At 37.3% G+C, this 144,179-nt stretch overlaps 2 protein-coding genes across 2 annotated transcripts in view; one reads left to right on the top strand and one right to left on the bottom strand.

Moving 5' to 3' along the window:
* The window catches only part of elapor2a (endosome-lysosome associated apoptosis and autophagy regulator family member 2a), a 36,029-nt gene extending 17,898 nt beyond the window's left edge, over positions 1–18,131 (top strand). The window contains exons 12-22 of the mRNA XM_073851014.1: positions 39–141; positions 1,761–1,898; positions 1,995–2,258; positions 3,375–3,548; positions 3,628–3,811; positions 6,503–6,599; positions 6,761–6,862; positions 8,996–9,122; positions 13,088–13,266; positions 13,367–13,538; positions 16,957–18,131. Coding sequence (XP_073707115.1) covers positions 39–141; positions 1,761–1,898; positions 1,995–2,258; positions 3,375–3,548; positions 3,628–3,811; positions 6,503–6,599; positions 6,761–6,862; positions 8,996–9,122; positions 13,088–13,266; positions 13,367–13,538; positions 16,957–17,025 — 1,609 coding nt within the window. The 3' untranslated portion in view covers positions 17,026–18,131. The remainder of the gene's footprint in view (positions 1–38; positions 142–1,760; positions 1,899–1,994; positions 2,259–3,374; positions 3,549–3,627; positions 3,812–6,502; positions 6,600–6,760; positions 6,863–8,995; positions 9,123–13,087; positions 13,267–13,366; positions 13,539–16,956) is intronic.
* Positions 18,132–30,094: 11,963 nt separating this feature from the next.
* Positions 30,095–99,288, bottom strand: grm3 (glutamate receptor, metabotropic 3). The gene is made up of 6 exons (XM_073851015.1): positions 99,212–99,288; positions 75,341–75,951; positions 65,260–66,133; positions 40,945–42,020; positions 37,027–37,204; positions 30,095–31,455 (listed from the first exon to the last, which is right to left on the bottom strand). Exons 2-6 carry the CDS (start codon positions 75,797–75,799, stop codon positions 31,379–31,381), a joined length of 2,664 nt encoding a protein of 887 aa, XP_073707116.1. The 5' UTR covers positions 75,800–75,951; positions 99,212–99,288; the 3' UTR covers positions 30,095–31,378.
* Positions 99,289–144,179: the final 44,891 nt, after the last annotated feature.

Below are 144,179 nucleotides of genomic sequence, written 5' to 3'. Positions count from 1 at the left end.
TCTGTTTAGAAACGAGTCTGTATTGTTTGTCACATCAGGTTGCCTGTGTCAGCTCGAGGAGCATCCGGCAGTGAGTACGGCCGGATCACTTTTGAGTTTGAAACCAGTTGCTCAGCTGACTGCGAGTTTTACTTCATGACGGTGAGCCTGTTTGCAATATCATAACGATGAATTTGATTGCTAGTTTTATATGCTTTTAAAAGTATACTTTTTTATGTTATTAAGTTCGATACTTTTAAAATGTAATTGGTATGTAATGGTAACAAAATGGTGCCCCCCCCCCTCACATTAATCCTTTTTTCCCACAGAAATGTTTTTTTGTTTTGTTTTTTTTATTACAATCAATATATAAATGTATGGTAGTTTTGTTAATAAGAGTTTTGTGGTTAAGATTGTAATAAAAAAAATAGAAAAATTTATTGCACCAAAATAAAAATTCTGGGCCATAATCAAATTCTGGATGCACTTAGCCAAAAACAGTCAAAAGTTTGTGAACGGTCAGATTTATTTTTTAATTTTTTTAAAGAAGTTACTTCTGCTCACCAAGCCTGCGTTTTTTTTTTTTTTTTTTATTAAAGTACAGCAAAAGCAGTAATATTGTGAAATATATTTAGTATTTAAAATAACTGTTTTCTAATTTAATATATTTTAAAATGTAATTTATTACTATTTATTATTATGCTCACCAAGCCTGCATTTATTTGATTCAAAGTACAGCAAAAACAGTAAAAGTTGGAAATATTTTTACTATTTAATAAATAAAATGTCTTTATCATCACCTTTTATTTAGCAAGGATACTTTAAATTAATAAATTAAGTATTAATTTATATAAAATATCCTCCCCCCATAAAAAAAAAAAATTACAAATATAATAAAATTAAACTGGCTCTAAGCTTTTGAGTGGTATAGTGTATAATGTTACCAAAGCTTTTCATTTCAGATAAATTATGATATTTCTATTCATCAAAGAATCCTGAAAAAAAATGCACTTAACTGTTTTAAATATTGAAATATTGATAATAATAAAATGTTTCTTGAACAGCAAATCAGAATATTAGAATGACTTCAGTGCAGTGGTTTCAGTGCATCACAGGAATAAATTACATTTTAAAATATATTTAAATAGAAAACAGTTACTTTGAATACTAAATGTGTATCACAATATTACTGCTTTTGCTATACTTTGAGTCAAAAAATGCAGTTTTTTGGTGGTGTATATAAAATAATTTTGTGAGTCTTAATTAAACTCAATACTTTTAATGATACTGAATTTATTTTATGACTGAGTTTATAATATTTACTTCAGTTCTATGCAAAATAATAAAATGTTTTGTTTAATTATGAAAAAAAAAAGTAAACTCTTTCAGCCAAAAAAATATGGCAGCCGAAATGTCGGTGCATCCCTAACTGGTGCCTCTTCAAAGACATTGTCCATGCAAAAACTTAAATGAAGGTTGAGAAAAAATTAGTTAAGTCATCATATGAATACTTTTATGTTGTTTCAAACCTGTATGACTTATCTTCTGTTGAACAAAAAAGAACATTTAAAAGCATGTTGGTTTAAAAAAATGGTCCAATTGACTTCCATAGGATGGACAATTGGAGCTAAAACTGTTTAACTACCAACATTCTTCAAAATATCTTTTGTGTTCCACAGAGGAAAGATCGTCACAGAGGTTTTTTAGTTGTATCCCTTTAAGTTTACTAAAAGTGCTCAGATTTCTATTTTAAATTGTTATTGATTTTGTTGTTGCTCCAGGATGTGAACAGAAGAAGCACAAATGTCATTGAATCGTGGGACGGGAGTAAAACCAAACAGAGTTACACACACATCGTGACTGAAAACTCTTCTGTCGGGTTCACCTGGGCTTTTCAACGCACCAATCAGGCTAGTGATGTCAGTACAAATGCATGCATGCGCGCACACACACACTGATAAAAACTTGTTAATAGAATGATAGTAGTCGTAATGGTCATTCCCACTGTCAATCAGGTGCGCCAGTATGTAAATGACATGGTGAAGATTTACTCTGTGACTGTCACTAATGCCATGGATGGGGTGGCGTCAGCGTGTCGAGCGTGTGCCCTGCAGTCTCAACAGGCCGGCTCCTCCTGTGTGCCATGTTCAGCCGGACAGTACATTGATAAAGAGACCAACCAGTGCCAAGAGTGCCCTCCTAACACTGTCCTATCTGGGCATCACATCTATGGTAAAGAAGCGTGCCAGCCATGTGGGCCAGGCAGCAAAAGCAACAAGGTATTTCAACTACAGTTGAGGTCAAAAGTTTACATTCCTTTTCAGAATCTGCAAAATGTAAATTATTTTAACAAAATAAGAGGGATCATATAAAATACATGATATTTTTTTTATTTGTACTGACCTGAATAAGATGTTTCACATAAAAGGCGTTTACGTATAGTCCACAAGACAAAATAAAAGTTGAATTTATAAAAAAAAGTTTACACACACTTGATTCTTAATACTGTGTTGTTACATGAATTGAATTGAAATGATTCACAGTTGTGTTTTTTTGGTTTAGTAATAGTTGTTCATGAGTCCCTTGTTTGTCCTAAACAGTTAAACTGCCTGCTGTTCTTCAGAAAAAATCTTTAGGTCCCACAAATTCTTTGGATTTCCAGATTTTTTTTTGTGTATTTGAACCCTTTCCAACAATGACTGTATGATTTTGAGCTCCATCTTTTCACACTGAGGACAACTGAGGGACTCGTATGCAACTATTACAGAAGGTTCAAGCACTCACTGATGCTCCAGAAGGAAATGAAATGCATTAAAAGCCAGGGGGTGAAAACTTTTGAACAGAATGGAGATGTGTACGTATTTGCTTAAATACCTTTTTTTTTTTCATTTAGTGCTGCCCTTCAGAGGCTACAGAAGATACTTTCATGTTTTGCAGAAGACAAAATTACGTTTACCCTTTTTTTCCAAATAAAAAGTTTTCACCCCCTGGCTCTTCATGCATGGTTTTTCCTTCAGGAGCATCAGTGAGCATTTGAACCTTCTGTAATAGTTGCATATGAGTCCCTCAGTTGTCTTCAGTGTGAAAAGATGGACCGGAAGAGGACAAATATTCCAAAACTTTTTGAAAATACAATATGAGAATTAATTGCACAACTACGAGAAATGTATACCTTGGATATTATACAATATGTGTACATACAAAATTTGTGGAAAAAGACACACTTTTTCTCCCTAAGGTGTTTCCACCTCTAACTTCGAACCAATTTTGTACAATTCTTAATTCCTAACTCCAATGACTTAGTGGTTAATAAAACCGGCATTATTGAAAGTGCTTCAGGAATAATAATAACAAACAAGTGTGTGACAGTTCTCTCTCAAATGTTTATATTATAGGAGCACAGTGTGTGTTTCAGCGACTGCTCGTTCACATACACTGACCAGAATCGGACTCTTCAGTATGACTTCACTGCTCTGAACTCTGCTGGGTCCATTATGAACGGGCCCAGCTTTACTGCGAAAGGCACAAAGTACTACCACCTGTTCAATATCAGCCTGTGTGGAGCTGAGGTACAACACCAGCATCTGAAATAAACAGAAATTACATCACAGAATGTTATTTATTTATTAATTCCTCATCTTTTGTCAGGGTCACAAGGCTGCAGTCTGCAGAGATAATGTCACAAACCTGCCCAATGAAGACACTGATGGCGGTCAGCTGGGCAGCTCAGTGGAGGCTTTTCTCTGTCAATCAACGATTATCCCATCTGATGGGCGAGGCTTGAGAACAGCTCTGTCCTCTCAGTCTATTAGCCTGGCTGACACTTTTCAGGGTGAGACTGCTTCATAATTTCAAAACTAAACATTTATTCTGACTTCTTGATAGTGTAGTTTATGTGATGTGCATGTCCATATTTCATTCCTTTGAATTACGTACTAATAAGGCTGCCAAAATAAATGTTGTAAGTTATGAGATCAATTAAATGTTGAACAGACTTTTTTATTTTCAGTAAATAATGGAGAAAAGCGTCCTTAATGGTTTATTTAATTAACAATAAATGTATTCCCGATGGGACTTTTAGCTGAAGTAAAGTCATTTGCAGTTTAATCATCAAAGCTCAATAAGTATGAAATATCACCTATGAGCAAAAACATTGTCAGCGCTGCTATTGTTAATGAGAACACCACTTGGGGACTGTGGCAACTATAAAACATCCACATGCAGTGTTATTTTTTTGGCTTTGCTATCTGAATGCATTATATATGAGTACAGTGGTGGCCAAAAGTTTTGAGAATGACACAAATATTAGTTTTCACAAAGTTTGCTGCTCAACTGCTTTTAGATCTTTGTTTCAGTTGTTTCTGTGATGTACTGAAATATTATTACAAGCATTTCATACGTTTCAAAGGCTTTTATCGACAATTACATGACATTTATGCAAAGAGTCAGTATTTGCAGTGTTGGCCCTTCTTTTTCAGGACCTCTGCAATTCGACTGGGCATGCTCTCAATCAACGTCTGGGCCAAATCCTGACTGATAGCAACCCATTCTTTCATAATCACTTCTTGGAGTTTGTCAGAATTAGTGGGTTTTTGTTTGTCCACCAGCCTCTTGAGGATTGACCACAAGTTCTCAATGGGATTAAGATCTGGGGAGTTTCCAGGCCATGGACCCAAAATTTCAATGTTTTGGTCCCCGAGCCACTTAGTTATCACTTTTTCCTTATGGCACGGTGCTCCATCGTGCTGGAAAATGCATTGTTCTTCACCAAACTGTTGTTGGATTGTTGGAAGAAGTTGCTGTTGGAGGGTGTTTTGGTACCATTCTTTATTCATGGCTGTGTTTTTGAGCTAAATTGTGAGTGAGCCCACTCCCTTGGATGAGAAGCAACCCCACACATGAATGGTCTCAGGATGCTTTACTGTTGGCATGACACAGGACTGATGGTAGCGCTCACCTTTTCTTCTCCGGACAAGCCTTTTTCCAGATGCCCCAAACGATCGGAAAGAGGCTTCATCGGAGAATCTGACTTTGCCCCAGTCCTCAGCAGTCCATTCGCCATACTTTTTGCAGAAGATCAATCTGTCCCTGATGTTTTTTTTGGAGAGAAGTGGCTTCTTTGCTGCCCTTCTTGACACCAGGCCATCTTCCAAAAGCCTTGGCCTCACTGTGCGTGCAGATGCGCTCACACCTGCCTGCTGCCATTCCTGAGCAAGCTCTGCACTGGTGGCACTCCGATCCCGCAGCTGAATCCTCTTTAGGAGACGATCCTGGCGCTTGCTGGACTTTCTTGGACGCCCTGAAGCCTTCTTATCAATGCAGTGGAAAGTTTTTTTCGGGATTAAGTTAATTTTCATGGCAAAGAAGGACTGTGCAATTCATCTGATCACTCTTCATAACATTCTGGAGTATATGCAAATTGCTATTATAAAAACTTAAGCAACAACTTTTCCAATTTCCAATATTTATGTAATTCTCAAAACTTTTGACCACGACTGTAGATTTTGAAAGGACAACTATGCAAAATATTTTTTATGTGGGTCAAAGACGTTAAGATGTAAATGTATCAATGTAATTTTTGATTAGTAATATGCATTAAGAACCTAATTTGGACAACTTTAAAGGTGATTTTCTCAGGATTTTGATTTTTTTGCACCCTCAGATTCCAGATTTTCAAATAGATGCATCTCGGCCAAATATTGTCCTATCCTAACAAACCACACACCAATAGAAAGCTTATTTACTTAGCTTTCATATTATATATACATCTCAGTTTTGTAAAATTTAACCTTATGACTGGTTTTGTGGTCCAGGGTCACATATATTGTTTTATTATTATTATTATTATTATTATTATTTATTTATTTTTATTGCAGGTTTTTTTTATTATTATTATTATTATTATTATTATTATTGTTATTATTATTATTATTATTATTATTATTAAAATAAAACATTATTTAATGGCTTTAAAAAATATTAAACTTAAAATAGTATTCTTTATGCATTTCATTTACATTTTATATGTTTATGGCTGTATATTATTTTATAATATATTATTTTATTATTATTATTAAAATAAAATGTTATATAATGGCTTTAAAAATTTAATAATTTTAAAATTAAAACAAATGCATCAATATACATTTCTCACCTAACACCTCACAATATTCACATAAAAATCTTGGATATTTGTACAATTCAACGATGAATCCATGTTTTCATGAAAACATCCTGACATTAAGCATATTTACTGTTCATTAATATTAGACAAGCTCCAGCCAATAAAAATGTGTTGTAGATGTCTGTTGCTTTATAATAATTCTACACAGTGCCTGTCATCTGTGTTCTCAGGTAGAAAACTCTGCATATATAAAACAGGCTTCTTGTTTAGTGATAAATTCGATTAATTACTTGAATCTACGGGTGGTCCTGCTTAGTGAGCACTTCCTGCTGTGCTGCCTGTCACCCCCATGTGTCCTCTAAGGCAGGTTGTGTGTGTCTATGTGTGTTTGTGCCACAGGAGCCACAGTGGAGAAATCACTTAACGGAATAACCGCCAGACCAGAACTATTTCCATCTGCATCCCAGAGAATCCCACATGTCCACTTCTTCTATCGGTACTGGCATTTACGTCATCAAACCTAAAGTGCCTCTTAAAGTCCCTCTCATATGTGGTTATCTGGGGTTTTCGTTTTAGGGGTTTTCTAATAAAGTGTGATGTTTGTTCTTTTCCTGCTATCATCCATTATGTGTTTAATGGTGTCTTTTATTTGTAAAGATCTTCGCAGGTCACAACCTCATGTCCGAGAGGCAGGAATGCAGTGGTTTCACTGCGCTGTAACCCGGAGAAAACAGCGAGGGGAGACATATCTGTGCCTAGGTACACACACATGCACACATAAACAAGCACACTGCTGTTAATGCAGTCTAAATTTGGCACAGGGCATCTCCCATCATGCCATATCAAATCACCTCACTGCAGGCCCACTGAGTTGATTTATTTGTCTTGCTTTATCTTTATTAAATTAATTTTGGTTGTTACCAAAGGTGTATATCACTTGTTTTTGTTGTATTTATATGATGGATTAATCATATTATAGAAATGTAAGTAGTATGGTTTATAATATTATTTTATGTTATTATGAAATGCAGTCAAACCAAAATTTATTCAGATACCTTTAAAATTACTCACATTATCACAGTTTATTCACAATAGTTAAAAAATGGTAATAATGATATATAATATAAATATAAACTGTGTCAGAAAAAATTTATCTTGTCAGATAGAAAGCTGTGTAATGATTACAGACAACCAAAATGTAGACAACTGTTAGTATGACAATATGTACACAACTATCAATACTATGTTAATCAATTACCAAGCAATGCTTAATTTTGTTTAGTCTGTGGTGTAAAAAGGTCACATTAGCAATTAAAGAAAAAACACTTAAGCAAAACATGGTCAGGACAAAGTGTCTGAGTAATTTTTGCTACCAAATTTTACTGGTAGTCCACTGGATGAATAATTTTTGGGTATAATAGTTCAGTTTACTTTATTTTGCTATCCTCACTTACTTAAATGAACTATAGTGTCCTGCACCCACTAGTAAAAAAATATCCAAAATTATATCTGGTGTCTGAATTATTTTTGGTTTGACTGTACATAATGTATTATGTATTAACGCTATAATAAATATACTATATAAAAACTATAATAAAAACACTAATTATAATAAAAATTATATAATAATGACGTTTATTTATTTTTAAGAAATCTGGCTGCATTTGTTTGATCAAAAATACAGAAACTGTAATATTGTAAAATATTAAAAATTGTTGTATTTTAATATACTTTAAAACACAATTTATTGATTCTTCAGAAATCATTTTAATATGCATGCTGATTTATTACTTTTTTTTTTTTTTTTTTTTTTGGACCAGTGATGAATGAAATAAAAGTTTACAAACAACAGCATTTATTAAAAATTAAGATGTCTTTGCTATCACTTTTTATTAATTTAACACATCCTTTGGTGAATAAAAGTATTAATTTCTTTCAAAAAAAAAAAAGAAAGAATAAAAAGTACTGACCACAACCTTTACAAAAAAAAAAAACTTTAAAAATCTTACTGATTTCAAACTTTTGAACGGCTGTATATAAATATATATTTAGTTATATTTATTGTATTATAGTGTTAAGATGTATTGCATTATGTATCTTATAATATTCTTAAATGAGAATACAATATTAAAACTATTAATATATTATGTTCTAGGCATAAATATGCACACATTGTATTTGGAATGTTAATATTGTTGTAATTATTTTGTAATTACTTGTATGATATATGTAACCCTGGACCAAAAAAACAGTCATAAGGGTAAATATATTTGAAATTGCATTATGTGAAATAAATAAGCTTTCCATTGATGTATGGTTTGTTAGGATTTGACAATATTTGGCCGAAATACAACTATTTGAAAATCTGGAATCTGAGGGTGTTCTCCAAATAAAGTTCTTAGCAGTGCATATTACTAATCAAACATTAAGTTTTATATATTTACTGTAGGAAATTTACAAAATACCTTTGTGAAACATGATCTTTTAAATATAATAATTTTTGATTTATACAATGTATTGTTGGCTATTGCTACAAATATACCTGTGATACTTAAGACTGGTTTTGTGGTCCAGGGTTACATATAACCATTATTTTACATTTTATCTATTGTAATATTAGAAAATTATTTTGTAAACTTTATAAACTTTTTTTCTCTACAGTTTTAAAAACTCCCTAAGATGCTTTCAGTCAGGGTTGCCAGGTCTCAAAGAAAACCAGCACAATTGCTAATCCAAACTATCTAAATCATGTTTTACCCTTCCTTAAGGGATCCCTTCTGTCAAAATTGCATTCCAGAGAGATTGCTAAACCCACAAATTAAAAATGACCTGTGACAGCAGTGTAAAAGTAGCCCAATTTCAGTATGTTTGACTTCCTCTGTCTTGTGTCAGTGAGTGTCCTGCAGGGACCTGTGACGGCTGCACGTTCCACTTTCTGTGGGAGAGCTCTAGTGCTTGTCCACGCTGCACTGCTGTTGACTACCACGCCATTGAAGGAGCCTGTAAGGCAGGAGTGCAGGTACTCTTTCTTTAGTTCTATTGATGAGTCACTTTATATGTACTGTATCTTGACTGATAGTGTAGTTGTAATGTTTGTGTACCAAGTACAGTTAAATTTGCTACTAAAAGGTAATGCACAGCTCAAATCAGATAGTAAGAGTAATAGTCTGATCCTCACTGTTATAAGTAAAAACTACTAAAGAGAAGCATCTGTCATGACCTGTGCATCATCTACTGAATTTATCATCAGAGGTTTATCTAGGGTAAGTTTGTTTTCTTCAGAACCCCATGTGGTGACACATATGTGGAATATTCCTCACATTAAGCCATCAAAAACAAAAATGATGAAGAAAATCACTGTGGGTGTTCACGTGTTTGTGACAGGTTCAGTTTTAAAGATGATGATGACTAGCTTGAATATGATGCTTGAGTGACACAAATGACTTGCTTTTTTTTGTCACAAATAGAAAAGGGAACAAATAAGTACATTTATAGTTCGCTTATTATTAGTTTCAGAATAAAGATGTCCCGATAATTGACTCACCCCCATGTCATCCAAAATGTTGATGACTTTCTTTCTTTAGTTGAAAAGAAATTAAGGTTTTTGAAGAAAACATTCCAGGATTTTTCTCCATATAGTGGACTTCAATGTGGAGTGAATATATAGTGGGTTGAAGGTCCAAATTTCAGTTTCAGTGCAGCTTCCAAGGGCTCTACATGAATAAATTTAATATTTTTTAGCACTTGCTCAATATCACACATTACGTAGTCACATTGGAAAGGTCACATGTGACGTGACAAAGTACCGACCCAGCAAACATGTTCAAGTCATGTCGGATAGATTGCATTTATAAGTTGAACGCACATGAACACCACCACAAAGTCGTTATTACGAGTGGGAAATTTTCTTTACGCCCGAGTTTCCGAGTTGGGGCCAAGTCAGCAGGGTTCCCGCGGGGTCTTTAAAAGTCTTAAAAAGTCTAAAATTTAAAAATCAAAATTTTAGGCCTTAAAAAGTCTTAAATTCGCTGTTCTAGGTCTTAAATAATTTTACACAGGTCTTATTTTTCCGATGTCCATGTAACGCTACCTCTAATGCTCATTTAAATTCTCTTTTTGTTGTTTCCATGGTGTTGTAGTTCTTTATTTCACTATTCCAAATATAATTTGCTGTATTTAAACTACAAATGAGACCAACATGCAGTAGCCAATCAGCTTTCTGTTATTGGCGCGAGTCTCTCTCGGATTGTACTGCAGAAGTAAACATGGATTTAACTTTTTAGCTATGGGGAAGTGCAAGTTTAGCGATACTTAGCTTGAAAAAACTGAATATAGGGCTTGGCTACAACAACTGTGGATTTTTTTTTCTCCCTCTGTGGAAGTTACTGCGTCTTCAGACAGAATCACAGTAGCAGAATACAGGTCAAACTACCTTTTTCTGTATATAATGTTATCAGTAATAATAATAAATATAGGGTCGATCTAGCTGACCTCCAGCCTTCGATATACTTTTAAAATGTTTTTTTTTTTACTTGCCCGTTTTGCTCGAATCAGTTGAAATAACTCGCTCATGAAGTGACTTAGCGTCACTTGCTGGTAGTTTAGTGTGTTTAAAAGTATGCCTCCACACCCAACATTTCTAATGTATATATTTATAAATCAATAAATGTATTTAAAACATTAATCTCACTTTTCATTTTGCAGTGTAAATTATGTAATCTCACTGCTAACAGCCATTTAGAATTTATTGATAAATTCATAAAATAAATTTCAAAGGTGTAATGCATACATTTCAAAAGTAAAAAAAAAGGCCTTATAAAGGTAAATCAAATAGGCAGATTTAAGATGTAAAAGCTAAAAGAGCACTGATGAAAATATTGCTTCAGAATTTTTTTTTACATCAGATATTTCTAGTGGTACTTTTATGGGGATATTTTGTGCAGAATAGTATCTGCTGATATGAAAAGTTCACTGTATATCGTAGTAATACATTTAATTTATGACAGCCATGAAATTGTGTTTACTTTTTACATTAAACACATTAAATATTACATGTATGCATGTAATGTAATATAATATCTATTTCCATTACAGGTTTAGGTCTTAAATTTCATATAAGGTGGTATTAAAAAGGTCTTAAGTCTTAAATTTCACTTGTTCATATCTGCAGAAACCCTGGTCAGTAAGAAAACGTGTCGATGCAATGATGCAGCCAAAGACTATATGTGACCCTGGACCACAAAACCAGTCTTAAGTCGCTGGGGTATATTTGTAGCAATAGCCAAAAATACATTGCATGGGTCAAAATTTTTGATTTTTCTTTTATGCCAAAAATCATTAAGAAATTAAGTAAAGTTCATGTTCCATGAAGATTTTTTGTAAAATTCCTACTGTAAACATATCAAAATGTAATTTTAGATTTGTAATATGCATTGTTAAGAACCTAATTTGGACAACTTTAAAGGTGATTTTCTCAGTCTTTTAGATTTTTTTGCATCCTCAGATTTCTGATTTCAAATAGATGTATCTCAGCCAAATATTGTCATATCCTAACAAACCATACATCAATAGAAAGCTTATTTATTGAGCTTTCATATGATGTATAAATCTCAGTTTTGTCAAATTTAACCTTATGACTGGTTTTGTGGTCCAGGGTCACATATAGACATGGATCATCTGTATTGACAGTAAATTTGTTGAAATGAATAAAATAATTATTATTTTGTAATGTACAATAAAACTATATAAGTTACACATGCAAAAAATTATATTATTGAATAATTATTCATAAATTAAATAAAAACAGAAAAAAGGCAAAAACACATTGATGCACATACTTTATTCATCATTTTGTAGTTGTAGAGTTAAAATATTTTTGGTATATTATGTAGAAAAGGTAAATCACCATCTTGTTCTGACCAAAGTGACTTGAACGCACCTGAAGTTGCAACTTGTAAGTACGAACATCCCCGGAGGACTTGAATGCAGCATGAGTATTAAATGTATATAGCCTTTATTCCTAGTTTCCATATTTCTTTCCGTGTTCCTAGTTTCCTTGTTTCCTAATTTTGCCCTGCCTGTGTTTTGACCCTGGACTATTTCTTTGTTTTTGTGAGCGTTTGCTGCCTTCCCTGACCATTGCCTGTTTGTGGATTACTCTTTTGACTCAGCCTTTGATTCAACAGTTTGCTAGTGAATGACCCTGCCTGTTTTGACCACATTTGTTAATAAAACCTTGCATCTGGATCCCCCCACTCCATTGTCATGACCTCATGTTACATTACGTAATGCGTGAAGACGTGCAAAGGTAGTGCAAGATAAGCATTTGTGGTTAACCCCCTTGAGGTTGGCCGTCACGTCGGCGTGACCAGCTTACTTTTTTTAAGATCAGTGCAAAAGACACTAAAAATACTCTTTCGGTTTCAGTCATACAAATTAGAGCTATTCATCATTGGAAACTCTTAAGTGTGTACTTTTATTTGTGCACACTCACAAGAGCAACAGAACGTTGTGCTTTTTTTAGAATAAAGAAAACAAACAGGGTGATTTCTCTGTTTTCTCTGTCTCCGCAAACTGCTTTTAGAAATGCGTCACTTAAATCATTCAAACTCTGTGAATACTCGGCACACAAACAGAAAAGTGGTATCTACAGAAAGCTTGATATGTAAATCCTGATTAAGTAAATCCTTTTAAAATTTGGTTAAGAAAATGGTCATTTCACTAGACAATACTCTTAGTTCTTGGGTGGCATCATGTAGAGCCTTTTGAAGCTGCATTGAAACTGCAATTTGGACCTTCAACCTGTTGGCTCCCATTGACATCCACTATACGGAGAAAAATCCTGGAATGTTTTCCTCAAAAACCTAAATGTATTTTCGACTGAAGAAAGAAAGACATTAACATCTTGGATGACATGGGGGTGAGTAAATTATCAGGAGTGAAATAATCTTTTAACAATTTAATGATGCATATTTTTATTCCTAGGACACAGTGTATGTATGGACTGAACCTCGGCTGTGTACCGGAGGACTGACTCTTCCACTGAAGAGAACCTCTCCATGTGAGGCGATTGATTTCTGGCTGAAGGTGGGCGCTGGGCTTGGAGTGTTCTGTGCCATTCTGCTCATCACCCTGACCTGCTACTTTTGGAAGAAGAACAAAAAGTATGATTCTTGTGACTATTTTAGTTTTTGGAGATATACAATCATCTTTCTTTGTTTATGCTGATAAGCCTCATGCTGCTTTGTCTTTGTGCTCTGATAGGCTGGAGTATAAGTATTGCAAACTTGTGATGTCGGCCAATAAAGAGTGCGAGTTACCGGCGGCAGACAGCTGTGCCATAATGGAAGGAGAAGGGGAGGAGAATGAGGATGAAGAAATGGTTTATGCCAACAAATCTTCTCTTCTGGCTAAGCTAAAGGCAGTCGCTACCAAGGTTAGCTAATCCACAGAAGGTTTAAATGTTCTCCTTAAAATAAACATTGCAAAGATCCCATAGTAAAAAAGAAGTTGGCAAATATGCTTACAATCTTCCAACTTTCTCCTGTCACTCACCAATATTTTTGAGTATTAAACCCCAGAAAAACAGTACTCGTGTTTTTTTTTTTTTTTTTTTTTTTTAAATAAGCTGATTGAGGGAATTATACATTAATCTTACTGCTATACTATTTAAAAAGGTTGAGTTTGTGCATACTAGAATGATTAATGAAGGACAATGTGACATTCAAGACTGGACTAATGATGGTGAAAATTCAGTATTGCATCACAAAAATAAAAAATTGCATTTTAAAATCTATTAAAATAATTTTAAAATAAATTGCATTTTAAAATACATTCAAATAGAAAGCAGTTATTTTAAAACTTTTAAAAATATTTCCCAATATTAACATTTTTACTCAATTTTTTAGGCAGATAATCCTAATTATGAAATTTTTGACCAGTAGTGCATTATAAAGTGCCCTCTACTGGACGTTCACAAAAGTGTTTTCAAAAATATTTCAAGTTCTTAATGATTTTCCCTTCCACACCCTGCAGTTCCTTCATAGCGTTTCTGTTGAAATGACCTCAGTTCAACCCTCCCTGCACACTTTTTCCCTCGCTTGGCTTTTTTATTTGTCTTTCCTTCTTTCACCCCGCATTAGCAGCCACTGCAGTCTGAAAAGTTAGCTGCGAGTCTGCGTGAGGGTGGGTGTGTGTATGCGTAAGCCTTGATGTTTAACTCAGGGCAGTTGAAGGAGCTGCTGAGGGACTTCTAGAAACATCTGTAAGATTAAAGACTGTTGAGCTGCATTGGCATATGCGGCGTGTCAACACTGTGTTCACGGCCAATTAGAAGAGCGTCTGAGAAGGAGAGAGTTGTATTCAAGCGTCACTCTTCAGAACTTCCATTGTCACTTAAAGTCTCAAGCGTTCAGTCCTGAAAAATGTCGTACGGCCTCCCGTGGGAACGTGCTCAGATTTCCTGCAGTATATGCAGTCCGTTTTGGTCCTGTAATTACCAGTGAAGTTAATTAAGAGAATAATCTGTCCAAATCGAGAGGAATTAATCAATCATGTTCCTGCTGACTGGTTTGCCTTGGATAAACCCTGCTAAATGGGGGGAAAAATGTATTAGCCTGGTTTTAGGGACTTTTCTGCAGGCATACCAGGTATAAACACCAGCTTGGACTGGCTTTTAACCCTCAGAGCAGAGACACAGACCAGAATAGCTGCAACATTTTTCTAAAATGATCAAATAATTCCTAACTTTTGCTAAATATGGGTAAAACTACACATAAAAGTAGCTGACACTTTATCACAACAGCCATTGTGGTGGACAAAAATTGCATATTAACAGACACAAAATAGAATTCTGAAACATATGTATGCATGTATGTGTATTTCCTTATTGTGGCAATTGCAAGGTTATAATTTTGCAATTCAGACTTTTTCTCACAATTCTGATTTTTTTTCTATCTCACAAGTGCAAGTTTGTATTTTGCAATTTGGACTTTTTATTTTCTCGTAAAATAAAATATTCTGGATTTTTTTTCACAATTGCAAGTTATATCTTGCAATTCTGACAGTTTTTCTCGCAGTTCTGAAATATTTCTCAGAATTTTGAGAGATAAACTTGCATTTGCGAATTTTAAGTCCAAAAAAGACTATTATTTTCTCAGAATTGCGAGTTTATATCTCACAATTCTCACTTAATAACTCACAATTTTGTGTTAGAAAGTCAGACTTTATACTTTCGACTTTATTCGTTTAAATCTCGCAATTCTTGGTTATTTTTCTCACAATTCTGACTTTTTCACAATTGTAAGTTTTATATTTTGGAATTCTGACCATTTTCTAGCAATTCTGAGTTTATATCTTGCAATGTTTTTCTCGCAATTGCAAAATTCTATATCTTACAATTTACTTTTTTTCTCTCACTGACTTTTTTTCTCTCATATTTGTTATAATAACTAGCAAAGTCCAAAAAAAGACTGATATTTGCTCAGAATTGCGAGTTTATATCTCACACTTCTCACTTAATAACTCTATTAATTTTATGTTATAGGTTTTTTTTTCTTGTAATTTCGAGTTTATATCACACAATTCTGAGAAAAAAAAATCTGAATTGTAAGATATATAAAGTCGCAATTACCTTTTTTAGTTTTTTTATTTAGTGGCAAAATCGTATAGTCATAGTACACAGTAAATTGTGTTTTTTTTTTTTTGTTTAATTTCATATAACAAAATTCAAAAAAATGTATATCTTAAGTTATAAGTTTATATCTTACAAATCTGACTTTTTTCTTGCAATTCTGAGTTTATATATTGCAATTCTGACTTTTTTTTTCTTGCAATTCTGAGTTTATATCTTGCAATTCAGACGTTTTGTCTCGCAATTGCGACTTTATGTATTGCGATTAACTTTTTTCCTCGCAATTCTTGTTGTTTTTCTCGCAATGGACTTTTTTTCTCAAAATATAACTCGCAAAGTCCAAAAAAAGACTGATATCCTCTCAGAATTGCATTTTATAGTATGAGTTTATATCTCATACTTCTCACTTAATAACTCAAAGTTCACACTTAAATCTTGCAATTCTGAGTTTTTTTTTCTTATAATTTCGAGTTTGTCACAATTCGGAGAAAAAAAGGCGGAATTGCGAGATATAAAGTCGCAATTACCTTTTTTTTGTTTTTTATTCAATGGCAGAATGGACGATCATAGTACACGGTAAATTGTCTTTTTTTTTTTCTTCTAATTGCTACTTGTGAGGAAATTATCATGTTGCTAAGCTGATGGAAAAAAGATTGAGCTAATAAGCTTCTAAGAAATAAATAATACAAAAATATTGGATAAAAGTGCTATTTTAATATTGAAAAGGAACCTTTCAGTATTGATGCATTTTAGTCAACATTTCTCTCATCTCAAAGGATTTTTCACTGTGCTTGCCAAAAAGAGTTTTTAAAATGCAGGATATTATTGTTGGCTACCTTTTCGAACAGCCTTTGCGTAGGGAGCGCGCCATTAATGCATTAAAATACTGTCAATGCAGGCAACTAGGTTTCGTAACCAAACTTATGTGTGAATAACAGCGTTCCAGAAATCTGTGCCATACAGAGGCAGTTGCAGGTCATTTGTCTTTCTGTTTAACAAACCTAGCTTACCGCAACTCGCTGTTTGATTTGCACGCTGGTTGTCCTGGTAACGCGCGGTGTCCGCGGACAGTCCTTGGCCTTCACGGGGCAGGCTTTTCAAAGGGAGCCGACCTTGACGAAGAGGCCGATTCCGCACTCTGTTTGTGTACATTTGTCGCGCCCGCGTTCAGTGATTTGTTCCCGTTTCGGCTGCGTTTTCAAAACCTTGTTCCTGTTTCTAGGGCAACAAGAAGAGCGGAGAAGCCGTCCAACTGAAATTCTCCAGTACAGAGAAGTCTGTGTGGGGATAGAAGACGAGCGAAGAGGGATACGGAAAAGAAAGGGATGAATGGAAGTCCCTTTCTCTTCGATATCGCACACAGTGGCCTTAAGAAAACAAGGGCACAAGTGCCCGAGGAAGGAATATAGGTTAAACAAGCCTGCGACGCCTCAGGAACACGAACGGATGTGCTTATATGAATATTTCTGTTGAGATTTGTCACTATGCAGTTGTGTATGTGTGTTGTAAATGCGTGAAAATTCCCTCCCTCCCCAGTGCACGGGTTTCTCCAGAAGCTTTTTGGAGCGACAGCCGCGACTTTACACGAGTCGTAGCTTGTCAGAGCGAATGTAGCCAAGGGTCAGGGTGAACACACAAATACACTCAGACATTAAGCTTTACTGACAGACGCTTCCAATCCCAGCTAAACAGCACTGGAAAGCCATGTAAAGTGTGTTGTGTTTAAGTGCAGCCAAAATAGGCTGTTTTTTTTTTTTGTTTTTTTTTTTTTAGTTAAGTAACCTATTTGACTGTGACGGTGACATTCCAAATGAAATATGACATGAATAAAGAGATTACGGCAAAGCAGGAGTCATTTCTGTACAGCTATTTTTATGGTTTTTCGACATACCTCTGTGTCATTCTGGCTTACAGTACCAAGACAAACACTGGAGATTTCAGGAGCAAAGTATTCCTTCAGAACAGCGACTGCAGGCTGAGGTGATGAAACATTTGCAGTCTAATTAAGGAACTTAATGAACTGCCGCTGGGGTTTTATTCATGAAATTTTAAGACCCGTCGATGTGAAATCTGGGGAAATGATCTGTTGAGACCCGTGTCGATTTTTGGATTGAGGTGTAAACCTATGGTTTACTGTGCCGCTGGGATTTAGTTGTTTTGTTTGGTCCACTACTACTCTGAAGTGTTAGATTTACTGTAGGCAATATTATTCACATGAGTAATTTTGTGATTTTTCTCATTTTGTGTGTGTGTGTGTGTGTTTACAGTGAAATGATCCTGTTACTGTGTCCAACTGATGTCAGTTCTTGATCTGATTTGTTTTTGATATTGTGTATAATAAATGATTGTTTGCACTTGTAGATGTGTTGAATTTAAGAATTAAATAAACCAACTAATATGGAGAATTTCTGTAAAAAAAAAAAAGACGTTTTAAGACTTTTTTTCATAATCCTCAAGGGAGATTTTATTTATGAATATTGGAAATAAACTTAAATGTTTTTTGTTTTTTTTTTTCATTTTAAAATTGTTTCATTTTTTGTTTAGCTTATTTTTTTAAGGATGGCAACAGTAAAAAAAAAAAAAAAACATAAAAGTGGCCCAGAAGTTTTCTTTCTTCCATTTAGATCTTGTAATACTGTTAATTTTAATGCCTTTGTATTTGTAGTAATTATTTTGAAAAGTGAACAAAAAATACAGCAAGGCAGCTGAATAAGCAGGTAAGAAAACAAGAAGCCATAAAGTGGTCCATAAATATGTTTTCATTGTCTTCTAAAGTCTGTATATAATGATCAGATTGATATTTACTTTGTCTATCTATCTATCGTTCTATCATTCTATCTAGGTATTGCTCTATCATTCTATCCATCTTTCATTCTATCTATATCGATCATTTTATCTATCATTCTGTTCTATCTATGGTTCTGTCGTTCTTTCATTCTATGAATTGTTCTATCATTCTGTCGTTAAATCATTCTATCTAGCTATTCATCTGTCAGTCTACCTAACGTTTTTCCGTTCTATGTATCTGTTGTTCTATCATTCTGTCATTCTATCTTTCATTTTATTTATTGTTCTGTCATTGCTTCATTCTATCTATATCTTTCTATCATTCTATCCACAGTATAGCTATCGTTCGATCGTCCTACATATTCTGTCTTTCATTAGTTCTGTCTACTGTTCTATCTATTGTTCTGTCATTCTGTTGTTCCATATATCATTCTATCATTCTATTCTATCATTCTGTAATTCTATCATTCTATCTAGCTATCGTTCTGTTATTCTATCTATCATTCTGTCTAGCTATCGTTTTGTTGTTCTTTCTATCATTCTATCAATCATTCTGTCGTTCTTTCATTCTATCTATATCGTTCTATCATTCTGTTGTTCTATTGTTTTAATCTATAATTCTAGCTATCGTTCTGTCATTCATTATATCTATATCTATCGTTCTAATATTCTGTCTGTCTGTATATCATTCTGTTCTATCATTCTAGCCATCGTTCTATCATTCTGTTGTTCTGTCTATCATTCTTTTTTTATAATTTTGTCTATAGCTATGGTTCTGTTATTCTACATATTCTGCCATTCTTTCGTTCTATCTATCATTCTGCCATTCTATCTCTATCGTTCTATTTATCGTTCATCTATTTATCATTCTTTAATTTTATTTATATCTATCCATCTGTCTTTCTTTCATTCTGTCTTTCTATGTATTGTTCTAACATTTTATCTATCTAGTTATCCTATCATTCTTTCATTCTATATCTGTTATTCTATTTGTTCTATCATTCTGTCGTTCTATCATTCTGTATCTATCTATCGATCGTTCTTTCTTTCTTTCTGTCTTTCGTTCTGTCTTTCGTTCTGTCTTTCGATCTGTCTTTCTGTCGTTCTTTCTTTGTCGTTCTTTCTTTCTTTCTTTCTTTCTTTCTTTCTGTCGTTCTGTCTTTCTGTTGTTCTTTCTTTCGTTCTGTCTTTCTTTCTGTCGTTCTGTCTTTCTTTCGTTCTGTCTTTCTGTCGTTATTTCTGTCGTTATTTCTTTCTTTCTGTCGTTCTTTCTTTCGTTCTGTCTTTCTGTCGTTCTGTCTTTCTTTCTGTCGTTCTGTCATTCTTTCTTTCGTTCTGACTTTCTTTCTTTCTTTCGTTCTGTCTTTCTTTGTCGTTCTTTCTTTCTGTCGTTCTTTCTGTCGTTCTTTCTTTCGTTCATTCTTTCTTTCTTTCGTTCTGACTTTCTTTCTTTCTTTCGTTCTGTCTTTCTTTGTCGTTCTTTCTTTCTGTCGTTCTTTCTTTCGTTCATTCTTTCTTTCTTTCGTTCTGTCTTTCTTTGTCGTTCTTTCTTTCTGTCGTTCTTTCTGTCGTTCTTTCTTTCGTTCTGTCTTTCTTTCTGTCGTTCTTTCTTTCTTTCGTTCTGTCTTTCTTTCTGTCGTTCTTTCGCTCTGTCGTTCTGACGTTCTTTCTTTCTTTCTTTTGTTCAGTCTTTCTTTCTGTTGTTCTTTCTTTGTCGTTCGTTCTTTCTTTCTGTCGTTCGTTCTTTCTTTCTGTCGTTCTTTCTGTCGTTCGTTCTTTCTTTCTGTCGTTCGTTCTTTCTTTCTGTCGTTCGTTCTTTCTTTCTGTCGTTCTTTCTTTCTTTCTGTCATTCGTTCTTTCTTTCTGTCGTTCGTTCTTTCTTTCTGTCGTTCTTTCTTTCTTTCTTTCTTTCTTTCGTTCTGTCGTTCATTCTTTCATTCTTTCATTCATTCTTTCTTTCGTTCTGACTTTCTTTCTTTCTTTCGTTCTGTCTTTCTTTGTCGTTCTTTCTTTCTGTCGTTCTTTCTTTCGTTCATTCTTTCTTTCTTTCGTTCTGTCTTTCTTTGTCGTTCTTTCTTTCTGTCGTTCTTTCTGTCGTTCTTTCTTTCTGTCGTTCTTTCTTTCGTTCTGTCTTTCTTTCTGTCGTTCTTTCTTTCTTTCGTTCTGTCGTTCTTTCTGTCGTTCTTTCTTTCGTTCTGACGTTCTTTCTTTCTGTTGTTCTTTCTTTCTGTCGTTCGTTCTTTCTTTCTGTCATTCGTTCTTTCTTTCTGTCGTTCGTTCTTTCTTTCTGTCGTTCGTTCTTTCTTTCTGTCGTTCGTTCTTTCTTTCTGTCGTTCGTTCTTTCTTTCTGTCGTTCTTTCTTTCTTTCGTTCTGTCGTTCTTTCTGTCGTTCTTTCTTTCGTTCTGTCGTTCTGACGTTCTTTCTTTCTTTCTGTTGTTCTTTCTTTCTGTCGTTCGTTCTTTCTTTCTGTCGTTCTTTCTTTCTTTCTGTCATTCGTTCTTTCTTTCTGTCGTTCGTTCTTTCTTTCTGTCGTTCTTTCTTTCTTTCTTTCTTTCTTTCGTTCTGTCGTTCATTCTTTCATTCATTCTTTCATTCTTTCTTTCGTTCTGACTTTCTTTCTTTCTTTCGTTCTGTCTTTCTTTGTCGTTCTTTCTTTCTGTCGTTCGTTCTTTCTTTCTGTCGTTCGTTCTTTCTTTCTGTCGTTCGTTCTTTCTTTCTGTCGTTCTTTCTTTCTTTCTTTCGTTCTGTCGTTCTTTCTTTCATTCATTCTTTCATTCTTTCTTTCGTTCTGACTTTCTTTCTTTCTTTCGTGCTGTCTTTCTTTGTCTTTTCTTTCGTGCTGTCTTTCTTTGTCGTTCTTTCTTTCTGTCGTTCTTTCTTTCGTTCATTCTTTCTTTCGTTCTGTCTTTCTTTGTCGTTCTTTCTTTCTGTCGTTCTTTCTGTCGTTCTTTCGTTCTGTCGTTCTTTCTTTCGTTCTGTCTTTCTTTCTGTCGTTCTTTCTTTCGTTCTGACGTTCTTTCTTTCTTTCTTTTGTTCAGTCTTTCTTTCTGTTGTTCTTTCTTTCTGTCGTTCGTTCTTTCTTTCTGTCGTTCTTTCTTTCTTTCTGTCGTTCTTTCTTTCTTTCTGTCGTTCTTTCTTTCTTTCTGTCGTTCTTTCTTTCTTTCTGTCGTTCTTTCTTTCTTTCTGTCGTTCTTTCTTTCTTTCTGTCTTTCTTTCTTTCTGTCGTTCTTTCTTTCTTTCTGTCGTTCTTTCTGTCGTTCTTTCTTTCTGTCGTTCTAGAAAAAAAAACATTCTTGTAATGTTGGATTAAAGGTCTGGGAACGTTCTACAAACTGTGGCGGGAGGGACGAACGACAGACACAGTGGGTGTGGCGTCAGGCCTCGGAGAGGCTTTTATTAAACTGAAAATGAAAGGAAAAGTGTCCACAAGGGAAATAAAGTGTCCAAATAAAAGGGGGATCTGGTGTCCTCGTTGTGAAGGGGGTTACGTGAAGGGGGGTTACGTGTTCAAATGGGAAGGGTCCAGGTAAGGGGCGGAGTCCGGCGGCCGCACGCGCTCCCCGCTTAGGTCCGGAGCGTGAGGGGCGGCGGCATCTCTTGCAGCAACGTCTTCCTTCTGCTGCTCTGCGGCACTCTCGGGGGATTCGACGGCCCGGCAACCTGGCCCGTCAGCCGACTAACGGGTGCGGCATTCGTCCGGACACACGGGGTCCGGCTGCTCGTCCTCTGGCGGCGCTGGCTTCCTCTTCACCCCTTCCTGGACCCACAAGGACACCAGCGTGCATGCATGGGGGAGAGACCGGTCTCCTGAGGAGAGGCGCGCTCGGCATTTAAACAGCGGCGGTGATGAGGCTTCATTCCATTCAGGTGCCCTCATCACACGCCGCCAGCCCAAGACGATTACTCGCCCCTCCTCTCCCCTACACACCCACTCCCGTCGGGAGCCTGGAGAAGGGCGGCGAATAAGGGACGGAGTGGTGATGATATTTAGGGGGGAGGCAGCCGACCAAAAACTAACATTCTGGGAATGTAAAGAAAACTTTCCTGGCTAACCATAAAATACATTCTTGGAACCCAAAAACTACGTTCTGGGAACTAAAAATTGTTATCTGGGTATTTGCTTAGTATCTTTTCTCAAATCAAATTTGATGCTGTTAGATGCATCACATCAGGTTTGACATTTTATGTCCAACTCTTTTTCTTCACACTAAACTCACAATTTCATGTATGGATTGTCCACTTTATTTTTCCCATAAAAGTGGATGCGCCCGTTTGTAAATTTATTGTGTCTGGCTTCCGATGTCATTCGCTTCCAGCTATTTTTAGCTGTACAAAACAGCTCGTTTTGCTGCTTCATATTGCAAACTGGTGTGTCTTACCATATTATTTGAATATATTATCTTAATTATGAACACTGGTTTGTAGTGAAAACAGTTTTGCCGTTTACTGCACTTCGAGTTATTATGTAACCACTCAGTAGTGGTTAATGAACCGGAAGTCTCGCACATTTACAGAAAACAGCTTACTGCTGCTTTGAAAAATAAGGTGGATGTAATTATTTGGTTTTGTTTTGTTTTTAAACATGCTCAATATGAACATGACAAGCCGAGTAAAGATTCTGTTTGTGTTCCACAGAAAAATAACAGCATACAAGTTCAGACCAACATGACGGCGAGTAAAATGATCACAGAGCTGTCATTTTTGGGTCACCTATCGCTTTAAGTACCGCTGCAGCGGTGTAGCAAAAGCTTTACACGTTTAGCTGTCCTCATTATCGTTCTGAATGTCTCATCTCGCTATCTTTTAGTCTGACTCTCACTCATCCTGTGCCTCCTCGTCTCTCGGGGCTTCAGAAATATTATGGTTGTAGGTGGAGGAGGTCGTGTCTAACCTGGAAAAGTGCAACGGTTCTGATATCTCCCATAAAAGCCTCGACTCGGTGCCACAGCCATTAGAATTCCACCGAGGACGAAAGAAGTGTGATGTGCACAATTCACCAAAAAACTCCAGCACTATCTCTATCCCTCAGCCATCACTTTAACTCTCTCATTCATGCCGTTCTCTCACCTGTCCTCTCTCTCTCCTCAGACGAACTCGTGTGGCTGATAAAAGGAAGAGTTTTCAAAGGCTTCAGCACTTCAGCACTTCCGATGTATTATTCTGGGCAGAAAATCCCTGGCAAAAATTGCATTCCATTTTCCCTGCTCATAATCTCTGCTGCTTCGTCCTCTTTAGAAAGCCAGAAGCCAGCTGATTGGATGTCAGCAGAATAATTTAGTGGGAGAGAGAACACCCGGGGAAGTTTTTTTTTTTTTTTTTCAGTGAGAAAATGCTAACCTGCTTCGTCTTTGTGAGACATCTGAATCCATCACAGTTACAGTGACATAAAGTCTTGAGAAGGTACGTCAATGTGTGTTTGTGTGTGATAAAGATTCACTGTTATCCCACAGCCTCCACATGAGGAATAAAACACACAATTCATCGTTTAGTTGGTTTATTATGATGTCACAATGTCCTTTTTTTATTGCACACTGCACCATGGGTACTGTTCTATTGCTTTGTGTTCAAACTGAAAAGTTCAGTGCCTTCCCGAAGTACACGTCCCACACATTTGTAACTCTTTTACAGATCTGAAGGAGGGTTTTTAGTCTATTTAAGCCTTACATACAAATTCAGAATCACCCCAAATTGTTCTTGGTACATCCAACAAACATGCTGTTTCAGAAAAACAGACTGAGTAAGTGTCTAGTCACACATTCAGTATTTGGGATTGACAACTGTACTGTTTTTACTAACAGATGTGACACTAAATTGCCCTGTACATACAACAGAAAACAAAATCAGTCCGTTTTTAAACTCGCAGGCCTGCACAGAACCATTTTCCAAGATTTTCACCATATTGCAACCTACCTATGTTATATTTAGTAAGTATTTTGGCTAAATTGATAATCTCAGCACTAACAGATTTTTGCAGATTTTTCTTTTCAGAAAAGCAGATAAAATGTTCAGGCCTGGTCTTGAGTTGAACCTGTAACCACAGTAAACATCAGACTTTGTATTATTTTGATCTAAACCATTTTGGGCAATTCCTGCTGCCTTTAATGTTGATATTAAGTCAAAAATCTAATTTTCTCAATTACCTTGTCTGCCCAGACACCCAAAAATGAAGATTTGTTGAAAATCTACTCATCCTCAGGTTATCCAAGATGTAAATGAGTTTGTTTTGCATTGAGAAATTTTGCATTACATCACTTGCTTACCATTGATTTCTCTGCAGTGAATGGGTGCCGTCAGAATGAGTCCAAACAACTGATAAAAACCAGCTGACAATCCACACTACTCCAGTCCATCAGTTAAAGGAGAAGTCCGGTGTGAAATTGACCTAAAGTGTAATGAATCATGAAACCGAGTGTGAACTTACCTTTCATAGCTCATCTCGGCTTGTCCCCTGCACTCCGAAATCTGGCGCTAGTTAGCCGATGCTAACAACAGGTTGTCGTTGAGGGTGCCTCGGGCATCGGACTAGCCATGTAAATAAATCACTGTTTTACACCATTTACGAGGCACAAAGTAGCTCCACACCTCATTGGTAGACTTCCAAGGGCCCTGACATTTAAAACGAGACATTGAGATCTTTGAAAAAGCACTGGTAGTTTATTTACAAGAAGATTTATACAGACAGTACCTTCAGGAAATTTACCGTTCGCCGCCATCTTGAATTTAGTCACGATAAGTCGAGTGATGAGCTGGAAGGAAACTAAACTACTACTTCATAAAACTCAGTAGCTCCATTGTCCGACATCCTTGCAATTGCCAACTGTCTGCACTAACTCCACTCACTAACGCGAGTACTCACGTGACTTATCAGGTTGTAGTTTCCTTCCAGCTTGTCACTCGACTTATCGTGACTAAATTCAAGATGGCGGCGAACGGTAAATTTCCTGAAGGTACTGTCTGTATAAATCTTCTTGTAAATAAACTACCAGTGCTTTTTCAAAGATCTCAATGTCTCGTTTTAAATGCCAGGGCCCTTGGAAGTCTACCAATGAGGTGTGGAGCTACTTTGTGCCTCGTAAATGGTGTAAAACAGTGATTTATTTACATGGCTAGTCCGATGCCCGAGGCACCCTCAACGACAACCTGTTGTTAGCATCGGCTAACTAGCGTCAGATTTCGGAGTGCAGGGGACAAGCCGAGATGAGCTATGAAAGGTAAGTTCACACTCGGTATCATGATTCAACAGGCTTTAGGTCAATATCACACCGGACTTCTCCTTTAACATCGTATGAAGCAAAAAGCTGTGTCTTTGTAAGAAACAAATCTATTATTTTCTCTATAATTCACAATAACGCAGCCTACAGTAAAAACGTCTATCACCTATTTCCTTTATTATTGATTATGGACTGATATTTTGGCCAGAAGCAGCAATCTGAAGTTAAAAACACCTCAGTGGTGGAGTTGTTTCTTACAAATGTGCAACTTTCAGATTCACAAGAAGTTAATTGATAGACTGGACTGGGGTGGTGTGGGTTAATTGTGAATTATTGTGATGTCTTCATCAGCTGTTTGGACTCATTTTGATGGCACCCATTCACTGCAGAGGATCAGTAAGTGATACATTGCTAAATTTCTCCAAATCTCTTCTGAAGAACAAACAAACTCATCTACATTTTGGATGGCCTGAGGCATACATTTTTAGTACATTTTCATGTTTTGGATGAACTGTTCCTTTAACAGGATTTCTGTTTTGCTCTCTGCCTACATGGTACACACTCTGCTATCTAATGTTGTAATTCTGTTCACACATCAACTGAACTTGATGTTGAATTCAGATGTGACATCTGTAAGCGTAGTCACTTTGGTTATAGGATATGGACGGTTGTCACTTCTTTCAAAACCAGATTGTTTATGAATTTAGTGCCTGAATTTAGCATGTCTGACATCCATATTCTGCCATGGTGTGAATATATATGTCAAACATAAACAGATCTATGAAAGTTTGCTTTAAACTTTCCCACGCAGCGACGCGTTTAGACACAGCTGGCTGCTTTTGCAGTAAGACCCTCGATCCCCACTCTCTGAAATGAAATTGCTGCAGTGGGTGAGGGAGGCTCGCTCTCCATTTGTGTTTCTGCGCAGACTGCAGTCTCGGCTCCCTCCTAAACCGCTTCTAAGCCACTCAGATGAAACCGCCACATTTGACTTTTTCTTCTCTCAAAAACATTCAGAAAGAGGCTAAGGCTGGAACGAGGACCCCTAGCAACTTGCAGAAAGAGGATGTGTGCAGATTTTTTTTGGGAGGGTGTCGTACTGTAAGCCTCACCACAAAAGCATTGAGTTGCTGAGTATGGGGCTGGAATTTATGGGGCAGTGAACTGCTTTACATAACCGCATGCTTTTTATCTCTCTACACTCACACTGACTTATTAACTTTTTTTGTTTTAAATGTAGTCTGCATCTCCTGTCCTCACATTGCATTTTGTTTTGTAGTTCTTTCATTGTTAATTTATACAAAGAGTAAAATATTGTTAAACTGTATTGATCTTGCCAGTGTAAAACTAACCACCACAGTACTGGTTTTCAGGGTGTTGTAGTTGGTTTCCAGGGTGTTGCTATGCAGTTATGACAATATTCTAGATGGTCTTTAGAATGTTAGGGTGTTGTGGTTGGTTTCCAGGGTGTTGCTATGCAGTTATAATGATGTTCTGAATGGTCTTTAGAATGTTAGGATGTTGTGGTTGGTTTCCAGAGTGTTGCTATTGTGTTTCAAATATGTTCTGGGATGTTTTTTGAATGTTACTGTGCTGTTGCTAGGATGAGGTTGCTTTCCAGGGTGTTGCTATGTAGTTATGATGATGTTCTGAATGGTCTTTAGAATGTTAGGATGTTGTGGTTGGTTTCCAATGTGTTGCTATGCAGTTCTAAAGATTTTTGGGTGGTATTTAGAATGATATGTGCTGTTACTGGGATGTGGTTGGTTTCCAGGGTGTTGCTATGCAGTTGTGAAGATGTTCAAGCTGGTTTTTACAATGTTACAGTGCTGTTGCTAGGGTGTGGTTGGTTTTCAGGGTGTTGCTGTGCAGTTATGATGATGTTCTGGATGATCTCTAGAATGTTAGGGTGTTGTGGTTGGTTTCCAGGGTGTTGCTATGCAGTTATGACAATGTTCTGGATGGTCTTTAGAAGGTTAGGATGTTGTGGTTGGTTTCCAGGGTGTTGCTATGCAGTTGTAAAGATGGTCTGGGTGTTTTTTAGAATGTTAGGGTAATGTGGTTGGTTTCAAGGGTGTTGCTATGCAGATGCTAAGATGCTCTGAGTGTTTTTTAGAATGTTAGGGTGTTGTCAGAGGTTTCCAGGGTGTTGCTATGCAGTTGTGAAGATATTCTGGGTGGTTTTTAGAATGTTACTGTGCTGTTGCTAGGATGTGGTTGGTTTCCAGGGTGTTGCTATGCAGTTGTGAAGATGTTCTGGGTGTTTTTTCTAGAATGTTACTGTACTGTTGCTAGGATGTTGTGGGTGGTTTCCAAGGTATTGCTATGCAGTTGTAGAGATGTTCTGGGTGTTTTAGGAATTTGTTCCAGTGCATTGATTCACAGTTGCTAAGCTGTTCTTGGTGGCTCTTAACTTGTTGCTGTGCAGTTGCTTGGTTTTTAGGATGTTCTGGGTGGTTTTGTGATCTGTAGGTATGACTTGCATCTCTACTTCAATGTTAGTCCAATTAATTTTTAGAACATTTAATCATTTGCCAGGCACAAATTGTAGATTTGCATTACCTAACAAGATCTACTTAGGGTTTGGGTTTGTTGAAATTCGTAACCCTATTTTTCACCAGAAGTAATTACTCATTTGTGGGTAAAAAGGCAAAACAATTGAGGTTGCAAACAGTTTATATGGGCTCAGCTGCATATTGATTGTATGCATTTGTATAACAGTTGCACTACATCTCTAGTGATTCTGTGAGCAAATCTGTCTCCACTGGAAGACTAAATCTGTCATTGATTGGTAATATTTTTACTGTCATCCTATTTTCACATTCCTACTGTGCATGTTCACCTCCTGGTACTGTTAACTGACACATAAATGATTTCCTTTGCTGCCATGCTGATGAATTATGAATGTTGAGAGCTTTAGCATTTCTAGGTTACTGTTACATGTTTGTTTACTATGTCTCTTCATGACGGGCCAAGAATGGATGATCCTACAATGACATGATTAGGGCTGCAACGATTCGTCGACATTGTCGACAAAAATCGATAATAGAAATAGTCGACAATGAATTTCATTGTCGATGTTGTCGCCAGACATGTTTTCTCCGACCGAGTGAGGCATCTCTCTGCCGAGAGTCGCACATAGGCATTAGCTTCTATGCTGAGCGATAACATACAGAAATGGCGGCGTCCAATGCACTGAATGCAGCAGCTGCGCGTACCAAAACACGCCCGTTTCACACATACTCCGTCGGCAGTGCGTATTTTTTTTCCACACCCATGTTAACGGATTACAACGTTCACAATGTACGGACTGTAAACGCGTTCTGTGTGAGCGCAAAACGAGTCCGTGCTGCTTCTGCACCGCATACGTAACGCACACGGACTGTAGACGCACTGCAGACTGAGTATGTGTGAAACAGGCATAAAGTTTGGGAGCATTTTAGCCTGCTACGGCGAATAAAAAGATTACCTGCATGGTTTGTAAAGCAGTCCTTGTGCATCACGGCAGCACCTCTGTGATGCACGAACATTTAAAGAGAAAGCACGTCGGACAGTTGAATGAAACAGAGTTTGGCTGGCCTCGGTAAGATTTAAATAACATGGAAGCCAATACGTTTTGTTTTGGATACATGTTTGTTTACGGTATGATTGCTGCTGATGTGCCTGCCCCTGGTTTACAGGAAGAAAATGTTTACTTGATTTTAATTTATTTTTTCTTATAAAACAAATGTGCCTGTCCTTTAAAAAGATTATAGAGTTTCTTAATTTATGCATTTATGTCTGTACTGACCGATTACTGTGCCTAAATGGTTTTAGACAGGGCATTTTTATTTACTTTTAGTATGAATTGGCCTATCAGCAGCAAAGTTCAATAAAATATGCATTTTTCATTGAAGTACCCCCTTCTTTCTTGTATTTACTATAATTTTCCACATAATTAAAGCAATCTCATGCTAAATTTGAGAAAAATTGAATAATTATCCGATTAGTCGACTAATCGTTTCAATAGTCGGTGACTAGTCGACTATTAAAATAGTCGTTAGTTGCAGCCCTAGACATGATACGGTTTGACACTTGCATTAGGTAACGTGATATTGTACAGAATCCCTTGCGACTGTGCGATGGCCGCAAGCTAAAAGCAGTCAAACTTTTAACATTTTAGCTCTCCGCAATCTTCAGCTTGTCGAAGAACCCGAGCGTCCCTCTCTCTTCCAACAGAAAAACATAGAAATGTATAAAACTTCTGAAATGTAAAAAAAGACGTCTGTAAAAAAATGGCCTGGTCCCCTGCCGCCCAAAAGCTCTGAGGAACCTCTCGTATTAAAACTATAGGACAAATGATAAGGCACAACAAGCCGATATCGAACAACAGAATACATTTTACATTCACTGCATCACAAAGCATTTCACACATCAGAAACGTGACCGATTATCACCAGTTTTCCACTGAAATGGTGCCGGTGCCAGAGTTGCGGTAGACAGAAATGTTTTAATATTGAGAATAAGAAATGTTTCTTGAGCAGCAAATCAGCATATTAGAATGATTTTTGAAGGATCATGTGACACTGAAGACTGGAGTAATGATGCTGAAAATTCAGCGTTGCATTACAGGAATAAATTACATTTTAAAATATATCAATATAGAAATTAATACATTACAATACTGCTGTTTGTACTTTTTATGTTTTAAAAATTATTCAGTTTTTTGACCCCTGACAATACTGTTTCTGCTTTGTCTCAAGTAGGTTTAAGGGGCAGGTGTGGACCCGTTTTTTTGGCGATCACCTTTTATCCAGTGTGAGGTGGCAGCAGCAATGGCACCTTGGTGGTGGAAAAGAGGTATATGTCAACTTTGTAAGACTCACAGTACCTCACATGCTCATCTTCCAGACTGTTCGTCCCTGAAGGCTTCTCGTCACAGGCAATGTAAACATATATAATGTCTCGTAGTACTGCATATCTGTGCTGCAACATAAACATGCATCACAGCCAATCGGAATGCAACGCTTATGAGATGCAGTTAATGTAATATGTTTTCAGATGTCATGACAGTGTACTAAAATGGTGTTGTAACCTCTGGCGCCACTGCCTGTGATGAGACGATGCGAAGTTTGCGGCGCGAGTGCTCACTCGATGGTTTTTCCTGCTCTGGACCTCATGACCAGCGTAGACTCTAATACTGTCGACTTGTGCTGTTAAAACCATCGGTTAAGATTCTGTACAAAATGTACAACATAGAAATACATACATTTTAGGTTATTACAATGAGGCCTACAAAAGAAAACGACCACAAATTCCAGTGTCCAGTATTGCAGGCTGAGCCGTTTCTGTCAGTCTCTACTGTGGCCCAATCGAAAAACTGGTTTTGCGTTTTACGTCATCACATCATGGCCGTTTACAACATACATAATAAATCTATCAAAACAAAAGTTTCAAATCTCTCTATAAAGGATTTTTTTGTTCTTTTGTTTCTCTACAACAATGTCAGTTAATATTTACAACAAGCCCTAAAAATAATTTAATAGTCATAATAATCATACACACTTTCTACACACTGTAGGCAGACCTAGTTCTTGGGCAGAGCACAATGTGTGCTGATTGGCTAACAGTCGCTAAAGAACAGGAGTCTAGAAGAAGGGGCAGGGTCACAGAGAGGAAGTGGTGGAGTCGACGATCTCTCTTCCGTTACACACCGTCGGGACGTAGTGGGCGCTCACAGATGCTTCAGAAAGAAACAAAAAGGAGAATTAGATGGATGCAGAGAAGGTATGAGCACATGAGTCTAAGTCATTTTATATCTTTATAACTGGATATATCATAATATAGTTATTTTTGCAGAAAAGTAATCCCAAAGATATTTAATATATTACATAACCATGCAGTAATGCATGTTTTTGTGTGTTTGGACCCCTTTTCAACAATGACCGTATGATTTTGAGATCCGTCTTTTCACACTGAGGACAACTGAGGAACTTATATGCAACTACTACAGAAGGTTCAAATGCTCACTGATGCTCCAGACAGAAAAACGATACAGCTGGGGGGTGAAAACTTTTTGAATTTGAAGATCAGGGTAAATTTAACTTTGTTCATAGCCTCTGAAAGGCAGTACTAAATGAAAAAATATATGTAAAAAATGATAAAAATGTACACATCTCAATTCTGTTCAAATGTTTTCACCCCCCGGCTCTTAATCCATCGTGTTTCCTTTTGAAGCATCAGTGAGCGTTTGAACCTTTTGTAATAGTTGCATATGAGTCCCTCAGTTGTCCTGTGTGAAAAGATGGATCTCAAAAGCATACGGCCATTGTTGGAAAGGGTTCAAATACACAAAAATGCTGGAAAAACAATTTTTTCTGAAGAACAGCAGGCAGTTTAACTGTTTGAGACAATCAAGGGACTCATAAACAGCTATAACTAAACCAAAAATTATTCAGGTAACAACACAGTATTAATAATCAAGTCTATATAAACTTTTGAACAGCGTAATTTTTATAAATTCAACTATTATTTTTTTCTTGTGGACTATATGTAAACATCTTTTATGTGAAAAATCTTATTCAGGTCAGTACTAAATAAACAATTACAAACATTTTGTATGATTTCTCTTATTTTGGTAAAATAATTAGCGTTTTGCAGATTCTAAAAAGGGGATGTAAACTTTTGACCCCAACTGTATATATCATATTTTACTACTGAAATTGTCAATGGAAAAAAGGAATGGAAGTAATTTTTATAAGGGATGTATACATCATAATATAATTATTTTTGCAAGAAATCCAACCCCCCCCCCCCCCCCATTTTTTTTCTATTATTACATAACCATGCATTAATATTACCTATGTAATTTAAGTGTTTGTATACAAATCAGTCAATTTTAACCTTCAGTATTGTAGTAACGAAGTAACCGTCTCTCAGGTGTATTTTAGAGCATTAGATTTTTTTTTTCTTGAGAAAATTTGGCATTTACTGTACCTGAGATATATCCAAAATAATCGTTATTGAATTGAAACGAATCATGAAATTTGTGTCAAAACACAGCTCTAGTGACCAAATAGTATATTGACACATAGTAGGTATCAAGGTATTCCATGCATAATAAAAATGTCCATACTGTGTATACATGCTACACTGTATACTGCAGCAGTAGTGATGTATGTTAGAATGGTATACCGAACACAGGCAGGTGTTTACAGATGGCCAACTTTACATAAAAGCCACCAGAAAGTTTTTACAAAGTTCACCGACATGCTTTCCCCGATTTGATCCTCCTCTCATCACCTCCCTAACCCTTCCCCTCTTTTCCCTCCTAGCGGGTGACTGTATGTGATCTCTGCTCAGCTGTGTCTTCTCTTCTTTGCAGTGTCTGTCACGTTATTTATTAGACGCATGAAATGTAAATGAAGATGAAACTGTTTACCTGATCTGTTTTTGTGCCTGTGAATAATGCATTAGAGCAGAAGCTGTTGTCTGCGCACACATGGGCTTATTACCCAGCATCAGGCGGCAGAACGGCCACTCAGCTGCACCTTTCCTCTGGGCTCTTACACAACTGCTCTGTGTGACAATGCTGACATTAAAATCCTCAGTGTAAATTGGCATATCAAAGGGCTGTAATCGCTACAAACCGTCTGTGTAAGCACTGCCGAAAGTTCAACACTGACAAACAGTTGGCCTTGCGTGTCACTTAGAGCACATTTACAGCACAAATGAATCGCTTTGCAGCATTTTCTCATTTTGTGCTGTTTTCTGTGGGCTTTTTTGCAAGTTTGCATGACTTCCATTTCACATAGCTAGGGTATCCTGGTAGTCAGATAGACAGAGTTGAAAATTGTGGATTTTTTTTTTTTTTTATGAAAAATTCCAAGAAGTATGGAAGCCAGTTTTCGCAACTGAATAAAACATAAAAAAAGGTAATTATGAGTTTTTATTTAACTTTTTTTCTTGCAGTTGTGAAATAAAGTCAGAATTGGAAGATAGTTTTTTATTTTCTCAGAGATTCTAACTTTTTCTCGCAATTCTGATTTTTTTTTCTCGACATTCCGAGTTTATATCTTGCGATTCAGATTTTTTTTTCTTACAATTCTGACTTTTTCTCGCAATTCTGACATTTTTTGCTCGACATTCCGAGTTTATATCCCGCAATTCTGACTTTTTTCTTGACATTCCGAGTGTTTATCTCATGATTCTGACTTTCTCACAATTTACACTTTTTCTCAACATTCTGAGTGTATATCTTGTAATTCTGACTTTCTTCTCGACATTCCGGTTTATATCTTGTGATTCTGACATTTTTTGCTCGACATTCCGAGTTTATATCCCGCAATTCTGACTTTTTTCTTGACATTCCGAGTGTTTATCTCATGATTCTGACTTTCTCACAATTTACACTTTTTCTCGACATTCTGAGTGTATATCTTGTAATTCTGACTTTCTTCTCGACATTCCGGTTTATATCTTGTAATTCTGACTTTATTCTCGACATTCCGAGTGTATATTTTGTAATTCTGACTTTCTTCTCAACATTCCGAGTTTGTCTTGTAATTCAGATTTTCTTCTTGACATTCCACATTTATATCTCATAATTCTGACTTTCTCACAAGTCTGACTTTTTTCTCAACATTCCAAGTTTATATCTTGTAATTCTGACTTTCTTCTCGACATTCCGTGTTTATATCTTGTGATTCTTTCTTGCAATTGACTTTTTTTCCTCGACATTCCAAGTTTATCTCGTGATTCTGACTTTCTCGTAATTGACTTTTTTCTTGACATTCCGAGTTTATATCTTGTGATTCTGACTTACTCGCAATTAACTTCTTTCTCGACATTCCGACTTTATATCTTGTAATTCTGACTTTCTTCTCGACATTCCGAGTTTATATCTCGTGATTCTGACTTTCTTGACATTCCGAGTTTATATCTTGTGATTCTGACTTTCTTGCAATTGACTTTTTTTCTCGACATTCCAACTTTATATCTTGTAATTCTGACTTTCTTCTCAACATTTTGAGTTTGTCTTGTAATTCTGATTTTCTTCTCGACATTCCAAGTTTATCTCGTGATTCTGACTTACTCGCAATTAACTTCTTTCTCGACATTCCGACTTTATATCTTGTAATTCTGACTTTCTTCTCGACATTCCGAGTTTATATCTCGTGATTCTGACTTTCTCGCAATTGACTTTTTTCTTGACATTCCGAGTTTATATCTCGTGATTCTGACTTTCTTGACATTCCGAGTTTATATCTTGTGATTCTGACTTTCTTGCAATTGACTTTTTTTCTCGACATTCCAACTTTATATCTTGTAATTCTGACTTTCTTCTCAACATTTTGAGTTTATGTCTTGTAATTCTGATTTTCTTCTCGACATTCCAAGTTTATATCTCGCAATTCTGACTTTTATATCTTGTGATTGTGATTTTCTCGCAATTGACTTTTTTTCTCGACATTCTGACATTATATCTTGTAATTCTTTCTTCTCAACATTCCGAGTTTATATCTTGCGATATTAGCCTCGTTCTCACTGTCAGCCCAAATCTGATTTTATCCATATCCGGATAGAATCTGATTTGAATAACTGACTGTCCACACAGCGTATACAACTGTTCGTATCCGATTTGTGTGTCCATAAGCGCTCTTTCGTTTCACGTAAAAACAACAATAACAGCAATACAGTTTGCAATATAGATGCTGTCTTGCGATATGACAACGTTGATGGATTGCTGTATTATATTTCATCTAAAGCAGCGGCAGAAATGCAGGAAGCTGGAATGTGCGACTTTATTCTGTGCTGCCGTCTTGGCTGGTTTTAAAACTCAAAGAGGTGCGTATACTAGCCATACATTGTCTTTTCTCGCTTGACTTGCAGTTTGCAACAACACAAGCTTGTTTCTGCAAAGAAGTTTGTTTTTCACAAAAATGTCTGATGTGTTTACGTTTTACGTAGCATGAAAATGTGAAAAAGCTTTGCCAAATCCAGACTGAAACGGATTTCCAGGAATCCGATTTGAATAGGATTCCAAACCACATGTGAATGTAACTTGAAACGGATTTGCACAAATCGAATTTCATGTAGTTCATTGCTGTTCAGACTACCTAAATATGATCGGATTTCAATCAGATTTGCATATAAATCAGATTGACAGTCTGAATGAGGCTATTGACTTTCTCACCATTTATTTTTTTTTCTCGACATTTCGACTTCATATCTTGCAATTCTGACTTTCTTCTTTACATTCCGAGTTTATATCTCGTGATTCTGACTTTTTCCTCCCAATCCGGGCTTTCTTCTCGACAATCCGAATTTACATCTCATGATTAATACTTTTTTCTTGGCATTCCGAGTATATCTTGCAATTCTGACAATTTTTCTCAACATTCAGAGTTTGTATTTCATGATTCTGACTTTCTTGCAATTCTGACTTTTTTCTTGACATTCCGAGTTCATCTCGCGATTCTGACTTTTTCTTGCAATTCTGACTTTCTTCTCAATATTCCGAGTTTATATCTTGTGATTCTGACTTTTTCTTGCAATTCTGACTTTTGTTTGACATTCTAAGTTTATATCTCACAATTCTGACTTAAGTTACAAATTTAGAATAGCGGAATATAAAATGAAAGTGGTGAGGAATAAAGTCAGAAATGCAAGATTTTCATAGCATTCCTGTTTATATCTCGCTATTCTGATATTTTTTTCTCACAATTTTTTTTTTCTCAGAGTTGTGAGACATAAACTCACAATTGCAAGTTCTAAAGTCCTATTCTAAGGGCAGAAATACAGACTATATGTTCTCAGAATTGCGAGTTCTGAGAAACAAAATGGCAGAATTGCTAGTTTGCATCACACAATTCTGAAAAAAAATAAATAAAAAAAATATTATATATATATATATATTTTTTTTTTTTTTTTTTTTAATTCAGTTGCAGAAACTGGCTTCCATAAATAAGAGACTTCTGGAATAAAAAAAATAAAAAAAAACAGAAAAAGACAAATAAAGGAATTTATAAATTATTAGAAATCTCACCTAAATAAATCACACAAAATGTATATAATGATCATCATTAATCCATCCTCCAAACCGTGTTTTTGTCTTATCCTGAATCATTATGGTAGGCCTATGATAATTGTATATGTTCAGACTATTTTAGACTTTGTATAATTCTCTTCCTCAAGACTCATTCAATTTATTATCAGTTTATTAACCACTAGAATGCCAAAAGTGACATAGTATACCTTTTAAACTAATGTTCAAATGTTCTAATAGATCTGTTTGTATGTGTATAGATCTCACCATGGGATGCGTAGCTCGTGGCCGGCCCGCTCACACTGAGCCGGTTCATGTTTAACCGATGACTGGTGACGTTCTTCTGAGGCTGGAACATGATGATGTGGACTTTGGGGGCAAACATGCAGCCCAGCACCACAAATCCACTCAGACTGACAGATATACACATGGTTGTGGTTTGGACCTGAGAGAAAGAGGAAAACCACAATTCATTTCTCACCCTCATTGTCTCTATGGTGACTCCCATTCATTCCCATAATCAGAAGCTATTAGTTGTAACTATCAAGAACCCCTCGGCTAATAAAGAGGTAGAGCACGGGGGTATAATAACAGTGACATTTAGCAAAGTGCTGCGTAAATAGCATTTGATTAGAAGTAGTTCAACGTCTCCCATTAGCAACATAATTTTCCTCCCTCCAGTTTTAGATCTTCGTGTTGTTCCCCGCGGTCCCCCGTCAAGGCGCACCGCTGCGAGCGAACAGATAGGAGGACGGATATAACGCTAAACTGAACAGGAATTTCTCAGCCCAGGGGATTCTAGGCCTTCACTTACAATCCAACGCTGTTCCGTTTATGCAACAATTTCACGGAGAGAAATGAACGGTATGATCTGTTTCAGACTTTTATCTCATTATGACTTATCAGCGGGTTTAAATAAGTTCCCCATGCGCATACATTCACATCCTGCTAAAAATATGCTAACCGATAAGCTGTTCTGTTAGTCTTGCTCATTTTTTCTGCAATGTAATCAGCGTGAGCCATCTCCTAAAGCTGTCCTTATTCCGTTGTGTTTTACACGGTCGATTCGTAGCTCTGCATGCATTTGCACTCAGGTTTCTGTATCTTTCAACTATCCTGTGCTTCTACAGGCATCAGCATTCTGTGCAAATGGTCTCTGAGGGCCATGTCTCTTGAGCAAAAAGCCTCTCTTCGCACTTCATTGACTGCGGCCTAGTAAGACCCGTTTTCGCCCTGCTCGCTGCAAGAATTCCTCTTTGCGTCAGCATGCCGTCTACATGGTCCAGTCCCTCTCTTGAGTGGCAACGCTGTTTGGATACTTCAAGCTGGATTCATTCTGTGTGGTGAATGACAAGCTCGGTTATAGAGACTGAATTGCTCTATGTGATATATTTGTTGCATCAACGAGCTATTGAGAAGTTGTCTGTTGAGGCTACGTGTTTGCTGAAGATTTAAATTTGTCAACAGATTTCTATCTGACAGTTCTGCTTGCTTGGTGTGATTCCTAATACATGTAACAGCTATCCGAACAGCAGGCGTCTTGCGGTCCCACAAGCGCGGATACAAGACAACGTCGTCTGTTTTGCATGTTATGGATTTTTTTCTGGTTCCGCTTTTCAGCTCGGATCAGTTTGATTCATTCTCACTAAAGCAGATTAAATCTAGCTGTGTTCAGTTAGCTTCAGGTACTTTAATTTGATTTCAGCAATATTTCTGCTTATGTCAGACAGGAATGGGTATAATTCAGTTATCTTAAGAGTTGGTTACCTTTAAATTCATGAGCTGGAAATGTAATCGATTTGGCCTCACCGCAAAGGAAGTTGAATTCATTTAAATTTGTATGGTAACAGATATTATTATTTTTTTTTGTAAGTGAAAACTTAAATAGGATGTCTCTTACCCTCAGAATTGTAGCGGAAGGTCCACAGTGGCGTGTTGCTGCTAGGATTTTTATTACTATAATAATTATTAATAATAATATTTTTTTATTCCATGGAAAAATTTATTTTAGGGCTTTTAAAATGATTAATCGCTTCCAAAATAAAAGTGTGTTTACATAATATGCATTATTTAGTTATCGAATAATTCAAGTTAATAAATAAGGACGTCATATTTAATAATTCCATGAATTTATTCCTTGAAATGATTTATTTTAGTACTGACAAATTGATTAATCACGATTAATCGCATCCAAAATAAAAGTGTGTTTACATTATATGTTTTAAATAGTTATTTAATAATTCAAGTTTTAAATAAGGACGTCATATTTATTTAATTCCATGAATTTATTCTTTAAATTATTTATTTTAGTGCTGTCAAATCGATTAATCACATACAAAATAATGGTTTGTTTACATAATGTGTATTAATTAGTTATCTAATAATTCAAGTTATTAAATAAGGACGTCATATTTAAGAATTCCATAAATATATTCATTGAAATGGGTTATTTTAGTGCTGTCAAATCGATTAATCATGATTAATCGCATCCAAAAAAAGTTTGTTTACACATGTATTAATTAGTTAGCTAATAATTCACGTTATTAAATAAGGATTTATCATTTAATTATTCCATGAATTTATTCTGTGAAATAATTCATTTTAGTGCTGTCAAATCGATTAATCACGATTAATTGCATGCAAAAAAAGTTTTTTTTAAATAAGGATGTCATATTTAAGAATTCCATGAAATTATTCTGTTAAATGATTTATTTTAGTGCTGTCAAATCGATTAATCACATACAAAATAATAGTTTGTTTACATAATGTGTATTAATTAGTTATCTAATAATTTAAGTTATTAAATAAGGATGTCATATTTAATAATTCAATTAATTTATTCTGTGAAATTATTTATTTTATTGCTGTCAAATCGATACATCGCGATTAATCGCATGCAAAATAAAAGTTTGTTTACATATGTATTAATTAGTTCTGATCTAATGATCACTACATCTGAAGTTTTATATATATTTATAGTTAATTATAAAATTCCGACTGTTCAAATGTATTTCTTTGGATAGAATTCTGTTATTTGATTTGTCTGTCATTATTTTTTGATTTTTGATTATTCTATTTTACATATTTTTTTACACTCTTTTAAAACAGTATATATAACACAATATATAAATTAAGATGTTTTTTTAATCATCTAGATCTGTCTGTCTTTAAGGCCTAAGAAACATCTTTAAACTTTCAGACAAAGCTTTATCAAGCATAATTCAAGATTTGCCTTGACAAACCTTTCTTTTCTACTTTAAAGGAAAGTTTACTCAAAAATGAAAATTCTGTCATTTCATTGCAGAACAAAAGAAGATACTTTGACATTGGGAACTAAATATTGAAGTCCAATGGCATTGTATTTCATCTGTATGGAGAGAAAACTCTGAAGCATTTTTCAAAATAGAAAGTCACACAAGTTTAGAACAACATGAGCGTGAGTAAATTTTGGGGTGATTCGTCCCTGTAAAAGTTACACTTATTGTTAATTTATTAAAGGGATGGTTCATCCAAAAATGAAAATTTGATGTTTATCTGCTTACCCCCAGGGTATCCAAGATGTAGGTGACATTGTTTCTTCAGTAGAACACAAACAAAGGTTTTTAACTCAAACCATTGCAGTCTGTTAGTGATTTAATGGCAGTGGATGGTCACCAAACCTTTGAAAGTTAAAAAAAAAAAAAAAATACAAATTACACCCTGCGGCTGGTGGCGATACAATAATGTCCTAAGTACTTCTATCATTTTTTACTTTTGATATACAGCCATGTCCAACATAGACATGTGTACGCCAGAGCCCGTACACATGTAGCGAGCCGGACGCTGAGCATGCGCTTGGGACAGTTGTTGGACATTGCTGTGTATCAAAGGTAAAGAATGATAAAAATTCTGTTCAGTTTCTGGCAAAAACTGATCGTTTTGTGTCTTAAGACATTAACGTATCGTCACGAGCCACAGGGTGTAATTTGGATTTGTCTGTGCATGTTTTTTCTTACTTTCAAAGGTTTGGTGCCCATCCACTGCCATTAAATCACAAACAGACTGCTAAATCTTTGTTTGTGTTCTACTGAAGAAACAAAGTCACCTACATCATGGATGCCCTGGGGGTAAGCAGATAAATATTAAATTTTCATTTCTGGGTGAACTATCCCTTTAATTATTTTTATTTTGTAGTGTCAGACGTACCCTGTAGTCACTGGAGGTGACGTAGAAGATGGGCAGGAAGGCCAGCCAGATGATACAAGTGGTGTACATGGTGAAGCCGATAAACTTTGCCTCATTGAAGTTCTCCGGACATTTGCGGGTCTTGAAGGCGTAGACCGTGCAGAGGACCACCAGAACCACATCGTAGCTCAGCGACAGCAGCATGCTAGAGTCCCGTACGTTACACTTCAAAATGACAGTCTGACGTTTCTCCGGTGTCGTGAACCGCCGTGTGCCAGGCACTTCCACGAGTAGCCAGACGGACACCAACAAGAGCTGCACGGAGATCAACGACAAACAGATGAACACCTGTGAGCTGGGACTGATGAAGCGTGGCCGTTGAGCTCCGCCCTCTTTCACGCCGCTGAAGATCCGAGCGATGCGATTGGTCTTCGTGAGCAAGGCGGAGTAGCACACTGCGAACGAAGTACCAAGGCCTAACCGCCTCAGGGTGCACACGATAGGCGAAGGTTTTGCGATGAATATGAAAGTCATGACGTAGGACATGAAGACGCCCAGCAGCAGGATGTAGCACAGCTCACGACCGGACGCTTTGACCAACGGCGTGTCGTTGTGCCGAATGAAAACGACGAAGACCATTAAGGTGCATATGAAGCCAACGCATGCAATCGAGATGGGCCCAATAGCCCAAGCGTCCTCCCACATGATGTAGTCCTCAGGAAGGTCATAGCATCCGGTCAGGTCAGGACGAGGCCATTGGCCAGGTGCGCAGGGCATGCATGTGAACTCGTCTGGCAGGTATTCGTAGGGCTCGCAGGGAGTACAAATCCAGCAGCAGTATTCGCCTGCTTGCATCTTCTTCATCTCGTTAGGAGCGCAAGGGTCACTGCATTGAGACGTTGGGACGTCCCCTCCCCTCGGCCAGCCGATCAAGCCCTCGTTTAGGGTAAGAATCTCCGCCCACTCTCCAACCTGGATGTAAGTGAACTTGTCGCTGCCTGGCACACGCTGATAGTTGAAGATGTTGTAGCGGCCCATTCCGTCGCCATACGCGTCAAACTTTACTTGATCCTCCGAGCCGGCAGGGGAGAACGGAGCTTGAGAGAGAGTACGAGAAAGAGAGATGTTAATTCAGACATATCAAGCGGAACGAAACACATTATTAACTCAAGAACAGATAGTTCCCTTTATGACTGTCTTTGGTTATTATCAGTAAGTACGTAAATGGCTGCAGGCTCATGAAGCAATTATAGTAGGCAAAGAAAAGTATCATCAAATCTCTAAACAAAATGACTTTGCAATGTCGTTCGACTTTGAGTGGAGAACGTATCGAGGGCTTGATGAGGAATCGGGCTGCTTTCCGTCAGGGTTAATGTGCTAGGTATTGGTTTTATCGTTCATATGAAGTCTCCCACACACCTCTGTACTGTAGCTCGGGGCTCTGGGAGTAAGCGTCCTTGGTCAGCACATTGCAAAATAAGACACGGGCAAATGAGCACAGAGGAGCTGATGCTTCTGTCTCATGTTTTGGCCTCAGGGAGAATGATATATTGTGAACCGGGAGAAAAGACGAGAAGAAGATGCCCCTCAAGGGATGATGGTGAAACTGTCACTACTGTTTGTACAAGTGATTATTTTTCTGTAGTGGCAGGAGAAAGAGTGAGAATTGAAGTTGTGGAGATTGTAGTTGTGTTGACAGAAGTTGCTGATCTGTCCCTCTGTCTCTGTCTCTGTCTCTGGATCTATCTATCTATCTATCTATCTATCTATCTATCTATCTATCTATCTATCTGTCTATCTATCTATCTATCTATCTATCTATCTATCTATCTATCTATCTATCTATCTATCTATCTATCTATCTATCTATCTATCTATCTATCTATCTATCTATCTATCTATCTATCTGTCTATCTGTCTGTCTGTCTGTCTGTCTGTCTGTGATTTATCTATCTGTCTTTTGTCTGTCTGTCTGTCTGTCTGTCTGTCTGTCTGTCTACCTTTCTGTCTGTGTTTCTGTCTGTCTCTCTGTCCTTTATCTATCTGTCTATCTGTCTTTTGTCTGTCTGTCTGTCTGTCTACCTTTCTGTCTGTGTTTCTGTCTGTCTATCTGTCCTTTATCTATCTGTCTATCTGTCGTTTATCTATCTGTGGTCTGTCTGTCTGTCTGTCTGTCTGTCTGTCTGTATATCTGTCTGTTGTTTATCTATCTGTTTGTCTGTCTGTTGTTTGTTTGTCTGTCTCTGTTTACCTATCTGCCTGTCATGTATCTATCTGTCTGTTGTTTATCTGTCTGTCTGTCAGTCATTTATCTGTCTGTCTGTCTATCTGTCCTTTTGTCTGTCTGTCTGTCTGTCTGTCTGTCTGTCTGTCTGTCTGTCTGTCATTTATCTGTCTGTCTGTCTGTCTGTCTGTCTGTCTGTCTGTCTGTCTGTCTGTCTGTCTGTCATTTATCTGTCTGTCTACCTTTCTGTCTGTTATCTATCTATCTGTCTGTCTGTCTGTTGTTTGTCTATCTATCTTTCTATCTGTTGTTTGTTTGTCTCTGTTTACCTATCTGTCTGTATTTTGTCTATCTATCTGTCTGTTGTTTGTCTGTCTGTCTGTCTGTCTGTCTGTCTGTCTGTCTGTCATTTATCTATCTGTCCTTTGTCTGTCTGTCAGTCATTTATCTCTCTGTCTGTCTGTCTGTCTGTCTGTCTGTCTGTCTGTCTGTCTGTCTGTCTGTCTACCTTTCTGTCTGTGTTTCTGTCTGTCTATCTGTCCTTTATCTATCTGTCTATCTGTCTTTTGTCTGTCTGTCTGTCTGTCTGTCTGTCTGTCTGTCTGTCTGTCTGTCTGTCTACCTTTCTGTCTGTGTTTCTGTCTGTCTATCTGTCCTTTATCTATCTGTCTATCTGTCATTTATCTATCTGTGGTCTGTCTGTCTGTCTGTCTGACTGTCTGTCTGTCTGTCTGTATATCTGTCTGTTGTTTATCTATCTGTTTGTCTGTCTGTTGTTTGTTTGTCTGTCTCTGTTTAACTATCTGCCTGTCATGTATCTATCTGTCTGTCTGTTGTTTATCTGTCTGTCTGTCAGTCATTTATTTGTCTGTCTGTCATTTATCTGTCTGTCTGTCTGTCTGTCTGTCTGTCTGTCTGTCTGTCTGTCTACCTTTCTGTCTGTTATCTATCTATCTGTCTGTCTGTTGTTTGTCTATCTATCTTTCTATCTGTTGTTTGTTTGTCTCTCTATCTGTCTGTCTGTTGTTTGTTTGTCTGTCTGTCTGTCTGTCTGTCTGTCTGTCTGTCTGTCTGTCCGTTTAACTATCTATCTGTGGTCTGTCTCTCTGTCTATCTGTCCTTTATCTATTTATCTGTGGTCTGTCTGTCATTTATCCATCTGTAGTTTATCATTCTGTCTGTCTGTCTGTCTGTCAGTCAGTCAGTCAGTCAGTCATTTATCTATCTATCTATCTGTCTATCTGTCTGTCTGTCCAGTTAAATTGGCAAAAATAAGTACATAACGTGTTATTGCTATTATTTTAATAAATACATACATGTAATACATATTCGGCTAGTTACTTGGTTCTATCAGGGATGTGTGTATGTATAAACATTGCATATTTAAAAAAAAAATACCAGTGCCATGTTATTTTACTTATTTTTTGTCATTTTGACTATATGTATACACACAAATCGCAGGCTACATCCAAACCTGGTGCAGTGCGTTTTCTCTGCACGGCGTAATTGCTCAGAGGGTCTCTGAAAGCTCGCTGCTGGATGATGATTCATCAGATAAGGAAAACAGGTTAGAAGTTATGAACCCCATCATTCACAAAGATAACGTCAATGTCAACACCCATGCACTCACGCACCCACTTACACAGACACACACATGCAGCTGAGGTGCGATGAAATCCACACACATCTTGCTGTATTTGAGAACTTCATTGTATGCTGGATCAAATTAACCTTCTGTGGCCCATAGTTCATTTCTTCACAGCTCATCTGTTCGTTCCAGAATTTGATGGCACGCGACCCTCGATAATGTGTAATCATCCCTCATTGGCAGCAGATGCTGAGCACACCCCTGAATTAAATAATCAGCATCTGGTAACAGGATAATTAACTGTAATATAATTACCCGTTACAAACACTAATTGCGGTTAATTAGCTCGCACAGAGCCTCCAAGGATATGGACATACCTTTTGTGGGACAAATGCTTTCCATATAGGATTCAGCGAGACAGTTTGATCAACAGATATCTGTCTATTTATCTATCTATTGCTCTATCTATCACAAATATCCAGTGATAGATGGAGAGTAATAGGATGATGGATAGATCAATATGATTACAATACAGATATTAGATCATGTATGGATGGATAGATTTAGGATTATGATTGAAATATAGCTTAAATTGGTCTTAAGTTAAAACTCAAAATTTCTTATTCTATGGTAGTCTACAAAATAATGATTTTTTTGTAAATTTTTTACACTTACGATATGATCTTTTGATATCTTCTATCATTTAAAGAACAAGGTTATATCATGGACAAAAAACAGTATCTACCACAATATAAAATAGAGCAGTGCCGATCAGAATATCTCTCTGACAGATGTTTGCATGTTTTGTCATGGGATGCTTCGACACTGATACAGTAAATCAACAAATCAGTCTTGTAGTCTGACGGTGCCTTAAAATAGCGCTATTGATCTGAACAGATCCGGCAAGAGCAGTTTAACCTGTGTGAGAGGAGCAATTCTGTCTATTACTGCTCGACACGAATCACTCAGACTGCTTGTGGAGCGGAGGGACACAAACACTCACAGACAGACTGAGGATGAACATGAATTCATAATTCACCTCTCTCTCGTTGTAGGAGATTCACAAAGTTGTTTACAGATTTTGACACAAGGCATAAAGATCATCATTAAGGCATAAAGAACATCATTCTACATTACATCGAGTGTATAAAACCGCGGTCAGGCACTTATTTTTTTTTGAAGGAGAAAACCACTTTTACTACCTTATTAGTCATGTATGTAAGACATTACATTTGACGTGTCGCTGCTATCACTCTGCTTGTCTGTGTTTGCTCATTCCTATGGAAGCCTGTTTCCGCCACTGAATAAAAAATAAAAAAGGTAATTGCGACTTTTTATCTCACAGTTCTGAGAAATAGTCAGAATAGTGAGATATAAACTCACGATTCTGCCTTTTTTTCTGAATTGCAAGGTTATATCTCACAATTCTGACTTGCGAGTTTATATCTCACAATTCTGAGAAAAAATGTCAAAATTGCGAGATATAAACTCACGATTCTGTCTTGTGAGTTTATATCTCACAATTGTGACTTCTTTCAGAATTGCAAGTTATAAAGTTAGAATTACGAGATATAAATGTGCAAATGGGAGTTATAAAGTCAGAATTGTGAGACAAACCCTCAATTCTGAGAAACAAACTCACATTTATGAGAAATTAAGTCACAAGCCTTTTTTCTGAATTTGCGAGTTTATATTTCATAATTGTGACTTTTTTTGGAGAATTGCGAGTTAAGTCAGAATTGAGATATAAACTCGCAATTGTAAGTTATAAAGTCAGAATTGTGAGACAAACCTTCAATTTTGAGAAAGTCAAAAACTCCCAATTCAGACTTTTTTCTGAATTGCGAGTTTATACCTCACAGTTTCTCACAATTGCGAGTTATAATATCAGAATTGCATGATATAAACTAGCAATTGTGAGTTAAGTCTAAAAACTAAGTTCTGAGAAATAAATTCACAATTATGAGAAATGAAGTCAGAATTGCGAGATATAAACTCACGATTCTTACTTTTTCTCGCAATTCTGACTTTATAACTTGCAATTGCGAGTTTATATCTCACAGTTCTGAGAGAGAAGTCAGAATTGCGAGTTTATATCTCACAATTCTGAGAAAAAAGAGTTTGTATCATGCAATTTTGAGAAAGAAAGTCAGAATTGTGAGATTAAAGGTTGCAATTACCTTTTTATTTTTAAGTCAGTGGCGGAAATGGGCTTCCATAAGTTCTAGATGAATTGTGCAACGGCGGGGATAATTCAGTGACTGTTATCGCAGATTTCATCATTATGCCTGTAGGTGGCGACAGGTAACTTTCATTCATTCATTCAGTGAGTCATTGATTCATTAATTCAGCCGATTTGTTCCAAAATACTGATTCATTCAGCAAAGAATCTAGTGACGTATCGAATCATGCACTCAAACTATTCAGCAGCTGAACTTACATTTTTAAGTTGAACTAGATGGATTTTTTTTTTCCAGTGTATGGTTTTTTTTTGTTTTGTTTTTTGGCTTTTCACATTTTTCCTGATAGGACAGTGGAGATACGACAGGAAACGAGTGGGAGATAGATAGGGGGCAAGATCGGGAAAGGTCCACGAGATGGCATTTGAACTCGGGACACCCGAAGTGCACCCGCGCCACATGTCAGCGCACTGCCCACAAGGCCACCGGCGCCAACCGCAGTGTATGTTTTAATACTTACTTGAGCATATAATATATAAAACTCTATTGTTTTCAACAGAAAAGTGCTGGCTTCAGTTTTTTGTCTTTTTTGTAGCAACCTGTGCAGTCTCTTTATTCGTCTTTCTCTCAGGTAATATACACTTGTCAGTTACTCTTTAAGCTCCATGCTAACATTATTTTCCATTTTGACAGAGACACATAGAGTTGGTGATGTGACATCACTGCCGAGCATGATCCGCTTGACTCTGAGGTACCACAACATGTCAATCTGGCATCCGAGACGTTTCCAAAATTCAGGACTTTAAAAACAACATATCTCTACTGTGCACACCTATGCAACTGACAGTCGCCATTCAGATACAGCATCCCTGTCAAGGACCCTCACACACACATCCACAGACACAGGCACAGCTGAGTTTGACAGTTGTGTTTTGAAGAGCTTCTTCACAGAGAAAGGAGAGCAGAAAGAAATGATAAAGAGGTGTGTCATAAGTAGATAGCAGAAGACTACAGTTACATGATTTGACTCGAGTTGCACATTTAAGGATTTGTGACTTGCTTAAATGAAATGACTCAGGACTCTACTTTCTTGTGGTAGATGACGGAACAATGCTAAACACAAGCTGACAGAATCAGTTTCTAGATACAGTTGAGGTCAAAATTTAGATCCCCCTTTCAGAATCTGCAAAATGTTAATTATTTTACCAAAATAAGAGGGATCATACAAAATGCATGTTATTGTTTATTTAGTACTGACCTGAATAAGATATTTCACATACGATGTTTACATATAGTCCACAAGAGGAGATAATAGTTGAAATTATAAAAAAAATCCATTCAAAAGATTACATCCACTTGATTTCTTAATACTGTGTTGTCACCTGAATGATCCACATCTGTTTTTTTTTTTGTTTAGTGATAGTTGTTTATAAGTCCCTTGCTTGTCCTGAACAGTTAAACTGCCTGCTGTTCTTCAGAAAAATTCTTCAGGTCCCACAAATTCTTTGGTTTTCCAGCATTTTTGTGTATTTGAACCCTTTCCAACAATGACTGTATGAATTTGAGATCCATCTTTTCACACTGAGGACAACTGAGGGACTCATATGCAACTATTACATAAGGTTCAAACGCTCACTGATGCTCCAGAAGGAAAAACTACGCATTAAGAGCCGGGGGGTGAAAACTTTTGAACATAATGAAGATGTGTAAATTTTTCTTATTTTGCCTAAATATCATGTTTTTTCATTTAGCACTGCCCTTCCGAAGCTACAGAAGATTACATGTTACATGTTTCCCAGAAGACAAAATAAGTTATATTTACCCTGATTTTCAAATTCAAAAAGTTCTTACCCCCCCCCCCCCCCCCTGGCTCTTAATGCATTGTGTTTCCTTCTGGAGCATCAGTGAGCATTGTTGTAAATCAGTCATTGTTGGACAGAATTCAAATACACAAAAATGCTGGAAAACCAAAGAATTTGTGGGACCTGAAGGATTTTTCTGAAGAACAGCAGGCAGTTTATCTGTTCATGACAAACAAGAGACTCATGAACAACTATCACTAAACAAAAAAACACAGCTGTGGATCATTCAGGTGACAACACAGTATTAAGAATCAAGGGGGTGTAAACTTTTGAACAGGGTTATTTTTTTTTTATAAATTCAACTATTATTTTCTCTTGTGTACTATATGTAAACATCTTTTATGTGAAATATCTTATTCAGGTCAGTACTAAATAAACAATAACATGCATTTTGTATGATCCCTCTTATTTTGGTAAAATTACCATTTTAAAGATTTAAAAAGGGGGGGGGGGTGTAAACTTTTGACCTCAACTGTATTATTGTAGCAACAACAGTTTTATCATGCTTCTTTTCAGATGTTTATAATTCATAAATCAGAAAGTTCATTTCCTAGAGGGAAGCTTGTAATACAAGGCACTTTTTTTGTACTGTGACATTGCTTGATTTGTAGCAGGACAGTTTGCACAAAGAGAGCCACTGATTTGACATGTTTCTATACTGCACACTAGAGACTCGCCTATGGTTTACCACCTCCGCTAGATAGTTGTGGATGTGCTTATGACTCTTTCCAGCTCTATAAATGCATGGCAGTTTGGACACGGTGTTGTGAGATTGAGTCGTATGAGTGCAGAGATGCTATCCACGCCTGACTTTCCCACATCGCTGTTTACATGACAATAAATCTTCCAGAGAGCAACAAATACACAAGCTTTTCTTCCTGTGGTGCCAGTTCAGTTTGTGTGTGTGTGTGTGTGTGTGTGGTGCATGTGTGTGTCTGTGTTAATGGTGGGTGGATGAGCGATAGCTTTGTTTCATAGTGTATTATGATGTTGCACTGTGTGTGTGTGTGTGTGTGTGTGTGTGTGTGTGTGTGTGTGTGTGTGTGTTAGGAATGTAAGCAAGGTGAAAACTCTTCTGTATCTGCTCAGTGTCAATTGCTGTTGCTGCTCCGAAAATACACCATCGCTAAAGTAATAATCTATTGTTGTGAGGCATGATAAATATTTACTCCGGATCTGTGAATTTGAGAGGCGGCTAATTAGTTGTAAGTGATCTAGTGGATGCAGATGGAGGTGATGGTTAAATCCCAGCTTTCATTGTGTGTGTATGTGTGTGAGTGGCGATGGTGGGCGGACGAGCAATTGTTTTGTTTCATGGTGTGTGGGTTGAAAGTGTCTGAGAAAAGGAAAAACACAAATATCATATTGTGTGAGTGTCTTGATAGTTTTTTTTTTCCAAATTCTAGTGAGAGGCCTAACCTAGACGTAATTTTGAAGCGGCACAGGTGTATCTGACACAAAGGCGACTGTTAAAAAAGGTTAGTAGCAGAATTATACTTCCCTCTAGATACTTATTTTTGGACACACACTTCCAGTCAAAAGTTTTTGAACAGTGAGATTTTTAATTACCAAACCTGCATTTATTTGATCCAAAGTACAGCAAAAACAGTAAAATGTTGAAATTTTTACTATTTAAAACAACTGTTTTCTATTTGAATATATTTGAAAATGTAAATTAATTCCTGTGATTTCAAAGCTGTATTTTTAGCGTCATTACTCCAGTCACATGATTCTTCAAAAACCATTCTAATATTTTGATTTGCTGCTAAAAAACATTTATTATTATTATTATTATTATTATTATTATTATTATTATTATTATTATTATTATTATGTTAAAAACAGCTGAGCAGATTTTTTTTTTCAGGTCAGAAATCTTTTGTCTTTATCATCACTTTTAATCAATTTAATGCATCCTTGCTAAATAAAAGTATTAACTGATGCTGAAAATTTAGCTTTGATCACAGGAATAAATTACATTTCAAAATATGAAAAATAAAATTTTCAAAATAAATTACATTTCAAAATATATTCAAATAGGAAAAGGTTATTTTAAATAGTAAAAATATTTATAAATTTGACTGTTTTTGCTGTACTTTGGATCAAATAAATGCAGGCTTGGTAAGCAGAAGAGACTTAAAAATCTTACTGTTCAAAAACTTTTGAATGGTAGTGTATTTGTAAATGTTGTTCTTTTTCATCAAAAAATCCTGATCATGTGACACTTGAGACTGGAGTAATGATGCTTAAAATTCAGCTTGACATTACAGGAATAAATTACATTTAAAATATAACAACACTAGAAACAGATTTATTAAATTGCAATAATGTTTTACAATATTACTGTTTTTGCTGTATTTTTAATCAAATATAGTATATAATACAGACTTTGTATTAAATTTGATGTAATGTATTGGTATTTTATCTGACAAAAGTAGTGTAGTTTGGGCAATTAGTCATGGAGAAATATAATTCTCCTTTTTCAAAATTATTATTGTTGTTTTAAATACAGAAAAGCATTTTTTATTCTTAGTACCTAAATTCACCAAAATTAGCAAGTGGACACTGAGGTAGTCATATATATCCATTGTTTTTGCATTTTACACTGATTGGCATTGTTTAGTGCATGTAAAATAACATACAGTCAAGCCCGAAATGATTCATACCACTAGCAAATTCTGACTTAAAGTTACTTTTATTCAACCAGCAAGTTTTTTTTTTTGACCGGAAATGACACAGGCTTCTCCCAAAAGATAATAAGACGATGTACAAGAGGCATCATTGTGGTAAAAAATATTACTCATCTTTTATTTACATTTGAACAAAAGGTGGCATGTCCAAAATGATTCATACCCTTCTCAATAATCAATAGAAAAGCCTTTTTTTTTTCATAATTAGGATGCTTTAGAACAGCTTGGACTATTTGGAATGGTATAGAACTTTGGATTTTCCCATAGACTGTGACAGTTTGCAAAGGGTATGAATAATTTTGGACATGCCACCTTTTGTTCAGATGTAAATAAAAGCTGAGAAATATTTTTTCCACAATGATGCCTCTTGTACATCGTCTTATTATCTTTTGGGAGAAGCCTGTGTCATTTCCGGTCAAAAAAAAAAAAAAACTTGCTGGTTGAATAAAAGTAACTTTTAAGTCAGAATTTCCCAGGGGTATGAATAATTTTGGGCTTGACTGTATATTTATAAATATTTATATATTTGTCATTTTAAATGTACAAAGCCCCACCACTGCAATGTTATAGTTATAGTTTTAGCAACTGTTGTTTTGAACTCCAGCAGAAACTTTAACTGTAAGTAGGTGTTATACAGCACTATAAGTTTCTCAACCTCTTCAATACGACACATTCAATTTGCCAGTCTTTCATTACAAAAAAAGCCAATCTAAGCTTGATTAAGTTTAAGTACATTTGCTCCCTGTGTAAAGCGTTCCAGATATACAGAACAGTTCTATTTTAGTTTGGATGTTGCTTAAGAAGATAGTTGCCTTTGTAGGTAGTAGAAAGCAATGAAGATAATGCGGTTTTGGAATACGAGGGCGAATATCTGTGCGTGTTTGTGCTTGGTGTCTAAATGAGTATGACTCAATGGAAGTACTGTATCCCTCTGTCTATCTTGCTTTCTCTTTCTCTTTGTTGACAGAACTCCCCCCCGTAACCCTACTGGATTACCTCACCACTTGATGCCATGTGGCGACCTAATTGCTATAGCAACGGCATGTTGCCACAGTGTGTTAGGGTATTCGAGGAGTCGGGCTCTTGGAGATGTGACAGGCTCCTTGCAGCACAGAAATGCTCTAACGCAGAGGGTAAGGTTTTTACACAACACCACTGACAAGAGGAGCTGTTTGTGAATAGCACTTTGTGACATCCAGCTAACCGCTTCTAACACTTTTAACATGCAATAAGCCATAAAAGGGTCCTGCTGGAAGGAACTGGAATATTCTTGAGTAGATGGTGGTAGAGTAGATAGTACACTTGGTATTAAAGGGATAGTTCAGCCAAAAATGAAAATTCTGACATGAATTACTCACCCTCATGTTGTTCCAAACCTGTAAGACCTTTGTTTATCTTTGAGATACAAATGTGACCCTGGACCACAAAACCAGTCTTAAGTAGCAATAGCCAAAAATACATTGTATGGGTCAAAATTATGTATTTTTTTATGGCAAAAATTGTTAGGATATTAAGTAAAGATCATGTACCATGAAGATATTTTGTAAATTTCATACCGTAAATTTATCAAAACTTAATTTTTGATTGGTAATATGCGTTGCTAAGAACTTCATTTGGACAACTTTAAAGGAACTCTACTTTTTTTGGAAATAGGCTCATTCTCCAACTCCCCCCGAGTTAATAAGTTGATTTTTACCGTTTTGAATTCCATTCAGCCGTTCTCCTGTTCTGGCAATATCACTTTTAGCATAGCTTAGCATAGATCATTGAATCCTATTAGACCAATAGCATCACGTTCAAAAATGACCAACGAGTTTCGATATTTGTCCTATTTAAAACTTGACTCTTCTGTAGTTATATCGTGTACTAAGACCGGTGGAAATGCAAAGCTTCAATTTTCTAGGCTGATAAGATTGGGAACTACACTCCCATTCCGGCGTAATAGTCAAGGAAGTTTGCAGCTGTAATAAGGCTGAAGCAGGAGCAGTAATACCACGCAGCACATGTGCAAATGCTAAACTAGCTGGGAACTCATTTCTGATAATACTCCGCCTGCTTCGGCCATATTACGGCAGCAAACTTCCTTGACTATTACGCCGGAATGGAAGTGTAGTTCCTAATCTTATCAGCCTAGAAACTCGCAGCTTTGCATTTCCACCGGTCTTAGTACACAATATAACTAAAGAAGAGTCAAGTTTTAAATACAACAAATATGGAAACTCGTTGGTCATTTTTGAATGCGATGCTGTTGGTCTAATAGGATTCAATGATCTATGCTAAGCTATGCTAAAAGTGATATCGCCAGAACAGGAGAACGGCTGAATGGATTTCAAAACGGTAAAACTCAACTTATTAACTCGGGGGGAGTTGGAGAATGAGCCTATTTCCAAAAAAAGTGGAGTGTTCCTTTAAAGGTGATTTTCTCTATAGAGATTTTCAAATAGTTGTATCTCGGCCAAATATCGTCCTATTCTAACAAACCATGCATCAATGGAAAGCTTATTTATTTAGCACTCAGAATGAATCATTATGACTGGTTTTGTGGTCCAGGGTCACAAATTAAGATATTTTTGATTAAATCCAAGAGCTTTCTGACCCGTAAAATTACAGTTGAACCACTGATGTCATATGGACTATTTTAACAATGTCCTTCCTACCTTTCCAGGCCTTAGATGTGTCAGTTGCTGTCTATGCAGGGTCAGAAAGCTCTTTGATTTCATTCAAAATATCTTAATTTGTGTTCGAAGATTGAAGGTCTTACGGGTTTGGAACGACATGAGGGTGAGTAAATAATGACAGAATTTTTTGGTGCACTATTCCTTTAATATCTATCTTTGGGTGATTCAGTCACAGATGATCAGGTGAGATGTTTGCAATTAACTGTATACCTGGTATTTGCATGTTAAAATGTGTATTCAATGGATTTAATTTAAGTAATAGTTCTGCCAAAAATTCATAATTTATTCATCATTTATTCACCCTCATGTTGTTTCAGACCTGTATGAGTTTTTTTTTCAGCGCCATGTTATTATAGTTAAATAAAACTTACAAATAAATAAACTTAATAAAATAAGGTTTTTAAAACTTAAAATTATTTCAACAAGTTGCAATATTTCTCATTTTAGTTAAGTTTATTTCTCATTTAGTTTAAGGTACTAAAACAACAAAATTGTAAATTAAATAAAAATGTTTAAAAACAAAATAAAATAAAAAACTAAATCCAAAAAATCTAACCATATATAAAATACTAAAATGACAGTTCTGGAACATAAAAGAAGATATTTTGAGAAATGTGCATTTATTTGATACAAATACAGTAATATTGCAAAATATTACCAGGTTTATTTTTCTATTTTAATATATTTTATTTATTTCTCTGATGGCATTTATTTAGTCTTCAGTGTCACGTGATCTTTCAGAAATCATTTTAATATGCTAATTTGCTGCTCAAGAAACATTTTTAATTATTATCAATGTTATGAACTTGATATTTATATATAACAATGTTTTCAACTTTATTATCAACGTTTAAAACTTAACAAAACTGCTTAATATTTTGCGGAAACCATTATATGTGACCCTGGACCACAAAACCAGTCATAAGGGTCACTTTTTTGAAAATTATAAATTGATAAATGATATACCTGAAAGCTGAAAGCCTTCCATTGATGCATTGCTTGTTAGAATAGGACAATATTTGGTTGAGAGACAACTATTTAAAAATCTGGAATCTGAGGGTGCACCTAAATATTGAGAAAATCGTCTTTAAAGTTGTCCAAATTACTAATCAAAAATTAAGTTTTGATATATTTACAGTAGACAATTTACAAAATGTCTTCATGGAACATGATCTTTACTTAATATCCTAATGATTTTTGGCATAAGAGAAAAATGTATAATTTTGACCCATACTATGTATTATTGGCTATTGCTACAAATATACCTGTGCTACTTATGACAGGTTTTGTGGTCAACAGTCACAAATATATTATTAGATGGAACATTTTACTCAGTATTTGTATTGTTATTCATATTAATGCTTATTAGAATACAGTTCTATCCACAAAACGTATTTTATATTTCACAGGTGAAGAAATACAGGTTTGCAACGATGAAGGTGAGTAAATGATAACAGAATGTTTACTTTTTAGGTGAAAACTCGATTCAAGGCTTTCAGCTCACTAGGTTTTGGAACAGAGCAAATGTTAATAGCAAGTGTAAATGGGCTGCCACTGGTCACACGAAATGCCAAAAGGTGTGCATCCGAGTTCTGAAAACCAGCCAAACGAATGACAAACAGCCTCCGAAAGCTCTAGTGAGAAAGCACCTTTAGTAATAATAGGCTCTCCACAGATAGAAAGGAAGCTAGAGAAGGGGCAGCTGTGTGAACTTTGTGAGTCAGAATGCTGGGAAGCGCAGAGGGACTTAATTCTTCACTGTAGGGAGGAGAATGTGAACTGTAAATCCTTCTGGGCTTCTCTTCTCATCTCTTCCATCTTTCCTCCGTTTCTCGCTTTCTCCATGGCAGATCATCTATACCAACACCCTTCTTTTGATTCCAAGCACATCTACGTTCATTCTCCCTCCGCAAGCTCCTCCATTCTGTCTTTTCTGCCCCTCTCTCTCTTTCTCTCTCTACCTCCATCTCCTCTGTCTGCATGATGATGACGCTTTTTTTCTTCCTCCTGTTCTCCTGCATGGCTTGCCTCCTGCCTCCCTCTCAATCGCCCCAGACAGCAAACCCCACACGTCTTTGATTCTGCGCTTGAAAAATGAAGATGGTGAACTTCAAAGAGAATGTTCTTCTGCTGATGCGTACCAGCCCACTCAACCTCTCTCCCGTCATTTTATCTGCCCGATCTTTCTCTCTCTCTCTCTTACTCTCTCTCACTCTTTCCATCTGTCTTTGTGTCTGTTTCTCTCTTTTCTGTGCGTGAAACTAGCGCTGCCTCCCTCTGTTGCTCTGTCTTTCATACATACACATGCACACATATGCACTGTACAAAAAGTACTGTGGTGGTACAGTGATTGTATCAGATGGTAAAAGGATGGTATTTTAATATATACAATGTAGGTTGTGGTCAAATTTTTCATGTAGTTTTGGTATCTATCTATCTATTTACATATACATACAGCAGTTCTTGTTCTCAAATCTGATTGGCTGAGAGCCTTTTGCAGCGGTGCAATATTCTAGTGATAACAGAACTGCACCTGTTTCACTGTTTGTATCACTCTACTTGCAGTATTTCACATTGAGTGTCATAATGGATGCCCAAATCCATTATGCTTTTATAAATAATACTGTTTTTGTGTCACAGAATGTAGGTTTTTTAAAGATTTTTAGGTGAGAATGTACTTGTTTAGACTTCTAATATGCAGTTTGTTAATAAAAATAACATCTATATTTGAAAAATTTGCTTCGATGTTTTCGGAGATGTGAGCTCCAGGGCGTCAGCAGCCGTTCAGCACTCATGAACCTACTGAGAGCAGCCTTACCTTGGCCAGATCTTCTGGCTCAGATGTCTATAGTGGTTTAACATGAGATATAATTTGTTTTGGGTAAATCTAATGGGCAGTCTAGGTCTCATTAATCTATTATTTGTTCCAGAGCAAATAGTTTTGGCTGAGGGCATCATACATCTGAACTATCTATTTATTAAAAATATTTCACACGTTTTCTATAAAAAATATGGTAACACTTTACAACAATATGTCATTTGTTAACATTAGTTAATGTATTAACTAATATGAATGAACAATACATTTATTGCAGTATTTATTAATCTTTGTTAATCGTAGTTAAAGGAGAAGTTCACCTCCAGAACAAAAATTTACAGATAATTTACTAACCCCCTTGTCATCCAAGATGTTCATGTCTTTCTTTCTTCAGTCATAAAGAAATTGGGCTCTAAACGATCCCAGCCAAGGAAGTAGGATCTTATGTAGCAAAACGATCAGTTATTTTCTAAAAAAAAATTGACAATTTATATACTTTTTAACCTCAAGTGGTCCTCTTGTCTTGATTTGCCTGAACTCTGTTTTTTTCCGGTTCAAGAGTTAGGGTATGTCGAAAAACTCCCATCTCATTTTCTCCTCCAACTTCAAAATCGTCCTACAATGCTGCAGAAGCACCGACCCAGTGTTTACAAAGTGAATGTGCAAAGATCAAAGACCCTTTACAAAGAAAAAGGTAAAACAGCGCTGTATGATGATTTTGAAGTTGGAGGAGAAAATGAGATGGGAGTTTTTCGACATACCTAAACTGTCTTAAAAAATGAGTTCAGGCAAATAAAGACGAGAGGACCGCTTGAGGTTAAAAAATATAAAAATTGTCATTTAAATTGCCATTATCGATCATTTCGCAAGATTGAAGCTGCATTGAAATCCTGAAATGTTTTCCTCAAAAAACAATTTCTTTACAGCCGAAGAAAGAAAGAGACAAACATCTTGGATGACAAGGGGGTGAGTTTATGGTGCATGGTAACTAATGTTAACAAACACAACATGTAATTTTAATAATGCATTAATAAATGCTGAAATTAATATTAACTAAGATGAATAAATTCTGTAGAAGCATTGTTCATTCTTAGTTCATGTTAAGTAATGCAGTTAAATAATGTTCATTAATGAACCTTATTGTAAAGTGTTACCAAAATATTAAGCAGCACAACGTACTCGGTTACTTTCGTAACCTCGGTTCCCTGAGATACGGGAACGAGTACTGCGTCTGTAAAGACGCTATGGGAAAAGCTCCTTTTCTCCTGAGACTGAAGCATTTCAATAACGCAGTGTAACTGCACGGCCATTGGTTCGTGCAGTGTTAAAGAAACGAACCAATGGCTCGGCAGCGGAGATGCACAAACCTATGGCGATGATTCGCGCCCGATCGCGCCAAAAGGGGCGGAGCATCTGGCTATATAAGCGAGCATTTCGCCATAGGGAACTCAGGTACTTCGACTGAAGCGACGACTGAGTCGTGCAGCTACCTAGCACGGCCAGCAACGCAGTACTCGTTCCCGTATCTCAGGGAACCGAGGTTACGAAAGTAACCGAGTACGTTCCCTTTCGATACTTTCACTCGTACTGCGTCTGTAAAGACGCTATGGGGAACCAGTACAATCCCGCCGTGCTTAAGGTAGAGGAACGACTAACATGACCCTAGCACTAAAGGGCTAATAAGGGCCAATTTGTTCGATCAGATAGCCTGATAAACATCCGTTCCAAGGAATAAGTACACTTGGAGCTCCACAGAGGCCAAGACGCACTACATATAACATACTGGTAACACATACCACTATGTGGAAAGGACCCGAGTCTGTAAGACTGGAACGTCCAAGTTATAAAATCTAGCAAATGTGGACGGTGAGGCCCAGCCTGCCGCCGCACAAATCTCTGCAATGGAAACCCCGCTAGACCACGCCCAAGACGAGGCGATGCCCCTCGTTGAATGGGCCCTTACTCCCATGGGACATTGTAGGCCCAAAGAGGAGTAAGCCAGCGAGATGGCTTCCACAATCCATTTGGATAATCTCTGTTTTGTGACCGAACACCCCTTGGTGCGGCCACCAAAACATACAAACAGCTGTTCTGACTGCCTAAAAGGGGCAGAACGCTCTATATAACATCTCAGAGCCCTGACAGGGCAGAGAGGGTTAAATCCCTGGTCTTGCTCCGTAGGAGGAAGAGCCAAAAGGGAAATAATCTGGTCTCTAAAGGGTGTAGAGAGACTTTTGGGAACATACCCATGCTTTGGCTTCAGGATGACCTTAGAGTCATTTGGCCCGAATTCCAAGCAAACGGGGCTCACAGAGAGCGCCTGTAAATCACCCATGCGTTTGACTGATGCTAATGCCAATAGCAGGGCAGTCTTCAACGTCAGGGGGCGAAGGCCTATGGACTGAAGCGGTTCGAAGGGAGGGCCCTTCAGGGCCCTCAACACTGTGGGTAAGTCCCAAGACGGAACCGTGATGGGGCGAGGGGGATTAATCCGCCTTGACCCCTTTAAGAAACGAACGACCAAGTCGTTTCTTCCCACAGATTGACCGTTTACAAGGTCATGGAATACCGCTATAGCTGCAACATAGACCTTGAGCGTGGAGGGGGATCTCCCCTTATCCAACAGCTCTTGCAAGAAGGACAATATCACAGATATGTCACATAAAATTGGGTCCGTACCGCGGGTGGAACACCAGGCGGAAAAGATAGACCACTTGAGATCGTAGAGCCGCCTCGTAGAGGGTGCTCTAGCTTGTGAAATAGTACTCAAAACCGACTCAGGGAGACTTAAAGGCTCCCGTCTAGAGCCCAAACGTGCAGCGCCCACAATTCCGGTTGGGGGTGCCAAATCGTTCTGTTCGCCTGTGTTAAGAGATCTCGTCTCAGTGGCACGGGCCATGGTGCTTTTGAGAGCAGCCTGGGAAGATCTGGAAACCAATGCTGGTTCTGCCAGAATGGAGCCACTAACAGGACTTTGAGTTTCTGTTCCCGCACTCGCCTGATGACCTGTGGCAGCAGAGCGATAGGAGGGAATGCGTATAACAGGAGATTGGGCCATTCTTGGGTCAATGCGTCCTGTTCCTTCGAAAAATAAATTGGGCAGTGATGATTGTCTTTTGAGGCGAAAAGATCTACTCGCGCCCTGCCAAAGACAGCCCATATTTGCTGAACCGTGTGAGGGTGAAGCGTCCATTCGTCTGAGGAGACGTTGCTCCGAGACAACATGTCTGCTCCCTGGTTCAGTTTGCCTGGCACATGCGTCGCTCTTAGAGAGCGGAAGTGCAGCTGAGCCCATTTCAGGAGACGTTCTACCATCGTAAATAGACGTCTCGACGAGAGGCCCCCTTGGTGATTTACGAAGGACACCACTGTCATGCTGTCCGAACGGACTAAGACATGGTGACCCTTCAGCGCAGGTAGAAGGGTGTGAAGGCCTAAACACACTGCTAGCATTTCCAAGCAGTTGATGTGAAGGCGACTCTCCGCTTTCGACCATAGGCCGAAAGCAGGCTGGCCGTCGCACAGCGCCCCCCAACCTAAGTTGGAGGCGTCTGTCGAGACCGCTTTCCTTCTGACCACCAAGTCCAGGGGAACGCCCTGTTCCATCCATTGAGCGCACCTCCAAGGAGCCAGGGCTGCTATACAGGCCCGATTTACCTTGATGCGCTGGCGTCCCAAACGCCACGCTTGAGGAGGAACCTTTGGCTTCAACCAGAACTGCAGGGGGCGCATCTGAAGCAGACCCAACTGAAGTACTGGAGATGCTGAGGCCATAAGGCCGAGCATCTTCTGAAAAACCTTGAGAGGGCGAAGGGCTCCTATTTTGAAGGAAGCCGCGAGCCTGCGAATGGCTTGGGCTCTCTGCGGCGCAACTGCTGCCTTCATTTGACATGAGTCGAAAACTGCTCCCAGGAACGCAATGCGTTGGCTGGGAGACAGCACGCTCTTGGCAAAATTGACCTTGAGTCCTAGGCACTCTAAGTGGCTGAGGATTAAGGCTCTGTGGTGTGTTAGCTCGCTTTCTGACTGGGCTAGGATGAGCCAGTCGTCCAGATAGTTCAGGACGCGGATTCCCATCTGTCTCAGAGGGGAAAGTGCTGCGTCCATGCACTTTGTAAACGTGCGAGGGGCTAACGACAGTCCGAACGGAAGGACTGTATATTGATATGCCACTCCCTCGAAGGCGAATCTCAAGAATTGCCTGTGATGGGGGGCGATCTGAATGTGGAAGTATGCATCCTTCAGATCTAGTGAACAAAACCAGTCCCCTTTGCGTATCTGCGAGAGGATCTGTTTTAGTGTAAGCATTCTGAACGGCCGTCTCATGAGGGCGCGATTCAGCTGTCTGAGGTCGAGGATGGGGCGTAGACCGCCATCCTTCTTTGGAACGAGGAAGTAACGGCTGTAAAAACCTGACTCGCTCTGTGTTGGGGGGACCGTTTCCACGGCGCCCTTGGCCAACAGATTCTTTACCTCCAATCGCAAGACGTCTGCGTCTTTGCTGCGAACTGAGGTGGTGATCACACCATGAAAGCGAGGAGGTCTTCGAGCGAACTGGAGTACATAGCCTCGATCTATTATACCCAAAACCCATTTTGACACTCCGGGGATGGCTTGCCATGCCGCGGATCGTGTCGCTAGGGGCTGCAATGGTTCGCACAGCTGTATGCTGTCTGAAAGCATTGGAAGAGGAAATTTGCTCTTTTCTTGAAAATGTTTGTTTTTTATTTTTCCCGCTATCACAGCGGTTTGCTGTAAGGGCACTGATATAAAGGGCCCGTGAGTTACAGCTACATTTTTTACAAACATGAGCTCCCTTACACTCGGAACAGAACGGAGTGTAGAAGGGCTTAAAAGAGGCACTTTGGGGGCTGGTCCGGCTGCTGCGAGACTTGGCCCCTCCCTCTTCCTGCTGTTGAGATCAGGAAGACGCTGGCGGCGCCTGGTCCAGCACCACTCTTGGCCGAGGTCCCTGACGCTTAGGGAAGGGAAAGCGCTTGGCTGGGCGTGACCGAGGACGGAGCTCCGTCTGAGGCGCTGGTTGCGCAGCTGGGGGCGTGGCTTTCGCAGGCTGCTGAGTCGGCGCCGGCTTGGGGCGACTAGGAGCCGTTGCAGAGCTCGAGCGTTTGGGCAAGAAATGTCGCATAGCTTGGGACGATTTCTGCGCCGCGGTGAAGCGCTCCGCGAAACCCTCGACAGCTGGGCCGAACAGGCCGGTCGGCGAGATGGGGGAGTCAAGGAAGGCGACCTTATCCGCGTCCTTGATCTCCGTCAAGTTAAGCCACAAGTGGCGCTCCAGCACCACTAAACTGGCCATCGATCGCCCGATCGCCTGAGCCGTCATCTTCGTGGCGCGTAACGCCAAATCCGTAGCGCTACGTATCTCTCTGAGCGGGGAATCGTCCAGGTTCAACTCGTCCAGACCGCGGAGGAGCTTTGCTTGGTACACCTGGAGTACCGCCATAGAGTGAAGCGCTGAAGCTGCCTGTCCAGCAGACGAATACGCTCGTCCAGCGAGGGTAGAGGTCGTCCTGCAAGGCTTAGACGGGTGTGACGCCCTCGCCTTCCAACCGATAGCGGTGGGCGGGCAAAGGTGCGCAGCAACTGACTCGTCCAGCGGGGGCAGCTTCTCGTAGCCCTTTTCCTCAGCGCCATCGACCGTGGTGAGGGCAGCAGAAGAGGAAGTATGAAGGCGGGCGGAGTATGGAGCACGCCAGGACTTAGAGATTTCGTCGTGGACTTCGGGGAAGAATGGTGAAGCTCGCTGACGAGGGGCCTGGCGGCGCCCCGGCAGAAACCATTCGTCCAACCGGCTCCTAGAGGGCTCCTCGGGAGGAGACCATTGAAGATCCAGCTCCTCAACAGCTTTAGATAGGACGCGGAACAGTTCGGCGTCCATACCGGCGCTGGCGGCGCTGGATTGCGCAGACGGCAAGGGGGCGGGGTCATGGGAAGAGCCCGACAACTCCTCTGCGTCAGATGCGGCCAATGACATGCTGTCATCCTCGCATTCACTTCCTCCGAAGGAGACCAGATCGCTCGCAGCCGCAGAGGGACGCTGGTCAGGATGCAGGAAGAGAACTGGCGATTCCTCTCCATGTGGTGAAGGCGAGGCACGCGGGGTCTGAGCCGGCGTGAGCTCGCCTGTCACCACGCTCTTAGATCTCTTGCCCCGCTGCTTCTTCCTAGCAGGCTCTTGCGAGGAAGTAAGCGGGAGGGCGCGAGAAGCGGCGTCGCTCTCTGAAAAGAAAGCTAGCCGCGAGCGGAGGGAAGTGAGACTCATATTCCCGCAGTGGGAACATTCCGTCTCATTGAGCGCAGCCTCAGCGTGGGCGTGACCCAGGCACGAGACGCACTCAGCGTGAGTGTCAGCGGCGTGCAGAGGGGCTCTGCACGAGCGACAAAAACGCCGTGGCATTTGGAACAACGCCGTAGAAATTTGCTCTTAATTTGCTCTTTTAGATGTTCGCCGGATAGCAGCAGGGAATCAGCTCCGGAGCGTCAATCCGCCGAGCAGTGAAGATCCGCTGCGAGGCTCGTCAACGGCGAAGAAGAGGCTTGCTTGAGCGAAGTCTGCGTAGTCAGTCTCTGCGAAGATCAGAAGTCGTCGCTGAAGAAGAAGGATCTGAGTTCCCTATGGCGAAATGCTCGCTTATATAGCCAGATGCTCCGCCCCTTTTGGCGCGATCGGGCGCGAATCATCGCCATAGGTTTGTGCATCTCCGCTGCCGAGCCATTGGTTCGTTTCTTTAACACTGCACGAACCAATGGCCGTGCAGTTACACTGCGTTATTGAAATGCTTCAGTCTCAGGAGAAAAGGAGCTTTTCCCATAGCGTCTTTACAGACGCAGTACGAGTGAAAGTATCGAAAGGGAACTGTTTTTACCATTAATAATATGTGACCCTGGACAACAAAACCAAAAACCATAAAGATGTTTCATGAAGATGTTTTGTAAATTTCCTACCGTTAATATATAAAAACTTAATTTCGATTAGTAATATGCATTGCTAAGAACTTAATTTGGACAACTTAAAAGGGGATTTTCTCAATATTTAGATTTTTTTTTGCACCCTCAGATTTTAGATTTCCAAATAGCTATATCTCAGCCAAATATTGTACATTTATTCAGCTTTCAGAAGATGTATAAATCTCAAATTTCGAAAAATGTAGCCTTATGACTGGTTTTGTTGTCCGGGGTCACATATTACAAAATGTTACTTAGACACCAATTCAGCTCAACAAACTGATTTCTTAAGACTGGAGTAATGGCTGCTAAAAATTCTGTTATGCCAACTTAGGAATAAATACATTTGGAAAATATATTAAGAAAGAACATTGTAATAATATTCCACAAAATTACTGTTTTTACTGTATATTTGATCAAATAAATGCAGCATATGAGATGTATTTATTATTATTATTACTAGATGTAAACATTAATTTCTGATCTATAGTACATCCCTTACAGAAAAGTATGGTACCATAAACTTCAGTGCTATACCACAGTATTTTCATCTGATATTGTCACTGTATCATAGTACTGCCACAGTATTTAATATAAGGGTATATGCTGTGCTATAGACCATGGTATTTATTTACATCACTCTGCAGCCTCTTTCTTCTCACATTAAGAAATTTCAGCTCAAATCAATATTTAATGTCCATTTATTTATTTATCTGGTAAGTAGTCTTGTAATCAACTAAATTATGCACAGTCTGCCGGTCATTATTGCAAAATAACCCCCTTCAGCATGATATAAGACCACTCTGTTTCAAGTGAGGGTCTTGATTACCAGTGAAGGTTTATTTTGCCTCTCTACATTATCCCTTATGTATTCATTATGCGCTGCTTATATATAATGTAATTGTGCCGCTGTTCCCATCGTCGTCAGAATTCTCTGCATCTTTTTCTCCTCTAAACTTATCGTTTGCTCTCTCCTTCTGCGAGTTTGTCTTTGAATGTGTTTGTGCATAGTCACAGATAAGTGCGGCATAATCCCATCTACTTGCCACGCCAACCTGAGCATGCTGAGCACTTTTACATAGTTTATTTTTACCTGCCTCTCTCTCCTTCAGCTGTCAGTCAACGCCGAGCTCTCAGCGGCGCTGACAGAAGACGCTCGACTCCTGCCTCATTCTCCCAGCCGCAATCAAGACACACAGAGTCTCTAATTACAGAGCCTGTAAACCTGTCGTTTCAGAACCACGGAGTGACACAGATATGCCGCGAACAGCGTAAACTCGTACGCCGCTAGTCTGAGAGAATCTGTGAAGAGAAACACAAAGCAGGTTACCTCTAAAGTTGACGTGAAGTAGAAAGTCCCGGTAGAGTTTCCTGCCGTCGAGACTCCGCATGGCCTCGCACAAACGTGTGGTGTTGGCGCAAAGAGTTCGCTGCATTCGATGCAAAGCATGTGCCATGGCGTACACGGCGTTTACGACAAACATGATCTTTGATTCAGGCTCAAAATTTGACTTGTCGATAACCATTTCCGGGTCACAAGGTGGCTTTGGGGTTCCTGCCCCTGCTGCCGAAGCACCACCCAACGAACATTGAAACTTTTGCTCCCAGAAGTCTTTGAACCAAGGGTTTCGGTGATTATTAAGAGGCGTGAGGGTCTGGAAGTAGCGGTTGAAATCTGATATAGGATGTGCCGCGAGCTCCATTGTGATCGCACCGTCCGCTGTGAACTCGTTCCCTTTGACGATGCTCTCTTGTGCCCCCCATCCGTCACTAGCCACCCAGAGGAAAGATGCGTTGAGGCGGGCAGCCGCCGCGATGAGTTCCCGTGCATCGTCGCTTCGCAAAAACAGCACTGCCACGCGGGCCGTTGGCTTTTGTAGAAGCTGACGAACCACCGCCTCATACGAAGAGCGCTTTGCGCTCGAGCGTCCTACTTTTTCTGAAGTAGCAATGCAGATGTTTCTCAAGCGGGCTTGTTGCTCAAAGGCTTCGATTCCTGTTTCTCCATAGTCACCCTCTGAGGCTACGGTGGAAACGTAGGTCCAGTTGAAGGCACGCAGGATCTCCGCCATGGCCTTGGCCTGGTAGAAGTCTGGTGGGACGGTGCGTGCAAAGTAGTCGTAGCGGGTTTTGTCGCTGAGTTTGGCACTGGTACTGGCGTAGCTGATCTGAGGGATCTGAAATAGCCGCAGCAGGTTGGCAACCTGGGAGAAACACACACACACACAAACACACACAAACACAAACATATACAGCATTACAAACCCTGTTTGGATCAATAAGTCAGCACCTTATGAATTAATTATCCAAAGTCTATGATACATAAAATATTCTTTTTTTTAGTCATTTGATTGGATCAAGCCACATTAGCCCAATTAAGAGGACACTAGGCAGTCTCAGCAGGGCTGAGCAGCGTGGAAATGTTTCTCTTTGGTGGGACGCAGCTTGGCTCTTCCATATCACACATCCCACGCTCAGAAATGTACAGGATAACGTCTCTTTTTTCCTGCATAACACTGACACTGGCATGCACAATGACAGCTCGCAGCTCTGATTCAAATCTTTACGTCAAAGCTAGGACAAAACTTGCAGTTGGGTCCTGTTGTATGCAAGGCTTATTTTGTGTTTTGGAATGCTACACTCTTAAAAATAAAGGTTCTTTATTGGTATCGATGGATCTATGAAGAACCTTGAACATCTATGGAACCTTTCAAATGCAGAAAAGGTTCTTAATAGTAGAAAATAGGTTCTTTAGATTTTTTAAATATTCTTCAAAACTGTTCACTGAAAAGTTCTTTGGGGAACCAAAATGGTTCTTTTATGGAATCTCTGTAAAAACACCCCTTTGGAACCTGTTTTTAAGAGTGTAACAGATGTGTTCTAGACATGTAAGTAATGAATGTCTGATAGCCTTGTGGACAGGGTTCCAACATATAGAGTTGTTGTGCTTCAGGTGTTGCAAGTTCGAGTCCTGGCTCGAGCGCCTTTCCTGATCCTGTCCCCCTCTCTCTCTTCCACTTCGCTTTCTGTCATTACTCTACTATCTTATCAAAATAAATATGTGATCAAAGTATTCCAAAGTAGGGTGACCAGATTTCTGAAATGAAAACTGGGGACATTTCCTAGTTAAGTGATCAAAATCTCACTTAAATCTCACTTGTGATTTATCTAGGAATTTTAAAAAGGCGACAATATACAGTCAAACCAAAATTTATTCAGACACCTTCAACATTTCTTAAATTATCACAGTTTCGAAAAATGGTAATAAAATATGACAGGAACTCAGTTAAATTGTGTCAGAACAAATTCATCTTGATAATGTCAGATAACTTTGATAGAAAAGTATGTAATGGATTATAGTCAACCAAAAAAAAAAAAACTGTTAGGATGACAATATTTTGAGCAATTAACATCAATGCTCAATTTTGTTTAGTCTTTGGTGTAAAAGTCGCATTAGCAATTAAAGAAAAAAATACTTAAGCAAAATACCCAAATTTTTATACATTTTACTGGTAGTCCACTGTATGAAGAATTTTTGGTTATAATGTCACAGTTTTACTTTTTACTTTTATTCCATGGGATTAATATCTCATTTCCAGGGACAGAACACCAAAAAACGGGTTTTCTTAACAAAACCTTACTGACCATAAACTTTCTAAACAGCAGACTTTAAATTGGTGACAATAGGATATAAAGAAAAAGCAATGTCTAAAGATAAGTCCCACAAAAGCAATAAATTCAATTCGATGGAAAGTAACTGAATTGTTTTAGCAAACTTAAATCCTGTGTGTCTTCATTCTGATATGTAATATCATTTTTCACCTAATGAATGTTATTTAGTGAGAAAAGTTAGGGTGTGACTTTCTGAAATACACAACCATTTGCAATTTGAAAGTTTTTTGCTCTTTCAAGGCTGAATTTATTTGATTAAAAATTCAGTAAAAACACCAAAATTCAAATAAATTATTACAATTTGAAATAACTGTTTTCTTTTGGAATATATTTTAATGTAATTATTTTTTTTCTTATGACAATGCTGATTATTCAGCATTGTCAGTGTCGCATGATCTTTCAGAAATCATTCTAAAATGCAGATTTTCAGCATATTAGAATGTAAAAAACAAAAAGTCTGTCATTTTTGATCAATTTAATGCATTCTTAATGATTAAAAGTATTATTTTCTTTACAAAAACTTACTGACCATAAACTTTTAAACATCAGACTTTAAATAGATGACAATAGGATGTAAAGAAAAAGCAATGTCTGAAGATGAGTCCCACAAAAGCAAAAGTAACAAAAAGTAACGTAATTGTTTAGCAAACTTGAATTCGGTATGTCTTCATTCTGATACTTCTTATATTCTGATATCTATTTTTCACCTTATGAATGTTATTCAATGAAAAAAAGTTAGGGTGGGACTTGATTGTGTTGCTCTCTGTAATACACTCTTGTCAGGTTTGAGAGTTTTTTTTTTCTTTCAAGGCTGAATTTATTTGATTAAAAAATTAAAATATATTATTACAATTTGAAATAACTGTTTTCTTTTGGAATATATTGTAAAATGTAATTTATTCCTCTGAGGACAAAGCAGATTTTTCCGCATCGTAACATGAATTCTTAGAAATCATTCTAATATGATTTGCAGCAAATTACAATGTAAAAAAGTCACTTTTGATCAATTTAATGCATTCCTGCTGATTAAAAGTATTAATTTCTTCTACTGACCTTACACCTTTTAAGCAAATGTAAAGAAAAAGCAATGTCTAAAGACAAAAGCAAAAATGACCTTGTTTTTTCAGTTTGATTGAAAGTAAACCTGTATTACTTGATCCCTTTGAAAGCGGAGATATGATGTAATTTAAAAGAATATGGAGGAATGAGGGACAGAAGTGTACACAGTCTCTCAGGAGAGAGTCTGCCAGAGGGAGGGAGGCGGGATTGTCAACCAACAGCCGGTGTCGTGAGAGAAAAACAATGCCCAGTCGTTGGCGATGAAAGGAGAGCGATGGATAACAATAGTTATCTAACGAGAGACCACTGCGAGGTCACAATTCTCCCAGCTCTTTGCCAGAAACAGAGCAATATCGCTAAATAAAACCGCAGGAAGACGAGTGACGAGAAACAAGAAAAAGACAGAGAGAGGGGAAGGAGAAGAAAGGAGGGTTAGACAGATTACGGATTTCGGAACTGATAGAGGAAGTCAGCTTTTGCTGAGCCACAAATGGGGAGAGGGTTATGCAAAATTATGCAAATTCCCAGGGCTCTGTCACCAGAGGTACTAGAAAGCAACAACGCACAACACACACAATAGTATCGCCGCAGCGCTAATCCGTGCACGTACAAGAGGAAAGGAAAGAGCAAACTGGATTTACAGGAGCAAAGAATGGAAACGGGGGTTGGTGCAGCGTTTTACTTGAGGGCGGCCCTCTAAATAATGGATTGAGTTGTTCATAGTTGGTCAGGAAAAAGAGCTGTATTGTTTTTTCGCCAAGTAGGTTTCTACAGGCTAAAGAACGAATTTGTGATTCACAAAGCCGAACTTGCAAATAATTAAGTAATACTGATGAATTCATCCATAAATAAAAGAGGTTTATTTAGGTGACTGCGCTCAAAATGTGAACTGGAAGATCTCAAGGGAGGATATGCTCCAGAGACTGGGTTTTCTGCTGCTTATTTAATTTTAGTGAATTAAATGAGCTAATTAAAATCAGCTCTTTTTCATTGCATACAATTAATTTAAATGTGTGTAATTTAAATTAAACTGTTTAATCTATTTGTTTTGGGACTATAATAATTTTAGAAACAAATTGTGAAAATTAAGAGGCTTTTAATCAATATGACCTGCCTATTGTCTAATTATATTTATATTATAATTTATTTATTCAATATATTTTTTAATGATCTATTAAAGTAGACAAAAGCATATGTTCAGGTATGACATAAAATTGTAGCTTGCTTATTGTTTACACTGCAAAAAATACTATTTTAATCTTTCTACCTTCAAATTTCATGTTTAATTAAAATTATTACTTGCTGCTTATTTGTAGTTTAAAGGCATTTTTTTTATTGTACTTACTTTCTAATTTATTGCTTTATTTATTTATTGATGTTTTTAAATATTTGAACATTTTCATTTTACTGCATAACACAAAATCATATTTTAGATGTGAATTTTAAGGTTTTAACATAAGTTGCTAATAATATTTTATTTACTTCATGAACAATTTATTGTTTTATTTTAAATAATTTATTTTAATTATATCACATTTTCATTGCAAAATTGCAAAACTGTATGTTTGATGTTTTGTTAAATTGTTATTCATTAACAAATAATTATTTTATTTATTTTTTCACATTTTTAGTAAAAACCCACAAATTGTAAAATTGCTAAATTGTCTATGACTTATGAATAAATATAGTATATTAATATTTGTCATAATATTTTTATTACTGTGTTAAAGTGCACTGATGCATGTGGTCTGGTATGTTGCGTTAAAATAATTTTTTTAATGTGGTTAAATTAAGTCAAATATTTCTAATAATTTTTTGAAGGTTAAAATAGTTTAAAGGCATTTTTTAATGTACTTTTTTAATTTATTGATTTCTTTATTTATTGACGTTTTTAGATATTTAAACATTTTCATTTTGCTACATAAATTACACAAAATCATAATAATTTTCCATATTAAATATTTTTAATGAAAATAGTTTAAAGGCATTTTTTTCTGTGTACTTTTTAATTTATAGATTTTTTAGGGTTTTTCTTTGAATTTTGGATTTCATTAAATCCATAAAGAATTTATTTTATTCAAAACAATTAATTTATTTTAATAATAATAATAATAATAACTATTATTATTTTTTAATTATTTAGTTTTCTTACATTTTTTGTAAAAACCCAGAAATTGTAAAATTGCTAAAATGTCTTATTAATAAATATAGTATGTTAATATGTGACCCTGGACCACAAAACCAGTCATAAGAGTCAAATTTTTGAAACTGAGATTTATACACCATCTGAAATCTGAATAAATAAGCTTTCCATTGATATATGGTTTGTTATGATAGGTTCTGTTTCATTCCTACTGACCGCCAGAGGCAGTATGAATACTTTGGATTATCGCAGCGCCAGCCAGATCGGTCGAGAGATTATACCAACAAAGTCACGTAGTGACGTATGCTGAGCTCTGGGGAATTATAAACCACAGTAACTCAGCACTCCGCCTCTTTTGCTTTCTCGCTTGATTGAGATCGTTCTCAGTTAAGTGATTCACGCTATCAAGTGCAGCTTACATGAGCCGCGAGATATCGTCCTCACAAGCTGTGTCAGCGCACTTCTACGCATTTTCAAAGGATTTGGAATTCTTCAGCAGCAGTTTTGGTGAGTTTTTTATTATTTTTCTGTTTGTTTTGTCGGTAACACCCTGTGTCTCTCGGTGCAATCCGGTGACTGGTGTTATCCACTCCTATAAGTTAGCGGTCTACCGTTAACATAATCATTATATATTCCATTGTTTCGAGTGTTGTTGTTCCTTGAATTTTAATTTATACACTGCCCTCGGTTCGATCCACTGGCCATTTAGTTATATATATTTTTTCTCTTCACGAGTTTTTTGGTTTTATCCGGAGGAATAACATGCCAACATGCTGCACTTCAGTCACAGCCCCATCAGAGGCCTCGTCTTATCGAAGATGCAAGAGTTTCTCGGCCACCTCAGCGACAGTTGCCAGGAGGACCCCGTCAGTGTCCCCCACAACCACCAAAGGTCACATACATAAAGCCTGAGACGTTCAGGCCGGTGGTCGATCGGTTTTCAGTAGAACAGCTGGAGTACTGGAAGACCAACACAGCAGACCCCTGGGTCTTGTCAACTCTAAGCAGGAGTTATACTCTAAAGTTTCGATGCTGGCCTCCCAAATTTTAAAGAATTGTTCCAACTGTTCTCAGAGACACAGTTCCTTCGATGGCTCTCTCTCTGGAAATTCTTTCACTGTTAGAGAAGGGAGCCATAGAAAAAGTTCATCCCCTCGTTCAGGGAGACGGGTTCTATGCGACGTATTTTCTTGTTCCGAGATGCATACTTTCATGTACTAATTGCTGTTCATCACAGAAAGTTTCTGCGTTTCAGTTTCCAGAATCAAGCCTACCAGTACAAGGTTCTTCCTTTTGGCCTCTCTCTCGCTCCCCGCGTCTTCACAAGGTGTGTGAGCGCAGCTATATCACCTCTTTGGATGAAAGGCATGCGTATTCTGCCTTATCTGGACGACTGGCTGCTTTGTGCCCCCACAAGACAGCAGGCCATGCAAGGCTCCAAACTGCTTTTGAGGCATGTGCAGAAGTTGGGTTTTTCTGTGAACAAGAAAAAGAGTTGTCTCATTCCAGCACAGACATCTACGTTCATAGGAATGACCCTGAATTCCCGCCTAATGTCTGCCTCCCTGTCTCAGGAATGGGTGACAAACATCCTGCAACTATTGGCTCACTTTCGGCCAGGTGTGTCTCTGCATTGTCTCTCTATGGTTCTGCGACTAATAGGGATGTTAACGGCTGCTACAGTGGTGATTCCCCTCGGTTTATTCCACCTCAGACCACTCCAGTTATGGAACAACAGCTTACAACTCAGTCCCACCCGACATCTCCATCGGCTGATAGTAATTTCTCACAGTTGCATATGTGCGTTGAGGCGGTGGAGACAGGTGGAGTTTCTGAAGGCAGGAGTGCCCCTGGGTATGGTTCCCTCTCGACGGGAGTTAGTCACGACCGATGCTTTCCTCATAGTCTGGGGGGAAACATGGAATCGGAGAGGTATTTGTGGACGATGGACACCTACACAGGCCAAAGAACATATCAATCTGCTGGAGCTACGTGCAGTGTTCATGGCTCTAAAGTATTTCTTGCCAGTCCTGGCAGGCCGCCACGTTCTTGTTCGGTCCGACAATACCTCAACAGTGTTCCATCTGAACCACCAGAGTGGCACAAGGTCTAGGAGGTCTCTACAGCTCACTCACGAGATTCTGACATGGTGCCAGCTGCGGCTCACTTCACTGAGGGCAGCTCATATATCAGGAGCATGCAACCAGACAGCAGATGCTCTTTCCAGGGATCGGTTGGATCCAGGAGAATAGAGGCTTCATCCGAATGTAGTGGGGGAGATCTGGCTACGGTTTGGAAGGGCAGAAGTGGATCTTTTTGCTTCAGAGAAGACCACTCACTGTTGCTTATGGTTCGCAAAGACCGAAGTCTCCAGTCCCTTGGGCCAGGATGCACTGTCTCACGAATGGCCGAGCTGCCTACTTTATGCGTTTCCTCCAATCCCTCTGTTATGGGAGACGTTACACAGGATCTCTCTGTGCAAGCACAGAGTACTACTTGTGGCACCACGGTGACCTGCCAGACCATGGTTTCCTCTGTTATTGAGACTTCTAACAGGCACTCCGTGGCAGCTTCCCCCCAGAAAGGACCTCCTCTCCCAGCTGGAGGCCAGAGTCTGGCACCCGGACCCAGCTCGTCTGCAGCTTTGGGAATGGCCATTGGGATAAATCCTTTTCTGGAGCATATTGATCCTGCAGTTACTAGCACTATCTCCAATGCTAGAGCCTTTTCCACACGGCAGATTTATACTTCACATTGGAAATTTTCCTCTGCATGGTGTGAGGGGCATGCGCTCAATCCTGCAACATGTGACATCCTGAATGTCCTGAGATTCCTTCAACATTTACTGGAAGAGGGTAGAGCGGCTTCCACATTGAAAGTGTATGTTGTTGCGATTTCTGCACATCATGTTCCAGTTGAGGGATCTTCTCTTGGATCTCCCAAGCTTGTCTGCAGTTTTCTAAAGGGTGCACGCAGTCTAAAACCTGCTCGGAATCCTCATTTTAAGGTATGGGATCTACCACTTGGCTTTCGTTCCTTTGCTCATCCCAATTTGAGCCCTTGCAAAGCAATGACATCAAATGGATATCCTTGAAAACTGTTTTTTTGTTGGCTGTTGCTTCTGCAAAACGAGTTGGTGAGTTGCATGCGCTCTCTGTTAGTGAGTTATGCTTGCGTTGGTTGGCAGATAACTCCGGGGTGGTCTTACGGCCCAATCCTTCTTTTCTTCCAAAAGTCCTCCTTCGTCAGTTCATAAATCAGATCATTGAACTAGCCTTTTTTCAGACTACTTCAGGGTCTGATTCGAGTGCTCACCTTTTGTGTCCCGTTCGGGCCTTGAGGTGTTACGTAGACACTACTGCTCAGTTTAGACGTTCAGACCAGTTGTTTGTCTGTTATGGGGGTGTGAAGAAAGGTGCTCCAGTGTCTAAACAGAGATTGTCGAACTGGGTAGTAGAGACTATTATACTAGCTTACAAGACAGCAGGAAAACCATTGCCCTCAGGTTTAACTTGTCATTCCACTAGAGCCATCTCATCATGTTGGGCGGCTTTTAGAGGAGTTTCCTTGGCGGACATCTGCACTGCCCCTACATGGGTTTCTCCGTGCACGTTTGCCGGGTTTTATAAGGTTAACATCGCTACTCATCATGCCGTGTGCTCGGAGGTTCTTCTAGAGCAGCCGTAAATTTTGCATCAGGTGGGTAGCATTCCTCATGACTATGTTGGTATGTGTCATCCAAAGTATTCATACTGCCTCTGGCGGTCAGTAGGAATGAAACAGAATGCAAGTTACGCATGTGACTGTGGTTCTGTGAATTCCGGATGACCGCCAGAGTTCTTCGTCACTCGGAATGCACGAGAAAGGCGTACCGAGTCGGAGTGCTGAGTTACTGTGGTTTATAATTCCCCAGAGCTCAGCATACGTCACTAAGTGACTTTGTTGGTATAATCTCTCGACCTATCTGACTGGCGCTGCGATAATCAAAAGTATTCATACTGCCTCTGGCGGTCATCCGGAATTCACAGAACCACAGTTACATGCGTAACTAGCGATATTTGGCCGAGATTCAACTTTTTGAAAATCTGGAATCAGAGGGACCAAAAAAAAACCCGTCAAAATATTGAGAAAATCGCCTTTAAAGTTGTCCAAATGAAGTTATTATAGCAATGCATAATACTAATCAAAAATTAATTTGTGATATATTTACGGTATGAAATTTACAAAATATCTTAATGGAACATGATCTTTATTTAATATCCTAATGATTTTTGGCAGAAACGAAAAATCGATCATTTTGACCTATACAATGTAATTTTAGCTATTGCTACAAATATACCTATGCTACTTAAAACTGGTTTGTGGTCCAGGGTTGCATATTTGTAATAATAATTGTATTACTGTGTTAAAGTAGACTTATGCATGTGGTCTGGTATGTTGCATTAAAATAATTTTTTGATGTGGTAAAATCTAGTAAAACTTTTCTCATTAGTTATTTTGTATATTCTTCATTTAGATCAAACTGACTGGTTCTGACCTGTATGGAGACACTGCTAAAAGATCCCCCAATGACTCCGGCTATGGCCAGCGGACTGTCTTCCTGAAGAGCGTAGGATCCGTCAGGACAGATGAACTCTGTATCATCCACTTTTGTAAGCGAAGCCCTAACAAACTCCAGCGCCTGTTCCAGAGCGTAGGTGTCCCTCGAGCAGGTGTCCAGGATGTGTACGCCCAAAGCCACACCCGGCAGCAGACCTACATCCTGGTTGATCTGATCTATGGCGAAGAGCATTGCCTCAAGCCGCTGGATGCCACGGTCTTCGTTGATCCGGCCACATTCGTCCATGCCCATGCCCTTCTCATGGATGGGGAAGAGGCCTCCCAAAACCAGGTCTCCATCGATCTTGATTTCTTTGCGGGGAGAGTCTCCGCTGGAGAGCAGGACCCCGGTACCCAGCAGCAACAGGAGCAGAGCACGGAGCGTGGACCACATCATTTACCGGAAGAAGATTGACGACGTGTAGCGGTCAGGTGGGGAGAGAGAGGGTGAAAGGTGGGCATCAAGGAACTGACAGAGGTATGAAGGGGAAGCAGGGAGCTCTGTCTGGTTACTCATGGAGAGCCACAGCACTGGGTTCAGCCTTTGAACTGCACAGAAACAGACGGAGAGAAAGAGACACTTTAAGGTGAGGAGACAGACTTAAGAGTTGAAATAGAAATGTGAGAAAACCTAATGCTCAATATGGTGGCTGTAGGACTTTCCCACCTTTCAGAAAAAAGCACATAAACAGGTTTTTTCTTAGTCTTAGGAGCAAATCGTATTTGAAATATGTGACCCACTTAAGTAGCACGGGTATATTTGTAATATGGTCAAAATGATCAAAGATCATATTCCATGAAGATATTTTGTAAATTTCCTACCTTAAATATATCAAAACTTAATTTTCAATTAGTAATATGCATTGCTAAGAACTTCATTTGGACAACTTTAAAGGTGATTTTCTCAATATTTAGATTTTTTTGCACCCTCAGATTCCAGATTTTTTAATAGTTGTATCTCGGCCAAATATTGTCCTATCCTAACAAACCAAACATCAAATGAAAGCTTATTTATTCAACTTTCAGCTTTCAGCTATGACCCTAATGACTGGTATTGTGGTCCTGGGTCACATATGCGACAACAGTTTGGGAGATCTACAGACTTTTCCTAGTTAATCTTTATTTTGATGAATTACTACTTTCATGATGAGTTTATAAAGCTGTTCAGTCGTGATGTACTATAGATTTGTACTATAACTTTATTTATATACTAGGATGTGTTGTTTGACTACATAAATTACACAAAATTATACCTCAAGTATGAATTTTGTAGTTTGTAATTTGCTAACAAGTTGCTGTAGAAGAACTGCAAAAGTTGTCTGATTTGTCAAGTATTTTATTTTTTGTTATTTTTAGTTTCCCCAAGTTGTTTTTGTCCTCACCCTTGAGTTTTCCAAACCTGTATGAGTTTCTGTCTTCTGCTGAACAAAAAAAAAAAAAAAAAAGAAATTTTGAAGAATGTGTGTAACCAGTTGTGTGGAAATACTATGGAAGTCAATGGGGACCAGAACTTTTTGGTTTCACACGCTCTTTAAAATATCTTCTTTTGTGTTAAGCAGAAGAAAGAAATCAATACAGGTTTTGAACCCCTTGAGGGTGAGTAAATGATGACATAAGTTTAATTTTTAAGTGAACTATTCTTTTAATTAATGTAAGGAAGTTGAACAGTTGTCTAATTCGTAAAGAATTTTGGTATTTGGTATATAAAAATAAGGAGGATCAAAGCTTCGGAAATTAAAAATCAAAGCATGCATAAATAAATAAATAGGAAAATAAATAAAGGAATAAACAATTGATAAAACAAGTATAATTTATTTGTAATAAAATTTAATCCAGTAGATTTTTTTCTTTATTTATTATTTTCTGTATTTATTTTTACACTTAATTTTAAGTAAAACTTTTTTATTTTTATTTTTATTTATTAAATATTTATTTTTATGCATTCATTTATTTTTGTTTATGTGTTTATTTATTTTTATATTTATTTATATCCACATGTATTTATTTCCAGGTTTATCCAGTTTTTGGTCCTCCATATTTTATATTTAATCCTGATTTTACTTTTTATTTCCTTTTTTGCTTTATTTTTTATTTTCTGTATTATTTTATTATTATTTTTTAACTTTTATTTACTTATTCTTTCATTTATATTTTTATGCATGCATTTATTTTTATATTTATTTATACCGACATTTATTTCCAGATTTATTTATTTATTCACTTATTTCTTTTTACTTTTCTGTGTGCAATATGAAAATAAAAGAGGTGGTCCTTGCGAGGCTCTGTTGCATCATTGATTAAAAGCACTGGTGTAGGGCTAGTAATTGAGTGATTGGTTGATTACTTGGGCGATTAATCGAGTAATCAGAAAATTATACAATTTTTTTTGTATTAATAAAAATACATAACAATAGCAATTAAAATGACTTAAAATACATATATAATAGCAATGAGACAATAATAATTAGTTCAAATAAAGTATCAAAAGCAAATAATCATATGGTTTTATTGCACAAAACTGTTAAAATACATAATGTATTCTAAAACAACAGAGCTAATGTACATTACACATTATAACAACTGACTGCAGAGGGCGCCAAAAGCCTGACTATTGTTTTTATCGTAGGAATGCGCCGCTTACAATTACTTGACGGGAAAATACAATAGAGGATTTTTTTTAAATCGAGTACTCAAATTGTTTCGAGAAATCGTGAAAGCCCTACTTTGATTTGGTCCTCCATATGAAAAAACCTTTAATACATGTTTACAAAATACATGTGATACATAAAATTCACACTTAGTGTATAACTGTGTCTAATTTAAGTCGTAGAACACAATGTCCAAGTCTCTTCAACTAATGTTTACCGCAGACTTTATTTTACTCATAAATGAAAAAACATTACAAAACCCTTAAGGAAAATCCAGAGGGAACGCAAATACTCTTTTGGGTTTTTCGACTACCACCTGAACAGCTCTATTACCGGCATAGGAAGTATCTACCCAGGGGCGTTACAAAGACGGTCCCCGCTTGAACTGAATTAAATAGACTGTTGTTAGTCAGATAAAGAGACTCAGACATGAGCATTAAGACATTTCAGGGCTCTGTCCTGTCTTTTTCAGGGTCAGATTGTTCTTTGTAATCACAGTGTTCTGTTTAGAGTTGAAAGAAGATTGTCTGCGAAACTGACCTGCCAAATATACAACAGGCGCGCACAGACAAATGAATCTCAACAAATTCACCCAACACCAACTCCTCCGCGCCTTCCATGCCCTTACGAACAGATTTGTCAAAACAGATTCTCAAGGATGGAAAACACATGAGAAACATAAATTAATCAGCACAGAAGCTCAGACAGATGATGCAACTGTTTAGCTGATTGAGAAAAAAAACCTTTGTATCCACTGATGCTATTTATTTATTTACATTAGCTTTTTAACCCTTGATTCACTAAACAAATTAGTCAGGTAATTATGTACTGTAGAAGTGCACCTATTATGCCCGTTTTTACAAGATATAATATAAGTCTCAGATGTCCCTGTTAAGTCATTTATTATATCATTTTGAAAATGCCTATTTTCGAGAAAATACAGAAACACGTTGTTTTCGTGCATGGCTCTTTAAATGCAAATGAGCTGCTGCTCCCTGCCCCTTTTCCAGAATAGGTCTGTGTCTTTACAGCTCGTATCTCTGAAACTCATTTAAAAACATCTGTTTTGGTTTGATTATCATGTCTATCATGCTGAAATCATGGGTTTTAAAGTATTTTAGTTTAAACTCATGATATAAGGTTTTTCTAAATGCACAGAAAGCGGCTGTCACATGGCATGTGAGTACTAAACTAACTTCTCTTTCATGTCTTATTGCGCTTAAACTATACATTTAACAAGTTTATGTTAAAAACACACAGGAGTTACAAAAACAGTCGGTTATGTCTGTGAAGGTAAACCTCTGGGAAAGAAACCGCATTTTTATATTAGGTTTGTGTGGCAGCAGCATAATATACAGTAAATAAATCAATAAATCCACTGCTTTCTTGTTTCCTTTGAGACTGGGACTCTAAATAGTGTTATGTGCTTGTCTGTGCAGCCAAATACAGAACAGTTAGCATGCTTTCCTCAAACTTTTGCCATGGCATTAGAACTGGTACACCGCAAAAAATCTGACACGTTTGTTTTTTCATGTTTGGAGGAAAAGGCTTAGCAAAACAAAGTTACAGGTTGTCCTTTTTCATGTTTTCTGAGTTTTTAGATGCACCGGGGACCGGATTATAACATTTAAACATGGAAAAAGCACAGATTGTGACTGCTTAATCTGAAATGTGCAAAAGTAGTGCAACAGTTTGTGAATTTGCCTGAGAAAATCATATCTGTGGAAAGTGTGAGAAACTACTGTAACGCTAAATCCATTATGTCCTGTTATGTAACATCTTTTCCTTTCCCTTCCTCAAATGAGCATTAATGTTTCTTCCTTGTTAGTATGGAGTTGATTTTACCCCTTGTTAATGGAGCTCCGTTGACAGAAGTATGAAATACTAATTAAATCCTGAACCTACGACTTTTAGAAAACGCTACAAATTTAGCCGCCTGATAAATAGCTTCTCAGAGCGCTAAGCGAAAGGCACTAATTGTTAAATCTGATGCCGGGTATGTGCGTCTCTCCATTTGTGCTGAAACCGTGCAAAAGGCAGCCTTGATATCTAAGCCTGGTTTTTGATCTGAGGGCTTGGGAAAAAACGTCCCTAATCTGATTTCCTCTTCCACTTTTCCCTTGCAGAAGGGTGGGCGAGCGCAGGCGGTGGCGGAGGCGATGGGGGGCGGATTTATGAGGTGTGCGAGATGGCTTGCCGGGTTTCCACGGCTCTGGCAGCTACACAAAGGCTCACAGCCTGGCCCGGAGATGGCTCCAAGGCTGGATAACACTCAACCGTAGTGATGCTATCTCCACCGTGCAATGCAACACAAAGCACAACACGCAGGCCTCTGGCAGCATCGCACTAACGGCAGCTTTCCTCATTATCTTCTTCCGTGATTCAGTCTGCCAGCCGAATAGCAACAATGGTGCTCTCGCTGGGCAAAAGCTACGCGCCCGCCGCCGGTTTAAAGTGCCTCCACTTGCTCGCGCTCCTCCTCTCTCTCCTGAGAGGTCAGTGGGAGATCTGGAGGGCCAGAGGAGAGGGGAGGGAGAGCGCTTTCTGCTTTGATGACAGGCTCTTGGACTTCTCAGAAGTGGACTGGTGTTGTTTTAGCACACTGAGTCTCTGTGGCCACACTGGGCGAGAGGAAATTCATGACCGCTTCCCCCCTCACACCCTGACGCTGAGCATAACTGAGTAAGAATGCGAGGAGAACGCATGAGCGGCCCTGTCAGACATCATCCACTGGTTGAAATGTGCCAAACTGCATCTATCTATATACAGTTAAAGTCAAAAGTTAGCATACACCTTGCAGAATCTGCAAAATGTAAATTAATAAAAAAAATAAGAGGGATCATACAAAATGCATGTTATTTTTTATTTAGTACTGACCTGAATAAGATATTTCACATTAAAGATGTTACATGTAGTCCATGAGAGAAAATAATAGTTGAATTTATAAAAATGACCCTGTTCAAAAGTTTACATCCCCTTGATTCTTAATACTGTGTTGTTCCCTGAATGATACACAGCTGTTTTTTTTTTTGTTTAGTGATAGTTGTTCATGAGCCCCTTGTTTGTCCTGAACCATTAAACTTCCCACTGTTCTTCAGAAAAATCCTTCTTGTATGATTTTGAGATCCATCTTTTCACACAGAAGACAACTGAGGGACTCATATGCAACTATTACAGAAGGAAAAACAATGTATTAAGAGCTTTTTGAATTTGAAGATCTGGGTAAAATATGATATTTAGGCAAAATATAAAAAAAGTAAACATCCTCAGTCTGTTCAAAAGTTTGCACCCTTGGCTTATTAAATAATTAACATTTTGATTCTGCAAGGTGTGTATAAACTTTGGACTTCAACTGTCTATCTATTTTGACTCTATCTATATCTATCTATCTATCTATCTATCTATCTATCTATCTATCTATCTATCTATCTATCTATCTATCTATCTATCTATCTATCTATCTATCTATCTATCTATCTATCTATCTATCTATCAATCTATCAATCTAATAATCTAATCTAATCTAATCTAATCTAATCTAATCTATTCCTATCTAATCTATCTATCATCTCCATTGACCTCCATAGTATGGAAAAAATATTATGGAAGTGAATGGGGTCCAAAAATGTGTAAATATCTTCTTTTGTGTTTAGCAGAAGAAGGAGATTCATACAGGTTTGGAACAACCTGGGGGTGAGTAAATGATTTTTGGGTGAACTAACCCTTTAGGAACTGTAATATCTCAATTCTGTATGGCACACAATATGTGTCCATTATAATGGATGGGAAAATACATTTTTGTGATATTTTTATGTTTAAAATTACGTGAAGAGAATGTTGTTGAAGAAATAATACAGAAAAAATGTTTAGAACACAAACAGAACAAAGATGCTTGAAGCTATGCATGATTTGTCATTTCAAAGAAAAACATCAAAATGTAATGACTTGCTCTGCCTCTAAAAAGACTTCCTTTTTTCTTTTTTGGCTGACGTCACTCTTTTTTTCCCTCTGCAGCCCCTTTCTTCCGACCACCTGTCATACAGAAAGCAGTTTTCACGATCCAGTCAGTTCCCGACGGATAAAAGTCCTGCATTATTTTCTTTCGGAATATCCTGCTATGTCTCTCAGAAATGCATCTGATTACAGAGGTAAAATGAGAGAAACCTTGTTTTGAGACGATTTTATGATGGCACACATAAAATATTGTTTCAAAATAACAGCACAGACGTTCAACCATAATTATATATTACTCTGTAAATATGTCTGTCTTAAATCAGTGGGAATATAATAACCAGCTGTATGTTATCATACACAAAGAGAGCCCCTGTGCATAATTTCTGCTAATGAATTATTTACATTCTCCGCCAAGCTGGAATCTAATTTTAAGAACAGGTGTTACATGTGGAAAAAACTTCTCAGAGTGGGCTAATTAATCACATTTCATAACCATATGAATTTCTGTAAGATAATCATTTTGGAATGAGAGTTTTGCTCATTTAAAAAAAATCTAATTTATATCCACCTTTTTCTTCACGTAAGAGTGGGCGCAGCCATTTGTACATTTTATGGATCAGGCTATTTTTAGCCATACAAAATTAGTGTGTGTTACCATATTGTTTTAATATATTATCTTAAAGAAGTAGTTCCAGAACAATAATTTACAGATAATGTACTCACCCTTTGTCAGCCAAGATCATGTCTTTCTTTCTTCAGTCATAAAGAAATTATATTTTGAGGAAAACATTTCAGGATTTCTCTCCATACAGTGGATTTCTATGGTGCCCCCGAGTTTGAACTTCCAAAATGCAGTTTAAACGCAGCTTCAAAGGGCTCTGAATGATTCCAGCCAAGGAGGAAGGGATTTATCTAGTGAAACATTCTCTTATTTTCTAAAGAAATGTACAATTTATATACTTTTTAACCTCAAATGCTCATCTTGTTTAGTCTGTGTGAACTGTTTGTATTCTGGTTCATGATAGTTAGGGTATTTTGAAAAACTCCCATCTTATTTTCTCCTCCAACTTCAAAATCGTCCTACATCGCTGTTTTACCTTTTTTGTAAAGGACGTTTGACCTTATTTCCATGTTCACTTTGTAAACACTGGGTCGGTACTTCTGCAACGCAGAGCTAGACTTTAAGGTTAAAACGTACATAAATTGTAATTTTTTTTTAAATAACTGAACGTTTCACTAGATAAGACACTTCTTCCTCGGCTGGGATCATTTAGAGCCCTTTGAAACTGCATTTTGGAAGTTCAAACTCGGGGGCACCATAGAAGTCCACTATATGGAGAGAAATCCTTAAATGTTTTCTGTTTTCCTCAAAAAACATGATTTCCTTACATGCATAAATTGTATTTTTTTTATTTATTTTTTTAAATAACCGAACGTTTCACTAGATAAGACACTTCTTCCTCGGCTGGGATCATTTAGAGCCCTTTGAAACCATTTTGGAAGATCAAACTCGGGGGCACCATAGAAGTCCACTATATGGAGAGAAATCCTTAAATGTTTTCTGTTTTCCTCAAAAAACATGATTTCTTTACGTGCATGAATTGTAATTTTTTTTTTTTTAAATAACCAATGTTTCACTAGATAAGACACTTCTTCCTCGGCTGGGATCATTTAGAGCCCTTTGAAACCATTTTGGAAGATCAAACTCGGGGGCACCATAGAAGTCCACTATATGGAGAGAAATCCTTAAATGTTTTCTGTTTTCCTCAAAAAACATGATTTCTTTACGTGCATAAATTGTAATTTTTCTTTTTTAAATAACCGAACGTTTCACTAGATAAGACACTTCTTCCTCGGCTGGGATCATTTAGAGCCCTTTGAAACCATTTTGGAAGACCAAACTCGGGGGCACCATAGAAGTCCACTATATGGAGAGAAATCCTTAAATGTTTTCTGTTTTCCTCAAAAAAAAAAACATGATTTCTTTACGACTGATGAGAGAAAGACATGAACATCTTGGATGACAAGGGGGTGAGTACATTATCTGTAAATGTTTGTTCTGGAAGTGAACTACTCCTTTAATTATGAACATACTAGTTTGTAGTGCAAACAGTTTAACTATTTACTGCACGTTGTTATTCTTCTCGTTATTTCCCAATAGTGGATAATGAAAATGAAGTCTCACTCGTAGGCTTACTTCTACGTTGAAGAAAAAGGTGGATAGGATTTTATCTTTAAATAGTACATTCACACAGGTCATTCTCTCTTGAGTGCCATAAATCAATACAGAGGCAGAAAAAATGAACCACAACAAAATCCGAGGTCAAACTAATCCCTGAACATCTTTAAATTAGTTAAGATATTCATCAAGATGCTCATTATCAAATCAATCACACAAGTCAGATTTTGACACAGTTCCCCTGACTGCATTAATTTCTTGGTGGTGGGAAGTCGAAGGCATTTCGTTCCTTCCCTCACCCACCTACTGTAGCCTATCTTTAAGCAGTTCCTCATGGCTAATCATGTTAATTAGTTAAGAGGGGTAGGACAGAAGAGCGGTACGGGGCGTTTTTGGGTACAGAGAGGCTCAGGAATTAATTGGATTTTGCTCGCAGGCAGTTCCTTAACAGCATGCTTAAATCAAACAGTCAGCTCGAAAAAATCAATTCAAAATTCCTGTGCCAAAAAAATACTAAAGTTATCCTTTTTTCCAAGCAACAATGCTTTTCATCCGTAAAAACTATTAAATTTGTTTTGCTTGCTTTAAGGGCCACTAAGAATATACTGTAGAAGAAGAATTCCTTTCTCATGGTGCAATTATTTGGAAATAGTCTTTACTGAAGAGAGTCTGGATCCTCCTGGGACAAAATACTTTCTTTCTATTAAATTGCATACTTGTGCTTTTACAAGAATTCAGGAATAATAGCATGGCTTCAGGGCCAGTGTGAGAGCGTTTCAGACCTGTTGACAGAACTGTCACTTGCAAATGCAGCATTCTCACCGCTATTAATGTTTGTTGATCATGTGCATATGCTTTTATGCTTTTCAAAATTTACCGTTTTGTTTTCTGTGATGTATTATAGCATTGTTCTGGTAAATTAAATGTCACCAAGTTAACAGTATGTAGCTGGCTTACACAGATGTGACTTTGTTGAAATGTGAGATGATTTATGGTACTACTATATGGATAGTGCAAGCATCAGTTAGAATGGGCTGAAAATGATAAAGTATGGTAAGCCATTGTTTTCCAGCAAACCAATGTTTATAAATAAATTAATGTAAAAAAGCCTGCATTTATTTGATTCAAAGTACAGAAAAAACAGTAAAATTGTGATATATTTTTATAATTTAAAATAACTGTTTTCTATTTGAATATATTTGAAAATGTAATTTATTCCTGTGATCAAAGCTAAATTTTCAGCATCATTTCTCCAGTCTTCAGTGTCACGTGATCTTTCAGAAATCATTCTAATATGCTGAACATTATACACTATACCATTCAATAGAAATTAATACTTTTATTTAGCAAGGATGCTTTAAATTAATCAAAAGTGATGGTAAAGACATTTATAATGAACTTTCTGTTCATCAAAGAAACCACAAAATTCTACTCAGCTGTTTTCAACATATAATAATAAAAAAAGTTTTTTGCACATCAGATAAAAATATTAGAATGATTTCTGAAGGATCATGTGACTGGAGTAATTATACTAAAAATTCAGCTTTGAAATTAAAATAATAAACTACATTTTAAAATATTTTTTAAATAGTAAATGTTTATTTTAAATAGAAAAAATATTTCAGAATTTCACTGTTTATGCTGTACATTGGATCAAATAAATGCAGGCTTGGTGAGCAGAAGAGACGACTTTAAAAAACATTAAAAATCTTTAGATGAGCCACAATGAGAGCTTGTGATTGGCCGAGACATTTGACATCGCCCAATCATCCGTCAGAACTCGCATTTGCAAAGTTGTAATGTGCACCAGAGCCTTTGATGACTCGTCCTCTTTGTGAGTAACTCCTCTGATGATGAAACGCACCAAAAGAGGCGCCGGAGAGTCTTAACCAGCATGCCAATCGATTCATCTGCCAATCAGCAAAGCAGATCAAGGGAGGACATTACCACAGCGCACTACATTAAGCTAGCGCATGGTTTCAGAAATGGAGTCGAAGACAAATTACGCATGGAAGACGTATCGCTCACTGGTGCGTCTGATACCAGATACAGCTCATTAAGAACCTCTGTTGTCATCTAAATCTCTTTAAAGTCACTGTGTGTTGATGTAGTTGAGGTCATAATCTGTCTTTTTGGTCTGTGGTGTTTAGAAAGGATCCTGAATTGTTACTGTTACAGCAGACCCTTGACTTCAGGCTCACCTTTGACCTTTCATGAGGTGAGTTGTCTCAGTTCAGAACTCAAAAATAATTAAATTTTTTCCACTTTATGGCCAGGTCAGACTAGTACAGTAACTCAGATTTATACTGAATTATAATTCATATATCTATCAAAAATATAAATGTTAAAAAAAATAATAAAGATCATCCTTTTTTGCATGTTGCTATGATATGCCAACAGTCTAAGATATATATGCATCTATAAAGGTTGGTCTCTCCTTCAGTCTACTGTTTTGTCATTCTCCAGGCAAACTGTGCAATTCTGAACAGTAAACTGTATAGGGTGAGTTACACACAGAGGTTTACTCATTAAGGTTGGGTTCAGATAGAGTTTATTTCTGAAGTATGTGTTTGTGTTCTGTGTCTCTGCGTGTATGTTATGAGAGTGTCTGTAGGAACGTTTTCCCACTATTGAAGCAATTCTTTAAGAAGGACTAAAAGATCCACTTGAGTTCTTCATAGAGGGGGGTGGTACTAAGCTTGAAAACTGGCACTACAACACACGCGCGCACACATGCCCGATGGACCATCATCCCCCGCTAAAGGAAGCAGCTATTCAGAGGCGGAGAGCTCTTCATTTGTTTCCCATGCTTTAACACAATCTCTGTTGTTGTTAGGATATTTGTAGCTTAATGGTTCTGGCGTACTTATTGAAAGGCTGTAGGTTCAGTTTTAGACCACTTGAAGAAACCTTAAGGGTTTGTTCAAATCCTGAACCGCAAGTAATGAAGCGATATAAACCCTGCTGAAAAAACAGCTAAAACCACCTTAGGCTGGTTGGCTGGTGTTAGCTGGCTTAGGCTGGAAGTAGCTGGTTTTAGCTGGTCTCCCAACGTGGCCAGGCTGGTTTTAGCTGGTGGGCTCCCAGCCTGGCCAGACTGACCACCAGCTAAAACCAGCCTGGTTGACCAGATAAACCAGCCAATGAGCCTAGGAGAGTTTTAGCTGTTTTTTTTTCAGCAGGGAATTCTTAAAGAAAATCACTTCCAGGAATAAAGTTTCCTGATAATTTACTTTCCCCCATGTCCTCCAAGATGTTCATGTCTTTCTGTCTTCAGTCGCAAAGAAATTAAGGTTTTTGAAAAAGAAGAAAAAAAAAAAAAACATTCCAAGATTTTGCTCTATATAGTGGACTGCAATGGTGGTCAACAGGTTGAAGGTCCAAATTATCAAGTGAAAAGTTTGGTTATTTTCTAAAAAAAAAAAATTCAAATGTATTTTCTTTTTTAACCACAAATGCTCATCTTGCACTAGCTTGACCCCAAGCATGTGTGACATAGGCAGAAGTACTGACCCACCCTGGTGAAAAAAATCTGTTAAAACCAGCCTAGGCTGGTTGGCTGGTTTTAGCTGGTCATAGCTGGTCAGCAGGCTGGTTTTAGAGGGGGAAACCACCAGCTAAAACCAGCCACTTCCAGCTTAAACCAGCTAAGACCAGCCAACCAGCCTAGGCCTAGGAAATGTTTACAATGCGAACATGCAAAGAAAGACAAACACTCTTTACAAAAAAACAATGATGTTGGACTATTTTGAAGTTGGAGGAGAAAATGAGACGAGTTTTTCACCTTACCCTACCTTTTTTAACTAAAGTACACAGATGAAGAACTAACTGCGTGACTTTTCCCAATGTGATGACACATATGCGCTTTGCAGAGTTGGTGCAAGCTGAGAATTGTGGTTAAAAACTATACTAATTTGAAATTTTTTTTTAAGAAAATGACCGATCATTTCGTTAGATAAGACGCTTATTCCTCAGATGGGATCGTGTAGAGCTCTTTAAAGCTGCATTGAAACTGCAATTTGGACCTTCAGCCCCTTGGCCACTATAGGCCTATGTCTCACTTCCTGCTTCCGGAACGCGGAGTAGGGTAATAGAACTTCCGGTCATTGCTAGAAACGCTACTGCAACGATAAAAACAATGGCAGCAGTTGTTCTTGAAGCGTACCAGGTTGCTTTACGACGAAACACTACGCAAGTCTTGGGTGAGATTAATAAAGAGAGATGAGGGGCCTTCTTTTAATATTCTCCGGGGCAGCACTTTCGTTTGCAGTTTGCATTTCAACAAGGAGAGTATCTACGTCTCGCAAAGTGGTCGGAAGAAACTTAAAATACTACACCAACCCGGTTTCCCTGGAATAACTGGGGGACGATCAGCCCCATCTATGTATTCCCACCAATGATTGTAAATAAAACAAAATTCGATTAATTAAAAAGGATGTTTTATCTGACACATGTATTACTCTTATCTCTGCTATATAAATACACTTGACTTTGACATTCAATAATATTACGTTAAGCGTTTTCTCCCTCATAGAAGCCCATTATAAGGAAACAGCTTAACGTGGTTTAACGTACCTCAACAGCGATCAGGAAAGACCGAACTTCTGTTAAATTTTACTTATAATAAATACTTGCTGCTGTCAAAAGAACGAGCTCTTATTCAGCATACAAAGTGATCGCCCCCCCATAGAAGTCCATTATAACAAACCATGTTATGCTTTTTCCTTAATGGAGTTATATAGGGATAAAACGCTTAACGTGATATTATTCACTTTATATGCTGAATGATATTTCATTCGTTTGACAGCAGCAAGTATTTATTATAACTGAAATTTAACAGAAGTTTGTTTTCCCTAGTCGTTGAGATACGTTAAACCACGTTACGCTGTTTCCTTATAACGGGCTTCTATGAGGGAGAAAACGCTTAACGTGATATTATTCACTTTACCTGTCGAATAAGGACTCGTTCTTTACATAGTAGTTAGTGTTTGTTCCAAGTAAGGTTTGACAGAAATGTGGGGTTTCCTGGTAGTTTTTTACGTACATTAAGCCACGTTAGGCGTTTTAGAACGTCCCTAAAAAGCTAACCGGAACTGCTGTCACCCCACTCAGAGACGTTCAATTGTTGCGTGACATAGGCCTATTGAACTATATGCTAAAAAAATCCTGAAATGTTTTCCTCGAAAAACTTAATTTCTTTGCAACTGAAAAAGAAAGACATGAACATCTTGGATGACATGTAGGTGAGTAAAAAAAAAAAAAAAAAAAAAAAAAAAAAAAAATCTTTCCAAAAAAATCTTCATTCTTGAAGTGAACTTCTCCTTTAAAACTTTGCAGGCAGCTGATGAGGAAATAAAGCTTCACAAAACAATATTAGCGTGTTTCCCGTCCAATAATTGCACAAAACTTTGTACTTTGCTCATTTTATTATGAAACAAAGTCTCAGCTTTAAATTCTCTAAAATTTATCACGAATTTCAAAGGATAAACGACGTTTTGGCGCTCTTTACTGTGATGTGACAGAACACTGTAGTCGCCTGACAGGAAGCAGCAACCGAGTGGACGTGACCTGATCATCTCTTCCGCTTTACGTTATAACACGAAATAAACATAAATTAACAAGAGAAGGTATGTTCGAAGACAGTACAACTTACTGAAATGATCTTCCTTCATGTAATCGTATTTTCAACCACTGAAAGACGTCAATAATGACAAAAAAAATAAGCCTGTAAACAACATGCTACATTTACCTCATTAAAGCCATTAAGTGTCTGTAGCTCGTTAGTTAGCTAGAAAAGGAGGAACATTTTGGTAAATATACATACTTTACTATAGATTCGTTATATTTTTTACCTGTTTAAGTAATACATTTGTACAAATCTGTCATTAGTTTTTAAGACAGCCACTATTTACATGTTTATATAACGAATTGGAGTAAAACGTATCATTAGAAAGTGGATATAAATACTGCTTTATGTTTACATTTAAATCTAACTTAATTTGAGTGCTGTTTATTCAAATAAAATTCGGTTAATATTGATATTAATAAAATATTGATCAATAGAAACTATTAATAGATAATCTGTTAATGAATTAAGTAAGAGGCTTCCTAGTTTGCAGCATTAGTTGAGAGTTTTTTTATCTTTGAAAATGGACCCAATTTATAAAATATTTTCAAAAGATCGAATCAAATGAAGTTGTGAAATCTGTAGCAAAACCATAGCAGGCAATTTCGACTTTTGACACCATAATGAATGCACTATATATTGCTGAATCCTTTTGTTAGATGCATCTGAAGACTGTTTTACGATAATAAATGTGTTGCAGATTAGAGAAAGACCTTTGAGCAGCAATAGTGGAGGGACACAATTAAATATTAAAAATGCTTCTCTAACAGCTATAAGGCCACTGATCCATAAACATGACACTGAGGTATAGCTGGCAAAAAACTCCAAACGCAGCAAATCCAGAAAGCCGAGCGCGGGGACGAGTCCTGCAAGACAGAGTGACCTACAACGTGTTTTATTAGGACTTTTGTATGACTCGAAAGCAAGCCGCATTTCCTGAGATATGGAATGGAGTTGAGTGAGTTCTCCATTAATCGCATTCTATGGATTAAGATATTCAGAGAAGCCGGCGAGAGCGCAGAGAGATAAAGTGTATGTCAGGATGCTGTGACTCAGCGGGGGAAGTGGCCCTGCAGTGGCGACTTAGAGAAGCGCTGTCAGGAGCCATAGACTGAAGTTGATAAAACACATCATTTATTTAGTCACACACACACATACACATACACACAAATAGATAAATCTTCTGACACAATCAGCAGTAGACTCCTAAAAAGACAAAGCAGTTATTTTCATTTTGGGCTACATGCCCAAACTTTTCCAGTCAAACTGTGATCCCTCCTGCCAAGCCGTCGCTGTCAGTAATTACTATCATTAGAAAGTCTTCATTCCAGTCTAGAAGAGATGTACGTTACGCTATGTTTAACATCTCAGTCGTTTCAGATGTAGTCTGTTTCAGTCACTCAACATGCGCTGAAAGGGAATTTTAAGGCAGATACTGAATCCCATGTTCATTGCTACCACAAAACTGAATTATATGCTGTATATACAAGGGTTTTCCTAGTCAATAAGTTAACAAGACCTTCTTGGTGAATCCAGCAGAATCAGATTTCATGCCAAAAAAAAAAAAAAAGCCTGAACCAAGGGTGTTTTTAGTGCTATTAAAGATGTTTTCTTTGTGGTCTTAATCTCTCCCCAAATTCTAATACAGTATTTTACAATCTTTTTTTAATATAAACTTTTTTAATCTGCCTAAATAAATACTGTAAAACTATATTATCTATTTATAAATAGATTTAGTGCTTGTTTTAACGTTAATACTTTACAATAAAAAGTAATCTGATATGTCTTTTTCTGTTTTCACAGGAGAAAAATCCTACAGCTTGGTGAGGTTGAGTAAATCACAGAATTTTCATAATTTATTATCTTGGGTGAAATGTGTTTTTTGATTGTTTTTTGGGGGAAATGTGATTTAGACATGTTTTCAACAGGTTTTATGAGATTTGCAGTATCATTATTACATTTTAAGTTTTTTTATCTTTATTTTGGCATAGGAAAATTACATTACCTACAGTACAGTGCTTTTCAAAAGTTTGGGATCAGTAAGATTTTAAATATTTTTAAAAAGTTTCTGATGTTTATCAAGGCAGCATTTTTTTGATCAAAAATACAGGAGAAATTTAATTAAAAAAATATTATTACAATTTAAAATAACAGTTTTCTATGTTAATATATTTTAAAATATAACTTATTCCTGTAAAAAAAAAAATGCTGAATTTTCATCAGCCATTGCTCCAGACTTAAGTATCACATGATCCTTCAGAAATCAGTCTAATATGCTCATTTATTATCCATGTTCAGGATTCTTTGATAAATATAAAAAAGATCGAAATTTCTTGTTACAATATACAATAATTTTAAAAGAAATAAATACTTATATTCAGCAAGGATGTGTTAAATGGATACAACTTGATAAAGACTTATCTTGTTAGAGAAGATTTCTATTTTGAATAAATGCTGTTCTTTTAAACTTTTTATTCTTCAAAGAATCAAAGAAAAAAATACTAAGCAACACAACAGTTTCAACACTGATAAAAAATCTGCATATTAGAATGATTTCTGAAGGATCATGTGACAGTGAAGACTTAAGACTTGATGAGCATTAGAGACTTATTAAACATTTAAAATCTTACTGACCCCAAACTTTATAGAATTATTATAAATTCCAGAACTTGATGTAGAATCTATACACCTCCATAAGTTGACTATGAATACAGGCTGGTGTTGTGCCATTTACACACAGAACTGCATGAAGTGTTTGGCCATATTTCCATTGTTTCAGCCTTCTAGAAATTGATGTTACGACCTTTTTGTTAATGATGTTTTATGCCACTTCAGCAGAAAGGGTTCTGATATTATTTATCAAATAACCCTTATCTGGTGCTATTTTATTATTAAGGGAATATTTCAACCAGAAATGGTGCTGATGTTTCTGCAAGCTCATGACAATGAACACAAAAGAAGACATTTTAAATATTGTACCTATAATTCTTTGCAATTAATGGAGTTACAGCTAGAGAGCTGGATCAGTCTAATTTGTGAAAGAATCATTTAGTTCATTCAGTTTTATGAACAGATTCATATCATCACTGACAGACCCAGTTCTATTTACTTGTATTATTTTTCAAAATAGTAGCCAGGATTTTCTTAAAAAATATACCCTTTGTGTTTTGTTTCAGATTTGGAATGGCCTTAGGGTAAGTAAACAATGAGAGAATTTTCATATTTGGGTGAACTGTCCCTTTAAGAGTTTACCTAATCTGACCTGAAAGGGAACTCTGGGTATCATGAGATGTGTGGCCTAATATAACAAAGTCTCTTACTGAAATATGTAGTAGAAAAACCCATTAAAGATGTATGTTATTTAAAAAATCCACATCGTTTTATACATATTTTGGACAATGGGGGGCACCATTATGCAGTGAAATGGTAGCTCTTGGTGAGCTACTCCCGTTACCTGTTGGTATTTTTACCGCAACACAATTCAGAATACACAGCTCTGAAAATAAAATACTGATATGATCTACTGAAAGAGCTTATAGGTGGCAATGGATGTAAGCAGGGCCAAAAATTAACACTCACCAAGCAACCAATGCAAGTAAAAATTGGCATTGGCGAGTATATGTAAAAGTGTCAGTCACCAGTTGGCGGACAAAACTTTTCCGAAATATAACAATGCAATGTAGTGAAAACAACTGCCAGTATTTAAAGAGATTCACTGTTTCTGACAAAGCAAATAAAATTTGCTTTTCCGAACACAAGATCATTGTGATTAGCTGTTCTGTCATAAGAGACAAGAGCGAATCAAATAATAGGATACAAATGAACTGATAAGGTCAGAGCAGTGTGATGGCCAGCTTGTCCCTAGACACAGTTCTAATAACTTTTACCAGAGAAAATATTGCTGCTACATTTCGGAAGATTTACTTTTCCCTTCTTTATTCTTCATAACCCAATAATGTGGCGACACATACCTGGGGTTATGCTGCCTAAACGGAGTATAGTTTGAAAGGTTGCGTGTTCATTTGTAAGCATACACTGAGCCAATTCAGACAGCGCACCAGTAGTGCATCAACGAATGAAAACTCACCCAATTTGTAAAAAATGTGCGGTTTTGGCGTGTTTCCTCATAAACATAGTTTACGGTCTTAAATGACCGTAAAGAGTTTGGAGAAAATCGAATATGTGTGAGATCCACTTCAAGTTCATCAGGTTTTAAAGAGACCATGCTGCTTTTAAAGTGAAACCTGCTGAAGTCTGTCATTGATGTAAATAAAAAAACACAATGTGATATTTAAGAGCCTAAAATTAAGAAATAATTCTTTTCTTTAATTTTCTTTAATAGTTTCAATTATAATGTTGAATGGCTATAATTAATATGTAAAATTGAGAGAAAATGCATTTAATATAGACACAAGTAGCAGGACAAATTAAAAACATTGAAAATTATGTTTAGTCATTGTAGTAGTAATAACTGCCGGAGTTTTATGGCTGGAAAAAAATAAAAATTTGGCTGGTAAATTTTATCACGTCACCGGCCATTGGCAGGTGTAGCAAAAAGTTAGTTTTAGGCCCTGGATGTAAGTGTAGGCTTAAACAAATGCCGTACCATCGATTTACCCCACAAAGAGTCTAAATGTCCCAGATATCAAGTGAAATCCATGTTGAAAAACTCCCTCAGTGGCTGCGGCGTCATGACAAGCGTTGGCATGTTTACATCCTGACAGGATGGCATCTAGCGTTTCTTGTCTCTGCCGTTTGTATGCTCTTTCAGGAACTGTGGTCTACTAAAAGTCTTAATGGCATTAGGGCTAAAGTGGAGAGAGCAAAGACATGGGTCTTTAGGAAGTCTTTATTCTTCCACAGGCATCTTCCCAGTCTTTGCTCCTCTTCTTATTGCAAGGAGAAGCAGTGAAGACTTACATCGCTTCTCTTGTTGCCCTTCGACTGAAAATTACAACAAAAAGATGCACAATGTGGCACTGTATCAGTATTTTATTTTCCGAGTTGTGTTGTGGTAAAAATAGCAACAGGTAGTGGCAGCAGCTCACTGAGTGCAGCCATTTCACATCATTGAATAATGGTGCCCCCATAGTCCAAAATATGTATTAAACAATAATGTAAGTATTTCATGGGCTTTCTGCTACATGTTTCATTAAGACACATAATTTACATTTTATATTACGCCATACAAGTCTTAATACCCAGGGTACCCTTGAAGAAAGAATTACATTTTCTCACATAAAAGGTTATCTTCTATATTGTATTGCCCTCATATCTGTTTTTTTTTTTAAGCCTAAACCTAATCGGCATAATTGACACCCCCTACTGTTGAGCTGCACCGGGAAAAAACATTCTGTACTTGTATATTTTTATCATAATAATGTGCTAGTATCTGGTTTGAGATTGAGTTTGCTTTGTAAATGTGAGATTGTAGAGCTCTGTAGAGTGTAGAAGTGTTCTGCAGCAACAACGCTGCTCCTCCAAAACAGAAAAAAAAACTACAAAGCTGTTCTTTTTGCTCAGAAATGGATTTACTTGGCAGCGAGTGGGACTGCCAGACTGCTGAAATCTCTGCATATCACTTTCTCTTTCTCTCCGCATGCACACAGACAGACACACTCAAACATCTCTTTATTGATTTGATGCATGACTTATGCAACAGAATTGCTGTTTTGAAGGAGTCTGAAGAGGCTAGCCTACTTTATAAAATCACTTTCAGCGGGAACGCCACACTCTGGCAGCCACCGCGTGATGCATTTGACGTGCTCGTTCTTCTCATTATGATCTAACGCCACTCTTTTACTCTTACACAATGATGTCTTTCAGATTTTAGCGAGCCGAGAAGAGGGGAGCACTTTGAAAGGGCGTGTTTGCATGCGTGTGCATACCTGTGCTGCGTATGTACCGATATTACAGCGCACTGATGGCATCTTTAGTTTTCAGCTTCATACTCTTTCCATATTAATGAATATGAAGGCAAGGCTTTTGAAAGCTTGATGGGGCCTTGGAGTCTCTTACTAAAGCAGAATTTCTAACAGAGCTCTGCACCCATGGGCTTCGTCGCAGGGAAAAACGCAGTCTAACAAAGGTAGACTTCCTAAGCGGAGAGAGAACACATGCGTAGGAGGAAGAAAAATATAAGCACTCAGGATGCTTTAACGCTTATGGAGATAAACAGCATCCGCATCACTGAGCTCACAAATACTTCCGCTGTGTTCACAGCGCTTTACACGCCTGCCGTTTTTGGCTTGGACTTGTAATGCTGTTTGGAAGTAGATGTGTTTGGTGACATGGTCCAGAATGCGATCGCCTTATGTTTACTTTATGTCAATTTCTAATGTGTTTGTAATAGAGTGAAATCTCACTCCTATTTAACGCTCATCTGACTGACGAATAGCCAGCATATGTGCAAGTCTAGTTACAGCGCGCTGGGCTGTGGAAGAACTTATTTACATGCGCTGAGCGGACCACACTGTTGAAAGGCTAATTATTACTGCACAGCACTTTACTGCATCATATTCAGTAAATGTAGCGCCGTCCGGTCTTATACAAGGCCATCCTGCATCTTACTAATTCAGACTCCCACACAAGCACACGTGTGTACAAAACGGCCCGATGCACTAACATGCATGCCGATGGAGAGAAGCACGCTTGTGCACACATGCATAAAATCTTGCAAATCCCAGCGGACAGTTTGAATAACAACTTTGACGCATGCTAATTAGCAAACGCTATTGTGTGCATGAACATACGCAGTTTTATTAGAAGCTGTAAATGTCATGCTCATACAGAATGCATGGTCATAGAACGCATGCATTGTAATCTTTGTAATCATTGTAAACACACAACACACTCTCAGGCATTTCAACAGGGTGGTCTGGCTTGTTCAAGGCCAACTCCTCCAGTCCACCAACAATGGTTTCTGTAGCGCACCAACATTCACACAATCCACACATCGGCAACTGATTTTCAAGCTTCATTTTAAAACATTTTAAACAACAAAAAAGACAGTATCTCTCTCTTTTTTTTTTCTAACCTAAAAACTATTGAAAAAAGGGAAAAAATGGATGTATATATGTGACCCTGGACCACAAAACCAGTTTTAAGAAGCACTGGTATACTTGTAGCAATAGACAAAAATACACTGTATGGGTCAAAATGATCGATTTTCTTTTATCTTTTATTCTATTATATAAAATAATTAGGATATTAAGTAAAGATCATGTTCCATTAACATATATACCGTAAGTATATCAAAATTAAAGTTTTGATTAGTAATATGCATTGCTAAGAACTTCATTTGGACAACTTTAAAGGGCAATTTTCTCAATGTTTTGATTTTTTTGCACCTTCAGATTTCAGATTTTCAAATAGTGGTATCTCTGCCAAATATTGTTCTGTTCTAACAAACCATACATCAATAAAAAGATAGAATAGAATTTTGATCTATTTTATATGTAAGTTTATTAACAATTATGTACAATTTTACACATTATATTATTAAAAACAAATTATTATATTATTGTATATATTATGTTTATTTTATGTATATCCCATACATTTAACGCATGTTTTGTATATATGTGTCTAGAAGAACACCAAAAACTATTAAAAGGGCAAAAAATGTATTTTTAAAAAATGGCATAATGTATTCATGATGCATTCTACATATGTAAATATGACCCTGGACCACAAAACCAGTCATAATAGTAAATTTGTTTAAATCAAGTTTTATACATCATCTGAAATAAGCTTTCCATGGATGTATGGTTTGTTAGAATAGGACAATATTTGGTAGAGATACAACAATTTGAAAATCTGGAATTTGAGGTGGAAAAAAAGCAACATTTTGAGAAAATCGCCTTTAAAGTTGTCCAAATGAACTTCATAGCAATGCATGTTACTAAACAAAAATTACGTTTTGATATATTTACGGTAGGAAATGAAAAAAAATCTCTTCATGGAACATGATCTCTACTTAATATCCTAATGGTTTTTGCCATAAAAGTAAAATTCATCATTTTGACCTATACAATGTATTTTTGGTTATTACTACAAATATACCCGTGCTGCTTGCGACTAGTTTTGTGGTCCTACAATGACATATGTAAAATTCATCATGAATATATAAATGTATATAAATTTGGTACACATATTCAAACTTGAGTTTTTTCTTTCTAATCGTTTTTATTACACTTCTAGAAACATATATGCAAAACGTGTGCATCATTACATTTATAGACCTTTAATGACGCACACTCCCCAGTGCAACCCTGGACGACACAGACATTCCTTGCCTTCATCAGTGGCTGAGTTGAAGTGAAAGTCCCTTCACATGTGTGTACTCTATTCTGTAGTGTTCTCCAGCTCAACTACTTGTGCTAATTATCATTCCAAACGAGTTAAAGCCACACCTCTGTTGCATGCAGAATATCAGAACATCATCAGGCTTTACAACCTCACATCTCACTATAACATTCATTGCTCCAACCTAATGCAACAGAGATATTAAAATTCAGCGCAGACCCCCGACGTAATAAATTATGAATCGTCCTCATCTTTTTCGCTGGTTATCTTACAGATCCAGGTGAAGTCTAAAGCACAGCTGCCACACCGCTGACTGCAAGGATGCAAAACGAGACTAATTACAAGTGAGTCTATTATTTGATGATTATTATCCGAAGTGAGTTAAAGGTACAAGGATGAGGAGAGTCCTCCTGGAGGTACCAGAGATTACGTGTCTTGATCAAGGACAGAATGATTCATGTTCAAACCTGCAACCTTTCAGTCATAAGCAGCAACAAACTCTTAACTCTTAAGCTAAGGAAGCTGACTGGGTGCAGATCTTTAACCACTAGGCAACAGTACCACTTTTTCCAGGTTTCTAAAAGAACCACATGTTATTAGTATAAAAATAAATGCAAGACCCAGAGGTCATACAAAACTTCTGGGCTTTTGTTTTGGAGCACTGTTTTCTTGTGTAGTGTTTTCTTAAACGATTTACACAAAACACATTTAATGGCTTAAGATTTATGCATAAGATATACAGTATAAAAACCAGTGAGTTTTGATTCACTTTGGAATTCAAAGTGGTTTAAGACTTTTGATGCGCTTAGGAGCATGCAAAGTTTTCTCATGCAATCCTAGTGTCGTTTTAAACATTGCAAACCCCATATATAAATTTAAAACATTTGTGAATAGTGTTTCACCCACACTTTCATGCACTACCATATAGTCATAAATGAATGATGCCACATCAGCTCTGATTTATGAAGCGCAACTCTGCACTTTGGCTTAGCTACAGCATCATTTCTCTTTGCATTCATTCCTGTTCCATCTCTCCAGTGTTATAAAACACCGGTGAAGCTTATTTAGTATTCTATGTGGAAAAAAACGCATTACCTCTGTTAAACATTCCTTTTGTCGCCGATCTTGCATTTTTCTTCTGCTTTGCCGTATGTTAAACTGTTCCTTAACTCCGTTTGTGTGGGTCTGCACGCGGAGAGCGCAGAAGAGAGGCTGACAACACTGCCCTCACTCATCAGAGAGTGAGCTAGCGAGAGCTAGAGAGAGAAAGGGAGGGAGAGGGAGAGAGAAATAGTGCCGTTGCTGTAGTAGAAAACACACACGTCTGGCGTTTGGGATGCTGCCTCGCCTCAGGATGCTTCTGTCTCCTAGCAACAACAATCGATCTGGAGAGGATGCATTTTTTATTGGCCAAAGAGAGAAAACTCACCTTTAAACAATTAATACGAGTTGCACGCTCAGACGGATGAAGATCAGCTACCTAGATAATGCATTTGGGAGGTATAGAGAGAGAGAAAGCGAGAGAGATGAACTAGGAGCACATGGTCAGGGTCTCAGGTGTGCTCTGATTCTGTCCGCAGTCATAATTGGGTATTAGTTATATTAATGCACGGATCAACGTTATGAATTGCATATAAACACTATGCGTGTTTTCCAGATTCAAATGCGTGTTTAAATGCAACAAAACATTTATGGGTTATGAGTGGGGGTATCAGCGTCTCTGTGTGAAATGAGCTCTGCCCACCGACAGCAGTGCGCAGTGATGTTAGATATGCAGCCAGATGATTTCCATTCTGCATACAAACACATCTCTGAGAGCATTAATTATGCACAGAGAGACCGTGGTCATTTCAATTTAAGGTAATTGTTTAGATAACCAATTTAACATCTGCAATCAGTCATCTTTATTGTGTGTGGCTACACTCCTGTCTCATTATGCTGACCCTGTCAAGACGTCCGGACACTTGTAAACACTTGAGCATGTTGTGCTTTACAGTAGAGGATGTGCAGTTGGATTCCGTCCTTCAATACTAATCCATTCCGTCTCAGACGTGATGTCAACAAGGTCTGTCGGGTGTCATTAAAATGCAAGTATTTAAGCCTGTGGTTCCCCTCGAATGGGCTGCAATTGGACGGAGCGAAGGCGCATGCATGGCTGCGCTTGTATGTGTGGCGCTCTGCTTTGTCCACACTTAACTGCGTGAGAAATACAAAACGTTCGTTTGCGGTGGAAAAAATGTAATAATTGATTCACTCTTAATTATTGATGGCTTTTTTCAAGTCGGTGGAATGTGGAGTGGAATTCGGAAATGACGATGTTTAAGTTCTGCATTGTAAGAAACCACGTACTGATTGTTTGTGTGAGTGTGTGTGTGTGTGTGTGTGATAAACTAGTTGGCATGCATGGTGTGGTGTTTAGCTAATGTTGTACAAGCACTGATGTGAGGCATTAATGCACACCGATCACAAACAAACACACATTTACCCAGCTAAATGTGGACAATGACAGACTTCTGAATATTTTGAAGTCAAAAGTTTATATACACCTTGAAGAATCTGCTAAATGTTAATTATTTTACCAAAATAAGAGGGATCAAGCCTGAATAAGATATTTCACATAAAAGATGTTTACATATAGTCCACAAGAGAAAAGAATAGCTGAATTTATAAAAATGACCCCGTTCAAAAGTTTACATGCACTTGATTCTTAATACTGTGTTGTTACCTGAATGATCCACAGATAGTTGTTCATGTTGTTCATAGTTGTTCATGAGTCCCTTGTTTTTTTCTGAACAGTTAAACTGGCTGCTGTTCCCACAAATTCTTTGGTTTTTCAGCATTTTGTGTATTTGAACCCTTTCCAACAATGCCTGTATGATTTTGAGATCCATCTTTTCACACTGAGGACAACTGATGCATTAAGCAGGGGGGTGAAAACTTTTTTCGAAAAATTTGAAGATCAGGGTAAATTAACTTATTTTGTCTTCTAGGAAACATGTAAGTATCTTCTCTAGCTTGTAAAGGGCAGTACTAAATGAAAAAATATGATATTTAGGCAAAATAAGAAAAGTGTACAGATCTTCATTCTGTTCAAAGGTTTTCACCCCTGTCTCTCAATGCATGTTTTTTTCTTCTGGAGCATCAATGAGCGTTTGAACATTCTGCAATAGTTGCATTTGAGTCCCTCAGTTGTCCTCAGTGTGAAAAGAAGGTTCTCAAAAAGGGTTCAAATCCACAGAAATGCTAAAAAAGCAAAGAATCTATGGGACCTGCAGGATTTTTCTGAAAAACAGCAGGCAGTTTAACTGTTCAGGACAAAAAAGGGACTCATGAACAACTATCAGTAAAAAAAAAAAAAAAAAAAAAAAAAAACAGCTGTGTATCAACACAGTATTAAGAATCAAGTGTATGTAAACTTTTGAAAGGGGTCATTTTATGAATTTAATTATTATTTTCTTTGTGAACTATATGTACACGTCTTTTATGTGAAATATATTATTCAGATCAGTACTAAATACAAAAAAAACATGTATTTTGCATGATCCCTCTTATTTTGTTAAAAATAATAAATAAAGGTGAATGTAACTTCTGATTTCAACTGTATATGTGTATATATATATATATATATATATATATATATATAGAACAGCTGAATTAGTCTGACCTTATGAGCAGACTCTTTTTTTTTTACATTATGTCATGATTTATGTCTTTATATGCATTCATACATACATTATAATATTTTACATTAGTGTTAATATTATGCACTTTTACAGTATAAAAAATAGGTAAGGAGGTGGAGTCCAATCTTGAAACAATGTTTATACCATTTTAATGGTGACCTCCAATAGTGAGTAATGTGCATCAAGGGGAAAGGAAATAGGCAGCATTTATTAATACCACGCCGGGTCTGCCACTAAACAAATGAGACTTGAGAGGAATTATTTGAGCAAGGACCCTCCGGGGTGTGCTGTTAGACCCCCTCCAATTCCCTCCCTCCCTCCCTCTCTCTCTCTCTCTCTCTCTCTCTCTCTCTCTCTCTCTCTCTCTCTCTCTCTCTCTCTCTCTCTCTCTCTATCTATCCTTCTTTCTCACTTTCTCTCTCTCTCATTCTCTGGTTCTGTCCTCTAAAAGTGACAGATAATCTAACGGGGCGTTTACAGCTACATATGAGATTTACAAATGTGCCAGTGTTATTGCATGGGGATGCATGTTGTTGGGAATGAGTAGTGACTTCCAGATGGAAGACTTTTATGAGTCGCCTACCGATGTGAATTATGTAACCTCTCTGTCATTGCTTAATATCTCTATTGAGGCATGTAATCGCCAATTTTACAAGTCCTTGCTGGGTGTTCTGAGGTGGAATATGTTATGTTTATACAAATGAATATGTGGATACAAGCATAATGATCTATAAATAGGTCTTCGGGCAAAGCATTACTAATAATACAGTGCATATTACTGTGACTAATGAACATGTTTCATCTAAGACCCCATTATATCAAAACTCGAGTTTTCTAGTTTTTTTCTCAATGTTTGTTGCCTGTGAGGTCTATATGCTACACTGTAACCGATTTTTGTAATTTGAACAGTATTTTACTGTAATATCTACAGTAAGATACTGTAAAATGTATATACAGTATTTTACTGTAAACTGCAAAGGATTATGGGAAAATATATGATCACTACTGTAATTCTCCACTACTGTAAATCCGTTTACAGTAGTGAACTTGCCCGCGAAAAATTGACCAATGGCAAGGGAGATTTTTTTTTCTCCTGTTGAGAGGAAGTGGCGGTAAAAAGGACAAAAGAGAAATGTTGCATCAATAACTCGACAAAAAGGTTAGTATATTATTTCTGTTTTATGAAAAACTGAACAATTTTAATTTGTTTTCACTTGTTAACAGCAAACTAACAATATTCATCATGTTTTTCATGTCGGTAGCCTTTTTTTTCTGACTGACGGCCGGGGCGCCGCCATAACGGTGAAAACATGGACTGGTGAGTAAATTAAGGTGACCTATATTAGTCGAAATAAACTTTATTTAAACTGAGAAGCACGTTTGTATATTCGGCTGCCCTTTAATGCAAGTTAGTTCGTCTGACGAGCCCTTACTCAAGCTTAACAGCAAACTGAGGTGAAATACTGAGGTAAAGTGCGTTAAGCAACACCACTGTTTCTGTGGAGATTTTAAACTGTATTTTCAAGCCCTTCTTTTGTTTGTTATTTTCAAGTTTCTGGTCTGGATGTCGTCTGTAACGTCGGAGCGCGGAGGTGTATTTTGGATCTTCTTCTGTGAATGACTGCCATAGTATCGACGATAACATGAACTGGTAAGCTAATAATGTCAGTAAGCCGAAGTTGACAAACTTAACGTTAGTCACAGAGCAGCATAATATCTTTTAAACGCTGCCTCTTTATAGCTAGCAAGGTAATTCTCTTCAAATGATGTTTAAGTAAGAAATGTGTGTATGAATGTCGTATGTAACTTTATAGACGGTCCCTTCAGTGACAGACGTGACATAAACAGCGCGCTAACATGAAACACTGAGGTAAAACTGAACACCGCGGTTAACTGCATCTTTTGTGTTTTATTTTCAAGTTTGTGGTCTCGTGGTCATGTCGTCTGCATCGGAGGTGTATTAGAGTCTTTTCTGGTGATTGCCGTCGTCGCGGTGCAAACAACAGGTGAGCTTCCCCTTTCATCAATTTAACTAAGTTAACGTTAACGTTACTAAATTAGCCAAATTAGCCACAGGCTGCTGTTCTCCACTGACTTGCAGAACAGGTTAACTTTTTAAAGAGAGTAACGAGCTAGCAATATATTAATATAGCAAGTTTTGCTAATAAATATTATAAATGTTTATTTTATTAAAAATGTAAATTTTATTACTGTACAGTAGTTGTCTTTTCTGATCATAAACTATAGTAACACTAAAAGGGTGTTGTGACACTGTCTGTTACAGGAGATTTCTCTAAGCACAAACTGGATGCTGACCATCAGGGGCAGAATCATCATACAGCCAGCTGTCCATTTTACAGACATGCAGAATAAGGTAACCTAAAACATATTTTGTTTTACATTGCATTTACATTCATGCATTTTTCAGATGCTTTTATCCTAAGCAAGTTATATTGTATTTAAAGTACACATTTGTAAGGTATTTATTTCCTGGGAATGTTTTTTATTACCATCAAGATTGAGTTTGCATGCGCATTAAAATTATTTCTATTAAACCAGCATTTAAACAGCAAAATGCAGCTGCTTCAGGTATCTTTAACTTACTGTAACCTTTAAATTCATAATAGCAATCTTACTGTCTGTCAATTTAGATTATTGTTACTGTAAAGCAACAAATATAGATTTTTAATCATAGTAGGCCTATTATATGCACAGACTTTCTAGGAAACACACACCTGTTTAGAATGTTTATATGAACAGATTGGTTAGCATTTAGCATGGTCTGTGGCAGACTTTACTAAGTGTCAGGGCAACAAAATTCAATAAACAAGAATGTAATATTAAGTGATTTAAATCAAGAAGAAAATATTGTCTTTTTGCTCCATTTAGTAAAAACGGTTCTTAACAAAGCCATGTTGTGCATCTCTGCACACAGCAGTGTTTCATTACTGAATGAATTTACCTTTTTTAAACACCTAGAATCAGTGACTTACTGACCCATTCATAAAATTCTTTATAAAAAATTTCAAGAAAAGGTTTCTTCAGTTTTTTTTCTTACTACTGCGTTCGTATGTAGTATATAATTTTTTTTAAAATGCATACAGCACCAAGTTTGACAGTTGAGGCAAATTCTTTAAACACTGTTTTTCTTGTGCTTGCAGGTTCGTTCAGACAGTCAACCTTTGTGGCAGCAAATGCATTGACAGTCACAGATCAGATGGACTTCTGGAAAGAGGGTGCAAACAGCAAGCATCAGCCTGAATCCCATTCTGCCGTTTCTCATCAGAGAGCTTGTCAACTTTGACTCAAAACTACTAAAATTTAACACAACACAAACACATTTTTACTGTATGATTTTATTTTATTTACACTACCAGACAAAGCTTTTGAACAGTAAGATTTTAAATGTTTTTAAAGAAGGTCTCTTCTGCTCACTAAGCCTGCATTCATTTGATCCAAAGTACAGCAAAAACAATACACTTTTGAACCATTTTTATTATTTAAAATAACTGTTTTCTTTTTGAATATATTTTAAAATGTAATTTATTGCTGTGATCAAAGCTTAATTTTTAGCATCATTACTGCAGTCACATGATCCTTCAGAAATCATTCTAATAATTTGATTTTCTGCTCAAAAACTATTATTATGATGTTGCTGAAATTATTATAATGCTAAAAACAGTGGAGTACATTTTTTTCAGGTTTCTTTGATGAATAGAAAGTTCAGATAAACAGCATTTATCTGAAATAGAAATAGTTTGTAACATTATGAATGTCTTTATTATCACTTTTGATCAATTTAAATCATCCTTGCTAAATGATATCTTTCTATTCATCAAAGAATCCTGAAAAATCTAAAAATTAAATAAAATGTTTATCAGCATACTAGAATGATTTCTGAAGGATCATGTGATACTGAAGACGAGTAATGATGCTGAAAATTCAGCTTTGATCAAAGGAATAAATTAAATTTGGATCAAATTAATGCAGGCTTGGTAAGCAGAAGAGAATTCTTTAAAAAAATCTTAGTGTTCAAAAACTTATGACTGGTAGTGTACTTACTTATTTTTGCTTTTCAGTATGTGTATGTTTGCCATGATACAAAGTCTCTGTACTTTTAAAAAGAAAATGTTCAACAATTAAAAAGAGTATTATCAGAACTAATGCTTATGAGTTATTGTGATTTTTATGGGGTTGGGGTGGTAAAAATCTTGAATTACAGTGCTGTAGGTTAATTGGATTGTTTTTACAGGTAAAAAATGTTTAAAATAAATGAAAATAAACTCTATAGTACTGATACTGTAATTGAAAATACAGTAAAAATACTGTAATTGAAGATACAGTAAAAACACTGTAAATGAAATTACAGTAAAAATACTGTAAATGAAATTACAGTAAATACCTTTTAGTACTGTAAATGCACTTACAGTAATAATACTGTAAACATTTTTACAGTAACTTACTGGCATCCAGCTGCCAGTAAGTTACTGTAAAATTTACAGCAAACTTTTTACAGTGTAGTGTACAAAATTTATTAGAGTTGTAGTTTGAGCATGATCCCTTTTTTAAGGATTAGCATCAGAAAAGGGCACTTTAGTTCGCGGTGTGAACGTAGTATAAGAGTCTAAACATAACAGAGAGAGAGAGATGGAAAGTATCTTTACATCTCAACTAAGCACAACAATTAGTGCTTAACTGGATTGCCCTTGACCTCTCTTTGCTTTATCTGAGTAAGAGTGAGTGCTATGATCAGCCTGTCAATCAAAGCTGTTTCCCAGTGTAGTTTCTCAGAGCCCTGCTGCTGGTACCACAGCTTTGATGGATGCCTCTAAAGCAACAGTCTCCTCTCCACACTGGGCCTCTGAAGAATAGAGGCTTTGTACGTTTGCATGCATGTATGCTGGACAGAACTGCTTTGTTTGGTCAAACGCCTCTCTCTCTTTCTGTCTGTCTGTCTCTCTCTCTCTTTCTCTCTCAAACACACACACAAATATACACACAAACACCCATACACAGTAAAGCCAGATCTTTTGTGCCGGGTGCCACTCCATATTGTCCAACTGAGTTGTTGGTAAAAGAGAGGAGGGAAGAGGAAGTAAAAAGTGATGTGTGGGATTAGAAACAGAGGGAGGAGGGAAATAGAGTAGAAAAATAGGAAGTTGGAAAGGAAAAGTGGGATTTTATAAGAAAAGGTATGGACTGGAAAGGAACTACAGAAAGGCAAGGAAAAATTAATCATTGAATCAAAGTAAAGAAGAAATAGGGAGAAGGGAAAAAAACAAGAAAAAGGAAGTTGTTAAGGAAAATAGTCAACTTGGTGAGAAAAAAAGACTGGACAGATGTCAAATAAACGAAGGATTGATAAAAGGCACAAACACACTAAACAAGGAAGGAAGAAACAAACAAACACAGGAAAGAACAAACAATCTAAAGAAGAGAAGGAAGGAAGGAAGGAAGGTGCAAAAAAGGAAGAAAAAGGAACAAACAAACCAAGAAAGGAAATGAAAAAGAAAGGAAGGAATGACAAAAAGGTAAAAAGCAAATGGATGGAGAAAAGAAAGGATGGAACAGAAGGATGACAGACAGAAAGGTAGGAAACAAAAAGAGAAGAGGAAAAAAGGTAAAATTATGACAGAAATGGAAAGATAGGAAACAAAAAGGAATAAAGGAAAAGGAAAGACAAGGGAAAATGAAAAAGTGGAAAGGAAGTAAAAAGGAAACAAACTAAAGAAGAAATGAACAAACTAAGGATGTAAGGAAGGCACAAACAAACTAAGGAAGGAAGGAAGGAATGAACAAACATGAAAAAGAAAGGAACAAACAAAGGCAGGAAGGAAAAGGAACAAACAAACCAAGGAAGGAATGAACAATCTAAAGAAGAGAAAGGAAGACACAAAATAAGAAAGAAAAAAGAAAAAGAAAATAGATGGAGGAAAAGAAAGGATGGAAGGAAAGAAGCTATGTAGGAAGAAATACAAAAAGGAGCAAGGAATTGAAAATTAAGGACTAAGGAAAGCAAAGTTATGTAAAATAAGGTAATAAATGACAGACAGAAAGCTAAGCAAGAAAGGAAGAGGAAAAGAAAGGAAGTAATGGAAAAGTAGGAAACAAAAAGGAAAGAAGCAACAGAAAAGGAGAAATAATAAAGGAAATGAAAGAGTGGAAAGGAAGGAAATGTAGAAAGAAACAAAATACAGTAAAAAGAAACAAACTAAAGAAAGAAGGAAGAAATGAACAAACTAAGGATGGAAGGAAGGAACAAACAGTCTAAAGAAGAGGAAGGAAGGAAGGAAGGAAATGAGGAAGAAAAAGGAACAGATCAAGGAAAGGAAAAACAAACATAAATGAAAGTTATGTTACAGAAAGGAAGGGATAACAGACAAAAGGGTAAAAAGCAAATGGATGGAGGAAAGAAGCAATGTAGAAAGAAAGAAACAAATGGAGCAAGGAATTGAAAATTAAAGGACTAAGGAAAGCAAAGTTATGTAAAATAAGGGAATGATTGACAGACAGAAAGGTAGGAAGCAAAAAGGGAAGAGGAAAAGAAAGGATGCAATGACAGAAATGGAAAAAATAGGAAGCAAAAAAAAGAAAAACAAAAAGTAAGGAAGGATTGACAGATAAGCAAATGTAGGAAGAAACAAAATAAAAAGAAGAAATTAGTGAACTAAAGGGAATCGAAAGGAAACGGGAAAGAGATGCCCACCCTCTCACACGTCCCCCCACAGACGTTTTCATGTGCAGAATTAGAGTCGGTGTGAGAGAGTGAGAAATAGAGAGAGCAAGACAGTGAAAGAGAGAGTTTAACACTTCCCCCACATAGGGTGAGTCCATCTGTTCCCCCTCTGTAGACATCCATGGCCTTAATGTTCAGCGCAGTCCACGTATTAATACGATTATCAATGGCTCATTTATCAACTGCACAATGGCAGCCATGCTCCACTGATTGATTACTGTTCAGTGTGTGCACACACATACACAGGCACTGAGGCCTTTCTGTGCCTCAGATCCACCATAACTACCCTATCAATCCCATAGAAACCGACCTAAAACTTTTGAACATGTTGATGAAGTTTTTTACTGCGTGCTGTTTATTTCCAGAGACTAAGTTACATGATGCCACCACTGACTGAAGAGACAAGATCAAGAGTCACCTTGACTTGACAAGATCTGTGATGTACTTTTTTTTTGAGAAGTCAGTACAAATTTTGACTTTACTGTGACGGTGACTTATTTAATGTGTCTCTTTATGGTCACGAAGGAGCATCCTAACATCTTTAACTGAGTGTAGAATACTACATAAGCATAAGACATATACCTGTTGCACATTGTTTTTAGCTGTCTGTAGCCAGGGTGTGTGAAGGTGAGACGTCATGTGTCTGTTAATTTGGGGACTTTTTATGGCAATGACTGCAGGGTTGGACGATAATTAGTTTTGGTAACGGAGGCATGGACACCAGATTGAGGCTGTAAAACTCACCAGCTCTCAAAGTATGTCAGTGACCTTAAAAGAACAGTTTAAGCTTGTTTCCTGTGTGTCACGTTGAACTTTTTTTACTCTGGCATTAGGGTTCTCTTTAGATAGAGAGAGAGAGATAAATAATCAGATAGATGGACGAATAGATAGAGCAAAGGGAGGATAGATAGATAGATGATAGAAGGACGGATAGATTGATAGATGTATGGATGGATATATTAATCGATAGATAAATGGATAGATGGACGGAAAGATAGATAGATAGATAGACGGATGGATGGAAGGATGGATGATGGAAGTACAGATAGATAGATAGATAGATAGATAGATAGATAGATAGATAGATGGACAAAAAGATGGATTGATGGACGGATGGATAGATGGATGGATAGATAGATAGATAGATAGATAGATAGATATATAGATCGATAGATGGACAAAAAGATGGATGGATGGATAGATAGATGGATGGATGGATGGATGGATGGATGGATGGAAGGATAGATAGATGGTTGGATGGATGGATGGATGGATAGATGGTGGATAGATAGATGGACGATGGATGGAAGGATAGATAGATGGTTGGATAGATGGATGGATGATAGATGGATTAATGGATGGATGGAAGGAAATAGATAGATAGATAGATAGATAGATAGATAGATAGATGGATAGATGGATGGACAGAGAGATAAATGAATGGATATATGGACGGATAGATAGAGCAAAGGAAGGATAGATGGATAGATGGACGGATAGATAAATAGATGGATGGGTCGATAGATAGATGGACAGATAGATGGATGGACGAATTAAAGGATGGATAGATAGATGGATAGAAGGATGGATGGATAGATAGATAGATACATGGACAGATGGATAGACGGACAGAAGCACAGGAATGAATAAATGGATAGATGGATAGAGCGAAGGAAGTATAGATAGATGGACAGATAGATAGACAGATAGATAGATAGATGGACAGATAGATCAACAGATGGACAAAAAGATGGATGGATGGATTAATGGACGGATGGAAGGATATAGATAGATAGATAGATAGATAGATAGATAGATAGATAGATAGATAGATAGATAGATAGATAGATAGATAGATAGATAGATAGATAGATAGATGGACGGATAGATTGACCGATGGATCAAAGGACTGATGGATGGAAGGACGGATGAAAGGGTAGATAGATTTAGGACACGCATTTATATGAAGTATATAAAGCATGTTTTCTAAATATCTGCAAACGTATCGTATTTTAATGCTTTAGTACAGTCAAAACATTACATACAAAACCATTAAATAAAAACTTGCATTTCAAGACTTTATTTCTTTCAAACAGAGCAACGTCCTCTCGTGTGTCTCTGGCTGGCTGTACGGCTGCCTTTTAATAAAAGAACAACCGAAAGCAGGGTCCCCAAATCCTTCAAAGTTGGATTAGGATTATTTAAAGAATGTTGTTCCCTTTTTAATGAAGGTGATTCCAGTGTTTCTGAAAATGGGGAAGTGGAGTGTGAAGGGCCTCATTTAAACAGAACCACCAGACACGCTTCAATGAGTGTTAATATGGTCTTTCATGCCACAGCATCTCTCTCTCTAGGCCGCGCTCTCTCTCCGCAGAAAGCTAAGATGATGTCAGCTTAAGTCTGCTGTCTGAAACTCAGAAATACTGGCGGAAATGCGTAAAATGCTTTCATATAATGTTATTTAAAACAACACGCTAAAAGGTGAAGCGTGTAATTGTATTGATGTTAAAGTACTTTCTGCTCTCACAGGTTAATGTAAAGGGACATCTAAGGTATATAAAAACCATTTGTAGCTTGCTAAATTATACTTTATACTATAATACATCATATATATACAGTATATCTATCTATTTATAAAATATGATTTTAAAAGGTGAAAAATTCTGTCAGCATTTCAATGTTGTTTTAAACCTGTATGACTTTCTTTCTTTTGTAGAACATTGTAAAAATTCTGAAGAATATTTATGGATGTTTATCCTGCATAATAAAGGAACATTTTAGGCCGTCAAGCACCAAAGATAAAAAGATAAAAGCATAAAAGGATCATAAAAGTGTTCCATGACATTTGTTCACTATATTCCAAGTCTTTTGAAGTCATTCAACAGCTTTGTTTGAGAAAAAGGCTGAAATTTGATTTCCTAGTTGTATATTTTCAGTTTTTATTTAAGCTTTAGTAATTCTTACGTGCTTTCTCTTTAAAAAAAAAAAATACTTATGTATTAACTTATAACTTATGTATATATATAATGCTTTTTCATTAATAATATTTATATATTTTTTATTATATTATGGTACTTTGCAAAGGAACATTACTAAATTCATATCAGTTTGTTTTTTATCTAATATTTATTTATTTTAGCCTTATTTATTTAAATTAACAAAAATTGATTTTGATAGTTTTAGTTTTAATTTTAGTTAACGATAACAACCGTGAATCAATGCACTAATGATGTTAAAACTAGTGCCATGTTTTGACTTATTTTCAATAAACATTTGTTTTATTTTTATTTAGTTAATTCATTTGGTTTGTTCCTCATACAAATAATTGTATTGCTTCAGAGAACTTTACTTATATGAGAAAGAGCTGAAGAAAGTAAGTCATACAGGTTTGAAACGACCTGAGGGTGAATAAAAGATGACATGATATTAATTTTTGTGTGAGCTATCCCTTTCTAACAACAATGCTAGAGTGATACACTTGATTGAGAGGAAACAGTTGTTTTCAGTTGTTGTGTTCACAACTAAAAAGTGAAGTTACTGCTTTTAATTAACTAACCAACTGTGAAAAAGTATATAGAACTGTTAAGATAATTACTTCCAATAGCCATAAGGCTGATACAGTGTTGGAGAACGTCTTTTTGAAATGCTGTAAACAAGAGAAGTAAATTATGTTTTACTGTTTAAAAATAGGCCAAAGGAATGTGTTTTATCCTACTGCTCAATAGCCGTGAGCATCTCGCTGGAGAAAAAGATGTAAATGGTCTACTGTGCTCTTCATCTATGTTGCACAAAGCAGGTTAAAGTGCACGTTTCAGGAGCGTGTCAGTCTGTGTTGCAGTCCGCGTGCCGTCTGCCTCTTTATCGGATCGAAACAATCGTTCTCAGCTAACCGGCACGGCCATCATTCGTTAGCGCTTGACCACAGGAGCTCTGCTCATCAAACATTAACTCTCCATACTGAATTATTGATTAATCAGTTGCTCTGATACAGCAGCTGTGCATTGCAACAATGAGAAGCATCGGGAGGATGGTACACAAAAAGGGGTTTGATTTGTCGCCACCGCTTGGCTGCGAGTTTGTGATTTCTATGGGGATGTGAGCGTGCTTACCTGTCTGCAACTAAGAGTTAGAGATGTGCCGATCGGCGTAACATGCGCTGAGGGATGGTGGCTGAATTGAGGAGATTTGTCTAGCTGTCCAAGTTGTCAATGTTCTTTGCTCACACAGATCTGATAAATTTGTCCTCACGCTGTGAGGAGTTTACAGGCCACTTCTTCCGTGCCGCAGGGTTAATGTGCCACCTGTGGTGGACCGGTTCAGACCCAGAGAGGGTCATTAACTTCTGGAGGTGACCCACAGTGTGGAGGCCTGAGCTGGATGCTCAAGCCTGGAGAGAGTGTGCTGTGCTGGGCTTGCTCGGCTGCCTTCGTTCCTCAGATGCCTATGGTGGAGACATCTGCCACCCCGGCTGTCTTCTCTTTGCTCTCTTTATCACTTTACCTGAATTGTGTGTATGTGTTAATTTCATGAACACTTTCCTAAACTAATTTGTTCATCTGTCATTCATTATCTGTTCAGTATCTATCTATCTATCTACAGTGCCGGGCACGTACCTTTAGAAAAGTAATTAGTTATAGTTACTAGTTACTTCTCACAAATAGTAACTGAGTTAGTAACTGAGTTACATCATTATAAAAGTAACTAATTACCAGGCAAAGTAACTATTGCGTTACTTAAAAAAAAATCAAATTTAATATAACTATAAAATAAATATAAAACATTGTACACTAATCTACACTATTTTAATGTTGTTGTGAGACAACGTCAGAGACAACTATCAAATTCAACATATTATTATAAATATTATCATGACTATAGTGGAACAATAAAGCACAATAGATGGTTTAGAACTTTAAATATTTATTGCAGAGACCGACGCAGAGAGACTCTTTTTTTCCTGGGCATAAGTTGCACGTTACATAAACATTTTTGCCTTTCACCTCAGCAGGGAAAAGTAGTGCTTATACTTCCAGTTTGCGAAAGCTACCTTTGAACTTGTTGGACTTGCCATCGTTGTGACTCCTGGATGTTGGTGTGTGCGACTAATCGTGCGTGTGCTTGTGTGTGAACACCCGCACTACTCTGCCTCTGATTGGCAAACAATGGAAATTTACTCAATCTAAGCCAATCATCGCGTTCTCATTTACACCACGTTTACAGACACACCAATCACCATCACTGGTTATGTGTCCCGCCCCGCCCCCGAACACACACACCCCAGAGAAAGAGAGGTCCTATGGCTGAGAGAGACTCTGCTTGCATGAAAACCACTTCAGTGTTCTCAGTTATAGTAACGCGCATTTTATTGTCAGTAACGGTAACGGCGTTGTAACGGGGAAAACAGTAATTTGTTTGATTACTCATTACTGAAAAAAGTATTGCCGTTAGTAACGCCGTTTATTTATAGCGCCATTATTCCCATCACTATCTATCTATCTATATGAGCAATATAACACGAGTAGACATGAGATATGTCTGTATATCGGCACTGCTGTGATTCGACCATTCAAACTGCTCCTTTGGACTACAGTGTTTGTTTTCTGGATGATATGATGTCACAACGTGGTCCATTAGGATGTCATTCAAATAAATCAATAAAATCACGGTCAGTAAATTTTAGCGAACTGATGTGTTTTTGAAAGAAAAATATTTATATTTAAAATGTAAGAATCACTTTAATCTACCTTGCGGAGTTGTACACGGAACTTGCTGCTTTGGGAAGGGGCATGGCAGGACTGAAACGCAGTCTAAGCTGTTCGCCAATTGCAACGCAGTGGGACTGCTAACCAATCACAACACATTTAGTTTTTCAGAAGGCGGGCCTTCATCAGACCCGGAACTAATCAAGCCATTTGTGCCAGGCTGGGGAGAAACGTATTGTAATAATGTAAATTATGTGGAAAAATAATGTGATTTTCGAACCACCAAGCACGAGAGCATGTTCTAGTGCACCCCCAAAACAAAATAAAGACTTTGTAAAAGAGCATAATAGGAGCCCTTTAAAGCCGTCTTTTGTGCAGAAGTACTTCCTTCCACCATGAATTCAAATCTAAAGTTGACAGTTTAACAGCTGAGCCCAAGCCTTTGTTGCTAGTTCAAAAACGTCACTTTAGAACTAGCAACGAAGGAACATTGAAAATCATTGAAAAAGCTTATTGTATTACTGTATTAAAAGCTCACTGTGTTATGCAGAGTATTATGAGAGAAAGATGGACTGGGTGAGTGTGATTACCTGCATCTGTTACAGCATTCATTCTTCAGATCGGGCTCGTATTTAAAATAAACATTGGTTTGAATATCTGCTGAGAAAAGCTTTATCTTTGTCGTAACGTTAATATTCTTTCATCTGTTAAGTGTGATTTTGCGGCTTGTGTGCATTTGTTCGTTGCGAAAATAAAAATAACCTTTGTTTATAGCATTAACTTTTCAGTATAAAGGTCTTTACTGCTGACTCTTAAAAACAGTCTTGTCGCCAGCTAATGGCGGAACAATGTAAAATAACCATCACAAACACCGTTTCTCAATGCTAAACACTTTTAAATACAATTTTTTATATACAATATTATTTATTGAATACTAATATTTAATAAACAACAACGACAGCTGTCATAAAAGTTGCTAGGCAGTTCAGTCAAATGTACAAAGACAGCGCTCTGATATACAGCATTGGTTTAACATAAACATGAGACTTTGCCAAAAGTTCCAAATCTTCTTTGGAACAAATAATAGATTAATGAGACCAAAGACTACCGTTAGATTTACCCATGACAAAATTATATCTCATGTGTAACCACTACAGAGACATCAGAGCCACCGGTAAATTCCAGAAGATTTGGCAGAGGTGAGGCGCTCTCGCCATTCTCGCCTAAAAACCTTGCCACAAAAACTGTAATATTTATAAAATGATACTGGATTTGACACTCGCTGTAGAAGTAGTGCAGGCAGAGTGATACAGTTACAAACTGAAATGGCTGTTGGAGTTCAGCTGAGCCCAAGCCTTTGTTACTAGTTCAAAAACGTCACTTTAGAACTAGCAACGAAGGAACCTTGAGTTGCTTCATTGAAAGCTTATTGTATTACTGTATTACAAGCTCAATGTATTATGCAGAGTATTATGAGAGAAAGATGGACTGGGTGAGTGTGATTACCTGCATCTGTTACAGCAGTGGTCCTCAATTCCAGTCCTCGCGCCCCCCGCTCTGCATATTTTGCATGTCTCTCTTAGTTAACGCACCTGATTCAAATAACCAGCTCGTCTGAAGTGAACTCCGTGCAGGAACTGTGTTGCGATTGACATGGTCCCTTCACAGTGTTCATTGCTCCCTACTCCCTCAGCGGGGGAAATCTGTTTACTACACTTCGAAACATTCATTCACATATTTGCGCTACGCCACCGCATGCAGCATCTTCACAGACAGATGAAACTTACTAGAGAAGTGTGACATAAATGCATCTGTAAATAAATACATTTTAAATTTACGTCTCGAACGCTTTAATGACCTTCAAATGGAACATATACACTCGCTTCGAACTAATGAATAATGGCGGAATATCCTGTGATGTCCACTTCGAAGGGCAGTAACGTTGGAATAGAACAAACGTCTGAAGTGATACGTGAAACACACAAAATGTGCAGAGCAGGGGGGCGCGAGGACTGGAATTGAGAACCGCTGTGTTACAGCATTCATTCTTCAGATCGGTCTCATATTTAAAATAAACATTAGTTTAAATATCTGCTGAAGGAAGCTTTATCTTTGTCGTAACGTTAATATTCTTTTATCTGTTAAGGGTGATTTTGCTGCTCAGTGCATTTGTTCGCTGCATCAAGCTTCTGTTTATAGCGTTAACTTTTCAGTATAAAAGTATTTACTGCTGACTCTTAAAAACGGAACAATGTAACTAAAATGACCATCACAAACACTATTTCTTAAATAATAAATATTTTATATAAAAAAATGTAGTGAGTACTAATATTTAATAAACAACAACAACAGCTGTCATAAAAGTTGCTAGGCAATTCAGTCAAATGTACAAAGGCAGCGCTCTGATATACAGCATTGGATTTGCAATTAATAGATTAATGAGACCAAAGACTACCGTTAGATTTACCCATAACAAATTATATCTCGTGTAACTACTACAGAGACATTAGAGCCAGCAGTAGATTCCAGAAGATCTGGCCGAGGTAAGGTGCTCTCAGGCAGGTTCATGAGTGCAGAAAGGACGCTGACGCTCCAGAGCTCTCATGTCGGAAAACGTTGATGCAAATTTTCAAATAGACGTTATCTTTAATAACAAACTGCATATTTGAAGTATAAACAAGTACATTATCGCCTGAAAACTTCTTAAAACTACGTTCTGTGACACAAAAACTGTAATATTTATAAAATTATACTGGATTTGGGTGTTTGCCATGATACTCGCTCTAGAAATAGCGCAAGTGGAGTGATACGATTACTGTGTAACGGCTGTTGGAGTTTTGTTATCGCTTTAATATCGCACTCCTATCAGCCAATCAGATTGAAGGACCAGAAAGAACTGTTGTATATATATATCTGTACCATGGCACCCTACTTTTCTGTAAAGGACATATGAGCAGAAACATAAAGCTGTAGGGGTACATTTACCTCAGTGTTTGAGAGTGTGTGTGTGTGTGTGTGTGTGTGTGTGTGTGTGTGTGTGTGTGTTTGAGTGGGTGTAGTATGTGTCTGAGTTCTCCTGTAGGTCAGAAAGAGGAAGTTAATTCCCCAGGTTGGGCTCCTGACTGCCTCGTCTCTTTGATAGTGTCAGTCTTTTCTCTTTCTGTGAGCGCTGCCTAAGATCTGTGCCACAGATACATCCTCAATAGCGCGCCACAGTAGCAGCTGTAATGGGGAAAATGTCACACAGGAGAAGAAGCTTCTAGACTCCTTTCAGCTCCTCTACCGAGCCTTTGTTAACAACAAAAAGAGCTACTGACATATTTTATAATATAAGCTTAAAGCTCTTCCTGAAATAACCGAAACTTCTCATTCAACTTCGCAAACATAAAGATTTGTTGGAGTTTACCATTGGCAGTCCTCACAAGCAAAACACATGAAGCAAGATAATGAAGGCTGACATAGTTAGGGAGATTTAGCAAGCAGTTTGAAGCCAGGATTATTGCGGGCTGCACTATTGTGTCACGGTGACTCGCTGTCTGTCAGAAGTGTTGAAAAGTGGACTGAGAACAGGGGATAGCGCAGTTCATTATCCATCCTTTAAATATTTAATTCTGCGATTTGATAAAAAATGATCCAACATTTATGATGCGATCTATCTCATTGTAACATAGACACATTCATTTCATCTGTGGTGGCTTCCCTCGGGTCAGAGAGAATCTTTCCCTCACTCTTGAGCCACAGAAATCTTTTTTGTTCTTAAACCCATATCCATATAAATATACTGCCGTTGGAACACAATACAAAGTTCCATTTATTTGATCAAAAAAACAGAAAAAAGTAATATTATTAAATATGAGTGTAATTTAAAATAATATACTTTAAAAAATATTTATTTCAATGAGGCAAAGCTGAATTTTCAGCATCATTACACCAGTCTTCAGTGTTGCATGATCTTTCAGAAATCATTCTAATATACTGATTTATTATTAGAATGATCTATATTGGATCTATATTGGATTATATATTGCAACAGTTGCCCTGCAAAGTATTTATTTAGAAATTGTGGTATTTTTTTCAGGATTCTTTGATGAATAAAAAGCTCAAAAGAACAGCATTTATTCAAAATATAAATATTTTCTAACAATGTAAGTATTTGCTATCACTTTTTATCAATTTAACACACCCTTGGTGAATAAAACTATTATTTCTTTCAAAAAAAAAAAAAAAGAAGAAACATTTTACTGACCCCAAACTTTTGACCGGTATGTATGTGTGTGTGTGTGTGTGTGTGTGTATATATATATATATATATATATATTATATTATATTATATAATATTATATAATATTATAATATAATATAATATAATATAATATATGCACACTACTACTTTAAACTTTATCAATGACTGGTGATAATATGTTTCATGGTTTTCTATAAAAATCTTGAAAACAGCACAGATGTTTTCAACATTTTTAATAATCATAAATGTTTCTTAAGTAGCAAGTCTGTGTATTAGAATGATTTTTGAAGGATTAGGTGACACTAAACCTGCTGAAAATTCAGCTTTGCATCACAGGAATAAATTGCATTTCTAAAACAGAAAACACTTATTTTAAATTATAATAATATTTTTACAATATTACAGGTTTTCCTGTATTTATAATCAAATAATTTGAGCCTTGGTGAGCATTTTTTATTACAAAAAAAAAAGAAAGAAAGAAAAATATTTTAAAACGTAAACATTTTGAACAGTATTGTATGTGTTTGTATAAATATAGTATATATGAAAACTAAACCATGTTTTAGTAAATGTATATTAAGATGCTGAATGATCACATATTCATATACCATTTTGCACTGTGGTATAATGGTATTTCTACAGTACCATGTCCACAAATCGATGGTAATATCAAAGTGCTTTTTATTAGTTTTTGTTTTATGTGTTATTTGTGTGCCACGCAGCATAAAACAGAGCTTTATTATATGATTTACCATTATATAACGCATTTTATGGTATTTTTTAAAATCATATGAAATATATTTATAGTTAAATAAATAGTTTCAATGAAACACAACTTGAAAAATATCTGTTAACATACTTGTTAATGGGTTTGTTTGTTTCCGTGTGTGTGTGCTACAAATTGGAGTCATGACCAAAGAAGTGTTAAAGTGTGTGTGGCAAAGCATATGGCTACGCTGATGAGCTCTTTTTTGGATGGCTCATTCTCAGCAAGCTTGTGTGTGTCCTTGTATGTGAGAGTCAGAAAGCGTGCGGTGCCGTTCTCAGGGTCTCAGATGTCCACTCTGCGGTCGTTTATAGCGTCAGTGCCGCTTACTGTCATTTGGGACATTTGCACACAGTCCGACACAGACGGCTAATTAAACGGGCTAATTATTATACACCTCACCCTCCGATATTTATATGCCAGCCAGCATTTTATATCATCTCCTTCCTTTTCTTTATCTCCCCTTCAAGGGAAAAAGGGGTCAGTCGATTCACTCTTCAGCTAAAAGTTTCGACTTGTTCCCCTTTGAAAAGGCTCTCCACTGATCTAGAGCTGGCAATGAGAACAGAGCCATTTCAGTATTCCTTATCTCGCTCCAGCTTGGCTTGTTCTCTACTCTTTATGTCATTACGAGCCCTGCTGTTACGGATTCAGGTATTAGGAAATCTTCAGGCATCTTTATCAGTCGGATGGCGTCCAAATTGACATGTGCCAAATTATCCTGTCTGTGGTGTAAACATAATTTTGGCATTGTACTCTCCAAAAGTTAGCAACGTTCAGTTCAAGAGTGCAGCAGTTGTATAGTTCAACTTTCACATGTGATGTAACATCATTTTGGTTGTTCATGTTCTGATATGAAGGGCTTGGGTTTGGAAAAGGATTGTCTGTAAATAGCTCACTATTCGCTCTTTTGAGCCTTTCAGCATCTGTTTGTTAGTATGTGATTATGAGCATGTTTGTGTGCCTCTTTATTTACTGATACTGTGCAAATAACTCAGCTGTCCTGCTGTGATCCAAAGAATAATTAAAGAAATAGTTCACCCACTCAAATATCTTATGTCATTCAAAATGCTCTCATGTAGAAATCAATGATGTTGAACTTGCTGTAACGTATTCATGTGCATAAATGAAAATTTGAAAGCTTAAAATTTAAGCATAAATTTCACAAGATCTACTTTTATTGTACTTTATGGTACTTTTTCATGATTTTGTCTCATGTTCTAGGTGGTTGCCAGTAAGTAAGTTCAAGTCAAAAGTTTACACACACCTTGCAGAATCTGCAAAATATTAATTATTTGATCAAAATAAATGGGGTCATACAAAATGCATGTTGTTTTTTATTTAGTACTGACCTGAATCAGTTATTATTAGATATTTCACGAAGACTTTTACATATATACAAGAGAAAGCAATAGTTCAATTTATAAAAATTGCTGTGTTTAAAAATGTACACACACTTGATTCTTAATACTGTTATTCCCTGAATGATCCACAGCTGTGTTTTTTTGTTTAGTGATAGTTGTTTAAGAGTCCATTGTTTGTCCTGAACAGTTAAACTGCCTGCTGTTCCTCTGAAAAATCCTTCAGGTCACACAAATTCTTTGGTTTTCCAGCACTTTTGCCTATTTGAACCCTTTCCAACAATGACTATATGATTTTGAGGTCCATCTTTTCACACTGAGGGCAACTGAGGGACTCATATGCAACTATTACAGAAGGTTCAAACGCTCACTGATGCTTCAGAAGGAAAAAATGCGTTAAGAGCCAGGGGGTGAAAACTTTTGGAATTTTAAGATCAGAGTAAATCTAACTTATTTTGTCTTCTGGGTGACATGTAAGTATCTTCAGTAGCTTCTGTGGGGCAGTACTAAATAAAAAAATGATATTTAGGCAAAATAAGTAAAATGTACGCACCCTTATTTCGTTCAAAAGTTTACACCCCTGGCTTTTAATACATTCTTTTTCCTTCCGGAGCATTAGTGAGCATTTGAACCTTTTGTCATAGTTGCATATGAGTTCCTCAGCTGTCCTCAGTGCATCCTAAGTGTCATTTAGATGCATTTACACTGTTTAATGCAGGATATGAATGCAGCTATTAATTTATAAAGACTGTTTTGATGGTTTTTAACTGATATACTGATATTTTAAATTATTTAGGAAAATACACTTAAAATATAAACCTAAAATCACCTGTAGGTGGCAGCAGATCACTGCATGAATGAGTCACTGAGTCATTCATTCAACTGATTCGTTCAAACAACTGATTGATTCGCTGACGAAACATCATCATGTGTTGCATAAAGATGCAAAACAGTTTTGCTTTGGCTTTGTTTGGAACTATTTTCGTTGATGAAATACAGCAAAAACAAGAACTGTTTTGTCTGAACTGTAAATCCCTTAATATTAGAAACCATTTTATTAACCATTTCAAGGGACAATACTATAGAAATGAAACTTGGATATATTTTAGAGTAGTCAATGGGCAGCTTGTATAGCAGTATAGATTTACTGTCCTCTGAAAATAACTCAACACACAGCCTATATCTGGCAACGAAAGTGAGTAGCCTAAGTGATAACAGCAGTATGTTGTTTAACCATGCAAAGCCACATGTCCCATTCATCATGTTTATGTTTTTGTCTGCTTGACAGGACCATACAAAGTTGTGCATCTTGTATTAGAGCAATTAAGATTTGGTGCTTTAAGTACAATTCTCTCATACTGACCACTGGATGTTCAACACAGCATCTCATGGCAAAGAACTCTGATGATTTGAGAATTAGAATTGTTACTCACACAAAGATGACCAAGGCTATTAGTGGTTCAGTAACACCCTGAAACCGAGTTACACTACAGTGGTCAGGGTCATATAGAGTTTTTCCACGATGGGTTTCATTTGGAGCAGGCCTCGCAAGGATCGATCAACGAAGAACCTGCCTTCAAAAAAACAGATGCATGAGTGCAGCCAGTATTGTTTTAAAGGTTGCAGAAGTAGAAGGTCAGCTTGTCAGTGCTCAGACCATAAGCAGCACACTGCAACAAGTCGGTTTGCATAGGCGTCATCCCAAAAGGAAGCCTCATCTGAAGCTGGCTCACAAGAAAGCCCGCAAACAGTTTGCTGAAGACAACCTGTCCAAGAGCATAAATTACTGCAACCATGTCCTGTGGTCTGATGAGACTATAAGATAAACTTGTTTGGCTCAGATGGTGTCCAGCATGTGTGGTGATGCCCTGGTGAGGAGTACCAAGGAAATTGTGTCTTGTCTACAGTCAAGCAAAAACATGGATTCCATTATGTACTGTACATTCTGAAGCAGAACATGATGCCTTTCCTCCAGAAACCAGGCCGAACGGCAGTTTTCCAACAGGATAACGATCCCAAACACACTACCAAGATGACAACTGCCTTGCTGAGGAAGCTGAAGGTGAAAGTGATGGGGTGGCCAGGTATGTCTCCAGACCTGAACCCTATTAAGCACCCGTGGAGTCCTCAAGTGGAGAAGCACCATGTGTCTAACGTCCAGCAGCTCCATGAGGAGCGGAAGAGGATTTTAGCAACAACCTGTGCAGCTCTGGTCAATTCCATGCTCAGGATGATTAAGCAGTGCCAGATAACAATGGTGCTGACACAATATATCGAAACTTTGTTTACACCCTAAGTTCACTTAGGGTGTACTCACTTGTTGACAGCTATTTTGACAATAATGGCTGTATGTTGAGTAATTTTCAGGGGACAATAAATCTATAGTGCTATACATGCACATTGACTACTCTAAAATATATCCAAGTTTCATTACTATATTATTGTCCCTTGAGAAGATATACTAAAATGGTTGCTGAAATGTGAGGGGTGTACTCACTTTTGTGACATCTGTATCACACAACTGTGCTGAGCATTTAGCTTTGCAGAAATAAATCACAATCACAGAAATAAATTAAAATCTAAAATATCTAAAGAATAGAAATCAGTTTTTAAAATGTGATTATATTTTACAATATTATGTTTGTTTTTTTATTCATTCAAATAAATTTAGACTTGGACTTACTTCAAAGACATTTAAAAACAAAAAAACAAAAAAAACAACAACCCCAATCTGGTAGTGTATATTCTTTTGTCTTCAGCTTCAGCGTCAGCTACATCTTCAGCTTTCCTATACATTCTGTTTAAAATCCTTTGTGCTTCATAAAACAAAAACACTTGTATGGGTTTCAAACGATATGAGAGTGAATAAATGTAAGTTTTATTTTGGGGTGAACTGTTTGTTTAAAAGCAATGGCAGCGAATAAAACAGCCAGACATTTCTCACATTGTTAGTTGGCTTTATTTTGCTCAACAAAGAAAGTTTTGCCCAAAGCCATGGCAGCCCTAACTTTCTGTTTGCAGTGGAACACACACACACACACACACACACACACACACACACACACACACACACACACACACACACACACACACACACACACACACACACACACACACACACACACACACACACACACACACACACGCGGACATCTATACACATATGCACAGGCAGATTTCTCCTGGCTGAGCTCCTCTAGATGGACACACTGGCCTCTCATGTCTTTGTGAGGACTCAAGCTGCTCCCCATGAAAAGAGGCTCTCCACGGCGGAAGAGAGGTGAAGAAAAAAACCTGATTCCCTCTTTCTCTGTCTGCCTCCCAAATTCAGAGCGCTGGACTCTTGCAGTGCCCTGCGGAGGTTCACAGAAGAGAAAGCCGTATTGTTTCTCGGGAGATGTCTCCTCGATGTTCCACTTACACTCTGCATGGCTGCGTCAAATGCACACGAACGCACACACTGAGCCATAATGGGTTTATAATGGTAAACGGACCCTCAAAAGTGGATAAAATCCTAAATGGATGATGGATTACAGCTTGTTCATGTATTTGTTGACTTATTTATAATAATATGTGGGCCCACTCAAGAGCACAAGAGTTTAAAGCCGTGCGCAGTTGTGTGGTTAGCATTCCTTAGCACTCACACACACACTCTCTGAGATCTTTCTGCTTATGTAAAGGATTCATTTCCAATATGACAGTGATTGATTTCTAATAAAACTTCGCCAAGTCTCATTATCGGTTTAGCATGTGATATGAAAGCTTTCATTTCCTGTGAAGAGGGGACGTTGATGCCAGCTCTGCTGTTGTTTTATGAATTCATATGGGGAGGAAAATCTGGTTTGTTTTAAGGCTGGTTTTTGATTTGATGTTTAGGCCAAATACAGGAAATTATAATATAGGATACTAAACTACTATTTTTACTTTGTCTGAAAGAAAATGTGAGTGCTTGTTCACTATTTAGTTCTTTTATACATTTTTTTTAAACTTTTATAAAAATATAATTTATTTCCCTCTATTATTTTTATTTTCATATAATTTCTTTGATATCTTTTGTGTCATTGGTAGGTGGCTGCTTAGTTTTATTTATCCACCATTTTTTATATTTTTAAATGTAATAAAAAATGTTAAAGCATCCTAATTACCCTGATTCATTGGGAACAGCTGTTTTAATCAACTCAACAGGTGAAAAACTGAAGCTCTCTGCTGTAGGTTTGTGGACAGTCATGGCTAAGACAAAGGAGCTCACTGAGGACCTGCGCCTGCACATAGACCTTTCTCACAACTTCCGTATTTTGCACCGGAAATACACAATTGCTGTGTAAACCTATTTCCGCCCCAGTATGCCGGTAACCAGTTAAACAACAAAGATGGCGAAAACATCAAGCAAGATTGTTTGTAACATCAAGACCACGACTGTTATATTGCTTTAATAAAGTTGTACATGTCCTCTATACTATCCATACATAACCTTATAACCCTAGTCCTCGGTCTAAGTGGACACACTAGTAATTTGTTAGCCTGATTGCTCTCTAACGTTAGCTACGCTACTTACCTTGAAAGTTATGGATAAACGGGACGTTCTAAAACGCTTAAAGTTTCTGTCAAACCTTACCTGGAACAAACGCTAACTACTATCAAAAGAACGAGCCCTTATTCCACAGATAAAGTGAATAATATCACGTTAAGCGTTTTCTCCCCCAAATAAGCCCATTATAAGGAAAAGCTTAACGTGGTTTACGTACCTCAACAGCGACCAGGGAAAACCAAACTTCTGTTAAATTTTACTTGTAATAAATACTTGCTGCTGTCAAAAGAACGAGCTCTTATTCAGCATATAAAATGATCGCCCCCCATAGAAGTCCATTATAACAAACCATGTTAAGCTTTTTCCTTAATGGAGTTCTATTGAGAGAAAAGCGTGATATTATTCACTTTATATTATTCACTTTATATGCTGAATAAGAGCTCATTCTTTTGACAGCAGAAAGTGTTTATTATAAGTAAAATTTTAAGCCACGTTAAGCTTTTTTTTGTATAATGGACTACTATGGGGGGCGATCACTTTATATGCTGAATGAGAGCTCGTTCTTTTCAGAGCAGAAAGTGTTTATTATAGGTGAAATTTAACAGAAGTTTGGTCTTCCCTGGTCGCTGTTAAGGTAAGTTAAACCACGTTAAACTGTTTTCTTATAATGGGCTTCTATGAGGGAGAAAATGCTTAACGTGATATTATTCACTTTATCTGTGGAATAAGGGCTCGTTCTTTTGATAGTAGTTAGTGTTTGTTCCAAGTAAGGTTTGACAGAAATGTGGGGTTTCCTGGTCGTTTTTTACGTACGTTAAGCGTTTTAGAACGTCCCGGATAAACTCTTAGTGGAAAAATTTATATCCTTTATCCAATTTGTTCTTCTTTGTGATGGAGTTTTCCTCCACGACTCTTATCAGGTCGGCAAAAGTTATTTTTGGCAAACCAGTGAGGGAAGTTGTGTAGACTCTCTCCATTTTAATTTTAAATTACCTGGCTTTCTGCTGTGTTGACATTACACAGGAAGTCTGCATACCCTGCGATTGCGTATTTCCGGTTTCTGTGAAAAAGGTCTATTGTGGCTGCTCACAAGTCAGGAAAGGGCTATAAGACCATATCTAAATGTTTTGAAGTTCCAGTGGCTACAGTGCAAAGTATTATTAAAAAATACAAGACGTTCCGCACTGTGAAAATCTCAGAGGACGTGGTCGGAAGCCAAAAGTGACACCTGTGCTGTCAAGGGGGATAGTGAGAGAAAAAAAAAGAATCACCAGGATCACCACCAAGGCCATCCTGATGAATCTGGGCTCTGCTGGTGGCAACATCTCAAGGCAGACAGTCCAACGGACACTGCACACCACTGGGTTCCACGGACGCAGACCAAGGAGGACACCACTTCTCCAGATAAGGCACACAAAAGCCCGCTTGGCCTTTGCAAATGCTCATCTGGACAAAGAAGAAGACTTCTGGTCTTCTGTTTAATGGTCAGATGAAACAAAAATTTAATTGTTTGGCCACAATGATGTAGCCTTCATTTGGCGTAAAAAAGAAGAAACCTTCAACCCCAAGAACACCATCCCTACTGTCAAACATGATGGTGGGAACCTAATTTTTGGGGGTGTTTTTCAGCCAGTGGACCAGGGAACCTAATCACAGTAAACGGCACCATGAAAAAGGAGCAATACATCAAAATTCTCAACAACAACATCAGGCAGTCTGCAGAGAAACTTGGCCTTGGGCACCAGTGGACATTTCAGCATAACAACAACCCAAAACACAGCACAAGTACTGAAGAAATGCTTAGCAGACAAAAACATTAATGTTTTGCAGTGGCCCAGCCAGAGTCCTGACTTAAATCCAATTGAGAATCTGTGGAGGGAGCTAAAGATCAGGGTGATGGCAAGGAGACCCTCCAACCTGAAAGAGTTGGAGACATGCAAAAATCTGGTCAGCAATTATAGGAAGCATTTGATGGCTGTAATAGCCAATAAAGGCTTTTCTATTGATTATTGAGAAGGGTATGAATAATTTTGGACATGCCACTTTTTGTTCAAATGTAAATAAAAGATGAGTAATAATTTTTTCCACAATGATGCCTCTTGTACATTGTCTTATTATCTTTTGGGAGAAACCTGTGTCATTTCCGGTCAAAAAAAACTTGCTGGTTGAATAAAAGTAACTTTAAGTCAGAATTTGCCAGGGGTATGAATAATTTTGGGCTTGACTGTATGTGTATATATATATATATATATATATATATATATATTATTTTTTATAACAGATTTTAGTACATTGTTTAGTTATTTATTAAATTATATGATTTGTTATTTTAGCAGTTTTTATGTTATAAAATATTTTTTTTCCCTGTTTTTATTTTTCGTATAATGTCTTCTGTGTCTTTGCTAGGTGGTTGCTACTTTTTTAAAAATGCATTATTTATGTGTATATATATATATATATATATATATATATATTATATTTGTACATTTTATTTTTTCTTTTATAAAACATATATATACAAAAGTTCCCCAATTGTCTGATATTCTGGTCTCATATGGTTCAGGTTCATCCTCATTTTGCAGTCTATTGGATTTGTTTTGCCTTTATTGTCCGCCAGGCAAAAACCTTTAAAACAAGCGCTTAATGTAATGATATACCTCTTCTCAACAATCCACATGACTTGGTCTATCATTCACTTAGTTTGCAATATTAAAAATACAGTGCACCTTATTAAAAACAGTATACTGAGTCTATAGATCGGTATTAAAATAGCTATGCAAATTGATCTTCCAAGACTCGTAAAGGTTTAGGAAATGTTACTCTAAGAATAATTATTGTTTGCCGCATTAAAACTTCCTGAAATCATAAGAAACAAAGACGCAGATCACGATGCCGCTTCTATTTTCCAAGTGCTCCGTGCTCATTTGAAACCGTGGGCTGTGTGTTCTGTGCTGGCAGATTGAGACGCCAAAGGCACACACTGTCTCCTTTGGCAGTCAGTTCAATAGCACTGACATAAAAGCATTTAATAACATTCTAATCACACGCTCTCGGCCTTGCCAGAAAAAACATTTCACAGCTGAAATTAGCGCAAAATAACAAGAGAGTCCTCAAGAATCTGTTTAGCAAATCTGTTGTGATGCGGAAGAAATCTTCATTAGTGCTATCTCATCTGAAGATATCCGAAAAATCATAAATAGGTCAGGTATTAAATGCGAGCGCTAGCGCAGATAAGCTTGATATGTGGGAAAAAAACAGGTGAAATGTATCAAGCGGAAGCTAAAATCGCAGAGCAAGGTCAAAGTTATTACTCCGACCAAAACTCAAAGCATCTAAATGTCACGATTGTTTTAATCAGTCGGATTAGAGCTGCAGTGCTGTTTCAGACATGTATTGATCTACAGACGTGAGATAAGTAAACCGTACACTGGATTAGAGTCGCTGGACTGCAGAGACACACACACATAAACATTCAGAGGAGGCGGGGAAATCTCAGATAAAATGTGAGCGTTTGTTCTGTAATGACTTCAATTGTGATACGACCATACGCCAAGGGCGAAACAACAATTCATGTGCCTGTGTGAACAGAATACAGCGCTCTTGAGTGCCTTTAAATGGCCTTCCTCTGGCTTATCGTCTACCTAGTCGTTTCATCTAAATGGTTTCTACATGTATTGCATCTATCACGCTGCATTTGCTCCTTTGTTTATCATGTTTTTGTCCTGGCTTAAAGTTGAATATGTTTGTGAATTAGACTATCAAAGCTGGCTGTCCTGTCCAATCAGCCCTGGGTTTCGCTGTCATCCTAGTTCATGTTTAATTCCGTTTCCGCTGCTGGCTACGCGAGGCACGCGGCGGGCCTTAAGTCTCTCTGTGATGTTATCTGGGACGTTATACATTAATCATCTCAGCATTCAGCTGTGGAACGGCACATTTCCCTCATGAGCTGATCATTTACATAAATAAATGGAATGCACGGCCAATCAGATCAAAACTCAATGTCCCATTAATAAAGCCGGTTAATGTGATCATCGGGAGTGTTTATGAAGGCTGTGCTTGGCCTGTATTTTGGAGTTTATTGCAAATGCTTTCCTGATTAATGCGATGGCTTCAGATTTATGAGCATTTCACGCCATCGTTGTTTGGTAATCTTGGCTTGATGTGCAGCCTGTTCTCTATCAACTTTACGCTTTAAGTCCATTTGCTCATCAGTTGTATAAGTGGCATTCGTTCTTGTTTATCCCGCTTGAAAAGATAAAGTGGGCGACTGAAAGCTTTTGTGAGTTGTGGATTTTTCAGGATGTGTTCCTGGATCAATTCCTGGCAAATGTGTCAGTAGGAAATATCAGTTTACATTTCCAACCATTCATTTTAACATTAATTGTAATAATCTAGTGAGATTCTTGTTTGCACAAGGAGTCTGATTATAGTCAGTGCTCCACACAGACGTCTGATCTCATCACCATCTAGTCTGTCTGGAATGACATGAAGAAACAAACTGAGAAAAACTAAATCCAGAAGAACTGTGGCAACGTCTCCAAGATGCTTCAAGAGACCTACCTGCAAAGCTACCTAAAAAACTATACGCAAGTGCAGCTAGGGCAAAAGCTGCTTTAAAAAGGAAAGGACGGTCACGCCAAATGTTGATTTAATTTAGTTCATAGAAGTGAACTGATAAAGAAAATCTATTTATGACATTATTTTGACAGCATCCTCATTTTACAGCATTTTTACACAAGTGCCTAAAACTTTTAACAGTACTGTAGATTTGCAGGTAGGTCTCTTGAAGCATCTTGGAGATGTTGCCACAGTTCTTCTGGATTTAATCTGTCTCAGTTTGTTGTTTCTTCATGTCATTCCAGACAGACTGGATGATGAGATCAGATCTCTGTGTGCAGCACTAGCTGTTATCAGACTCCTTGTGCAAACAAAAATCTTACTGGATTATTACAATTATTGACAAAATGCATGATTGGAAATCAAAAGCTAGAAATAACTGACTTAAAACCATTTTTAGCTGGTGAAAATACTTGTGTTCTAATAATTTTGGCAACCACAACTTATTGTTTATTGAACTCTTGTATAAAAATTATTTCACATTCGCAATTGTCTGAATATCAGACATTCGGAATAACAGTGATATTTTCTTTGTGATCTTGCTAAAAATATGCATTGTTTGTACATATTTATTGTTAGATTAGATTTTTTATTGTTGTTGTTTTTAATTTATTTGTTTAAATTAATTGATTTTTTTATGTAAATGCATTTATTTGTACCAAAATTATATTTTATGACTTATCTTTACAAAGAGCTTTCCTAAAATTGAGTTTTTGGTGCCATTTTTTTTTTAAATACAAAGGTTATACTAGTGCGTTTTCGCTTTAAAACAGTCTACACCACTGTTTTCTTTGTGTTTCAGAAACGATCTCTGTCTACACTACACAACCAAAAAACGCATGTCATATGACCATTCATGCATCTACTTGTATATATCTATGGGTACAGCAACGAGCATGATGTTATTGTTTAGATGATCATCAAGGATATGCTGAGAGAATGTGGGCAGCCATGCTATAGTTTTCAAAAGTCTCAGTTTTGCTCAGTTTACACTGAAATGCAACCCCCGGTGTTTTCAAACTAAAACGGGGTCTACAGCGTTTTCAAACATCTCAGTTTTCAAGGGTCAAAAACGCCGGAGTAGTGTACACAGGTGTAACTGTAGCAAAAGTTATGCATTTTAAAACGAAAACGCACTAGTGTAAACGCAGCCTCAATCTGAAATAATCACATGACTATTCACATGGTGCAGCTGATTGCAAATACTTGGCTAGTACTGTAGCTGTTGCAGCACGCTTCAGAAACCCCCCACCTTCCCCAGCTCCACCTGTATAGATCTGCTACAGGGTGATTTCATGTATGTTAAATTTGGAGGTTATTTCATGTATGTTATATGTGGAGCAGCATAATTTTCTACATGCTCACAGCAACGTGTCTGTGGATCTAGTCTCAGTAGCAAGTCTCGGTACTTGCTCTGCCAGAGCAGCAGCAAAGCAGATTTATTCTGCTACACTCTTAAAAATAAAGGTGCCAAAAGGGATATGCAGTAATGCCATAGAAGAACCATTTTTGGCTCCCCAAAGAACCTTTCAGTGAACAGTTTCTAAAAGAACCATTCTGAAGAACATTTAAAAAAAATATAAAGTACCTTTTCTGCATTTGAAAGTTTCCGTGGATGTTCATGGATCTGCAGAGAACCATTGATGCAAATAAAGAACCTTTATTTTTGAAGAGTGTAAGACCAAATGCATTAACATTGTCATGTATACTACCACGCTAAAATCTTTTCAAAAAGTTGAATAGAATTACATTTATTCAGTATCATCTTGCCTAATGTGCACTTTCCTATGAGAGTATCCTCAAATTTGAAACAGAAGATAGCCAGACCCTCTGGCCCAGTTTCATACATTTTTCTCTGAAAAATCATTCTTGCAGGTAACCTCAGTGCGAAAATCGGATTGATTGATAGGAATGTTGAACCAAGACCAGTAAGGATGCTGATCCAGGAACATGTCCAGCTTTTTCACCATATGGACATGATTTTCTGTTTTGTTCCTGAATGAGTCAAATTCAGCTCAGCATCCAAGTTTCAACAGCCACCCCATGAAAAGACTTGACTCACAGTAGATGTGCGCTCCCTGATTCACAAGTCATTCCGACTCTGAAATGAGTCTGAAAATACTGTTCTGTGCAGCCTTGAGTAAAATCAGTCATGCGTTTACACAAATAAAATGGAGAATATGGGATAGGGGGAAGTGTGTGCATGCGTGTGGGTGTGTAACTAATCAATACACCGTGGGGGCTATCGCCAGGCTTGAGTGTATAAAACAACAAATCTCTTCATGGCCCTACACACTTTAAGTCCCTATCTATTCATGTGCCCGTGGAGGGTGCCTTGAAGCTTACTGAGACTCTGATAAGCAGACATGTGTGTGTTTGTGTAATCGCCCACAGGAGAGCCGGTCTAACAGCTCTTAAAGTCCACAGTGGGCGAGAGTGAATAGTATGAAAATAAAGCATGAATGTGAACACTGACTCGCTGCATGTCACTTTCATGCACACCGTCACCTTTTAGAGTCAGCTCTCCATGTCTTATCTTACTGTAAGCTGATTTCTAGCTTCTTTCTGCTATCTAGTACAGTACGTATCTTACTCTTTCACTCTCTCTCTCTTTCTCTTGCTCTCTCCAGATCAATTTACGTTTCACTGTTTTCAATTCAATTTGGTGTGCTTTATTAGCATGACAGAAACTGCATATTGCCAAAGCATTTGCAGCATAGATTAAGTGAAATAATGATAGTGGATATGGAGTAATCTTATTCAGTATTAACAATAATTTAGTTTTGCTTTGATGTAAAAAGAAAAGAAATAAAAGAATAGTTCACCGAAAAATGAACATTTGCTGAAAATGTACTCACCCTCAGGCCATCCGAGATGTAGAGGAGTTTGTTTCGTCATCAGAACAGATTTGGAGAAATGTAGCATTACATCAGTTTCTCAACAATGGATCCACTGCAGTGAATGGGTGCCGTCAGAATAAGAGTCCACATGTAAGTAATTCATAATCTGTGTCTTTGTAATAAACAAACATTTTTAACTTCAAACCATTGCTTTTGTTTGCTTTTAATAATATTGCTTTCTCCAGTGAAAAAGTCACTTTGTCTGAATCATGGTTGAAATATGTATAGAGCAAGCACTGTTTACAAGCAAAAAACAGTCCAAAACTGTTGTAAACAAATATGTGACTCTGGACCACAAAACCAGTCATAAGTAGCATGGGTATATTTTTAGCAATAGCCAAATTATATGGGTCAAAATTATCGATTTTTCTTTTATGCCAAAAATCATTAGGATACAGAGATCATGTTCCATCAAGATAGTTTGTAAATTTCCTACCATAAATATATAAAAACGTAATTTTTGATTAGTAATATGCATTGCTAAGAACTTCATTTGGACAACTTTAAGGGCTATTTTCTCAATATTTAGATGTTTTTGCAGCCTTAGATTCAAAATTTTCAAATAGTTGTATCTCTGCCAAATATTGTCCTATTGTCCTCACAAACCATACATCAATGGAAAGCTTATTTATTCAGCTTTCAGATGATGTACAAATCTCAGTTTCAAAAAAACATTACCCTTATGACTGGTTTTGTGTTCCTGGGTCGCATATGTTGGTGGATTTCGATGTGATAGGACAACAATTTAATGGATTAAAGAATATACACATTAAGGAAAGGAAAGGAAGTGACATGAGGCCAAGTATGGTGACCCATACTAGGAATTTGTGCTCTGCATTTAACCCATCCAAGTGCACACACACAATAGTGAACACACACCCGGAGCAGTGGGCAGCCCGGGGAGCAGTTGGGGGTTCGGTGCCTTGCTCAAGGGACTCACCTCAGGCGTGGTATTGAGGGTGGAGAGAGCTGTACATTCACTCCCCCACCTACAATCCCTGCCGGACCTGAGACTCGAACCTGCAACCTTTGGGTTACAAGTCCAACTCTAATCATTAGGCCACAGCTGCCCCCTTAATGAAATGCCTAATGATGGATTTGTTTCTTAAAAATGCTGAGTTTTTCACTTCACAAAACATTAATTAATACATTTGAGTCAGAGTAGATTATTGTGATGCCATTCACTGCAGAGGATCCATTGGTGAGCAAGTGATGTGATACTAAATCTGTTCGGGTGAAGAAACAAACTCATCTACATCTCAGATAGCCTGAGGGTGATTACATTTGAATTTTTTTTCAACAAATTTGTGTTTTTTGTAGATTAGTGTGATAGAACCATCTGCTAAGCTGTCTGTGGAAAGTTATGTAACATGTCAATTTCAGTGTCAGGACCACTATGCTAAACATGGTAATTTTCATACAATATGTGCAAAGATACCAAGAAGGGACATGATGCAATTACCGCAAAACACTATTTGCATGGAGCAAACTCCACTCCAAATGACATCAGTAACACATAACCAGAAGTTCATCCACCTAGAAAAGTATTCCTACCTCAAAAGGGATGATTTACGCAGGTTTACAGCTCGAATAATAAACTGAATTATGCTGAATAATTCATAGAATAAATTGCTTTTATTCTAAAGCTTTAAGGGATAGTTCACCCAAAAATTAAAATTTTGTCATTAATTACTCACCCTCATGTCATTCCAAAGCTGAATCCGAGAAATCTGAGAGCTTTCTGACCCTGCATACACAGCAACTGACACATTCAAGGCCCAGAAAGGTAAGGACATTGGTAAAATAGTCCATGTGGCATCAGTTGTTAATAAAGTTGTTATATTTCTTTTCTTTTGCGCATAAAAAGTATTCTCATGGCTCAGTACCATTAAGGTTGAACCACTGATGTCACATGGACTCTTGAATGTGTCAGTTGCGTTGCTGCCTATGCAGGGTCAGAAAGCTCTCAGATTTGACCAAAAATATAATTTGTGTTCTGAAAATGAACAGTCTTAAGGGTTTGGAATGACATGAAGGTGAGTAATTAATGATAGAATTTCATTTTTGGGTGAACTATCCCTGTCTATTTTCCACCCTATTGCTTGAAAACTCCTTTTTGTCAGTGATAAACATATATGATAATTTTATGATAAAGAAACTGATTGCAGATTAAACTCTTAACTTCTTATTCACTAATAATCTTTTGTTGTTAGGGTTTGGTATCGTTTTGGTTTTTTTCGACACCAGTGCCAAATCGATACTTTTAAAACGGTACCGGTGCCAAATCGGTGCTTGAACCGATACTTTTAAAAAAATCCACAAAATGGTGGATGGCACAAAAATATATTTTTATTGGACAAAAACGTTCTTTAAATTGAACAGTGTATTAAAAGTTTAAAGTATACATTAATATTTAAGTAAATACAAAACACAACAACAATAATTTCACCAATTATTTTGCCGAAATATGACCATATTTGCCTTCTCTGGCAAAATGTTACACCTCTCCTGACTTACTGCATATCCTGGTATGACTTTTTTTTCTCTTCCCATAGGCGGAGGTTAATAACGCACATTACATACCCGTTTTTTAGGCAAGAACCAGATAATGAGTGTCACGTCAAGAAATGTTTTTAATACAAAACCGTCTAATGTGATCACAGTTTAATAAAAACATTGTAAGTTAGGCCTATTAATTGTAATGATTTCATTTCAAGCAACGAATAAATTATATAGAGAAAGTGAGCAAAGTATCAACTGAGCTTTTTGAAACTATTTACGAATTAGTAAACCACTGCGTCGCAAAATGATTCACTGTTTCGAAGCGCTCTATAAAGGGACTTTAATGCGTATATCGCAAATCATTTGATTCAAAACGAAACGATAGTTGCTGCATTCACGTGCTGCTTCGTCTCATTTCCTGACAATTTGTGCTTTTAATTCGAGATGTGAAAATGGACAGTAACTACAAAGATGTCTTGGACTTGTATCATCAAAGCTTTCTGACATTCATGTGAGTTTTCTCATTCAGGAAATAATTTTTCTGATCATTCGGACACCCCATGAATGCGGTATTTAAATTTAACTAGCGATCATGCATGTTGATGAATCAATGCTTCTTACATCCGTGTCATAGCACCAGAAGACAAATATTTCAATCGACAGTTCAGGTATTTAAGTGGCACCGAAATGAGGCACCGAAATTCACGTTCTGATTCGGTCCGGTACATACCGGTCATATGGGTACCGTATTGGCGCCAGGTTTCTGTTCCCAACCCTATTTGTTGTACACAGTTGCAGTCTGATGCACCTTGGACATTCTGATTTAAATATCTCCTTTTGTTTCAAACGATAAGAGCGTCAGTAAATGATGACAGAATTCTTTTTTTTTTTTTGAGTGAAATATCCCGTTATGGATGGACTAAACATGAAAAATAACCCTGAATGTGCCAGTAAGATTTGTATCCACCGTAAGTTTATCTCTCCCTGTTGCTCATGCAGTCCTGGCTACAGAACATTTCTAAATATTTGTTTATTCTTCCTCTGCTATTCTCGCTGTGTGGAAGCAGTGTGGGAGTGACTGATAGCAGATGAGTGAGTCAGGAGAGAAACTCATACCCTGATTCTCATTCTCTCGCCTCTGTGTGTGTGTTTGTCTTCTTATGTGTGCATACGAAAGAGAGAAAGGGCTGGATTGTGTAAGATTGGGTGGATCGGTCTTTGTGCTGCTTATTTTGAGGAAACACACACATACACTCTGGTGTATTTGATCTCCAGGGATCATCTTCACACATCACTTGACATGCAAAAACCAAAGTGGGCTTCAGCTACAGAGGGACACGGGTGAACCTGCTCAACTCGTGTGTGTATCTGTGTAGGTGCACTACACATATGTTCATGCAATATCCCAAGGGAAAAGGCTGAGGTACTGTAGTGATTTAAGGGGCCAGTGTTTTAGAATTTTGCACCATTGTACTTTCATGCACACATATATGCCTGAAGAAGAGCTGCATAAAGAAATGCTCTCACAATCCCCTAGTTGCTAACACATTGTGCATGTGTCACTTCTAGTGTCAGCAATTTATCAAAATGTCACATGCACAAGTACACTAAGACTTGGGGAACTATGCTAAAAAAAGACATAGTTGAATCTATACAAGAAGCAAGACAAATACACAAATAGCACTACTCACAACTGGATAATCTAATAAGCGAAACATGAGGTTTTGGAACAGACTTTACACTGAGAATATACCATGAATGCATTAAAATGCTATGTAGTTAGTTACAAAGTTTTCTTTCCAATTAATGCAAGTATTTACAAATCAATGGCTTTAATTAAAGAATTAAATTCCCACTGTGCACTTCAATAGCAGCCAATCTAACTTGTTGTCACAAGTACATTGTGTACAAGCAACTGAGATTGGCTTAGAAATGAAAGAATGAGGCACAATTCCCTGACCCATGCATTACACAGGCCTATAAATGATCGTTGCTTTTAGAAGAGCTTGAATGTTCCTGGAATCAGGCTTTCATTAAAGCATGAGCAAAATTACAGCTGTATCTGGGCTCCGCTGAAGTAATTGTCAGAAGAAGCGGGTGGCAGTCTTTAAGGTCACTGTGAATAAATGAATTTCCTGTTACTGTTATAGGAAGTTGTCAAATGGAGGCCTTGTTCTAGCAAGTTTGATCAGGCTTCCTGTTGTCATCCCTCTTAACTGTCTTCTGCCTGATATTCTTGGATTTAGATGATTGCTCTGAAGCCTACTGTGACTGGCGATGACTCATTTTTACTTTGTTTTTGACATACTGTGTAAGTATTTCTGTATAACTTATGCAGTGTACAAGTATTTTTGCAAAACTTTTGCAAGGTTGCATGCATGTAGTAATTAAATTGTGTTTTTGGCATTATAGTGATGTATGATGAACAGTTTCATTATCATGTTCTCTTGTTCTGACGTCACAATGACAGCAACGAGTGCACATAATGGCACTTTTCTCCCTCATATCTGCCCTCTATTAACTATTTAAACTTGGCTAATCATTAATCTGTCTAGCTGCTTATTAAGTCAAATATTTATTAGGCCCAATGAGGAAATCCATATTTCAGAAAAGACTTCTTCTCATCTTTTTTTCTGTGTTTTAAATATTCATGATATTTCACATGACAAGCTGACTTGTGATGTGAAATCAGTGATAGCCTTTCTTGGGAGACTTTTGTTCAACTTTTGAAGAATCTCCCTGTAACGTTGGATCTCCGGTCTTCTGTTACTTGCCGTTATTTTCTTCATTAGCTCCTTGGCTGAGAAGTGTCGCAAAATGGCAGTACTCTGTCTCAATTTTAGATGCTGTTTTAAGCTTCAGAAGCGTAATAATGTACCTTCTGTGTCTTTCATTCACTACCATCCAAAAGTTTGCGGCCTGTCCATTTAATTTTTTGAGAGAGAGAGAGAAGTTTCACTAAGAAATGTTCACCAAGGCTGCATTTATTTGATCAGAAATACTGTAAAAACTGTAATTATTACAAAAAAATTACAATTTAAAGGACTGTTTTCTATTTAATACATTAAAAAATGTATTATTCAGCATTACTTTCATTATAATGACATTTGTAGCTTTATAAATGTCTTAACTGTCACTTCACCTCAACTTAATACTGTATTTAATGCATCTTTGCTGGAAAAAAGTATTTCATTAAAAAAGGATAAGTGATAAGGCAGTAGAAATGGCGGTAGCATGTAAGTCTTTGCTTAATACCTTGTTTCTGTTTCTGTTATTTAGATTAATGTTTGCTGCTAGGAAAGATTAATTCCTTTACTGCAGGGATCCTCAAATCTGGCCCACGAGATCCATTTTCCTGCAGAGTTTAGCTCTAACCCTAATCAGACACACCTGAGCATGCTAAACAAGGTCTTCATGGTCATTAGAGAATCACAGGTAGGTGAGTTTGCTCAGGGTTGGAGCTAATCTCTCCAGTGTATTGGCCATCCAGGGTAAGATTTGAGGAACCCTGCTTTACTGTTTATTTCTGTTTTTCTGCTTTCATTCCATTTTGTATTTTGATTGCACTTATTTGTAAATTTTAAAAAATAGCTGTCTGCTTTTGTTATCTGTATTGCTTCATACTGCACTTATGTGGCGAACTGTCCCACAGTAGTTTCGATTTGAGCCATTTGCGTATTAAAGGTTTTTGCTGTGCTAATTGTAAAGGCGTCCACAGCTGTTTTCACTCAAGAGTCGATAAGTTGTGCATTTATTTGTAATCTGCACGCTGGTGCGGAAACGTTCAGCCTCCTGAACACAGTGTAAAGACTTGAATAAAATAATGCGACTCCACCTGCGCGACTCCACCTGCGCAGGACACCAACAAGGCACTTAAGTATCTTTTTCCTTATTTTATTTCCTCTTTTCCACTCTTATTCTCCTTCCACCCTTTCTTTTACATCTATCATGTGCTTCTAACACATTCCTGTGGTCTCTTTCCACAACTCTCTGACACAGACGATGGCGCATCTTACTAACCTGCATGTCAACAATTGCCTCATTGGCCAAGAGGCAATCTTAAAATGTCAATCCTGTTACCGTGATGTTGTATAGGCACAGGTGCACCTGTATGACCTTGAGCACAAAATGTATAATGCTGTCAAATCTGTTTCTGAAGACAATTATATCAGAATATATATTAAAAGTTTATTATTTGATGTTTGATTTTGTTTGAGATGGCACAAAATGTACTTCTCAAGCTGAAAATGGCAAATGTTTTATAGAATGACCCTGCTTGCCTTTAACGCATGAGAAACTCGCTTCCCACATTCAGTCAAAAATAAACAAATCATTTGTGAATAATGCACTGTGCTAATGCAAAGAGAAAATATTCAGCCTGTGTAGTCAGTTGAATAATTGCGCTCTGACTGAAACCTTGACGTGTCAAAGCTTCGAACTTAAAATTGCATTCCGATGAGATACTGGTCGAAAGAAATGGAGAGAGACAAACAGAAAGGAAAAGAGAATTGTGGGTAATTAGCGGTCTGGAGAGGCTTTATCACTGGCCTGAAGTAGAGGCCACACAATGCAGTGTTCCACAGAGCAGTGGAGCATGGGAACTGCCTCAGTCTCTATAGTTCCTCAGAGGAGACCACTTCTCCAGCCTGGTATCCTCAACCCAACACAATACCCACAGCTTCTCACGGGCTCCATCCCCTCCAGCCATTCCCAAATCCTACCACACAACCGGCACAAACAGCCGCGAATACCAATGCCCAGATTAGACGGATTCATTCACCGTACTCTCCATGCACACATTTGAAGAGCCCTGGGAGAAACTCACACAAATGTATGAATGTGTGTCACATAGTGAGAAAACTTTCCTCTCTAGCATGTGTGTGTGTGTGTGTGTACGCATGTGTGTGTTTTAACAGATGGATGATTCATCACCATCCTCTCTCAGCACAGAGAGGGTGCACTGAATTGATGCCTAAAAGGGATTGTTTTATTTCTACGGTTCCGTGACTTCTCAGTTTTGCACAGCATGGTAAGGAATATGTTTGAATATAAAACATAACAACTGAAATCGGAAATGTGCCGCCTATTTTTAACTAGCATCCCTAAATGGAACTGCAAAAATAATGACTATTTTCAAACTGGTTTCCGCATCTACCATTGGTCCAGCAAACAGATAGTCCTGCTCCCAAGGTCATGCCATTGGACAAGTTAATGTTGCAAATCAGGAAGCTTAAATAGCAATTTAAAAAAAAAAAAAATGCTTCATGGGTTTAATATACGGCACTGCCAGTCAATAAAAAAAATAGAAATAATAATTTTATTCAGCAAGGATGCAATAAATTGATGAAAAATGACTGTAAAGCTATATGTAATGTTACAAAATGTTACATTTGTAGTGTTACTTTTGTGCTTTCTATTCATAAAAAAATGTTAAGTTTTCACAAAAATATTAAACAGCACTTTTTTTAACAGTCAAAATAAAAATGTTTTTTAAGCAGCAAATCAGCATATCAGAACGATTTCTGAAGGATCATGTGACACTGAAGACTGGAGTAATGACGCTCAAAATTCAGCTTTGCCATCACAGGAATAAATACAATTTTGAAATATATTAAAATAGAAAACAGTTCACTTAAATAGTAATAATACTTCACAATAGTTTTTACTGTTAAAATAAATGCAGAACTGGTTTCAAAAACATTTAAAATCTTACCTACCCCAAATAAATTGTGTTAAGAATGTAACCTTAAAAAATAAATGTCTTTAAATGATGTGTGAAGCACAGAAATGGAAAATGTCACCTTTATGTGGCTTATTTTTGTGATTAGACACGGATTAAATGTGCCCGTAATTGTTACTGTGAGTGTTTTATTTTTTCTTTCATCTCACAATATCAGGAGACATTAATACAAATTATTCATGGCAAATTGTGCATTGGCTCTGTTCTTGGAATTTGCTTGGATTGATCCCAGCGTTATTTTGGCTCCTTCCCCTTTAAATAACAGCACGGCTGTTGTGGAATCTGCTCAAATGATATGATACGAGATCACTTCGCAATTTCCCTGACCACTATTTGAGCACTGAACTCAATTAAAATGCCAATCTGCCATCCATTAGAATATTAAAAAGAGATAAAATCCATAGCTCTACCAATTAAGAGTGTTAGGAATATATTTAATAAGATTGCACAACTCATTTTCATAAAGATGTTACATACTCAGAAATGAGTTATTTTATAATTATGAAATATCTAATGAATAAGTGATTATTTTGTTATTGGTTTGATATAAATGTGAATGTGCTACAAAGGTGTTCTGTCTATTTTCTTCAAGTACATGAAGATCACAAGATCATTTACATGTCGCCATGCTAATTCTGTCAGTCTTGTTTATTGGCACACAACAGCTGATCACATCTGATCATCAAAATAATGAACTATTGTCATACAATCACAATAGTGGAGAGATGAAAAGAAGAAGAGAAAGATATGGAAAACAAATGCCCAGCTGTATGTTCTTTATAAACAAAAATTTGCATTAGTTAAATGGATTGTTCAATCAAAAATCTTTTTCTTACTTTTATAATTTTTTCAAAATATTCTTTTTGTCTGTGTGTTCCACAGGGGAAAGAATGACACAGTTTTGGAATGACATGAGGGTGAGTAAATGATGACAGAATTTTCATTTTGCACTGAAGTATTCCTTTAATTTGATCCAACAATGAATTCAATGATATGTATCCTCATTTCCATCTACTTTGCTCCTAGCCTGCATTGAACATGTTACAACTTGATCTATTTGCAGTTAACAAGTCTTTTCCAGAAAGAACCTTATGAAATACCTGTACAGCACAAATGGCCTTGTACTATGTTTCTTTATTGAGAAAGATCAATATGAAAATCAAAAGGCATCGTAATTTACTGATTTACACTTATTCTCAGAATGTAGCAATTATTTATCATCCCTTGTGTTTAATCGATAAGCCCTATTCTCCGAACTTCATCAGTATTGATTTTTCACGCTGTGTAATCTAGTTACACTTTAGCATTCCTCTTCTCTCTCTCTCTCTCTCTCTCTCTCTCTCTCTCTCTCTCTCTCTCTCTCTCTCTCTCTCTCTCTCTCTCTCTCTCTCTCTCTCTCTCTCTCTCTCTCTTTCTTTCTTTCTCTCTCTCTCTCTCTCTCTCTCACACACACACACACACACACAAATTCAACTATGTAACACTGTCCAATATTAGTTTTCTCACCTGCCCAGACTGATAAAAAATTCAAACTGTTTTTCTGGTTGTATAGTATTTTCCTATTTCTTTCTTTTCTGCTAACAAATAAACACAAGATTCTGTAAAAACATACTACACCATCTAAAACTGACAATCCAACAAAACGGGGAAACTTCTTCAGAACTTCTTTTGTTTTTCACAAGAAAAGGAACAACCCAGGCTCATGTAAATATGTGCTTGTGGTGACATTTTTGTAAAAATTATATCCTGTTACTTCTTGCGCTTTTTGCGTCAATTTCAAAATGAAATGTCCAGTAAGTGCTGCTAAAAAGTGTTAAAAAACAGATAAAAATGCATTTGCTGAAGCAACCATGCTATTTCAACTTGCTTTTACAGTTTTGAACTCTTTTGTCGATCTGTGTTTTATGAGCATTGTGCTTGAGTGCTCTGTATTGCAAGTGCAATGCTTTACCAAGTGAGCTACCAAGCAAATTTACTATGTTGAAAAAGCCATATGTATGGAGCTGGTTATGTGATTCAAACATCAAAATGTATTAGTTTACTTCTTGCACTTTTTGCGCCAATTTCAAAATTAAATGTCCAGTGAGTGCTGCTTTAAAAGTGCATTCAAAAAACAGATAAAAATGCATTTGCTGAAGCAACCATGCCATTTCAACTTGCTTTTACACAGTTTTGAACTTTTTTGTCAAACTGTGTTTTATGAGCATTTTGCTTGAGTGCTCTGTATTGCAAGTGCTATGCTGTACCAAGTGAGCTACCGAGCAAGTTTACTATGTTGAAAAAGCCATATGTATGGAGCTGGTTATGTGATTCAAACATAAAAATATATTAGTTTACTTCTTGCACTTTTTGCAACAATTTCAAAATTAAATGTCCAGTGAGTGCTGCTAAAAAGTGCTTAAAAAAAACAGATAAAAATGCATTTGCTGAAGCAACAATGCCATTTCAACTTGCTTTTACACAGTTTTGAACTTTTTTGTCAAAATGTGTTTTGAGCATTGTGCTTGAGCATGCTGTATTGCAAGTGCTATGCTGTACCAGGTGAGCTACCGAGCAAGTTTACTGTGTTGAAAAAGCCATATGTATGGAGCTGGTTATGTGATTCAAACATAAAAATGTATTCGTTTACTTCTTACACTTTTTGCGGAAATTCCAAAGTGAAATTTCCAGTGAGTGCTGCTAAAAACTGCATTAAAAACATAAAAATGCATTTGCTGAAGCAACCATGCCTTTTCAACTTGCTTTTACAGTTTTGAGCTCTTTTGTCGAACTGTGTTTATGAGCGTTGTGCTTGAGCGCTCTGTATTGCAAGTGCAATGCTGTATTATTTGTTTATTTAGCTATTTTTATTTTATTTTCTTTATATGTAACCCCTAGACCCAATAAATGTTTTTAGCTTAGAATGATGCTTTTGGACTCAGCTCCCTTATTTTTTGTTGTTTCCCCAAGTTGGGATGTAACAATTGGGGGCTCGGCCGGGATGTGAAACCCAAGCGTGAATAATAACCGTAGACTTTTAATTTTTGATTGAACTATCCCTTTAAACCCTATACAAATAACTGTAATTGACGTCCATAAGCTTTAGGATTCAACACCTGTTATGATTTGATTGACTCATGCCCTTCGAATCCAAACACAACAGCCATACTTTGCATTTATTTACACACTTAACCTTTCACAACACCAAAGGAGGCACTTCACATTATAGATCACAGAAGTGAGCGAGTGGCGGAAGAGGAAGATGCTAATATCGAGCGATGCTCTCTGATAGGGTCAAGTGCATCT

Source organism: Garra rufa, chromosome 11 (assembly GCF_049309525.1).
Source record: "Garra rufa chromosome 11, GarRuf1.0, whole genome shotgun sequence".
NCBI lineage: Eukaryota > Metazoa > Chordata > Actinopteri > Cypriniformes > Cyprinidae > Garra > Garra rufa.
This window is presented reverse-complemented; position numbering and strand designations above follow the sequence as displayed.

Excerpts from the sequence above, each read along its gene's own strand:
- grm3 (XM_073851015.1), bottom strand. The coding sequence starts at position 75,799 with ATGATGTGGTCCACGCTCCGTGCTCTGCTCCTGTTGCTGCTGGGTACC. Across the intron at positions 66,134-75,340 it reads TTAGCAGTGTCTCCATACAG|GTTGCCAACCTGCTGCGGCT; the intron begins GTCAGAACCAGT and ends TGTTTCTCCCAG. Across the intron at positions 42,021-65,259 it reads ACTTCACGTCAACTTTAGAG|CTCCGTTCTCCCCTGCCGGC; the intron begins GTAACCTGCTTT and ends CTCTCTCTCAAG.